Raw genomic sequence first — 144,179 nt, 5'->3', positions numbered from 1 at the left:
ACCAATCAGAGGAGAGAACTACAACACAATAAACCATTCAGAGGACTACAACACAATAAACCAATCAGAGGAGAGAAGTAGAGGACAGGAAACTACAGGACCTCCTCCTACCTGTAGAGAGGTGATGGATGCAGAGTGGCCTTCCAGTACAGCTAGAGGAACACAGGTCTGAAGACACCATACTCTGATGGTCTTATCACAGCTACCTGCAGCTAGCATGGTGTTCTCATAGCTCACCTGGTGAGAGGGAGACACAGATATACACACACACACACACACACACACACACACTTATGTTAGCAAAGCAAACAGTTGATCATTTGCGAGATGGAAGTGTGTGTGTGTGTGTGTGTGTGTGTGTGTGTGTGTGTGTGTGTGTGTGTGTGTGTGTGTGTGTGTGTGTGTGTGTGTGTGTGTGTGTGTGTGTGTGTGTGTGTGTGTGTGTGTGTTTTGTTGTTTAACTAACTATCGTTGTGGGCACCAGTAATCCTCACAAGGATTGTAAAACATGGAAGATTCGGAAAGTGCAGGACCCAGTTGCAGAGGGAGGTGTTTAGTCCCAGGATCATTAGCTTATTGATGAGCTTTGAGGGCACTGTGGTGTTGAACGCTGAGCTGTAGTCAATGAATAGCATTCTCACATAGGTGCTCCTTTTGTGCAGGTGTAAAAGGGCAGTGTGGAGTGCAATAGAGATTGCATCATCTGTGGATCTGTTTGGGCGGTATGCAAATTGAAGTGGGTCTAGGATTTCTGGGATGATGGTGTTGTGAGCCATGACCAGACTTTCAAAGCACTTCATAGCTACAGACGTGTAGTTATTTAGGCAGATTACCTTAGTGTTCTTGGGCACAGGGACTATGGTGTCCTGCTTGAAACATGTTGGTATTACACACTCAGACCGGGAGAGGTTGAAAATGTCAGTGAAGACACTTGCCAGTTGGTCAGCGCATGCTCAGAGTACACGTCCTGGTAATCTGTCTGGCCCTGCGGCCTTGTGAATGTTGACCTGTTTAAAGGTCTTCCTCATATGGGGCAACAGAGAGCTGTGTGACATTGCAAGACAAAAAATTGTGAAATACAGCATTTACTTGTGAGATACAGCTTTTGATTGCTGATAAATAGACCTAGTGCCCAGTTCTGTCTGTCTGTCTGGTGGCTGACCTGCCTATACTGATAGATATTATTTTTATAATTTTTTATTTGACCTTTATTTAACCAGGTCGGCCAGTTGAGAACAAGTTCTCATTTACAACCGCGACCTGGCCAAGATAAAGCAAAGCCGTGCGACACAAACAACAACACAGAGTTACACATAAACAAACGTACAGTCAATAACACAATAGAAAAATGTATATACAGTGTGTGCAAATGAGGTAGGATAAGGGAGGTAAGGCAATAAATAGGCCATGGTGGCGAAGTAATTACAATATAGCAATTAAACACTGGAATGGTAGATGTGCAGAAGATGAATGTGCAAGTAGAGATACTGGGGTGTAAAGGAGCAAGATAAATAAATAAATACAGTATGGGGATGAGGTAGTTGGATGGGCTGTTTACAGATGGGCTATGTACAGGTGCAGTAATCTGTGAGCTGCTCTGACAGCTGGTGCTTAAAGCTAGTGAGGGAGATAAGTGTTTCCAGCTTCAGAGATTTTTGCAGTTCGTTCCAGTCATTGGCAGCAGAGAACTCGAAGGAAAGGCTGCCAAAGGAAGTGTTGACTTTGGGGGTGACAAGTGAAATATACCTGCTGGAGCGCGTGCTACGGGTGGGTGCTGCTATGGTGACCAGTGAGCTGAGATAAGGCGGGGCTTTACATTGTAAAGACTTATAGATGACCTGGAGCCAGTGGGTTTGGCGACGAATATGTACTGAGGGCCAGCCAACGAGAGCATACAGGTCACAGTGGTGGGTAGTATATGGGGCTTTGGTGACAAAACGGATGGCACTGTGATAGACTGCATCCAATTTGCTGAGTAGAGTGTTGGAGGCTATTTTGTAAATTACATCGCCGAAGTCAAGGATCGGTAGGATGGTCAGTTTTACGAGGGTATGTTTGGCAGCATGAATGAAGGAGGCTTTGTTGCGAAATAGGAAGCCGATTCTAGATTTCATTTTGGATTAGAGATGTTTAAATGTGAGTCTGGAAGGAGGGTTTAGGGTCTAACCAGACACCTAGGTATTTGTAGTTGTCCACGTATTCTAAGTCAGAACCGTCCAGAGTAGTGATGCTGGACGGGCGGGCAGGTGTGGGCAGCGATCGGTTGAAGAGCATGCATTTAGTTTTACTAGCATTTAAGAACAGTTGGAGGCCACGTAAGGAGAGTTGTATGGCACTGAAGCTCGTCTGGAGGTTAGTTAACACAGTGTCCAAAGAAGGGCCAGAAGTATACAGAATGGTGTCGTCTGCGTAGAGGTGGATCAGAGACTCACCAGCAGCTAGAGCGACATCATTGATGTATACAGAGAAAAGAGTCGGCCCGAGAATTGAACCCTGTGGCACCCCCATAGAGACTGCCAGAGGTCCGGACAACAGGCCCTCCGATTTGACACACTGAACTCTGTCTGAGAAGTAGTTGGTGAACCAGGCGTGGCAGTCATTTGAGAAACCAAGGCTGTTGAGTCTACCGATAAGAATGCGGTGATTGACAGAGTCGAAAGCCTTGGCCAGGTCGATGAATACGGCTCCACAGTACTGTTTTTTATCGATGGCGGTTATGATGTCGTTTAGGACCTTGAGCGTGGCTGACGTGCACCCATGACCAGCTCTGAAACCAGATTGCATAGCGGAGAAGGTATGGTGGGAATCGAAATGGTCGGTGATCTGTTTGTTAACTTGGCTTTCGAAGACCTTAGAAAGGCAGGGTAGGATAGATATAGGTCTGTACCAGTTTGGGTCTAGAGTGTCTCCCTCTTTAAAGAGGGGGATGACCGCGGCAGCTTTCCAATCTTTGGAGATCTCAGACGATACGAAAGAGAGGTTGAACAGGCTAGTAATAGGGGTTGCAACAATTTCGGGAGATAATTTTAGAAAGAAAGGGTCCAGATTGTCTAGCCCGGCTGATTTGTAGGGGTCCAGATTTTGCAGCTCTTTCAGAACATCAGCTATCTGGATTTGGGTGAAGGAGTAATGGGGGAGGCTTGGGGAAGTTGCTGTGGGGGGTGCAGCGCTGTTGATCGGGGTAGGGGTAGCCAGGTGGAAAGCATGGCCAGTCATAGAAAAATGCTTATTGAAATTCTCAATTCTATTGGATTTATCGGTGGTGACAGTGTTTCCTCGCCTCAGTGCAGTGGGCAGCTGGGGGGAGGGGCTCTTATTCTCCATGGACTTTACAGTGTCCCAGAACTTTACAGTGTCCCAGAACTTTACAGTGTCCCAGAACTTTTTGGAGTTTGTGCTACAGGACCTAGTGCACGGTTCTGACTGTCTTTTATGGTGGCTGACCTGACTATACTGATAGATCCATCCCTAGCGGTCCATCCCTAGCGGTCCATCCCTAGCGGTGCGGTCCATCCCTAGCGGAGCGGTCCATCCTTAGCGGTCCATCCCTAATGGAGTGGTGCGGTCCATTCCCAGCGGTGTCATCCATCCCTAGAGGTCCATCCCTAGCGGTGCGGTCCATCCCTAGAGGTCCATCCCTAGTGGTTCAGTCCATCCCTAGAGGTCCATCCATAGCAGTCCATCCCTAGCGGAGCGATCCTTCCATAGCGGTGAGGTCCATCTCTAGCGGTCCAACCCTACCGGTCCGGTCAATCCCTAGCGGTCCATCTCCAGCGGAGCAGTCCGTCCCCAGCGGTCCATTCCCAGCGGTGCAGTCCATCCCTAGCGGTCCATTCCCAGCGGTGCAGTCCATCCCTAGCGGTGCGGTCCGTCCCTAGCGGTGAGGTCCATCCCTAGCGGTCCATCCCCAGCGGTGCAGTCCATCCCTAGCGGTGCGGTCCGTCCCTAGCGGTGAGGTCCATCCCTAGCGGTCCATCCCCAGCGGTGCAGTCCATCCCTAGCGGTCCATCCCTAGCGGTGCAGTCCATCCCTAGCGGTCCGTCCCTAGCGGTGCGGTCCGTCCCTAGCGGTGAGGTCCATCCCTAGAGGTCCATCCCTAGTGGTTCGGTCCATCCCTAGAGGTCCATCCATAGCAGTCCATCCCTAGCGGAGCGATCCTTCCATAGCGGTGAGGTCCATCTCTAGCGGTCCAACCCTACCGGTCCGGTCCATCCCTAGCGGTCCATCCCCAGCGGTGCAGTCCATCCCTAGCGGTCCATCCCTAGCGGTGCAGTCCATCCCTAGCGGTCCGTCCCTAGCGGTGCGGTCCGTCCCTAGCGGTGAGGTCCATCCCTAGCGGTCCATCCCTAGCGGAGCGGTCCATCCCTAGCAGTCCGTTCCTAGCGGAGCGGTCCATCCCTAGCGGTGCAGTCCATCCCTAGTGGTCCATCCCTAGCGGAGCGGTCCATCCCTAGCAGTCCGTTCCTAGGGGAGCGGTCCATCCCTAGCGGTGCGGTCCATCCCTAGCAGTCCGTTCCTAGGGGAGCGGTCCATCCCTAGCGATCCCTCCATCCCTAGCAGTCCATCCCCAGCGGTCCGTCCCTAGTGGTGTGGTCAATCCCTAGAGGTTCGTCCCTAGCGATCCGTCCCTAGCGGTGTGGGCAATCCCTAGAGGTTCGTCCGTAGCGATCCGTCCCTAGCGGTCAGTCCCTAGCGATCCGTCCCTAGCGGTCAGTCCCTAGCGATCCGTCCCTAGCAATCCGTCCCTAGCGGTCAGTCCCTAGCGGTCAGTCCCTAGCGGTCCGTCCCTAGCGGTGTGGTCCGTCCCTAGCGGTCATACATACGTAATAGGACCATTATTCTGCATTGTGAATTGACAGGGAATTTTATGATTTTTTTCTTATATTGTTTTAATGTCAAATCCAAACTGTGTGTGTTAACTCACGGCCATGTCGGAGATCTCAGCAGCGTGTCCTCTCAGCGTTGCCAGTAGACGGCCCTCGTCCGTCCCCCAAATCTTCACCAGGCAGTCATCTGAACCCTAGACACACACACACACACACACACACACACAACAATGAATCACTATGATCACTGATCACTCACGCAACACACCAATCAGCATGGTCATTGTTCTATCAACCATGTATTAATAGACATTATTATCAATAACATGAAGCCTGAGACACCAATTACAATCAATCAATCAATCAATATTACAAACAATATTATACACTCAGTCATTAATCAATCACATCTAAATCAAACCTAGTCTATAACTGGACAACCAGTCAGTCAGCCAGTCTATAACTGGACAACCAGTCAGTCAGCCAGTCTATAACTGGACAACCAGTCAGTCAGCCAGTCTATAACTGGACAACAAGTCAGTCGGCCAGTCGATAACTGGACAACCAGTCAGTCGGCCAGTCGATAACTGGACAACTAGTCAGTCGGCCAGTCTATAACTGGACAACCAGTCAGTCAGCAGGTCTATAACTGGACAACCAGTCAGTCAGCCAGTCTATAACTGGACAACCAGTCAGTCAGCCAGTCTATAACTGGACAACCAGTCAGTCAGCCAGTCTATAACTGGACAACAAGTCAGTCGGCCAGTCGATAACTGGACAACCATTCAGTCGGCCAGTCTATAACTGGACAACCAGTCAGTCAGCAGGTCTATAACTGGACAACCAGTCAGTCAGCAGGTCTATAACTGGACAACCAGTCAGTCAGCCAGTCTATAACTGGACAATCAGTCAGTCAGTCAGCCAGTCTATAACTGGACAACTAGTCAGTCGGCCAGTCTATAACTGGACAACCAGTCAGTCAGCAGGTCTATAACTGGACAACCAGTCAGTCAGCCAGTCTATAACTGGACAACTAGTCAGTCGGCCAGTCTATAACTGGACAATCAGTCAGTCAGCCAGTCTATAACTGGACAATCAGTCAGTCAGCCAGTCTATAACTGGACAACCAGTCAGTCGGCCAGTCTACAGTCAGTCAGTCAGCCAGTCTATAACTGGACAACTAGTCAGTCGGCCAGTCTATAACTGGACAACCAGTCAGTCGGCCAGTCAATAACTGGACAATCAGTCAGTCAGCCAGTCTATAACTGGACAATCAGTCAGTCAGTCAGCCAGTCTATAACTGGACAACTAGTCAGTCGGCCAGTCTATAACTGGACAATCAGTCAGTCAGCCAGTCTATAACTGGACAATCAGTCAGTCAGTCAGCCAGTCTATAACTGGACAACTAGTCAGTCGGCCAGTCTATAACTGGACAACTAGTCAGTCGGCCAGTCTATAACTGGACAATCAGTCAGTCAGTCAGCCAGTCTATAACTGGACAACCAGTCAGTCAGCCAGTCTATAACTAGACAATCACGCAGTCTATAACTGGACAATCAGTCAGTCAGTCAGTCACCACCACACGGTCACCACCACACAGTCACCACCACACACCCACCACCACACAGTCACCACCACACAGTCACCACCACACAGTCACCATACACCACTCACGGTTCAGCAGCCTAAACACACTCTGTTCTCACGGTTCAGCAGCCTAAACACACTCTGATCTCACGGTTCAGCAGCCTAAACACACTCTGTTCTCACGGTTCAGCAGCCTAAACACACTCTGTTCTCCCGGTTCAGCAGCCTAAACACACTCTGATCTTACGGTTCAGCAGCCTAAACACACTCTGATCTCACGGTTCAGCAGCCTAAACACACTCTGATCTCACGGTTCAGCAGCCTAAACACACTCTGATCTCACGGTTCAGCAGCCTAAACACACTCTGGTCTTACGGTTCAGCAGCCTAAACACACTCTGGTCTCACGGTTCAGGAGCCTAAACACACTCTGGTCTCACGGTTCAGGAGCCTAAACACACTCTGATCTCACGGTTCAGCAGCCTAAACACACTCTGTTCTCACGGTTCAGCAGCCTAAACACACTCTGATCTCACGGTTCAGCAGCCTAAACACACTCTGGGTGATCTCACGGTTCAGCAGCCTAAACACACTCTGGTCTCACGGTTCAGGAGCCTAAACACACTCTGGGTGATCTCACGGTTCAGCAGCCTAAACACACTCTGTTCTCACGGTTCAGCAGCCTAAACACACTCTGATCTCACGGTTCAGCAGCCTAAACACACTCTGATCTCACGGTTCAGCAGCCTAAACACACTCTGGTCTCACGGTTCAGCAGCCTAAACACACTCTGATCTCACGGTTCAGCAGCCTAAACACACTCTGATCTCACGGTTCAGCAGCCTAAACACACTCTGATCTCACGGTTCAGCAGCCTAAACACACTCTGGTCTCACGGTTCAGCAGCCTAAACACACTCTGATCTCACGGTTCAGCAGCCTAAACACACTCTGATCTCACGGTTCAGCAGCCTAAACACACTCTGGTCTCACGGTTCAGCAGCCTAAACACACTCTGTTCTCACGGTTCAGCAGCCTAAACACACTCTGTTCTCACGGTTCAGCAGCCTAAACACACTCTGATCTCACGGTTCAGCAGCCTAAACACACTCTGATCTCACGGTTCAGCAGCCTAAACACACTCTGATCTCACGGTTCAGCAGCCTAAACACACTCTGATCTCACGGTTCAGCAGCCTAAACACACTCTGATCTCACGGTTCAGCAGCCTAAACACACTCTGATCTCACGGTTCAGCAGCCTAAACACACTCTGATCTCACGGTTCAGCAGCCTAAACACACTCTGATCTCACGGTTCAGCAGCCTAAACACACTCTGATCTCACGGTTCAGCAGCCTAAACACACTCTGATCTCACGGTTCAGCAGCCTAAACACACTCTGATCTCACGGTTCAGCAGCCTAAACACACTCTGATCTCACGGTTCAGCAGCCTAAACACACTCTGATCTCACGGTTCAGCAGCCTAAACACACTCTGATCTCACGGTTCAGCAGCCTAAACACACTCTGATCTCACGGTTCAGCAGCCTAAACACACTCTGATCTCACGGTTCAGCAGCCTAAACACACTCTGATCTCACGGTTCAGCAGCCTAAACACACTCTGTTCTCACGGTTCAGCAGCCTAAACACACTCTGATCTCACGGTTCAGCAGCCTAAACACACTCTGATCTCACGGTTCAGCAGCCTAAACACACTCTGATCTCACGGTTCAGCAGCCTAAACACACTCTGTTCTCACGGTTCAGCAGCCTAAACACACTCTGATCTCACGGTTCAGCAGCCTAAACACACTCTGATCTCACGGTTCAGCAGCCTAAACACACTCTGATCTCACGGTTCAGCAGCCTAAACACACTCTGATCTCACGGTTCAGCAGCCTAAACACACTCTGTTCTCACGGTTCAGCAGCCTAAACACACTCTGATCTCACGGTTCAGCAGCCTAAACACACTCTGATCTCACGGTTCAGCAGCCTAAACACACTCTGGTCTCACGGTTCAGCAGCCTAAACACACTCTGATCTCACGGTTCAGCAGCCTAAACACACTCTGATCTCACGGTTCAGCAGCCTAAACACACTCTGATCTCACGGTTCAGCAGCCTAAACACACTCTGATCTCACGGTTCAGCAGCCTAAACACACTCTGATCTCACGGTTCAGCAGCCTAAACACACTCTGATCTCACGGTTCAGCAGCCTAAACACACTCTGATCTCACGGTTCAGCAGCCTAAACACACTCTGATCTCACGGTTCAGCAGCCTAAACACACTCTGGTCTCACGGTTCAGCAGCCTAAACACACTCTGATCTCACGGTTCAGCAGCCTAAACACACTCTGATCTCACGGTTCAGCAGCCTAAACACACTCTGATCTCACGGTTCAGCAGCCTAAACACACTCTGATCTCACGGTTCAGCAGCCTAAACACACTCTGTTCTTACGGTGATGATGCGTCGTCCAGTGCGGTCGAAGGTGACGCAGTAGACAGAGGACAGATGTCCCAGAATCCTCTTGTGCATCTTCATGTGTGAGTAGACCGCAGTGGGGAGGAGCTGACCCAGTCGGTACGAACCAATCAGACGACGGCCGTGACCTGTCTCCACTACACACACACACACACCGTAAAGAGTGTGTACACATACACACCACACAGACACACAAAGTTGTCAGTTCCAACATAATACCATACTAATGTCATTAACTGGTTGATTTACATTATTATAATTCTGTTAGGGAAGAAGAAGAGAATTACCAGAGACCCTGCAGCCCTGACCTTTAGCTGGGTCTTAAAGGAGACCAGAGACTCTGCAGCCTTGACCTTTAGCTGGGTCTTAAAGGAGACCAGAGACTCTTCAGCCCTGACCTTTAGCTGGGTCTTAAAGGAGACCAGAGACTCTTCAGCCCTGACCTTTAGCTGGGTCTTAAAGGAGACCAGAGACTCTTCAGCCCTGACCTTTAGCTGGGTCTTAAAGGAGACCAGAGACTCTTCAGCCCTGACCTTTAGCTGGGTCTTAAAGGAGACCAGAGACTCTTCAGCCTTGACCTTTAGCTGGGTCTTAAAGGAGACCAGAGACTCTTCAGCCCTGACCTTTAGCTGGGTCTTAAAGGAGACCAGAGACTCTTCAGCCTTGACCTTTAGCTGGGTCTTAAAGGAGACCAGAGACTCTTCAGCCCTGACCTTTAGCTGGGTCTTAAAGGAGACCAGAGACTCTGCAGCCCTGACCTTTAGCTGGGTCTTAAAGGAGACCAGAGACTCTGCAGCCCTGACCTTTAGCTGGGTCTTAAAGGAGACCAGAGACTCTGCAGCCCTGACCTTTAGCTGGGTCTTAAAGGAGACCAGAGACTCTTCAGCCTTGACCTTTAGCTGGGTCTTAAAGGAGACCAGAGACTCTTCAGCCCTGACCTTTAGCTGGGTCTAAAGGAGACCAGCGACTCTGCAGCCCTGACCTTTAGCTGGGTCTTAAAGGAGACCAGAGACTCTTCAGCCCTGACCTTTAGCTGGGTCTTAAAGGAGACCAGAGACTCTGCAGCCCTGACCTTTAGCTGGGTCTTAAAGGAGACCAGAGACTCTGTAGCCCTGACCTTTAGCTGGGTCTTAAAGGAGACCAGAGGCTCTGCAGCCCTGACCTTTAGCTGGGTCTTAAAGGAGACCAGAGACTCTTCAGCCCTGACCTTTAGCTGGGTCTTAAAGGAGACCAGAGACTCTTCAGCCCTGACCTTTAGCTGGGTCTTAAAGGAGACCAGAGACTCTGCAGCCCTGACCTTTAGCTGGGTCTTAAAGGAGACCAGAGACTCTTCAGCCCTGACCTTTAGCTGGGTCTTAAAGGAGACCAGAGACTCTGCAGCCCTGACCTTTAGCTGGGTCTTAATGGAGACCAGAGACTCTGCAGCCCTGACCTTTAGCTGGGTCTTAAAGGAGACCAGAGACTCTGCACTGTTGACCCTGACCTTTAGCTGGGTCTTAAAGGAGACCAGAGACTCTGCAGCCCTGACCTTTAGCTGGGTCTTAAAGGAGACCAGAGACTCTTCAGCCCTGACCTTTAGCTGGGTCTTAATGGAGACCAGAGACTCTGCAGCCCTGACCTTTAGCTGGGTCTTAAAGGAGACCAGCGACTCTTCAGCCCTGACCTTTAGCTGGGTCTTAATGGAGACCAGAGACTCTGCAGCCCTGACCTTTAGCTGGGTCTTAATGGAGACCAGAGACTCTGCAGCCCTGACCTTTAGCTGGGTCTTAATGGAGACCAGAGACTCGGCAGCCCTGACCTTTAGCTGGGTCTTAAAGGAGACCAGAGACTCTGTAGCCCTGACCTTTAGCTGGGTCTTAAAGGAGACCAGAGACTCTGCAGCCCTGACCTTTAGCTGGGTCTTAAAGGAGACCAGAGACTCTGCAGCCCTGACCTTTAGCTGGGTCTTAAAGGAGACCAGAGACTCTGTAGCCCTGACCTTTAGCTGGGTCTTAAAGGAGACCAGAGACTCTGCAGCCCTGACCTTTAGCTGGGTCTTAAAGGAGACCAGAGACTCTGCAGCCCTGACCTTTAGCTGGGTCTTAAAGGAGACCAGAGACTCTGCAGCCCTGACCTTTAGCTGGGTCTTAAAGGAGACCAGAGACTCTGTAGCCCTGACCTTTAGCTGGGTCTTAAAGGAGACCAGAGACTCTGCAGCCCTGACCTTTAGCTGGGTCTTAAAGGAGACCAGAGACTCTTCAGCCCTGACCTTTAGCTGGGTCTTAAAGGAGACCAGAGACTCTGCAGCCCTGACCTTTAGCTGGGTCTTAAAGGAGACCAGAGACTCTTCAGCCCTGACCTTTAGCTGGGTCTTAAAGGAGACCAGAGACCCTGCAGCCCTGACCTTTAGCTGGGTCTTAAAGGAGACCAGAGACCCTGCAGCCCTGACCTTTAGCTGGGTCTTAATGGAGACCAGAGACTCTGCAGCCCTGACCTTTAGCTGGGTCTTAAAGGAGACCAGAGACTCTTCAGCCCTGACCTTTAGCTGGGTCTTAAAGGAGCCCAGCGACTCTGCAGCCCTGACCTTTAGCTGGGTCTTAAAGGAGACCAGAGACTCTTCAGCCCTGACCTTTAGCTGGGTCTTAAAGGAGACCAGAGACTCTGCAGCCCTGACCTTTAGCTGGGTCTTAATGGAGACCAGAGACTCTTCAGCCCTGACCTTTAGCTGGGTCTTAAAGGAGACCAGAGACTCTGCAGCCCTGACCTTTAGCTGGGTCTTAAAGGAGACCAGAGACTCTTCAGCCCTGACCTTTAGCTGGGTCTTAAAGGAGACCAGAGACCCTGCAGCCCTGACCTTTAGCTGGGTCTTAAAGGAGACCAGAGACCCTGCAGCCCTGACCTTTAGCTGGGTCTTAATGGAGACCAGAGACTCTGCAGCCCTGACCTTTAGCTGGGTCTTAATGGAGACCAGAGACTCTGCAGCCCTGACCTTTAGCTGGGTCTTAATGGAGACCAGAGACTCTGCAGCCCTGACCTTTAGCTGGGTCTTAAAGGAGACCAGAGACTCTGCAGCCCTGACCTTTAGCTGGGTCTTAAAGGAGACCAGAGACTCTTCAGCCCTGACCTTTAGCTGGGTCTTAAAGGAGACCAGAGACTCTGCAGCCCTGACCTTTAGCTGGGTCTTAAAGGAGACCAGAGACTCTGCAGCCCTGACCTTTAGCTGGGTCTTAAAGGAGACCAGAGACTCTGCAGCCCTGACCTTTAGCTGGGTCTTAAAGGAGACCAGAGACTCTGCAGCCCTGACCTTTAGCTGGGTCTTAAAGGAGACCAGAGACTCTGCAGCCCTGACCTTTAGCTGGGTCTTAAAGGAGACCAGAGACTCTGCAGCCCTGACCTTTAGCTGGGTCTTAAAGGAGACCAGAGACTCTGCAGCCCTGACCTTTAGCTGGGTCTTAAAGGAGACCAGAGACTCTGCAGCCCTGACCTTTAGCTGGGTCTTAAAGGAGACCAGAGACTCTGCAGCCCTGACCTTTAGCTGGGTCTTAAAGGAGACCAGAGACTCTTCAGCCCTGACCTTTAGCTGGGTCTTAAAGGAGACCAGAGACTCTGTAGCCCTGACCTTTAGCTGGGTCTTAAAGGAGACCAGAGACTCTTCAGCCCTGACCTTTAGCTGGGTCTTAAAGGAGACCAGAGACTCTGCAGCCCTGACCTTTAGCTGGGTCTTAAAGGAGACCAGAGACTCTGCAGCCCTGACCTTTAACTGGGTCTTAAAGGAGACCAGAGACTCTGTAGCCCTGACCTTTAGCTGGGTCTTAAAGGAGACCAGAGACTCTGCAGCCCTGACCTTTAGCTGGGTCTTAAAGGAGACCAGAGACTCTTCAGCCCTGACCTTTAGCTGGGTCTTAAAGGAGACCAGAGACTCTTCAGCCCTGACCTTTAGCTGGGTCTTAAAGGAGACCAGAGACTCTGCAGCCCTGACCTTTAGCTGGGTCTTAATGGAGACCAGAGACTCTGCAGCCCTGACCTTTAGCTGGGTCTTAAAGGAGACCAGAGACTCTGCAGCCCTGACCTTTAGCTGGGTCTTAAAGGAGACCAGAGACTCTGCAGCCCTGACCTTTAGCTGGGTCTTAAAGGAGACCAGAGACTCTGCAACCCTGACCTTTAGCTGGGTCTTAAAGGAGACCAGAGACTCTGCAACCCTGACCTTTAGCTGGGTCTTAAAGGAGACCAGAGACTCTGCAGCCCTGACCTTTAGCTGGGTCTTAAAGGAGACCAGCGACTCTGCAGCCCTGACCTTTAGCTGGGTCTTAAAGGAGACCAGAGACTCTTCAGCCCTGACCTTTAGCTGGGTCTTAAAGGAGACCAGAGACTCTGCAGCCCTGACCTTTAGCTGGGTCTTAAAGGAGACCAGAGACTCTGCAGCCCTGACCTTTAGCTGGGTCTTAAAGGAGACCAGAGACTCTGCAGCCCTGACCTTTAGCTGGGTCTTAAAGGAGACCAGAGACTCTGCAGCCCTGACCTTTAGCTGGGTCTTAAAGGAGACCAGAGACTCTTCAGCCCTGACCTTTAGCTGGGTCTTAAAGGAGACCAGAGACTCTGCAGCCCTGACCTTTAGCTGGGTCTTAAAGGAGACCAGAGACTCTGCAGCCCTGACCTTTAGCTGGGTCTTAAAGGAGACCAGAGACTCTGCAGCCCTGACCTTTAGCTGGGTCTTAAAGGAGACCAGAGACTCTGCAGCCCTGACCTTTAGCTGGGTCTTAAAGGAGACCAGAGACTCTGCAGCCCTGACCTTTAGCTGGGTCTTAAAGGAGACCAGAGACTCTTCAGCCTTGACAGTGACTGGAAGTGTGTTCAATATACATGGCATTATATGTAGGCTATGTTCTATTCTGTTATTCTCAGAACATACAGACTGAAGTAACATATACCATCAACTACATTACACAACATTTAACCAATCATAGGCTACCTACCGATGCTGGGCGGGCTCCCATAGATGACTGGCGGCTCAGGGGGCCTACCACAGTGCAGTGCTGCCAGGGCCAAACCCTTCCATACCACATGCTTACAGCCTGCAGGAAAAAAACACACACACACACACACACACACACACACACACACACACACACACACACACGTTAAACAAATCTGCTCCTCACACACACACATGTTAACACCCAAAAGAAACACATGTTAAATAAATACACACACACACACACACACACACACACACACACACACACACACACACACACACACACACACACACACGTTAAACATACAAACACACGTTAAACACACACAAACATCTTAAACAACATAAAAAACACGTTAAACATACACACATTGAAAACAATGGTTTTGGGGGGGCAGCTGAAAATAGATCAAAGGTCACTAAAGCAGAACATGGTACCTTCAGGCGTTTGGAAAACGCTCCCAAGGATGAACCAGACTTGTGGAGGTCTGCAATGTTTTAAGTATGTATATCCACAGTAAAACAAGTCCTATATCGACATAACCTGAAAGGCCGCTCAACAAGGAAGAAGCCACTGCTCCAAAACCGTCATAAAAAAAGCCAGACTGCGGTTTGAAACTGCACATGGGGACAAAGATCGTACTTTTTGGAGAAATGTCCTCTGGTCTGATGAAACAAAAATAGAACTGTTTGGCCATAATGACCATCGTTATGTTTGGAGGAAAAAAAGGGGGAGGCTTGCAAGCCGAAGAACACCATCCCAACCGTGAAGCACGGGGGTGGCAGCATCATGTTGTGGGGGTGCTTTACTGCAGGAGGGACTGATGCACCTCACAAAATAGATGGCATCATGAAGTAGTAAAATTATGTGGATATACTTAAGCAACATCTCAAGACATCAGTCAGGAAGTTAAAGCTTGGTCGCAAATGGGTCTTTCAAATGGACAATGACCCCAAGCATACTTCCAAAGTTGTGACAAAATGGCTTCAGGACAATGTCAAGGTATTGGAGTGGCCATCACAAAGCCCTGACCTTAATCCTATAGAAAATGTTTGGGCAGAACTGAAAAAGCATGTGTGAGCAAGGAGGCCTACAAACCTGACTCAGTTACACCAGCTCTGTCAGGAGGAATGGGCCAAAATTCACCCAACTTATTGTGGGGAAGCTTGTGGAAGGCAACCCGAAACGTTTGACACAAGTTAAACAATTTAAAGGCAATGCTACCAAATACTGATTGAGTGTATGTACTTCTGACCCACTGGGAATGTGATGAAAGAACTAAAAGCTGAAATAAATCATTCTCTCTACTATTATTCTGACATTTCACATTCTTAAATAAAGTGGTGATCCTAACTGACCAAGGACAGGGAATTTTTACTAGGATTAAATGTCAGGAATTGTGAAAAACTGAGTTTAAATGTATTTGGCTAAGGTGGATGTAAACTTCCTACTTCAACTGTATGTACCCAGTAGGCTATATATGTACCTAGCAGGCTATATATGTACCCAGCAGGCTATATATGTAACCAGTAGGCTATATATGTACCCAGTAGACTATATATGTACCCAGCAGGCTATAAATGTACCCAGTAGGCTATAAATGTACCCAGTAGGCTATATATGTACCCAGTAGACTATATATGTACCCAGCAGGCCATATATGTAACCAGTAGGCTATATATGTACCCAGCAGGCTATATATGTACCCAGCAGGCTATATATGTACCTAGCAGGCTATATATGTACCCAGTAGGCTATATATGTACCCAGTAGGCTATATATGTACCCAGTAGTCTATATATGTACCTAGCAGGCTATATATGTACCTAGCAGACTATATATGTACCCAGTAGGCTATATATGTACCCAGTAGGCTATATATGTACCCAGCAGGCTATATATGTACCTAGCAGACTATATATGTACCCAGTAGGCTATATATGTACCCAGTAGGCTATATATGTACCCAGTAGGCTATATATGCACCCAGTAGCCTATATATGTACCCAGTAGGCTATATATGTACCTAGCAGACTATATATGTACCCAGTAGGCTATATATGCACCCAGTAGCCTATATATGTACCCAGTAGTCTATATATGTACCCAGTAGGCTATATATGTACCCAGTAGGCTATATATGCACCCAGTAGCTTATATATGTACCCAGTAGGCTATATATGTACCTAGCAGACTATATATGCACCCAGTAGCCTATATATGTACGCTCTCGGTAGCCAATGTGAACAAAACCTTTAAACTGACTCTTTTTGGTGCGTAGCAGGCTAACATGTCATGTGATTACAGTACTGACTCTTATTGGTGCGTAGCAGGCTCTGTCGCCCCGCCCCCAGCAGACTGTGGACCCCGGGGACGCTGGCAGGAACCTCCTTCTCCAGAAGAGGACACACTCTCTGGCACACCTGCAGCAGGTGGTCCGGACTGATGTGGCCATACAGCTTCACCTGCACACACACACACACACACACACACACACACACACACACACACACACACACACACACACACACACACACACACACACACACACACACACACACACACACACACACACACACACACACACACACACACACACACACACAAATCAGGTTATGGGTAAAAGCTGACCAGCCATTACAACAGTAAGGTCAGTATGACTACAGTGTTCCCTATTCTCCATATAATTACATTCAGTACAATTACATTCAGTACAATTACATTCAGTACAATTACATTCAGTACAATTACATTCAGTACAAATACATTCAGTACAATTACATTCAGTACAAATACATTCAGTACAATTACATTCAGTACAATTACATTCAGTACAAATACATTCAGTACAATTACATTCAGTACAATTACATTCAGTACAAATACATTCAGTACAAATACATTCAGTACAAATACATATGTAGATGTTGTACACAGCAAAGACATCTTCTTAAAATGCCTGGCCTACTTTTCAGACGGCACACACACACCGTGCAGCTCTACTGCCCAATTAGACACACACACACACACACACCGTGCCGCTCTGCTGCCCAATTAGACACACACACACACACACACACACACACACACACACACACCGAGACGCTCTGCCGCCCAATTAGACACACACACACACTGAGCCGCTCTGCTGCCCAATTAGACACACACACACACACACACACACACACACACACACACACACACACACACACACACACACACACACACACACACACACACACACACACACACACACACACACACACACACACACACACACACACCGAGCCGCTCTGCCGCCCAATTAGACACACACACACACTGAGCCGCTCTGCTGCCCAATTAGACACACACACACACACACACACACACACTGAGCCGCTCTGCTGCCCAATTAGACACACACACACACACACACACACACACACACACACACACACACACACACACACACACACACACACACACACACACACCGAGCCGCTCTGCTGCCAACACACACACACACACACACACACACACACACCGAGCCGCTCTGCTGCCCAATTAGACACACACACACACACACACACACACCGAGCCGCTCTGCTGCCCAATAACACACACACACACCGAGCCGCTCTGCTGCCCAATTAGACACACACACACCGAGCCGCTCTGCTGCCCAATTAGACACACACACACACACACACACACACACCGAGCCACTCTGCTGCCCAATTACACACACACACACCGAGCCGCTCTGCCGCCCAATTAGACACACACACACACTGAGCCGCTCCGCTGCCCAATTAGACACACACACACACACACACACACACACACACACACACACACACACACACACACACACACACACCGAGCCGCTCTGCTGCCCAATTAAACACACACACACACCGAGCCACTCTGCTGCCCAATTAAACACACACACACACACCGAGCCACTCTGCTGCCCAATTAAACACACACACACACACACCGAGCCACTCTGCTGCCCAATTAGACACACACACACCGAGCCGCTCTGCTGCCCAATTAAACACACACACACACCGAGCCACTCTGCTGCCCAATTAAACACACACACACACACACCGAGCCGCTCTGCTGCCCAATTAGACACACACACACCAAGCCGCTCTGCTGCCCAATTAGACACACACACACACACCGAGCCGCTCTGCTGCCCAATTAGAAAGACACACACACCGAGCCGCTCTGCTGCCCAATTAAACACACACACACACACACCGAGCCACTCTGCTGCCCAATTAAACACACACACACACACACCGAGCCGCTCTGCTGCCCAATTAGACACACACACACCGAGCCGCTCTGCTGCCCAAGTAGACACACTCCCTCTCCGTCCGTCTCCCTCTCCTCTGTTATCTGTACATTCTGCACCAGCACTCCACTGTGCGCACACACACACACCAATTAATGAACCTTTAATTGCCTTTAACATTATCTCATTGGTCTGCAGACGTGATCCGTTTAATAAGAACACACTCATTAATAAAACTATAAGTGAAAATACTCGCCGTGTGGCAGAGGAATGCATAGAGCATGTGTGTATGTGTGTATGGTAGCTAATAAAACCATCATTATCATCATCATCATCACTAATATAATAATGATAATGTTGTTAAGATGGCGCCGAAGAACATGGCTGACATTTTACATTCTCCCAACCAATTGTGCTATTTTGTTATTGCATTTTGTGTAACTTATTTTTTACTTATTTTTGTACATAATGTTGCTGCTAACGTCTCTTATGACCGGAAATAAACTTACGGACATCAGAAAAGCGATTACTCACTGCGGACCGGAAGAAAGTTTTTCCATTAACGAGTCCGATGAGAAGGATATCCTGCATTCACTGGAACAGGCCCAGATCCACGCCTTTTGCGCGAAGAAAAGACGGCGGAAAAGAGGCCTCAGATCGGCCTCCTGAGAATCCGTAAGGCGAGAGAGAAAACTCCCATTGCCTTCCATTCTTCTTGCTAACGTGCAATCATTGGACAATAAAATTGATGACCTACGATTTAAAATTATCCAACGGGACATTAAAAACTGTAACATCTTATGTTTCACCGAGAAGTGGCTGAACAAAGATACGGACAATATAGAGCTAGCGGGATTTTCCATGCACCGGCAGAACAGAGACGCTACCTCTGGTAAGACGAGGGGTGGGGGTGTGTGTCTATTTGTCAATAACAGCTGGTGCGTGATATCTAAGGGAGTCTCGAGGTATTGCTCACCTGAGGTAGAGTACCTTATGATAAGCTGCAGACCACACTATCTACCAAGAGAGTTCTCATCTGTATTATTCGTAGCCGTCTTTATACCACCACAAAACGATGCTGGTACTAAGACCGCACTCAACCAGCTGTATAAGGCCATAAACAAACAAGAAAACGCTCATCCAGAAGCGGCGCTCCTAGTGGCCGGGGACTTTAATGCAGGCAAACTGTAATCAGTTTTACCAGCATGTCACATGTGCAACCAGGGGGAAAAACATCTTAGACCTCCTCTACACGAGATGCATACAAAGCTCTCCCCTGCTCTCCATTTGACAAATCTGACCATAATTATATCCTCCTGATTCCTGCTTACAAGCAAAAACTAAAGCAGGAAGTACCAGTGACTCGCTCAATACGGAAGTGGTCAGATGGCGCGGATGCTATGCTACAGGACTGTTTTGCTAGCACAGACTGGAATATGTTCCGGGATTCATCCAACGGCATTGAGGAGCACACCACATCAGTCATCGGCTTAATCAATAAGTGCATCGATGATGTCGTCCCCACAGTGACTGTACGTACATACCCCGACCAGAAGCCATGGATTACAGGCAACATCCACATCGAGCTAAATGCTAGAGCTGCCGCTTTCAAGGAGCGGGACACTAATCCGGACGCTTATAAGAAATCCCGCTATGCCCTCAGACGAACCATCAAACAGGCAAAGCATCAATACAGGATTAAGATTGAATCCTTCTACACTGGCTCTGATGCTTGTCGGATGTGGCAGGACTTGAAAACTATTATGGACTACAAAGGGAAACCCAGACGCGAGCTGCCCAGTGACGCGAGCCTACCAGACGAGCTAAATGCCTTTTATGCTCACTTCGAGGCAAGCAACACTGAAGCATGCACGAGACATGTACTCATGTCATGTACTCAAAGCATGCGCAGACCAACTGTCAAGTGTCTTCACTGACATTTTCAACCTCTCCCTGACCGAGTCTGTAATACCTACATGTTTCAAGCAGACCACCATAGTCCTTATGCCCAAGAAAGCGAAGGTAACCTGCCTAAATGATTACCGCCCCGTGGCACTCACATCGGTAGCCATGCAACTGGATCCTGGACTTCCTGACAGGCCGCCCCCAGGTGGTAAGAGTAGGCAACAACACTTCTGCCACGCTGATCCTTAAAACTGGGGCCCCTCAGTTGTGTGTACTTAGTCCCCTCCTGTATTCCCTGCTCACCCACGACTGCGTGGCCAAACACGATTCCAACACCATCACTAAGTTTGCTGAAGACACAATAGTGGAAGGCCTGATCACCGACAACGATGAAACGGCCAATAGGGAGGAGGTCAGAGAACTGGCAGTGTGGTGCCAGGACAACAACCTCCCCCTCAATGTGAGCAAGACAAAGGAGCTGATCGTGGACAACAGGAAAATGAGGGCTGAACAGGCCCCCATTAACATCGACAGGGCTGTAGTGGAGCACCATCGAGAGCATCCTGAACGGTTGCATCACCGCCTGGTATGGCAACTGCTCGGCATCTGACCGTAAGGCGCTACAGAGGATAGTGCGAACAGCTCAGTATATCACTGGGGCTAAGCTTCCTGCCATCCAGGACCTATATAATAGGCGGTGTCAGAGGAAAGACCATAAAATTGTCAGAGACTCCAGTCACCCAAGTTGACCCCTCCCCCCCGCCCCCACCTACATGTACAGATTACCTCAACTAGCCTGTACCACTGCACATTGACTCGGTGCCGGTGTCCCCTGTATATAGACTCGTTATTGTTATTCTTATTGTGTTACTTTTTATTATTACTTTTTATTTTAATCTACTTGGTAAATATTTTCTTAACTCTTCTTGAACTGCACTGTTGGTTAAGGGCTTGTAAGTAAGCATGTAAGCATGTTATGTGACAAATAAAGTTTGATTTGATTTGATTTAATATCACTATCGTCATCATTATCACTAACATCACTATCATCATCATTATCACTAATATCACTATCATCATTATTATCACTAATATCACTATCATCATTATTATCACTATCATCACTAGTATCACTAGTATCACTATCATAATTATTATCACAAACATCATTATTATCACTAATATCACTATCATCATCATTATCACTAACACCACTATCATCATCATTATCACTAATATCACTATTATCATTATTAGCACTACCATCAGTATCATCACTAATATCACTATCACCATCATTATCACTAACATCATCATTATTATCACTAACATCACTATCATAATTAGTATCACTAATATTATTATCATTAGTATCACTAATATCACTGTCATCATCATTATCACTAACATTACTAGCATCATTATTATCACTAACATCACTATCATCATAATTATAACTAATATCACTATCATCATCATTATCACTAACATCACTAACATAATCAGTATCACTAATATCACTATCATCATCATTAATATCACTATTATCATCATCATCATTATTATCACTAACATCAGTATCACTAACATCACTAGTATCATCATTATCACTAATATCACTATCATCATTATCATCACTAATATCACTATCATCATCATTATCACTAACATCACTAGTATCATCATTATCACTAATATCACTATCATCATCATTATCACTAACATCAATATTATCAGTATCACTGTCATCATCATTATCACTAATATCCCTATCATTATCACTAATATCACTATCATTATCACTAACACCACTATCATCATCATTATCACTAATATCACTATTATCATTATTAGCACTACCATCATTATCATCACTAATATCACTATCATCATTATCACTAACATCATCAGTATGATCACTATCATCATTAGTATCACTAATATCACTGTCATTATCACTAACATTAATATCATCATTATTATCACTAATATCACTATCATCATAATTATAACTAATATCACTATCATCATCATTATCACTAACATCACTATCATAATCATTATCACTATCATCATTATCATCGACACTATCACTAACATAATCAGTATCGCTAATATCACTATCATCATTATTATCACTAATATCACTATCAGCATCATTAATATCACTATTATCATCATCATTATTATTATCACTAATAGCATTATTAGTATCATCATTATCAGTATTATCATGAATAGCATTATTATTGTCATCATTATTATCACTAATATCACTATCATCATTATTATTATCACTAATCTCACTACCATAACTATTAGTATCACTAATCTCACTATCATCATCATTATCACTAATATCACGGTTATCATCATTATTATCACTTATGTCACTATCATTATCGTCAGTAATAGCAAAATCATCATTAATATTATCACTAATATCACTATCATCATTATTATCACTAACAGCAATATCAGCATTATCACTAATATCACTATCATCATTAGTATTGTTATTATCACTTATATCACTATCATCATCATTATTCACTATCGTCATCAATATCACTAATATCACTATCATCATTATTAGTATTACTAATATCACCATAATCATTATTATTATCACTAATATCACCATCATTATTATTATCACTAATATCACTATCATCATTAGCATCACAAATACCACTGTCATCATTAGAATCACTAATATCACATAATTATCACTAATAGCACTATCATTATCACTAATATCACCATAATCATTACTATTATCACTATCATCATTCTCACTAATATCACCATCATCTCTACATTACTATTGTTGTCATCATGGATCATGGTTCATAATGACAAAATACATCTATTAGAGTGAGAAAACGTTGACCATCATAATAATATCATCATAATAATTACCATAATTGTTGTTATTAATATATAAATTATTGTTATTGTTATAAATATATGATCTGTTCTATGTGTTATAGATCTGTCATTCTCATTAAAAGCAAGTCTATGAAGAGGTTGCTCTGTTCTATGTGTTATAGATCTGTCATTCTTATTAAAAGCAAGTCTATGAAGAGGTTGATCTGTTCTATGTGTTATAGATCTGCCATTCTCATTAAAAGCCAGTCTATGAAGAGGTTGATCTGTTCTATGTGTTATAGATCTGCCATTCTCATTAAAAGCCAGTCTAACAAGAGGTAGATCTGTTCTATGTGTTATAGATCTGTCATTCTTATTAAAAGCAAGTCTATGAAGAGGTTGATCTGTTCTATGTGTTATAGATCTGCCATTCTCATTAAAAGCCAGTCTATGAAGAGGTTGATCTGTTCTATGTGTTATAGATCTGCCATTCTCATTAAAAGCCAGTCTAACAAGAGGTAGATCTGTTCTATGTGTTATAGATCTGTCATTCTTATTAAAAGCAAGTCTATGAAGAGGTTGATCTGTTCTATGTGTTATAGATCTGCCATTCTCATTAAAAGCCAGTCTAACAAGAGGTAGATCTGTTCTATGTGTTATAGATCTGTCATTCTCATTAAAAGCCAGTCTATGAAGAGGTTGATCTGTTCTATGTGCTCTATTTCTATGATTCCTGTTATTAAGTTAAATTTTTAGTCAATTATTTTAGGTTGTGTACACCAGCTTCAGACAGCTGAAAATACAATATTTTGGTTTATGGAAAATATATTTCATAGCGGTTTAGATGGTACAATGATTCTCTACATTATACTCGCTTGTTTTGTCACATAAACTGAAATTAGGCAAACTATTAGAATTTTAGCAACCAGGAAATGGCGGAGCGATTTCTGCATAGTTCACCTTTAAGAACATGTCGCATCTTAAGATGAAGCAGTGAAGGACTGAGACAGTAGGCCCGGCCAGCCGCATCACAACCCCCGCTCACTGGCGGAGGGAGAAATGGCAGAGCAAGGAGAGGAGAGGAGGAGGGGGAAGTAGACAGATACACTGTCAATATTGTTGTTCTATAAATGTATAGATTTAGTTTTAGTCGAGTCTGCAAAAGATCATGATGACTGTAGGCTACAGATGATGTAAAAAAATATTTTATAAAAACATTGTCATGGAAAATAGGATTTAAAAAAGATTAAGGTTATGATAATTTGCCAGAAATATAAAAGTTTTAAAAATATCTAAACGCTTGATCTCAAAACTCTAAAATATGTATTATATTGACATTGCATGATGTTATTCATGCAGTGCGCAATAGCATTATGTAAAATCACCATGTAATTGACCTAATTAGTCGATTAATTAATAAAGCCATAATAATTAGATTTAAGCTCAATATTACCACATGTCACCCCTGTCTCCCCCTCTCCTTCAGTCCTGAGATAACACACACTCCTCTCTCTCCCCCTCCTGCCACTCTCCTTCTGATAAAACTCTCTTTAAAAGGACATTTTTATTTTCCAGTGCTTTCTGATATGACTGTTTATATTCTCCTAAAAGCAGTGTTTTGCCTCGTCCCGCTGCTTGTGTGTTTTAGCCACACACACACACACACACCAAGGCTCTCTCTCTACAGCAGGAGCTGGGCGCCTTCATCTCGTGCAAGCTGTGGCGCAGGAGTCCCTCCCCCGCGCGATCCAACGCCACAACACTCATGACGTACCAACATTTCACACACATTTTCTCTACTATTTAAATGTTTTGGACATGCCTGTCACCAAACTCTCAACCCAGGGTCCCCGATGGACCAGGACAACACTCATTGCCTCCTCTGGGCCGGGTTAGTTTCAGCTTTTCTCGGTACAATCCTTTTGACTTTTTTTTTTCCTGATTTAAAAATTGCGGGAAATTCAATTTTTATTTTGCTCTCTCTAAAAAACTTTTTCTCAGTTATAGAGGAGCCTTACCAAATCTTCGTATCTCCCTGGGTGCTCCTTCCCCGTCCAGTCCCGTCGTGTGGGCAGTAGCTACAGGAAATGCACAGTTCAGTTCCGATCACTAACACTATCAACTCGTCTATTTGTGTTTTTAAACATTAAATGAGAAATCTGCTTAAAATCAACATGAGAAAGTGCAGAGAGAGCAGCTTGATGCGAGGCGAGCATAGATACACGACTCACCTCCTTCTCCTCCACCTCCCGAATCAACGTCTGGAAATAGATTTAAAAACTCAAAATCACACACCGAGACAAACCTGGGAATATAATAAATAATCCTAAAATACCATCGGACCCACCTCTGCTGCGTTCTGGCACGGTCCAGACTGTAGAAAGCGGGCGATTAGGAAGTAGAGTTCTGTAGGGGCGAGAGAGAGGACGGAGCGGGTTAGCTACAGGGGAGGGCGCCGGAGCGACTGGAGAGAATTATAACATCTATATGTCACATATTCAGCTCACTCTACTCACCAGAATTCAGCTGGGCGACCAGTTTACTGTCTGAATCCATTTTCGATTTGTTTTTAGGGGGCTGAGGGAGTCTGCCCTATAGCTGTCACTGTTTACCCCGCAGGAAAACACTTCCTCCATTCAGGACCGTACCACCGCTAAACAGCCAGGCCCGGCCACCATACAAACCCCTCCGCGCTTCCGTCAAATAGGCCCTCCGACGGGCTCAACCCTCCACGACACATCGCATCGATAACACCTCAATAACTGCTGTGAGAGTCACTCGAAGGTTTGTATAACACATCGGGGCGATAACGACACGGTGAAAGTAGTTGTAAATGGTCGTCCCTCCGCCACCCCTCCTCCCTGTAACAGCGCAAGCCTCTGCGCAGGAAGAGCAAGTAGTGCAGGCTGCTGTAGACACGGGACGTGGAAGGGAGGCAGCAGCAACACTGGAGCGGAGAGACCAGCGTGTCACAGAAAATGGTTGTTACATTGTAACGACATGACCACTGGTTCGATACACTCATGTTTTACACTCTTATTTACAGTGGGGGGGGGGGGTTTTGGTTTACAAACGGTTTACAAAGTAACCGTTACGCGTAGCTGTTTATGAAGATTATGATCGTATAAAATGTCGTCAGATCAAGTTAGCGAGACGTATCTCACAAACAGTGCATTGGAGAGACTATTGTTGTGATTATCGTGCTGTTGTAACATTTTCCACGTCGTTTTGTTTGTTATTCGGTCGTCATTGCTGTGGGTTTATGGTGGTGTCGTTATTGTGTAACTAACAACGTGTCTGAAACAACACACCCACTCCCGGAGCCGTTGGGTTTTTCCTCCATTTGTCTCCGCTGCGTGTGTCTACTCAGCCCCGCTCCCAGCAGTAAAATGGGGGAAGGGGTTGAGGAGGGGAATGTACCCTAATGAATGAAACCAAAACCTCGTGAGTTACATGAATCCACGTCGAATGGCAGACGGATCTTGAACACATACATTTATAGAAACATACCGTTTAAATTAGTTGTTGTTGTATAGGTTATGTTGTCTTTACGCCCGATTTAAAAGTAGCGAGGGTCGTCAAAAATGGCTAAATAGTTTTAAAAACAATTAAAATAAATACACCATGAAGATACTCCAAACTTTTTGAATTTTTAAAATCCATCAGATATTTACTGAATAATAGTGCCATTTTACTGGCATGGACAAATACTGAATGAGTTCAGGGATTTGGGTGGGAATGCATGTATTGAATTTATTGTAAAATGTCACATTTTCTATTCTAATTGACTCATATATATATATACATTTTATAATGGTATCAGGTATTTTTTATAGTATTCAAATAAAATGATATGTGCTTAATTTACATAAATACAATGGCTGTATTTGCATATATGAACATAGAGAGTGGAATCGAGCTACAACCACCCAAAACATTGCTCTGTCTTGGCCTACCTGCACTCACCTGCGCTGTCTAGACTTCCTCATTAATTACTGTTGTCACATTCTGTCGCATAATTTAACAAGTGTGCCAATAGCAGTATAACGGGGGGGGTCAAATGAAAGCAATCAACCCAGCGAGAGTTGAGTGAGGGGGATTTTGCACCCCTCAAACACAGAAAATAGATGGCTAAAAAATGAGACCCTTAGATGGGAATAAAATGAGGTAGAGTAACAGCCTGTATCTCACTGGGTGTTTGTAGGGTTGTTATCATTCCCGAACCCCCGCTAGTGTTGTGTGACGGTCTTGTAGTGACATTATTCAGACTAAAAGCAGCAGCCATGTTAGTAATGCAGCGTTTGGTGTCATTGCATGGTTGCGTTTAGACAGAACTGAAACAGAAACCAATTCAGGCAACTAAACAACAAGTACTGTGCTTTACAACTCCAAGTTTATCTGACATTCAACTTTTTCAGTTCGTCCAGATTTTTTTTCTTTCCCACAGTGAAATAAGAAACCTGGCTTGCGTCATTGGCGACATCAAGGGTGGCCTTTCCACTTCCCCTAGATGTACATACGCTACATAATCAAGTTATCTGAAACTCCACAAAGCTATACATGACATACATTCCCCCCAAAAAATATTTCCCGTTTTTCAGCGAGAACCACAGGTCCATAATTGGCTAATCAGCGTGACATGTATTTACATTTTACATAAACAAACTGAAACAAAGCATTGGAATGTGTTCCCCAGTACTATTAGCCTGTAGGTGCAGCTCTAGCAGAAAGAGCTGAGCAGGGCCCAGATCTGTTTCAGGACCACAAGGGCTTGATGCTGGCTTTCACCTGTCTGGCCCAGATCTGTTTCAGGACCACAACGGCTTGATGCTGGCTTTCACCTGTCTGGCCCAGATCTGTTTCAGGACCACAACGGCTTGATGCTGGCTTTCACCTGTCTGGCCCAGATCTGTTTCAGGACCACAACGGCTTGATGCTGGCTTTCACCTGTCTGGCCCAGATCTGTTTCAGGACCACAACGGCTTGATGCTGGCTTTCACCTGTCTGGCCCAGATCTGTTTCAGGACCACAAGGGCTTGATGCTGGCTTTCACCTGTCTGGCCCAGATCTTTGAGCCTTTGAGACTGACATTCTAATCATTATAGACTACAGAAGTAGTTATATAGTATAGTAGAATGATTGATTTTAAATCATCTATTTTTAAATGGTTATTGTGTAATTCTTCAATAATAGTATAACTCTCCAATAAGAGGATAGAGGGTTGGAGGGGGTAAGAGGATAGAGGGTTGGAGGGGGTAAAAGGGATGGAGGGGGTAAGAGGATAGAGGGATGGAGGGGGTAAGGGGATGGAGGGGGTAAGGGGATAGAGGGATGGAGGGGGTAAGAGGATAGAGGGATGGAGGGGGTAAGGGGATAGAGGGATGGAGGGGGTAAGGGGATAGAGGGATGGAGGGGGTAAGAGGGATGGAAGGGGTAAGAGGGATGGAGGGGGTAAGAGGATAGAGGGTTGGAGGGGGTAAGAGGATAGAGGGATGGAGGGGGTAAGAGGATAGAGGGATGGAGGGGGTAAGAGGATAGAGGGATGGAGGGGGTAAGAGGATAGAGGGATGGAAGGGGTAAGAGGGATGGAGGGGGTAACAGGGATGGAGGGGGTAGAGGACAGAGGGATGGAGGGGGTAAGAGGATAGAGGGATGGAGGGGGTAAGAGGACAGAGGGGGTAAGAGGATAGAGGGATGGAAGGGGTAAGAGGATAGAGGGGGTAAGAGGACAGAGGGGGTAAGAGGATAGAGGGATGGAAGGGGTAAGAGGGATGGAGGGGGTAAGAGGATAGAGGGATGGAGGGGGTAAGGGGATAGAGGGATGGAGGGGGTAAGAGGATAGAGGGATGGAGGGGGTAAGGGGATAGAGGGATGGAGGGGGTAAGAGGATAGAGGGATGGAGGGGGTAAGAGGATAGAGGGATGGAGGGGGTAAGGGGATGGTAAGGGGATGGAGGGGGTAAGGGGACAGAGGGATGGAGGGATAGATAGAGTGTATAGGGATAAATAGGGAGAGAATTGGTGAGAGGAATTGATGCTCACCTACCAAGTTAGTTAACTTCACTACCATCATATTGACATGAAGTCACCAACTATAACATGCAGTTAGTTAGATCTGTGTGTTTCATTAGGGTGCATCCAGCCGTCACCCTGACCTCTGCCCTCTGCCAGTAGCTGTGTAAGCGTGTCTCGACCACCTGGTGGCAGCCTCATCTGTCCTCCTGACCTCTCAGCACTAGACAATGGTTACAGATCAACCAATCAGACACCAGGGGCAGATCTCTGGACTTTGCATCATAAATCACTACTCAATATTATTTGTAGATCAGTCAGTCACAATTTACCCACTATGCATCACGGTTTTGATGCTCTCGAACACTGATATTTTCTCTGCAGATAGGTCTACCACTGGTGATGTCATCAGTGAAGTCATCACTAGATACTGGTAATGATGTCATCACTAGATACTGGTAATGATGTCACCTGTGAAGTCATAACTAGATACTGGCAATTATGTCATTACTAGATAATGGTAATGATGTCACCTGTGAAGTCATCACTAGATACTGGTAATGATATCACCTGTGAAGACCTCACTAGATACTGGTAATGATGTCACCACTAGATACTGGTAATGATGTCACCACTAGATACTGGTAATGCTGTCACCAGTGAAGTCATCACTAGATACTGGTAATGATATCACCAGTGAAGTCATCACTAGATACTGGTAATGATATCACCAGTGAAGTCATCACTAGATACTGGTAATGATGTCATCACTAGATACTGGTAATGATGTCACCACTAGATACTGGTAATGATGTCACCTGTGAAGTCATCACTAGACACTGGTACTGATGTCACCAGTGAAGTCATCATTAGATACTGGTAATGATGTCACCAGTGAAGTCATCACTAGATACTGGTAATTATGTGCCAGTGAAGTCACCACTAGATACTGGTAATGATGTCACCGCTAGATACTGGTAATGATGTCACCAGTGAAGTCATCACTAGATACTGGTAATGATATCACCAGTGAAGTCATCACTAGATACTGGTAATGATGTCATCACTAGATCATGGTACTGATGTCATCATTAGATAATGGTAATGATGTCACCAGTGAAGTCATCACTAGATACTGGTAATGATGTCACCAGTGAAGTCATCACTAGATACTGGTAATGATGTCACCAGTGAAGTCATCACTAGATACTGGTAATGATGTCACCAGTGAAGTCATCACTAGATACTGGTAATGATGTCATCACTAGATAATGGTAATGATGTCACCAGTGAAGTCATCACTAGATACTGGTACTGATGTCACCAGTGAAGTCATCATTAGATACTGGTAATGATGTCACCAGTGAAGTCATCACTAGATACTGGTAATGATGTCACCAGTGAAGTCATCACTAGATAAGGGTAATGATGTCACCAGTAAAGTCATCACTAGATAAGGGTAATGATGTCATTACTAGATACTGGCAATGATGTCACCAGTGAAGTCACCACTAGATACTGGTAATGATGTCACCAGTGAAGTCATCACTAGATACTGGTACTGATGTCACCAGTGAAGTCATCACTAGATACTGGTAATGATGTCATCATTAGATACTGATAATGATGTCACCAGTGAAGTCATCACTAGGTACTGGTAATGATGTCATTACTAGATACTGGTAATGATGTCATCACGAGATACTGGTAATGATGTCAACACTAGATACTGGTAATGATGTCACCAGTAAAGTCATCACTAGATACTGGTAATGAAGTCATCACTAGATAAGGGTAATGATGTCACCAGTGAAGTCATCACTAGATACTGGTAATGATGTCAACACTAGATACTGGTAATGATGTCATCACGAGATACTGGTAATGAAGTCATCACTAGATAAGGGTAATGATGTCACCAGTGAAGTCATCACTAGATACTGGTAATGATGTCAACACTAGATACTGGTAATGATGTCATCACGAGATACTGGTAATGATGTCAACACTAGATACTGGTAATGATGTCACCAGTAAAGTCATCACTAGATACTGGTAATGAAGTCATCACTAGATAAGGGTAATGATGTCACCAGTGAAGTCATCACTAGATAAGGGTAATGATGTCACCAGTGAAGTCATCACTAGATACTGGTAATGATGTCATTACTGGATACTGGTAATGATGTCACCAGTGAAGTCATCACTAGATACTGGTAATTATGTGCCAGTGAAGTCACCACTAGATACTGGTAATGATGTCACCGCTAGATACTGGTAATGATGTCACCAGTGAAGTCATCACTAGATACTGGTAATGATGTCATCATTAGATACTGGTAATGATGTCACCAGTGAAGTTATCACTAGATACTGGTACGGATGTCACCAGTGAAGTCATCACTAGATACTGGTAATGATGTCAACACTAGATACTGGTAATGATGTCATCACGAGATACTGGTAATGATGTCAACACTAGATACTGGTAATGATGTCACCAGTAAAGTCATCACTAGATACTGGTAATGAAGTCATTACTAGATACTGGTAATGATGTCACCAGTAAAGTCATCACTAGATACTGGTAATGATGTCAACACTAGATACTGGTAATGATGTCATCACGAGATACTGGTAATGATGTCAACACTAGATACTGGTAATGATGTCACCATTAAAGTCATCACTAGATACTGGTAATGAAGTCATTACTAGATACTGGTAATGATGTCACCAGTAAAGTCATCACTAGATAAGGGTAATGATGTCACCAGTGAAGTCATCACTAGATAAGGGTAATGATGTCACCAGTGAAGTCATCACTAGATAAGGGTAATGCTGTCACCAGTGAAGTCATCACTAGATGTAAATGTCATCACTAGATACTGGTAATGATGTCATCACTAGATACTGGTAATGATGTCATCACTAGATACTGGTAATGATGTCACCAGTGAAGTCATCACTAGATACTGGTAATGATGTCATCACTAGATACTGGTAATGATGTCATCACTAGATACTGGTAATGATGTCACCAGTAAAGTCATCACTAGATACTGGTAATGATGTCACCAGTAAAGTCATCACTAGATACTGGTAATGATGTCATCACTAGATACTGGTAATGATGTCACCAGTAAAGTCATCACTAGATACTGGTAATGATGTCACCAGTGAAGTCATCACTAGATACTGGTAATGATGTCACCAGTGAAGTCATCACTAGATACTGGTAATGATGTCATCACTAGATAATGGTAATGATGTCACCAGTGAAGTCATCACTAGATACTGGTACTGATGTCACCAGTGAAGTCATCATTAGATACCGGTAATGATGTCACCAGTGAAGTCATCACTAGATACTAGTAATGATGTCAACACTAGATACTGGTAATGATGTCACCAGTAAAGTCATCACTAGATAAGGTACTGATGTCATCATTAGATAATGGTAATGATGTCACCAGTGAAGTCATCACTAGATACTGGTAATGATGTCACCAGTGAAGTCATCACTAGATACTGGTAATGATATCACCTGTGAAGACCTCACTAGATACTGGTAATGATGTCACCACTAGATACTGGTAATGATGTCACCACTAGATACTGGTAATGCTGTCACCAGTGAAGTCATCACTAGATACTGGTAATGATATCACCAGTGAAGTCATCACTAGATACTGGTAATGATATCACCAGTGAAGTCATCACTAGATACTGGTAATGATGTCATCACTAGATACTGGTAATGATGTCACCACTAGATACTGGTAATGATGTCACCTGTGAAGTCATCACTAGACACTGGTACTGATGTCACCAGTGAAGTCATCATTAGATACTGGTAATGATGTCACCAGTGAAGTCATCACTAGATACTGGTAATTATGTGCCAGTGAAGTCACCACTAGATACTGGTAATGATGTCACCGCTAGATACTGGTAATGATGTCACCAGTGAAGTCATCACTAGATACTGGTAATGATATCACCAGTGAAGTCATCACTAGATACTGGTAATGATGTCATCACTAGATCATGGTACTGATGTCATCATTAGATAATGGTAATGATGTCACCAGTGAAGTCATCACTAGATACTGGTAATGATGTCACCAGTGAAGTCATCACTAGATACTGGTAATGATGTCACCAGTGAAGTCATCACTAGATACTGGTAATGATGTCACCAGTGAAGTCATCACTAGATACTGGTAATGATGTCATCACTAGATAATGGTAATGATGTCACCAGTGAAGTCATCACTAGATACTGGTACTGATGTCACCAGTGAAGTCATCATTAGATACCGGTAATGATGTCACCAGTGAAGTCATCACTAGATACTAGTAATGATGTCAACACTAGATACTGGTAATGATGTCATCACTAGATAATGGTAATGATGTCACCAGTGAAGTCATCACTAGATACTGGTACTGATGTCACCAGTGAAGTCATCATTAGATACCGGTAATGATGTCACCAGTAAAGTCATCACTAGATAAGGTACTGATGTCATCATTAGATAATGGTAATGATGTCACCAGTAAAGTCATCACTAGATACTGGTAATGATGTCACCAGTGAAGTCATCACTAGATAAGGGTAATGATGTCACCAGTAAAGTCATCACTAGATAAGGGTAATGATGTCATTACTAGATACTGGCAATGATGTCACCAGTGAAGTCACCACTAGATACTGGTAATGATGTCACCAGTGAAGTCATCACTAGATACTGGTACTGATGTCACCAGTGAAGTCATCACTAGATACTGGTAATGATGTCATCATTAGATACTGATAATGATGTCACCAGTGAAGTCATCACTAGGTACTGGTAATGATGTCATTACTAGATACTGGTAATGATGTCACCAGTGAAGTCATCACTAGATACTGTTAATGATGTCATTACTAGATACTGGTAATGATGTCACCAGTAAAGTCATCACTAGATACTGGTAATGATGTCAACACTAGATACTGGTAATGATGTCATCACGAGATACTGGTAATGATGTCAACACTAGATACTGGTAATGATGTCACCAGTAAAGTCATCACTAGATACTGGTAATGAAGTCATCACTAGATAAGGGTAATGATGTCACCAGTGAAGTCATCACTAGATACTGGTAATGATGTCAACACTAGATACTGGTAATGATGTCATCACGAGATACTGGTAATGATGTCATTACTAGATACTGGTAATGATGTCACCAGTAAAGTCATCACTAGATACTGGTAATGATGTCAACACTAGATACTGGTAATGATGTCATCACGAGATACTGGTAATGATGTCAACACTAGATACTGGTAATGATGTCACCAGTAAAGTCATCACTAGATACTGGTAATGAAGTCATCACTAGATAAGGGTAATGATGTCACCAGTGAAGTCATCACTAGATAAGGGTAATGATGTCACCAGTGAAGTCATCACTAGATACTGGTAATGATGTCATTACTGGATACTGGTAATGATGTCACCAGTGAAGTCATCACTAGATACTGGTAATTATGTGCCAGTGAAGTCACCACTAGATACTGGTAATGATGTCACCGCTAGATACTGGTAATGATGTCACCAGTGAAGTCATCACTAGATACTGGTAATGATGTCATCATTAGATACTGGTAATGATGTCACCAGTGAAGTTATCACTAGATACTGGTAATGATGTCACCAGTGAAGTCACCACTAGATACTGGTAATGATGTCACCGCTAGATACTGGTAATGATGTCACCAGTGAAGTCATCACTAGATACTGGTAATGATGTCACCGCTAGATACTGGTAATGATGTCACCAGTGAAGTCACCACTAGATACTGGTAATGATGTCACCGCTAGATACTGGTAATGATGTCACCAGTGAAGTTATCACTAGATACTGGTACGGATGTCACCAGTGAAGTCATCACTAGATACTGGTAATTATGTGCCAGTGAAGTCACCACTAGATACTGGTAATGATGTCACCGCTAGATACTGGTAATGATGTCACCAGTGAAGTCATCACTAGATACTGGTAATGATGTCACCGCTAGATACTGGTAATGATGTCACCAGTGAAGTCACCACTAGATACTGGTAATGATGTCACCGCTAGATACTGGTAATGATGTCACCAGTGAAGTTATCACTAGATACTGGTACGGATGTCACCAGTGAAGTCATCACTAGATACTGGTAATGATGTCAACACTAGATACTGGTAATGATGTCATCACGGAAGTCAGGAACCAATACACGCAGTCAGTCAAGAAAGCAAAGGCCAGCTTTTTCAAGCAGAAATTTGCATCCTGTAGCTCTAACTCCAAAAAGTTCTGGGACACTGTAAAGTCCATGGAGAACAAGAGCACCTCCTCCCAGCTGCCCACTGCACTGAGGCTAGGTAACACGGTCACCACCGATAAATCCGTGATAATCGAAGACTTCAACAAGCATTTCTCAATGGCTGGCCATGCCTTCCTCCTGGCGACTCCAACCTTGGCCAACAGCCCCGCCCCCCCCGCTGCTACTCGCCCAAGCCTCCCCAGCTTCTCCTTTACCCAAATCCAGATAGCAGATGTTCTGAAAGAGCTGGAAAACCTGGACCCATACAAATCAGCTGGGCTTGACAATCTGGACCCCCTATTTCTGAAACTGTCCGCCGCCATTGTCACACCCCCTATTACCAGCCTGTTCAACCTCTCCTTCGTATCATCTGAGATCCCCAAGGATTGGAAAGCTGCCGCGGTCATCCCCCTCTTCAAAGAGGGAGACACCCTGGACCCAAACTGTTACAGACCTATATCCATCCTGCCCTGCCTATCTAAGGTCTTCGAAAGCCAAGTCAACAAACAGATCACTGACCATCTCGAATCCCACCGTACCTTCTCCGCTGTGCAATCCGGTTTCCGAGCCGGTCACGGGTGCACCTCAGCCACGCTCAAGGTACTAAACGATATCATAACCGCCATCGATAAAAGACATTACTGTGCAGCCGTCTTCATCGACCTGGCCAAGGCTTTCGACTCTGTCAATCACCATATTCTTATCGGCAGACTCAGTAGCCTCGGTTTTTCTAATGACTGCCTTGCCTGGTTCACCAACTACTTTGCAGACAGAAGTCATTACTAGATACTGGTAATGATGTCACCAGTAAAGTCATCACTAGATACTGGTAATGATGTCAACACTAGATACTGGTAATGATGTCATCACGAGATACTGGTAATGATGTCAACACTAGATACTGGTAATGATGTCACCAGTAAAGTCATCACTAGATACTGGTAATGAAGTCATTACTAGATACTGGTAATGATGTCACCAGTAAAGTCATCACTAGATAAGGGTAATGATGTCACCAGTGAAGTCATCACTAGATAAGGGTAATGATGTCACCAGTGAAGTCATCACTAGATAAGGGTAATGCTGTCACCAGTGAAGTCATCACTAGATAAGGGTAATGATGTCACCAGTGAAGTCATCACTAGATACTGGTAATGATGTCATCACTAGATACTGGTAATGATGTCATCACTAGATACTGGTAATGATGTCACCAGTGAAGTCATCACTAGATACTGGTAATGATGTCATCACTAGATACTGGTAATGATGTCATCACTAGATACTGGTAATGATGTCACCAGTAAAGTCATCACTAGATACTGGTAATGATGTCACCAGTGAAGTCATCACTAGATACTGGTAATGATGTCACCAGTGAAGTCATCACTAGATACTGGTAATGATGGCATCACTAGATAATGGTAATGATGTCACCAGTGAAGTCATCACTAGATACTGGTAATGATATCACCAGTGAAGTCATCACTAGATACTGGTAATGATATCACCAGTGAAGTCATCACTAGATACTGGTAATGATGTCATCACTAGATACTGGTAATGATGTCACCACTAGATACTGGTAATGATGTCACCTGTGAAGTCATCACTAGACACTGGTACTGATGTCACCAGTGAAGTCATCATTAGATACTGGTAATGATGTCACCAGTGAAGTCATCACTAGATACTGGTAATTATGTGCCAGTGAAGTCACCACTAGATACTGGTAATGATGTCACCGCTAGATACTGGTAATGATGTCACCAGTGAAGTCATCACTAGATACTGGTAATGATATCACCAGTGAAGTCATCACTAGATACTGGTAATGATGTCATCACTAGATCATGGTACTGATGTCATCATTAGATAATGGTAATGATGTCACCAGTGAAGTCATCACTAGATACTGGTAATGATGTCACCAGTGAAGTCATCACTAGATACTGGTAATGATGTCACCAGTGAAGTCATCACTAGATACTGGTAATGATGTCACCAGTGAAGTCATCACTAGATACTGGTAATGATGTCATCACTAGATAATGGTAATGATGTCACCAGTGAAGTCATCACTAGATACTGGTACTGATGTCACCAGTGAAGTCATCATTAGATACCGGTAATGATGTCACCAGTGAAGTCATCACTAGATACTAGTAATGATGTCAACACTAGATACTGGTAATGATGTCATCACTAGATAATGGTAATGATGTCACCAGTGAAGTCATCACTAGATACTGGTACTGATGTCACCAGTGAAGTCATCATTAGATACCGGTAATGATGTCACCAGTAAAGTCATCACTAGATAAGGTACTGATGTCATCATTAGATAATGGTAATGATGTCACCAGTGAAGTCATCACTAGATACTGGTAATGATGTCACCAGTGAAGTCATCACTAGATAAGGGTAATGATGTCACCAGTAAAGTCATCACTAGATAAGGGTAATGATGTCATTACTAGATACTGGCAATGATGTCACCAGTGAAGTCACCACTAGATACTGGTAATGATGTCACCAGTGAAGTCATCACTAGATACTGGTACTGATGTCACCAGTGATGTCATCACTAGATACTGGTAATGATGTCATCATTAGATACTGATAATGATGTCACCAGTGAAGTCATCACTAGGTACTGGTAATGATGTCATTACTAGATACTGGTAATGATGTCATCACGAGATACTGGTAATGATGTCAACACTAGATACTGGTAATGATGTCACCAGTAAAGTCATCACTAGATACTGGTAATGAAGTCATCACTAGATAAGGGTAATGATGTCACCAGTGAAGTCATCACTAGATACTGGTAATGATGTCAACACTAGATACTGGTAATGATGTCATCACGAGATACTGGTAATGATGTCAACACTAGATACTGGTAATGATGTCACCAGTAAAGTCATCACTAGATACTGGTAATGAAGTCATCACTAGATAAGGGTAATGATGTCACCAGTGAAGTCATCACTAGATAAGGGTAATGATGTCACCAGTGAAGTCATCACTAGATACTGGTAATGATGTCATTACTGGATACTGGTAATGATGTCACCAGTGAAGTCATCACTAGATACTGGTAATTATGTGCCAGTGAAGTCACCACTAGATACTGGTAATGATGTCACCGCTAGATACTGGTAATGATGTCACCAGTGAAGTCATCACTAGATACTGGTAATGATGTCATCATTAGATACTGGTAATGATGTCACCAGTGAAGTTATCACTAGATACTGGTACGGATGTCACCAGTGAAGTCATCACTAGATACTGGTAATGATGTCAACACTAGATACTGGTAATGATGTCAACACTAGATACTGGTAATGATGTCATCACGAGATACTGGTAATGATGTCAACACTAGATACTGGTAATGATGTCACCATTAAAGTCATCACTAGATACTGGTAATGAAGTCATTACTAGATACTGGTAATGATGTCACCAGTAAAGTCATCACTAGATAAGGGTAATGATGTCACCAGTGAAGTCATCACTAGATAAGGGTAATGATGTCACCAGTGAAGTCATCACTAGATAAGGGTAATGCTGTCACCAGTGAAGTCATCACTAGATAAGGGTAATGATGTCACCAGTGAAGTCATCACTAGATACTGGTAATGATGTCATCACTAGATACTGGTAATGATGTCATCACTAGATACTGGTAATGATGTCACCAGTGAAGTCATCACTAGATACTGGTAATGATGTCATCACTAGATACTGGTAATGATGTCATCACTAGATACTGGTAATGATGTCACCAGTAAAGTCATCACTAGATACTGGTAATGATGTCACCAGTAAAGTCATCACTAGATACTGGTAATGAAGTCATCACTAGATACTGGTAATGATGTCACCAGTGAAGTCATCACTAGATACTGGTAATGATGTCATCACTAGATAATGGTAATGATGTCACCAGTGAAGTCATCACTAGATACTGGTACTGATGTCACCAGTGAAGTCATCATTAGATACCGGTAATGATGTCACCAGTGAAGTCATCACTAGATACTAGTAATGATGTCAACACTAGATACTGGTAATGATGTCACCAGTAAAGTCATCACTAGATAAGGTACTGATGTCATCATTAGATAATGGTAATGATGTCACCAGTGAAGTCATCACTAGATACTGGTAATGATGTCACCAGTGAAGTCATCACTAGATACTGGTAATGATATCACCTGTGAAGACCTCACTAGATACTGGTAATGATGTCACCACTAGATACTGGTAATGATGTCACCACTAGATACTGGTAATGCTGTCACCAGTGAAGTCATCACTAGATACTGGTAATGATATCACCAGTGAAGTCATCACTAGATACTGGTAATGATATCACCAGTGAAGTCATCACTAGATACTGGTAATGATGTCATCACTAGATACTGGTAATGATGTCATCACTAGATACTGGTAATGATGTCACCAGTAAAGTCATCACTAGATACTGGTAATGATGTCACCAGTAAAGTCATCACTAGATACTGGTAATGAAGTCATCACTAGATACTGGTAATGATGTCACCAGTGAAGTCATCACTAGATACTGGTAATGATGTCATCACTAGATAATGGTAATGATGTCACCAGTGAAGTCATCACTAGATACTGGTACTGATGTCACCAGTGAAGTCATCATTAGATACCGGTAATGATGTCACCAGTGAAGTCATCACTAGATACTAGTAATGATGTCAACACTAGATACTGGTAATGATGTCACCAGTAAAGTCATCACTAGATAAGGTACTGATGTCATCATTAGATAATGGTAATGATGTCACCAGTGAAGTCATCACTAGATACTGGTAATGATGTCACCAGTGAAGTCATCACTAGATACTGGTAATGATATCACCTGTGAAGACCTCACTAGATACTGGTAATGATGTCACCACTAGATACTGGTAATGATGTCACCACTAGATACTGGTAATGCTGTCACCAGTGAAGTCATCACTAGATACTGGTAATGATATCACCAGTGAAGTCATCACTAGATACTGGTAATGATATCACCAGTGAAGTCATCACTAGATACTGGTAATGATGTCATCACTAGATACTGGTAATGATGTCACCACTAGATACTGGTAATGATGTCACCTGTGAAGTCATCACTAGACACTGGTACTGATGTCACCAGTGAAGTCATCATTAGATACTGGTAATGATGTCACCAGTGAAGTCATCACTAGATACTGGTAATTATGTGCCAGTGAAGTCACCACTAGATACTGGTAATGATGTCACCGCTAGATACTGGTAATGATGTCACCAGTGAAGTCATCACTAGATACTGGTAATGATATCACCAGTGAAGTCATCACTAGATACTGGTAATGATGTCATCACTAGATCATGGTACTGATGTCATCATTAGATAATGGTAATGATGTCACCAGTGAAGTCATCACTAGATACTGGTAATGATGTCACCAGTGAAGTCATCACTAGATACTGGTAATGATGTCACCAGTGAAGTCATCACTAGATACTGGTAATGATGTCACCAGTGAAGTCATCACTAGATACTGGTAATGATGTCATCACTAGATAATGGTAATGATGTCACCAGTGAAGTCATCACTAGATACTGGTACTGATGTCACCAGTGAAGTCATCATTAGATACCGGTAATGATGTCACCAGTGAAGTCATCACTAGATACTAGTAATGATGTCAACACTAGATACTGGTAATGATGTCATCACTAGATAATGGTAATGATGTCACCAGTGAAGTCATCACTAGATACTGGTACTGATGTCACCAGTGAAGTCATCATTAGATACCGGTAATGATGTCACCAGTAAAGTCATCACTAGATAAGGTACTGATGTCATCATTAGATAATGGTAATGATGTCACCAGTAAAGTCATCACTAGATACTGGTAATGATGTCACCAGTGAAGTCATCACTAGATAAGGGTAATGATGTCACCAGTAAAGTCATCACTAGATAAGGGTAATGATGTCATTACTAGATACTGGCAATGATGTCACCAGTGAAGTCACCACTAGATACTGGTAATGATGTCACCAGTGAAGTCATCACTAGATACTGGTACTGATGTCACCAGTGAAGTCATCACTAGATACTGGTAATGATGTCATCATTAGATACTGATAATGATGTCACCAGTGAAGTCATCACTAGGTACTGGTAATGATGTCATTACTAGATACTGGTAATGATGTCACCAGTGAAGTCATCACTAGATACTGTTAATGATGTCATTACTAGATACTGGTAATGATGTCACCAGTAAAGTCATCACTAGATACTGGTAATGATGTCAACACTAGATACTGGTAATGATGTCATCACGAGATACTGGTAATGATGTCAACACTAGATACTGGTAATGATGTCACCAGTAAAGTCATCACTAGATACTGGTAATGAAGTCATCACTAGATAAGGGTAATGATGTCACCAGTGAAGTCATCACTAGATACTGGTAATGATGTCAACACTAGATACTGGTAATGATGTCATCACGAGATACTGGTAATGATGTCATTACTAGATACTGGTAATGATGTCACCAGTAAAGTCATCACTAGATACTGGTAATGATGTCAACACTAGATACTGGTAATGATGTCATCACGAGATACTGGTAATGATGTCAACACTAGATACTGGTAATGATGTCACCAGTAAAGTCATCACTAGATACTGGTAATGAAGTCATCACTAGATAAGGGTAATGATGTCACCAGTGAAGTCATCACTAGATAAGGGTAATGATGTCACCAGTGAAGTCATCACTAGATACTGGTAATGATGTCATTACTGGATACTGGTAATGATGTCACCAGTGAAGTCATCACTAGATACTGGTAATTATGTGCCAGTGAAGTCACCACTAGATACTGGTAATGATGTCACCGCTAGATACTGGTAATGATGTCACCAGTGAAGTCATCACTAGATACTGGTAATGATGTCACCGCTAGATACTGGTAATGATGTCACCAGTGAAGTCACCACTAGATACTGGTAATGATGTCACCGCTAGATACTGGTAATGATGTCACCAGTGAAGTTATCACTAGATACTGGTACGGATGTCACCAGTGAAGTCATCACTAGATACTGGTAATGATGTCAACACTAGATACTGGTAATGATGTCATCACGGAAGTCAGGAACCAATACACGCAGTCAGTCAAGAAAGCAAAGGCCAGCTTTTTCAAGCAGAAATTTGCATCCTGTAGCTCTAACTCCAAAAAGTTCTGGGACACTGTAAAGTCCATGGAGAACAAGAGCACCTCCTCCCAGCTGCCCACTGCACTGAGGCTAGGTAACACGGTCACCACCGATAAATCCGTGATAATCGAAGACTTCAACAAGCATTTCTCAATGGCTGGCCATGCCTTCCTCCTGGCGACTCCAACCTTGGCCAACAGCCCCGCCCCCCCCGCTGCTACTCGCCCAAGCCTCCCCAGCTTCTCCTTTACCCAAATCCAGATAGCAGATGTTCTGAAAGAGCTGGAAAACCTGGACCCATACAAATCAGCTGGGCTTGACAATCTGGACCCCCTATTTCTGAAACTGTCCGCCGCCATTGTCACACCCCCTATTACCAGCCTGTTCAACCTCTCCTTCGTATCATCTGAGATCCCCAAGGATTGGAAAGCTGCCGCGGTCATCCCCCTCTTCAAAGAGGGAGACACCCTGGACCCAAACTGTTACAGACCTATATCCATCCTGCCCTGCCTATCTAAGGTCTTCGAAAGCCAAGTCAACAAACAGATCACTGACCATCTCGAATCCCACCGTACCTTCTCCGCTGTGCAATCCGGTTTCCGAGCCGGTCACGGGTGCACCTCAGCCACGCTCAAGGTACTAAACGATATCATAACCGCCATCGATAAAAGACATTACTGTGCAGCCGTCTTCATCGACCTGGCCAAGGCTTTCGACTCTGTCAATCACCATATTCTTATCGGCAGACTCAGTAGCCTCGGTTTTTCTAATGACTGCCTTGCCTGGTTCACCAACTACTTTGCAGACAGAAGTCATTACTAGATACTGGTAATGATGTCACCAGTAAAGTCATCACTAGATACTGGTAATGATGTCAACACTAGATACTGGTAATGATGTCATCACGAGATACTGGTAATGATGTCAACACTAGATACTGGTAATGATGTCACCAGTAAAGTCATCACTAGATACTGGTAATGAAGTCATTACTAGATACTGGTAATGATGTCACCAGTAAAGTCATCACTAGATAAGGGTAATGATGTCACCAGTGAAGTCATCACTAGATAAGGGTAATGATGTCACCAGTGAAGTCATCACTAGATAAGGGTAATGCTGTCACCAGTGAAGTCATCACTAGATAAGGGTAATGATGTCATCACTAGATACTGGTAATGATGTCATTACTGGATACTGGTAATGATGTCACCAGTGAAGTCATCACTAGATACTGGTAATTATGTGCCAGTGAAGTCACCACTAGATACTGGTAATGATGTCACCGCTAGATACTGGTAATGATGTCACCAGTGAAGTCATCACTAGATACTGGTAATGATGTCATCATTAGATACTGGTAATGATGTCACCAGTGAAGTTATCACTAGATACTGGTACGGATGTCACCAGTGAAGTCATCACTAGATACTGGTAATGATGTCAACACTAGATACTGGTAATGATGTCAACACTAGATACTGGTAATGATGTCATCACGAGATACTGGTAATGATGTCAACACTAGATACTGGTAACGATGTCACCATTAAAGTCATCACTAGATACTGGTAATGAAGTCATTACTAGATACTGGTAATGATGTCACCAGTAAAGTCATCACTAGATAAGGGTAATGATGTCACCAGTGAAGTCATCACTAGATAAGGGTAATGATGTCACCAGTGAAGTCATCACTAGATAAGGGTAATGCTGTCACCAGTGAAGTCATCACTAGATAAGGGTAATGATGTCACCAGTGAAGTCATCACTAGATACTGGTAATGATGTCATCACTAGATACTGGTAATGATGTCACCAGTGAAGTCATCACTAGATACTGGTAATGATGTCATCACTAGATACTGGTAATGATGTCATCACTAGATACTGGTAATGATGTCACCAGTAAAGTCATCACTAGATACTGGTAATGATGTCACCAGTAAAGTCATCACTAGATACTGGTAATGAAGTCATCACTAGATACTGGTAATGATGTCACCAGTGAAGTCATCACTAGATACTGGTAATGATGTCATCACTAGATAATGGTAATGATGTCACCAGTGAAGTCATCACTAGATACTGGTACTGATGTCACCAGTGAAGTCATCATTAGATACCGGTAATGATGTCACCAGTGAAGTCATCACTAGATACTAGTAATGATGTCAACACTAGATACTGGTAATGATGTCACCAGTAAAGTCATCACTAGATAAGGTACTGATGTCATCATTAGATAATGGTAATGATGTCACCAGTGAAGTCATCACTAGATACTGGTAATGATGTCACCAGTGAAGTCATCACTAGATACTGGTAATGATATCACCTGTGAAGACCTCACTAGATACTGGTAATGATGTCACCACTAGATACTGGTAATGATGTCACCACTAGATACTGGTAATGCTGTCACCAGTGAAGTCATCACTAGATACTGGTAATGATATCACCAGTGAAGTCATCACTAGATACTGGTAATGATATCACCAGTGAAGTCATCACTAGATACTGGTAATGATGTCATCACTAGATACTGGTAATGATGTCATCACTAGATACTGGTAATGATGTCACCAGTAAAGTCATCACTAGATACTGGTAATGATGTCACCAGTAAAGTCATCACTAGATACTGGTAATGAAGTCATCACTAGATACTGGTAATGATGTCACCAGTGAAGTCATCACTAGATACTGGTAATGATGTCATCACTAGATAATGGTAATGATGTCACCAGTGAAGTCATCACTAGATACTGGTACTGATGTCACCAGTGAAGTCATCATTAGATACCGGTAATGATGTCACCAGTGAAGTCATCACTAGATACTAGTAATGATGTCAACACTAGATACTGGTAATGATGTCACCAGTAAAGTCATCACTAGATAAGGTACTGATGTCATCATTAGATAATGGTAATGATGTCACCAGTGAAGTCATCACTAGATACTGGTAATGATGTCACCAGTGAAGTCATCACTAGATACTGGTAATGATATCACCTGTGAAGACCTCACTAGATACTGGTAATGATGTCACCACTAGATACTGGTAATGATGTCACCACTAGATACTGGTAATGCTGTCACCAGTGAAGTCATCACTAGATACTGGTAATGATATCACCAGTGAAGTCATCACTAGATACTGGTAATGATATCACCAGTGAAGTCATCACTAGATACTGGTAATGATGTCATCACTAGATACTGGTAATGATGTCACCACTAGATACTGGTAATGATGTCACCTGTGAAGTCATCACTAGACACTGGTACTGATGTCACCAGTGAAGTCATCATTAGATACTGGTAATGATGTCACCAGTGAAGTCATCACTAGATACTGGTAATTATGTGCCAGTGAAGTCACCACTAGATACTGGTAATGATGTCACCGCTAGATACTGGTAATGATGTCACCAGTGAAGTCATCACTAGATACTGGTAATGATATCACCAGTGAAGTCATCACTAGATACTGGTAATGATGTCATCACTAGATCATGGTACTGATGTCATCATTAGATAATGGTAATGATGTCACCAGTGAAGTCATCACTAGATACTGGTAATGATGTCACCAGTGAAGTCATCACTAGATACTGGTAATGATGTCACCAGTGAAGTCATCACTAGATACTGGTAATGATGTCACCAGTGAAGTCATCACTAGATACTGGTAATGATGTCATCACTAGATAATGGTAATGATGTCACCAGTGAAGTCATCACTAGATACTGGTACTGATGTCACCAGTGAAGTCATCATTAGATACCGGTAATGATGTCACCAGTGAAGTCATCACTAGATACTAGTAATGATGTCAACACTAGATACTGGTAATGATGTCATCACTAGATAATGGTAATGATGTCACCAGTGAAGTCATCACTAGATACTGGTACTGATGTCACCAGTGAAGTCATCATTAGATACCGGTAATGATGTCACCAGTAAAGTCATCACTAGATAAGGTACTGATGTCATCATTAGATAATGGTAATGATGTCACCAGTAAAGTCATCACTAGATACTGGTAATGATGTCACCAGTGAAGTCATCACTAGATAAGGGTAATGATGTCACCAGTAAAGTCATCACTAGATAAGGGTAATGATGTCATTACTAGATACTGGCAATGATGTCACCAGTGAAGTCACCACTAGATACTGGTAATGATGTCACCAGTGAAGTCATCACTAGATACTGGTACTGATGTCACCAGTGAAGTCATCACTAGATACTGGTAATGATGTCATCATTAGATACTGATAATGATGTCACCAGTGAAGTCATCACTAGGTACTGGTAATGATGTCATTACTAGATACTGGTAATGATGTCACCAGTGAAGTCATCACTAGATACTGTTAATGATGTCATTACTAGATACTGGTAATGATGTCACCAGTAAAGTCATCACTAGATACTGGTAATGATGTCAACACTAGATACTGGTAATGATGTCATCACGAGATACTGGTAATGATGTCAACACTAGATACTGGTAATGATGTCACCAGTAAAGTCATCACTAGATACTGGTAATGAAGTCATCACTAGATAAGGGTAATGATGTCACCAGTGAAGTCATCACTAGATACTGGTAATGATGTCAACACTAGATACTGGTAATGATGTCATCACGAGATACTGGTAATGATGTCATTACTAGATACTGGTAATGATGTCACCAGTAAAGTCATCACTAGATACTGGTAATGATGTCAACACTAGATACTGGTAATGATGTCATCACGAGATACTGGTAATGATGTCAACACTAGATACTGGTAATGATGTCACCAGTAAAGTCATCACTAGATACTGGTAATGAAGTCATCACTAGATAAGGGTAATGATGTCACCAGTGAAGTCATCACTAGATAAGGGTAATGATGTCACCAGTGAAGTCATCACTAGATACTGGTAATGATGTCATTACTGGATACTGGTAATGATGTCACCAGTGAAGTCATCACTAGATACTGGTAATTATGTGCCAGTGAAGTCACCACTAGATACTGGTAATGATGTCACCGCTAGATACTGGTAATGATGTCACCAGTGAAGTCATCACTAGATACTGGTAATGATGTCACCGCTAGATACTGGTAATGATGTCACCAGTGAAGTCACCACTAGATACTGGTAATGATGTCACCGCTAGATACTGGTAATGATGTCACCAGTGAAGTTATCACTAGATACTGGTACGGATGTCACCAGTGAAGTCATCACTAGATACTGGTAATGATGTCAACACTAGATACTGGTAATGATGTCATCACGGAAGTCAGGAACCAATACACGCAGTCAGTCAAGAAAGCAAAGGCCAGCTTTTTCAAGCAGAAATTTGCATCCTGTAGCTCTAACTCCAAAAAGTTCTGGGACACTGTAAAGTCCATGGAGAACAAGAGCACCTCCTCCCAGCTGCCCACTGCACTGAGGCTAGGTAACACGGTCACCACCGATAAATCCGTGATAATCGAAGACTTCAACAAGCATTTCTCAATGGCTGGCCATGCCTTCCTCCTGGCGACTCCAACCTTGGCCAACAGCCCCGCCCCCCCCGCTGCTACTCGCCCAAGCCTCCCCAGCTTCTCCTTTACCCAAATCCAGATAGCAGATGTTCTGAAAGAGCTGGAAAACCTGGACCCATACAAATCAGCTGGGCTTGACAATCTGGACCCCCTATTTCTGAAACTGTCCGCCGCCATTGTCACACCCCCTATTACCAGCCTGTTCAACCTCTCCTTCGTATCATCTGAGATCCCCAAGGATTGGAAAGCTGCCGCGGTCATCCCCCTCTTCAAAGAGGGAGACACCCTGGACCCAAACTGTTACAGACCTATATCCATCCTGCCCTGCCTATCTAAGGTCTTCGAAAGCCAAGTCAACAAACAGATCACTGACCATCTCGAATCCCACCGTACCTTCTCCGCTGTGCAATCCGGTTTCCGAGCCGGTCACGGGTGCACCTCAGCCACGCTCAAGGTACTAAACGATATCATAACCGCCATCGATAAAAGACATTACTGTGCAGCCGTCTTCATCGACCTGGCCAAGGCTTTCGACTCTGTCAATCACCATATTCTTATCGGCAGACTCAGTAGCCTCGGTTTTTCTAATGACTGCCTTGCCTGGTTCACCAACTACTTTGCAGACAGAAGTCATTACTAGATACTGGTAATGATGTCACCAGTAAAGTCATCACTAGATACTGGTAATGATGTCAACACTAGATACTGGTAATGATGTCATCACGAGATACTGGTAATGATGTCAACACTAGATACTGGTAATGATGTCACCAGTAAAGTCATCACTAGATACTGGTAATGAAGTCATTACTAGATACTGGTAATGATGTCACCAGTAAAGTCATCACTAGATAAGGGTAATGATGTCACCAGTGAAGTCATCACTAGATAAGGGTAATGATGTCACCAGTGAAGTCATCACTAGATAAGGGTAATGCTGTCACCAGTGAAGTCATCACTAGATAAGGGTAATGATGTCACCAGTGAAGTCATCACTAGATACTGGTAATGATGTCATCACTAGATACTGGTAATGATGTCATCACTAGATACTGGTAATGATGTCACCAGTGAAGTCATCACTAGATACTGGTAATGATGTCATCACTAGATACTGGTAATGATGTCATCACTAGATACTGGTAATGATGTCACCAGTAAAGTCATCACTAGATACTGGTAATGATGTCACCAGTGAAGTCATCACTAGATACTGGTAATGATGTCACCAGTGAAGTCATCACTAGATACTGGTAATGATGGCATCACTAGATAATGGTAATGATGTCACCAGTGAAGTCATCACTAGATACTGGTAATGATATCACCAGTGAAGTCATCACTAGATACTGGTAATGATATCACCAGTGAAGTCATCACTAGATACTGGTAATGATGTCATCACTAGATACTGGTAATGATGTCACCACTAGATACTGGTAATGATGTCACCTGTGAAGTCATCACTAGACACTGGTACTGATGTCACCAGTGAAGTCATCATTAGATACTGGTAATGATGTCACCAGTGAAGTCATCACTAGATACTGGTAATTATGTGCCAGTGAAGTCACCACTAGATACTGGTAATGATGTCACCGCTAGATACTGGTAATGATGTCACCAGTGAAGTCATCACTAGATACTGGTAATGATATCACCAGTGAAGTCATCACTAGATACTGGTAATGATGTCATCACTAGATCATGGTACTGATGTCATCATTAGATAATGGTAATGATGTCACCAGTGAAGTCATCACTAGATACTGGTAATGATGTCACCAGTGAAGTCATCACTAGATACTGGTAATGATGTCACCAGTGAAGTCATCACTAGATACTGGTAATGATGTCACCAGTGAAGTCATCACTAGATACTGGTAATGATGTCATCACTAGATAATGGTAATGATGTCACCAGTGAAGTCATCACTAGATACTGGTACTGATGTCACCAGTGAAGTCATCATTAGATACCGGTAATGATGTCACCAGTAAAGTCATCACTAGATAAGGTACTGATGTCATCATTAGATAATGGTAATGATGTCACCAGTGAAGTCATCACTAGATACTGGTAATGATGTCACCAGTGAAGTCATCACTAGATAAGGGTAATGATGTCACCAGTAAAGTCATCACTAGATAAGGGTAATGATGTCATTACTAGATACTGGCAATGATGTCACCAGTGAAGTCACCACTAGATACTGGTAATGATGTCACCAGTGAAGTCATCACTAGATACTGGTACTGATGTCACCAGTGATGTCATCACTAGATACTGGTAATGATGTCATCATTAGATACTGATAATGATGTCACCAGTGAAGTCATCACTAGGTACTGGTAATGATGTCATTACTAGATACTGGTAATGATGTCATCACGAGATACTGGTAATGATGTCAACACTAGATACTGGTAATGATGTCACCAGTAAAGTCATCACTAGATACTGGTAATGAAGTCATCACTAGATAAGGGTAATGATGTCACCAGTGAAGTCATCACTAGATACTGGTAATGATGTCAACACTAGATACTGGTAATGATGTCATCACGAGATACTGGTAATGATGTCAACACTAGATACTGGTAATGATGTCACCAGTAAAGTCATCACTAGATACTGGTAATGAAGTCATCACTAGATAAGGGTAATGATGTCACCAGTGAAGTCATCACTAGATAAGGGTAATGATGTCACCAGTGAAGTCATCACTAGATACTGGTAATGATGTCATTACTGGATACTGGTAATGATGTCACCAGTGAAGTCATCACTAGATACTGGTAATTATGTGCCAGTGAAGTCACCACTAGATACTGGTAATGATGTCACCGCTAGATACTGGTAATGATGTCACCAGTGAAGTCATCACTAGATACTGGTAATGATGTCATCATTAGATACTGGTAATGATGTCACCAGTGAAGTTATCACTAGATACTGGTACGGATGTCACCAGTGAAGTCATCACTAGATACTGGTAATGATGTCAACACTAGATACTGGTAATGATGTCAACACTAGATACTGGTAATGATGTCATCACGAGATACTGGTAATGATGTCACCAGTGAAGTCATTACTAGATACTGGTAATGATGTCACCATTAAAGTCATCACTAGATACTGGTAATGAAGTCATTACTAGATACTGGTAATGATGTCACCAGTAAAGTCATCACTAGATAAGGGTAATGATGTCACCAGTGAAGTCATCACTAGATAAGGGTAATGATGTCACCAGTGAAGTCATCACTAGATAAGGGTAATGCTGTCACCAGTGAAGTCATCACTAGATAAGGGTAATGATGTCACCAGTGAAGTCATCACTAGATACTGGTAATGATGTCATCACTAGATACTGGTAATGATGTCATCACTAGATACTGGTAATGATGTCACCAGTGAAGTCATCACTAGATACTGGTAATGATGTCATCACTAGATACTGGTAATGATGTCATCACTAGATACTGGTAATGATGTCACCAGTAAAGTCATCACTAGATACTGGTAATGATGTCACCAGTAAAGTCATCACTAGATACTGGTAATGAAGTCATCACTAGATACTGGTAATGATGTCACCAGTGAAGTCATCACTAGATACTGGTAATGATGTCATCACTAGATAATGGTAATGATGTCACCAGTGAAGTCATCACTAGATACTGGTACTGATGTCACCAGTGAAGTCATCATTAGATACCGGTAATGATGTCACCAGTGAAGTCATCACTAGATACTAGTAATGATGTCAACACTAGATACTGGTAATGATGTCACCAGTAAAGTCATCACTAGATAAGGTACTGATGTCATCATTAGATAATGGTAATGATGTCACCAGTGAAGTCATCACTAGATACTGGTAATGATGTCACCAGTGAAGACCTCACTAGATACTGGTAATGATGTCACCACTAGATACTGGTAATGATGTCACCACTAGATACTGGTAATGCTGTCACCAGTGAAGTCATCACTAGATACTGGTAATGATATCACCAGTGAAGTCATCACTAGATACTGGTAATGATATCACCAGTGAAGTCATCACTAGATACTGGTAATGATATCACCAGTGAAGTCATCACTAGATACTGGTAATGATGTCATCACTAGATACTGGTAATGATGTCATCACTAGATACTGGTAATGATGTCACCAGTAAAGTCATCACTAGATACTGGTAATGATGTCACCAGTAAAGTCATCACTAGATACTGGTAATGAAGTCATCACTAGATACTGGTAATGATGTCACCAGTGAAGTCATCACTAGATACTGGTAATGATGTCATCACTAGATAATGGTAATGATGTCACCAGTGAAGTCATCACTAGATACTGGTACTGATGTCACCAGTGAAGTCATCATTAGATACCGGTAATGATGTCACCAGTGAAGTCATCACTAGATACTAGTAATGATGTCAACACTAGATACTGGTAATGATGTCACCAGTAAAGTCATCACTAGATAAGGTACTGATGTCATCATTAGATAATGGTAATGATGTCACCAGTGAAGTCATCACTAGATACTGGTAATGATGTCACCAGTGAAGTCATCACTAGATACTGGTAATGATATCACCTGTGAAGACCTCACTAGATACTGGTAATGATGTCACCACTAGATACTGGTAATGATGTCACCACTAGATACTGGTAATGCTGTCACCAGTGAAGTCATCACTAGATACTGGTAATGATATCACCAGTGAAGTCATCACTAGATACTGGTAATGATATCACCAGTGAAGTCATCACTAGATACTGGTAATGATGTCATCACTAGATACTGGTAATGATGTCACCACTAGATACTGGTAATGATGTCACCTGTGAAGTCATCACTAGACACTGGTACTGATGTCACCAGTGAAGTCATCATTAGATACTGGTAATGATGTCACCAGTGAAGTCATCACTAGATACTGGTAATTATGTGCCAGTGAAGTCACCACTAGATACTGGTAATGATGTCACCGCTAGATACTGGTAATGATGTCACCAGTGAAGTCATCACTAGATACTGGTAATGATATCACCAGTGAAGTCATCACTAGATACTGGTAATGATGTCATCACTAGATCATGGTACTGATGTCATCATTAGATAATGGTAATGATGTCACCAGTGAAGTCATCACTAGATACTGGTAATGATGTCACCAGTGAAGTCATCACTAGATACTGGTAATGATGTCACCAGTGAAGTCATCACTAGATACTGGTAATGATGTCACCAGTGAAGTCATCACTAGATACTGGTAATGATGTCATCACTAGATAATGGTAATGATGTCACCAGTGAAGTCATCACTAGATACTGGTACTGATGTCACCAGTGAAGTCATCATTAGATACCGGTAATGATGTCACCAGTGAAGTCATCACTAGATACTAGTAATGATGTCAACACTAGATACTGGTAATGATGTCATCACTAGATAATGGTAATGATGTCACCAGTGAAGTCATCACTAGATACTGGTACTGATGTCACCAGTGAAGTCATCATTAGATACCGGTAATGATGTCACCAGTAAAGTCATCACTAGATAAGGTACTGATGTCATCATTAGATAATGGTAATGATGTCACCAGTAAAGTCATCACTAGATACTGGTAATGATGTCACCAGTGAAGTCATCACTAGATAAGGGTAATGATGTCACCAGTAAAGTCATCACTAGATAAGGGTAATGATGTCATTACTAGATACTGGCAATGATGTCACCAGTGAAGTCACCACTAGATACTGGTAATGATGTCACCAGTGAAGTCATCACTAGATACTGGTACTGATGTCACCAGTGAAGTCATCACTAGATACTGGTAATGATGTCATCATTAGATACTGATAATGATGTCACCAGTGAAGTCATCACTAGGTACTGGTAATGATGTCATTACTAGATACTGGTAATGATGTCACCAGTGAAGTCATCACTAGATACTGTTAATGATGTCATTACTAGATACTGGTAATGATGTCACCAGTAAAGTCATCACTAGATACTGGTAATGATGTCAACACTAGATACTGGTAATGATGTCATCACGAGATACTGGTAATGATGTCAACACTAGATACTGGTAATGATGTCACCAGTAAAGTCATCACTAGATACTGGTAATGAAGTCATCACTAGATAAGGGTAATGATGTCACCAGTGAAGTCATCACTAGATACTGGTAATGATGTCAACACTAGATACTGGTAATGATGTCATCACGAGATACTGGTAATGATGTCATTACTAGATACTGGTAATGATGTCACCAGTAAAGTCATCACTAGATACTGGTAATGATGTCAACACTAGATACTGGTAATGATGTCATCACGAGATACTGGTAATGATGTCAACACTAGATACTGGTAATGATGTCACCAGTAAAGTCATCACTAGATACTGGTAATGAAGTCATCACTAGATAAGGGTAATGATGTCACCAGTGAAGTCATCACTAGATACTGGTAATGATGTCAACACTAGATACTGGTAATGATGTCATCACGAGATACTGGTAATGATGTCAACACTAGATACTGGTAATGATGTCACCAGTAAAGTCATCACTAGATACTGGTAATGAAGTCATAACTAGATACTGGTAATGATGTCACCAGTAAAGTCATCACTAGATAAGGGTAATGATGTCACCAGTGAAGTCATCACTAGATAAGGGTAATGATGTCACCAGTGAAGTCATCACTAGATAAGGGTAATGCTGTCACCAGTGAAGTCATCACTAGATAAGGGTAATGATGTCACCAGTGAAGTCATCACTAGATACTGGTAATGATGTCATCACTAGATACTGGTAATGATGTCATCACTAGATACTGGTAATGATGTCACCAGTGAAGTCATCACTAGATACTGGTAATGATGTCATCACTAGATACTGGTAATGATGTCATCACTAGATACTGGTAATGATGTCACCAGTAAAGTCATCACTAGATACTGGTAATGATGTCACCAGTAAAGTCATCACTAGATACTGGTAATGATGTCATCACTAGATACTGGTAATGATGTCACCAGTAAAGTCATCACTAGATACTGGTAATGATGTCACCAGTGAAGTCATCACTAGATACTGGTAATGATGTCACCAGTAAAGTCATCACTAGATTCTGGTAAAAATCCGTCAGTTTAAACTAGAGATGTATGATGGATGCGTCTCAATCCACCGGTCGATGTCGCGTCTCAATCCATCGGTCGATGTCGCCTTAATAACTGTGTATAACTTAACAAGAACTGTTATATATGTATAACTGTAATAACTATAACCGTAATAACTGTAATAACTATAACCGTAATAACTGTAATAACTATAACCGTAATAACTGTAATAACGGTATAACCGTAATAATAACTGTAATAACTGTATAGTCGTAATAATAACTATTATAACTGTGCATAACCTAGCTTTTTCAAGCAGAAATTTGCATCTTGTAGCTCTAACTCCAAAAAGTTCTGGGACACTGTAAAGTCCATGGAGAACAAGAGCACCTCCTCCCAGCTGCCCACTGCACTGAGGCTAGGTAACACGGTCACCACCGATAAATCCATGATAATCGAAAACTTCAACAAGCATTTCTCAACGGCTGGCCATGCCTTCCACCTGGCTACTCCAACCTCGGCCAACAGCTCCGCCCCCCCCCCAGCTATTTGCCCAAGCCTCCCCAGCTTCTCCTTTACCCAAATCCAGATAGCAGATGTCCTGAAAGAGCTGCAAAACCTGGACCCGTACAAATCAGCTGGGCTTGACAATCTGGACCCTCTATTTCTGAAACTATCCGCCGCCATTGTTGCAACCCCTATTACCAGCCTGTTCAACCTGTCTTTCATATCATCTGAGATCCCCAAGGATTGGAAAGCTGCCGCGGTCATCCCCCTCTTCAAAGGGGGAGACACCCTGGATCCAAACTGTTACAGACCTATATCCATCCTGCCCTGCCTATCTAAGGTCTTCGAAAGCCAAGTTAATAAACAGATCACTGACCATCTCGAATCCCACCGTACCTTCTCCGCTGTGCAATCCGGTTTCCGAGCCGGTCACGGGTGCACCTCAGCCACGTTCAAGGTACTAAATGATATCATAACCGCCATCGATAAAAGACAGTACTGTGCAGCCGTCTTCATCGACCTGGCCAAAGGCTTTCGACTCTGTCAATCACCATATTCTTATCGGCAGACTCAGTAGCCTCGGTTTTTCTAATGACTGCCTTGCCTGGTTCACCAACTACTTTGCAGACAGAGTTCAGTGTGTCAAATCGGAGGGCATGTTGTCCGGACCTCTGGCAGTCTCTATGGGGGTACCACAGGGTTCAATTCTCGGGCCGTCTCTTTTCTCTGTATATATCAATGATGTTACTCTTGCTGCGGGCGATTCCCTGATCCACCTCTACGCAGACGACACCATTCTGTATACATCTGGCCCTTCCACTGTGCTATCTAACCTCCAAATAAGCTTCAATGCAATACAACACTCCTTCCGTGGCCTCCAACTGCTCTTAAACGCTAGTAAAACCAAATGCATGCTTTTCAACCGTTCGCTGCCCGCACCTGCCCGCCCGACTAGCATCACCACCCTGGACGGTTCCGACCTAGAATATGTGGACATCTATAAATACCTAGGTGTCTGGCTAGACTGTAAACTCTCCTTCCAGACTCATATTAAACATCTCCAATCCAAAATCAAATCAAGAATCGGCTTTCTATTTCGCAACAAAGCCTCCTTCACTCATGCCGCCAAACTTACCCTAGTAAAACTGACTATCCTACCAATCCTCGACTTCGGCGATGTCATCTACAAAATAGCTTCCAATACTCTACTCAGCAAACTAGATGCAGTCTATCACAGTGGCATCCATTTTGTCACCAAAGCCCCATATATACCCACCACTGCGACCTGTATGCTCTAGTCGGCTGGCCCTCGCTACATATTCGTCGCCAGACCCACTGGCTCCAGGTCATCTATAAGTCTATGCTAGGTAAAGCTCCCCATTATCTTAGTTCACTGGTCACGATAACAACACCCACCCGTAGCACGCGCTCCAGCAGGTATATCTCACTGATCATCCCAAAAGCCAACACCTCATTTGGCCGCCTTTCCTTCCAGTTCTCTGCTGCCTGTGACTGGAACGAATTGCAAAAATCGCTGAAGTTGGAGACTTTTATCTCCCTCACCAACTTTAAACCAACTTTAAATCTGAGCAGCTAACCGATCGCTGCAGCTGTACATAGTCCATCTGTAAACAGCCCACCCAATTTACCTACCTCATCCCCTTACTGTTTTTATTTATTTACTTTTCTGCTCTTTTGCACACCAGTAGCTCTACTTGCACATGATCATCTGATGATTTATCACTCCAGTGTTAATCTGCTAAATTGTAATTATTCGCTCCTATGGCCTATTTATTGCCTTACCTCCTCATGCCTTTTGCACACAATGTATATAGACTTTCTTTTTTTCTACTGTGTCATTGACTTGTTTATTGTTTATTCCATCTGTAACTCTGTGTTGTTGTCTGTTCACACTGCTTTGCTTTATCTTGGCCAGGTCTCAGTTGTAAATGAGAACTTGTTCTCAACTGGCCTACCTGGTTAAATAAAGGTGAAATAAAAAAACAAATAACCTTACTAACTGTTATAACTGTGTATAACCTTAATAATAACTGTTATAACTGTGTATAACCTTACTAACTGTTATAACTGTGTATAACCTTAATAATAACTGTTATAACTGTGTATAACCTTACTAACTGTTATAACTGTGTATAACCTTAATAATAACTGTTATAACTGTGTATAACCTTACTAACTGTTATAACTGTGTATAACCTTAATAATAACTGTTATAACTGTGTATAACCTTAATAATAACTGTTATAACTGTGTAACCTTACTAACTGTTATAACTGTGTATAACCTTAATAATAACTGTTATAACTGTGTATAACCTTAATAATAACTGTTATAACTGTGTATAACCTTACTAACTGTTATAACCTTAATAATAACTGTTATAACTGTATAATAACAGTAGAATGTTATGACAAGGTTATACACAGTTATATGAGTACTGAACCTTTTCTCAGTGGACTACACTGCTCTAGAGGTCTGCTTCTATGGGGAAACATTTCCACATCCACAGCTTATCATTGGCCCGAGGCTCTGAGTGACACCTGGGCTGGCCAATGAGGGGGCCTCTCTAGACTCGGCTGCCCCGCCTCTCTGTGAAATGCTGATCTCTCATTTCCTGACACAGCAGTTGTATTTAACATGGCCACTTGCCCCCTCCCCCCCCCCTTGACCTCTCTCACACACACACACTAACAGACACATTCATAGAAACACTTACAAATGCCTGAGCTTTCCACAGCATAAATACAGGTGAAGAGGGTATTGTATGGGTACAGATAGTGATTAGATCTACTAGGGTCACTAGGGAAGTAAAACACACAGTACTCACAAGATGTCAACTCGGTTTTTATTTCAAAATAATGTTTTCCCACAGGCAGGATGGAACCCAGAGAGGTTCTAGAAGCCTCAGAGTTATAGAACAGAAGCCCCACTTGTTATTGCTATGCTGCTCTGACAGACAACCAGGGTGGAACCCAGAGGTTCTGGAAGCCAGAGTTCTAGACAACCAGGGTGGAACCCAGAGGTTCTGGAAGCCAGAGTTCTAGAACAGTCTGCACTGACAGACAACCAGGGTGGAACCCAGAGGTTCTGGAAGCCAGAGTTCTAGACAACCAGGGTGGAACCCAGAGGTTCTGGAAGCCAGAGTTCTAGACAACCAGGGTGGAACCCAGAGGTTCTGGAAGCCAGAGTTCTAGACAACCAGGGTGGCACCCAGAGGTTCTGGAAGCCAGAGTTCTAGAACAGTCTGCTCTGACAGACAACCAGGCTGGAACCCAGAGGTTCTGGAAAACAGAGTTCTAGAACAGTCTGCCCTGACAGACAACCAGGCTGGAACCCAGAGGTTCTGGAAGCCAGAGTTCTAGAACAGTCTGCCCTGACAGACAACCAGGGTGGAACCCAGAGGTTCTGGAAGCCAGAGTTCTAGGACAGTCTGCTCTGACAGACAACCAGGGTGGAACCCAGAGGTTCTGGAAGCCAGAGTTCTAGAACAGTCTGCTCTGACAGACAACCAGGGTGGAACCCAGAGGTTCTGGAAGCCAGAGTTCTAGAACAGTCTGCTCTGACAGACAACCAGGGTGGAACCCAGAGGTTCTGGAAGCCAGAGTTCTAGAACAGTCTGCTCTGACAGACAACCAGGGTGGAACCCAGAGGTTCTGGAAGCCAGAGTTCTAGAACAGTCTGCTCTGACAGACAACCAGGGTGGAACCCAGAGGTTCTGGAAGCCAGAGTTCTAGAACAGTCTGCCCTGACAGACAACCAGGGTGGAACCCAGAGGTTCTGGAAACCAGAGTTCTAGAACAGTCTGCTCTGACAGACAACCAGGGTGGAACCCAGAGGTTCTGGAAGCCAGAGTTCTAGAACAGTCTGCTCTGACAGACAACCAGGGTGGAACCCAGAGGTTCTGGAAGCCAGAGTTCTAGAACAGTCTGCACTGACAGACAACCAGGGTGGAACCCAGAGGTTCTGGAAGCCAGAGTTCTAGAACAGTCTGCTCTGACAGACAACCAGGGTGGAACCCAGAGGTTCTGGAAGCCAGAGTTCTAGAACAGTCTGCCCTGACAGACAACCAGGGTGGAACCCAGAGGTTCTGGAAGCCAGAGTTCTAGAACAGTCTGCTCTGACAGACAACCAGGGTGGAACCCAGAGGTTCTGGAAGCCAGAGTTCTAGAACAGTCTGCTCTGACAGACAACCAGGGTGGAACCCAGAGGTTCTGGAAGCCAGAGTTCTAGAACAGTCTGCTCTGACAGACAACCAGGGTGGAACCCAGAGGTTCTGGAAGCCAGAGTTCTAGAACAGTCTGCACTGACAGACAACCAGGGTGGAACCCAGAGGTTCTGGAAGCCAGAGTTCTAGAACAGTCTGCTCTGACAGACAACCAGGGTGGAACCCAGAGGTTCTGGAAGCCAGAGTTCTAGAACAGTCTGCCCTGACAGACAACCAGGGTGGAACCCAGAGGTTCTGGAAGCCAGAGTTCTAGAACAGTCTGCTCTGACAGACAACCACAGACTCACAAATTACAACACAAGAGTGGCTGGCGATTCTGAACACTTCTACATCTGTTTAAAAAGCTGCAAATATTCACCATGGCAACACCTCAGGTCAGGGTCAAAGGTCACTTGTGATGTCATAGGAGCCTAGTCTGACCCTTGGGTCTCTGAGGTCAGAGGTGGAAGGTCCACTTAATTTACAGCGATGTCATCACAAAAGAGCCACCGCGGTCAAGAGGGTTGTTGTTTAGAAAGGAACTGAGAGGCATCACCATGGTGACCCCATGAGGCTGGTGGTGACCATGGTGACTCCCACTGCCAGAGGAAGAATACTTGCGGCCATTTTATAAAAACATGTCACTTCATTCTGTCTTTTAGGAAAGGAGAGAGAGAGAGAGAGAGAGACACACTACTGTAAGGAGGAGTGTGGACGTGGGTTGCTGCTGGTTATCTTTGCTAGTATCACAGGACAAACAAAAATCAGCATTTTACAAAATCCTGGGAAAAAATATCCTCCGTTTCCATGGTACTGGTTTGGGAGGAGTCAGAGAAAGACCCACCCACTTCCTCATTCCTTCTCCTTGACCGACTCCGCCTTCACAGCCTCAGTCTCCTGCAGACAGAAACAAATATACCACGATGTCATACATGATGTCATAAAGGGACCAGGAAGTACCCGTGGGAGGTACGATGTTTCCATCCATGGTTCCATGGCCAAGGAAGAGATTACTAGCTAGCTGGGAGTTAGTAGTATCACCAGTAGTCCACACCACTGTTCTCCGAGCAGACAGACACACAGTGATGTGTTAGAGGCTGCCGAGGGGAAGACAGCTCATAATAATAATTGCAGGAATGGAGTAAATGGAACGCAATTATGAATGATAGCATTCCACTTATTCCGCTCCAGGCATTACCACGAGCCCATCCTCCCCAATGATGGTGGCACCAGCCTCCTGTCCTGTACATACTGATGGGGGAAACACACACATTTCATACTGCAGTCACAACCACACAATGTTAGTGTACACAACCACGTCAAGGTTTAAGCTAAGGTTTAAAGTGCTCCAACACTTAGTTAGTTTACAGCACACACACACTGGTTAAAGCCACCACAGAGGTTAAATCCCCCCAACATTATTGATAGATATCTATCACACACACAGCACCAGTCAAAAGTTTGAACACATCTACCCATTCAAGGGTTTTTCTTTATTTTTACTATTTTCTACATTGTAGAATAATAGTGAAGACATTTCATAGTTTCACAAAACTATGAAATAACACATATGGAATCATGTAGTAAACAAAAAAGTTAAATAAATCAAAATGTATTTTATATTTAAGATTCTTCAACGTAGCCACCCTTTGCCTTGACAGATTTGCACACTCTTGGCGTTCTCTCAACCAGCTTCATGAGTTAGTCACCTGGAATGCATTTCAATTAACAGGTGTGCCTTGTTAAAAAAAAAGTTAATTTGTGGAATTTCTTTATTTCTTAATGGGTTTGAGCCAATCAGTTTTGTTGTGAAAAGGTGGGGGTGGTATACAGACGATAGCCCTATTTAGTAAAAGACCATGGCCATATTATGGCAAGAACAGCTCAAATAAGCAAAGAGAAATGACAGTCCATCATTACTTTAAGACATGAAGGTCAGTCAATATGGAAAATGTCAAGAGCTTTGGAGGTTTCTTTAAGTGCAGTTGCAAAAACCATCAAGCGCTAGCGCTATAAATCTGTGTTTCCTGGCCCGTCTTTCTTCCATTTAAAGGGGTATCAACCAGATTCCTTTTCCAATGGCTTCCTCAGGCTGTGACCAGGCTTTAGACATAGTTTCAGGCTTTTATTTTGAAAAATGAGCGAGATTTTTCAAAAGTAGTCAGGTGTCCTCTGATTAGTTCCTGCGCGCGAGAGGGGTAGCTCGACATTTTCTTTCTCTCTTTTATTGAATAGGTTACGGTCCGATTGAAATATTATCGATTATGTTTGTTAAAAACAACCTGAGGATTGATTATAAAAAACATTTGACATGTTTCTACGAACATTACGGATACTTTTTGGAATTGTCGTCGAACGGAACGAGGCTTTGGTTTTCTGAACATAACGCGCAACCCAAATGGCGTTTTTTTGTTATAAAAGTAATATTTATCGAACATAAATAACATTTGTTGTGTAACTGGGAGTCTCGTGAGTGCAAACATCTGAAGATTATCAAAGGTAAGCGATTCATTTTATTGCTATTCTGACTTTCGTTACCATAATAATTTGGGGCTAGCTGTTGTAGCATTGATTGATACACTCACAAAAGCTTGGATTGCTTTCGCTGCAAAGCATATTTTCAAAATCTGACACGATAGGTGGATTAACAACAAGCTAAGCTGTGTTTTGGTATATTTCACTTGTGATTGCATGATTATAAATATTTTTAGTAATATTTTGCGCCCTGCAATTCAGCGGTTGTTTAGGAAAATTATCCCGCTAAAGGGATCCGTAGCGCAGAGAAGTTGCTCTTAACTGCTAGGCTACCTGCCGCCCGATTGGTTATATCACACAAAACTGCGTCCCAAATTGCACTCCATTCTCTACATAGTGAGAGCCCCATGGCCCCAGGTCAAGCCCCATGGCCCCAGGTCAAGCCCCATGGCCCCAGGTCAAGTCCCATGGCCCCAGGTCAAGTCCCATGGCCCCAGGTCAGGCCCCATGGCCCCAGGTCAGGCCCATGGCCCCAGGTCAAGTCCCATGGCCCCAGGTCAAGCCCCATGGCCCCAGGTCAAACCCCATGGCCCCAGGTCAAACCCCATGGCCCCAGGTCAAACCCCATGGCCCCAGGTCAAGCCCCATGGCCCCAGGTCAAGCCCCATGGCCCCAGGTCAAGCCCCATGGCCCCAGGTCAAGTCCCATGGCCCCAGGTAAAGCCCCAGGTCAAGCCCCATGGCCCCAGGTCAAGTCCCATGGCCCCAGGTCAAGTCCCATGGCCCCAGGTAAAGCCCCAGGTCAAGCCCCATGGCCCCGGGTCAAGTCCCATGGCCCTGGGTCAAGTCCCATGGCCCTAGGTCAAGCCCCATGGCCCTAGGTCAAGCCCCATGGCCCTAGGTCAAGCCCCATGGCCCTAGGTCAAGCCCCATGGCCCTAGGCCAAGCCCCATGGCCCTAGGCCAAGCCCCATGGCCCTAGGCCAAGCCCCATGGCCCTAGGCCAAGCCCCATGGCCCCAGGTCAAGCCCCATGGCCCCAGGTCAAGCCCCATGACCCCAGGTCAAGCCCCATGGCCCCAGGTCAAGCCCCATGGCCCCAGGTCAAGCCCCATGGCCCCAGGTCAAGCCCCATGGCCCCAGGTCAAGCCCCATGGCCGCAGGTCAAGCCCCATAGCAGCAGGTCAAGTCCCATGGCCCCAGGTCAAGCTCCATGGCCCCGGGTCAAGCCCCATGGCCCCAGGTCAAGTCCCATGGTTTTTGAGTCATATACAACTGAGACAAAACTAAATCGCTACTAAGTATACCTATTGAATAAAGTAGAAAAATATGGAATTTGTCAACTCTGTAAAAAAAAAAAAAAAAAACTGTCAGAGTGCTGAAAGGTCTGAGAACATTTTACGTTTTTATTGGGGATTTGCAAATAAATAATATTCAATATTTTACAAAATGTTTGTATTTAACTTAGATTTTTTAGAAGCAAAAATATGTCTGTTTTAAGTACCTGTTGTTAACGTCGTCAGAGGCTTGTCAACTCAGTCACCGATGACTAACCCTGTCAAGATAGTTTTTTTTAATAACATTGACAGAAAAAAAACTATTTGAATCACTGTTCTGCAACACATGGTTAAACTATTGAAGTATTTGCTGAGCGAAGGGGTTTATGTTCTGAACCTAGAAAAACATGCAAACTGCTAATGAAATTAACCGTCAGGGTATTATATAGCGCTATAAAAGACGTTTGGAGATTTGTATTATATTGAATAATCTAATGTCATGGTGTTGGACTACAGACTACAGACCCGGGTTCAATCCCAGGCTGTGTCACAACCGGCCGTGACTGGGAGTCCCATAGGGCGGCGCACGATCGGCCCAGCGTCGTCCGGGTTAAGTGAGGGAGTGGCTTTAATTGGCTCATCGCGCTCTAGCGACTCCTTGTGGTGGGCCGGGTGCCTGCAGGCTGACTTCGGTCGTCAGTTGAATGGTGTGTCCTCCGACACATTTGTGCAGCTGTCTTCCGGGTTAAGCGGGCGGGTGTTATTTGTGAGAGAAAAAAGTGGAGATTGTCTCGTCTTTCAAGAATCCCTGAGGGAATAGGGTTCCATTTGAGACCTAACACTCTGGTTAAATCACACTCTGTCTAGATCCCACCTAACACTCTGGTTAAATTACACTCTGTCTAGATCCCACCTAACACTCTGGTTAAATCACACTCTGTCTAGATCCCACCTAACACTCTGGTTAAATCACACTCTGTCTAGATCCCACCTAACACTCTGGTTAAATCACACTCTGTCTAGATCCCACCTAACACTCTAGTTAAATCACACTCTGTCTAGATCCCACCTAACACTCTGGTTAAATCACACTCTGTCTAGATCCCACCTAACACTCTGGTTAAATCACACTCTGTCTAGATCCCACCTAACACTCTGGTTAAATCACACTCTGTCTAGATCCCACCTAACACTCTGGTTAAATCACACTCTGTCTAGATCCCACCTAACACTCTGGTTAAATCACACTCTGTCTAGATCCCACCTAACACTCTAGTTAAATCACACTCTGTCTAGATCCCACCTAACACTCTGGTTAAATCACACTCTGTCTAGATCCCACAGGACGCCATCTATCTGTCATACCGTAGACTCTGACTGTCTCACTATGGCCTCTGGCAGACATGGAGTAGGGAGCAAGACTTCTGTAGTAGGTCACACTGACACTGGAGCGAGACACACACATCTGTGTGTGTGTGTGTGTGTGAGGTAGATATTGAGACAGGGAGAACATTGAAGGAAAACATGTTAGATGATTATAATCCCACCACCAGCCCCCTACTCCTTCTACATGTTAGATGATTATAATCCCACCACCAGCCCCCTACTCCTTCTCTCCTTCTACATGTTAGATGATTATAATCCCACCACCAGCCCCCTACTCCTCCTCTCCTTCTACATGTTAGATGATTATAATCCCACCACCAGCCCCCTACTCCTCCTCTCCTTCTACATGTTAGATGATTATAATCCCACCACCAGCCCCCTACTCCTCTCCTTCTACATGTTAGATGATTATAATCCCACCACCAGCCCCCTACTCCTTCTACATGTTAGATGATTATAATCCCACCACCAGCCCCCTACTCCTCCTCTCCTTCTACATGTTAGATGATTATAATCCCACCACCAGCCCCCTACTCCTTCTCTCCTTCTACATGTTAGATGATTATAATCCCACCACCAGCCCCCTACTCCTTCTACATGTTAGATGATTATAATCCCACCACCCCTACTCCTCCTCTCCTTCTACATGTTAGATGATTATAATCCCACCACCAGCCCCCTACTCCTTCTCTCCTTCTACATGTTAGATGATTATAATCCCACCACCAGCCCCCTACTCCTCCTCTCCTTCTACATGTTAGATGATTATAATCCCACCACCAGCCCCCTACTCCTTCTACATGTTAGATGATTATAATCCCACCACCAGCCCCCTACTCCTCCTACATGTTAGATGATTATAATCCCACCACCAGCCCCCTACTCCTTCTCTCCTTCTCTATGTTAGATGATTATAATCCCACCACCAGCCCCCTACTCCTCCTCTCCTTCTACATGTTAGATGATTATAATCCCACCACCAGCCCCCTACTCCTCCTCTCCTTCTACATGTTAGATGATTATAATCCCACCACCAGCCCCCTACTCCTCCTCTCCTTCTACATGTTAGATGATTATAATCCCACCACCAGCCCCCCTACTCCTCCTCTCCTTCTACATGTTAGATGATTATAATCTCACCACCAGCCCCCTACTCCTTCTACATGTTAGATGATTATAATCCCACCACCAGCCCCCTACTCCTCCTCTCCTTCTACATGTTAGATGATTATAATCCCACCACCAGCCCCATACTCCTTCTACATGTTAGATGATTATAATCCCACCACCAGCCCCCTACTCCTTCTCTCCTTCTACATGTTAGATGATTATAATCCCACCACCAGCCCCCTACTCCTTCTCTCCTTCTACATGTTAGATGATTATAATCCCACCACCAGCCCCCTACTCCTCCTCTCCTTCTACATGTTAGATGATTATAATCCCACCACCAGCCCCCTACTCCTTCTCTCCTTCTACATGTTAGATGATTATAATCCCACCACCAGCCCCCTACTCCTCCTCTCCTTCTACATGTTAGATGATTATAATCCCACCACCAGCCCCCTACTCATCCTCTCCTTCTACATGTTAGATGATTATAATCCCACCACCAGCCCCCTACTCCTCCTCTCCTTCTACATGTTAGATGATTATAATCCCACCACTAGCCCCCCTACTCCTTCTACATGTTAGATGATTATAATCCCACCACCAGCCCCCTACTCCTTCTCTCCTTCTACATGTTAGATGATTATAATCCCAACACCAGCCCTACTCCTTCTACATGTTAGATGATTATAATCCCACCACCAGCCCCCTACTCCTCCTCTCCTTCTACATGTTAGATGATTATAATCCCACCACCAGCCCCCCTACTCCTTCTCTCCTTCTACATGTTAGATGATTATAATCCCACCACCAGCCCCCTACTCCTTCTCTCCTTCTACATGTTAGATGATTATAATCCCACCACCAGCCCCCTACTCATTCTCTCCTTCTACATGTTAGATGATTATAATCCCACCACCAGCCCCCCTACTCCTCCTCTCCTTCTACATGTTAGATGATTATAATCCCACCACCAGCCCCCTACTCATCCTCTCCTTCTACATGTTAGATGATTATAATCCCACCACCAGCCCCCTACTCCTCCTCTCCTTCTACATGTTAGATGATTATAATCCCACCACTAGCCCCCCTACTCCTTCTACATGTTAGATGATTATAATCCCACCACCAGCCCCCTACTCCTTCTCTCCTTCTACATGTTAGATGATTATAATCCCAACACCAGCCCCCTACTCCTTCTACATGTTAGATGATTATAATCCCACCACCAGCCCCCTACTCCTCCTCTCCTTCTACATGTTAGATGATTATAATCCCACCACCAGCCCCCCTACTCCTTCTCTCCTTCTACATGTTAGATGATTATAATCCCACCACCAGCCCCCTACTCCTTCTCTCCTTCTACATGTTAGATGATTATAATCCCACCACCAGCCCCCTACTCATTCTCTCCTTCTACATGTTAGATGATTATAATCCCACCACCAGCCCCCCTACTCCTCCTCTCCTTCTACATGTTAGATGATTATAATCCCACCACCAGCCCCCTACTCCTTCTCTCCTTCTACATGTTAGATGATTATAATCCCACCACCAGCCCCCTACTCCTTCTCTCCTTCTACATGTTAGATGATTATAATCCCACCACCAGCCCCCTACTCCTTCTCTCCTTCTACATGTTAGATGATTATAATCCCACCACCAGCCCCCTACTCCTCCTCTCCTTCTCTATGTTAGATGATTATAATCCCACCACCAGCCCCCTACTCCTTCTCTATGTTAGATGATTATAATCCCACCACCAGCCCCCTACTCCTTCTCTATGTTAGATGATTATAATCCCACCACCAGCCCCCTACTCCTCCTCTCCTTCTACATGTTAGATGATTATAATCCCACCACTAGCCCCCCTACTCCTTCTACATGTTAGATGATTATAATCCCACCACCAGCCCCCTACTCCTTCTCTCCTTCTACATGTTAGATGATTATAATCCCAACACCAGCCCCCTACTCCTTCTACATGTTAGATGATTATAATCCCACCACCAGCCCCCTACTCCTCCTCTCCTTCTACATGTTAGATGATTATAATCCCACCACCAGCCCCCCTACTCCTTCTCTCCTTCTACATGTTAGATGATTATAATCCCACCACCAGCCCCCTACTCCTTCTCTCCTTCTACATGTTAGATGATTATAATCCCACCACCAGCCCCCTACTCATTCTCTCCTTCTACATGTTAGATGATTATAATCCCACCACCAGCCCCCCTACTCCTCCTCTCCTTCTACATGTTAGATGATTATAATCCCACCACCAGCCCCCTACTCCTTCTCTCCTTCTACATGTTAGATGATTATAATCCCACCACCAGCCCCCTACTCCTTCTCTCCTTCTACATGTTAGATGATTATAATCCCACCACCAGCCCCCTACTCCTTCTCTCCTTCTACATGTTAGATGATTATAATCCCACCACCAGCCCCCTACTCCTTCTCTATGTTAGATGATTATAATCCCACCACCAGCCCCCTACTCCTCCTCTCCTTCTCTATGTTAGATGATTATAATCCCACCACCAGCCCCCTACTCCTTCTCTATGTTAGATGATTATAATCCCACCACCAGCCCCCTACTCCTTCTCTATGTTAGATGATTATAATCCCACCACCAGCCCCCTACTCCTCCTCTCCTTCTACATGTTAGATGATTATAATCCCACCACCAGCCCCCTACTCCTCCTCTCCTTCTACATGTTAGATGATTATAATTCCACCACCAGCCCCCCTACTCCTTCTCTCCTTCTACATGTTAGATGATTATAATCCCACCACCAGCCCCCTACTCCTTCTACATGTTAGATGATTATAATCCCACCACCAGCCCCCTACTCCTCTCCTCTCCTTCTACATGTTAGATGATTATAATCCCACCACCAGCCCCCTACTCATTCTCTCCTTCTACATGTTAGATGATTATAATCCCACCACCAGCCCCCCTACTCCTCCTCTCCTTCTACATGTTAGATGATTATAATCCCACCACCAGCCCCCTACTCCTTCTCTCCTTCTACATGTTAGATGATTATAATCCCACCACCAGCCCCCTACTCCTTCTCTCCTTCTACATGTTAGATGATTATAATCCCACCACCAGCCCCCTACTCCTTCTCTCCTTCTACATGTTAGATGATTATAATCCCACCACCAGCCCCCTACTCCTTCTCTATGTTAGATGATTATAATCCCACCACCAGCCCCCTACTCCTCCTCTCCTTCTCTATGTTAGATGATTATAATCCCACCACCAGCCCCCTACTCCTTCTCTATGTTAGATGATTATAATCCCACCACCAGCCCCCTACTCCTTCTCTATGTTAGATGATTATAATCCCACCACCAGCCCCCTACTCCTTCTCTCCTTCTACATGTTAGATGATTATAATCCCACCACCAGCCCCCTACTCCTCCTCTCCTTCTACATGTTAGATGATTATAATTCCACCACCAGCCCCCCTACTCCTTCTCTCCTTCTACATGTTAGATGATTATAATCCCACCACCAGCCCCCTACTCCTTCTACATGTTAGATGATTATAATCCCACCACCAGCCCCCTACTCCTCTCCTCTCCTTCTACATGTTAGATTATTATAATCCCACCACCAGCCCCCTACTCCTCCTCTCCTTCTACATGTTAGATGATTATAATCCCACCACCAGCCCCCTACTCCTTCTCTCCTTCTACATGTTAGATGATTATAATCCCACCACCAGCCCCCTACATGTTAGATGATTATAATCCCACAACCAGCCCCCTACTCCTCCTCTGCTTCTACATGTTAGATGATTATAATCCCACCACCAGCCCCCTACTCCTTCTCTCCTTCTACATGTTAGATGATTATAATCCCACCACCAGCCCCCTACTCCTCTCCTCTCCTTCTACATGTTAGATTATTATAATCCCACCACCAGCCCCCTACTCCTCCTCTCCTTCTACATGTTAGATGATTATAATCCCACCACCAGCCCCCTACTCCTTCTCTCCTTCTACATGTTAGATGATTATAATCCCACCACCAGCCCCCCTACTCCTTCTACATGTTAGATGATTATAATCCCACCACCAGCCCCCTACTCCTCCTCTCCTTCTACATGTTAGATGATTATAATCCCACCACCAGTCCCCTACTCCTCCTCTCCTTCTACATGTTAGATGATTATAATCCCACCACCAGCCCCCCTACTCCTTCTCTCCTTCTACATGTTAGATGATTATAATCCCACCACCAGCCCCCTACTCCTCCTCTCCTTCTACATGTTAGATGATAATAATTCCACCACCAGCCCCCAACTCCTCCTCTCCTTCTACATGTTAGATGATTATAATCCCACCACCAGCCCCCTACTCCTCCTCTCCTTCTACATGTTAGATGATTATAATCCCACCACCAGCCCCCTACTCCTTCTCTACATGTTAGATTATTATAATCCCACCACCAGCCCCCTACTCCTCCTCTCCTTCTACATGTTAGATGATTATAATCCCACCACCAGTCCCCTACTCCTCCTCTCCTTCTACATGTTAGATGATTATAATCCCACCACCAGCCCCCCTACTCCTTCTCTCCTTCTACATGTTAGATGATTATAATCCCACCACCAGCCCCCTACTCCTCCTCTCCTTCTACATGTTAGATGATAATAATTCCACCACCAGCCCCCAACTCCTCCTCTCCTTCTACATGTTAGATGATTATAATCCCACCACCAGCCCCCTACTCCTCCTCTCCTTCTACATGTTAGATGATTATAATCCCACCACCAGCCCCCTACTCCTTCTACATGTTAGATGATTATAATCCCACCACCAGCCCCCTACTCCTTCTCTCCTTCTACATGTTAGATGATTATAATCCCACCACCAGCCCACTACTCCTCCTCTCCTTCTACATGTTAGATGATTATAATCCCACCACCAGCCCCCTACTCCTTCTCTCCTTCCACATGTTAGATGATTATAATCCCACCACCAGCCCCCTACTCCTTCTCTCCTTCTACATGTTAGATGATTATAATCCCACCACCAGCCCCCTACTCCTTCTCTCCTTCTACATGTTAGATGATTATAATCCCACCACCAGCCCCCTACTCCTTCTCTATGTTAGATGATTATAATCCCACCACCAGCCCCCTACTCCTTCTCTCCTTCTACATGTTAGATGATTATAATCCCACCACCAGCCCCCTACATGTTAGATGATTATAATCCCACCACCAGCCCCCTACTCCTTCTCTCCTTCTACATGTTAGATGATTATAATCCCACCACCAGCCCCCTACTCCTTCTCTCCTTCTACATGTTAGATGATTATAATCCCACCACCAGCCCCCTACTCCTCCTCTCCTTCTACATGTTAGAGGATTATAATCACACCACCAGCCCCTACTCCTCCTCTCCTTCTACATGTTAGATGATTATAATCCCACCACCAGCCCCCTACTCCTCCTCTCCTTCTACATGTTAGATGATTATAATCCCACCACCAGCCCCCTACTCCTTCTCTATGTTAGATGATTATAATCCCACCACCAGCCCCCTACTCCTTCTACATGTTAGATGATTATAATCCCACCACCAGCCCCCTACTCCTTCTACATGTTAGATGATTAAAATCCCACCACCAGCCCCCTACTCCTTCTACATGTTAGATGATTATAATCCCACCACCAGCCCCCTACTCCTTCTACATGTTAGATTATTATAATCCCACCACCAGCCCCCTACTCCTTCTACATGTTAGATGATTATAATCCCACCACCAGGCCCGTACTCCTTCTACATGTTAGATGATTATAATCCCACCACCAGCCCCCTACTCCTCCTCTCCTTCTACATGTTAGATGATTATAATCCCACCACCAGCCCCCTACTCCTTCTACATGTTAGATGATTATAATCCCACCACCAGCCCCCTACTCCTCCTCTCCTTCTACATGTTAGATGATTATAATCCCACCACCAGCCCCCTACTCCTTCTCTATGTTAGATGATTATAATCCCACCACCAGCCCCCTACTCCTCCTCTCCTTCTACATGTTAGATGATTATAATCCCACCACCAGCCCCCTACTCCTCCTCTCCTTCTACATGTTAGATGATTATAATCCCACCACCAGCCCCCTACTCCTCCTCTCCTTCTACATGTTAGATGATTATAATCCCACCACCAGCCCCCTACTCCTTCTACATGTTAGATGATTATAATCCCACCACCAGCCCCCTACTCCTTCTCTCCTTCTACATGTTAGATGATTATAATCCCACCACCAGCCCCCTACTCCTCCTCTCCTTCTACATGTTAGATGATTATAATCCCACCACCAGCCCCCTACTCCTTCTCTCCTTCTACATGTTAGATGATTATAATCCCACCACCAGCCCCCCTACTCCTTCTCTCCTTCTACATGTTAGATTATTATAATCCCACCACCAGCCCCCTACTCCTCCTCTCCTTCTACATGTTAGATGATTATAATCCCACCACCAGCCCCCTACTCCTCCTCTCCTTCTACATGTTAGATGATTATAATCCCACCACCAGCCCCCTACTCCTTCTACATGTTAGATGATTATAATCCCACCACCAGCCCCCTACTCCTCCTCTCCTTCTACATGTTAGATGATTATAATCCCACCACCAGCCCCCTACTCCTCCTCTCCTTCTACATGTTAGATGATTATAATCCCACCACCAGCCCCCTACTCCTCCTCTCCTTCTACATGTTAGATGATTATAATCCCACCACCAGCCCCCTACTCCTTCTACATGTTAGATGATTATAATCCCACCACCAGCCCCCTACTCCTTCTCTCCTTCTACATGTTAGATGATTATAATCCCACCACCAGCCCCCCTACTCCTTCTCTCCTTCTACATGTTAGATTATTATAATCCCACCACCAGCCCCCTACTCCTCCTCTCCTTCTACATGTTAGATGATTATAATCCCACCACCAGCCCCCTACTCCTCCTCTCCTTCTACATGTTAGATGATTATAATCCCACCACCAGCCCCCTACTCCTTCTACATGTTAGATGATTATAATCCCACCACCAGCCCCCTACTCCTTCTACATGTTAGATGATTATAATCCCACCACCAGCCCCCTACTCCTCCTCTCCTTCTACATGTTAGATGATTATAATCCCACCACCAGCCCCCTACTCCTCCTCTCCTTCTACATGTTAGATGATTATAATCCCACCACCAGCCCCCTACTCCTCCTCTCCTTCTACATGTTAGATGATTATAATCCCACCACCAGCCCCCTACTCCTTCTACATGTTAGATGATTATAATCCCACCACCAGCCCCATACTCCTTCTCTCCTTCTACATGTTAGATGATTATAATCCCACCACCAGCCCCCTACTCCTCTCTCCTTCTACATGTTAGATGATTATAATCCCACCACCAGCCCCCTACTCCTCCTCTCCTTCTACATGTTAGATGATTATAATCCCACCACCAGCCCCTACTCCTCCTCTCCTTCTACATGTTAGATGATTATAATCCCACCACCAGCCCCCTACTCCTCCTCTCCTTCTACATGTTAGATGATTATAATCCAACCACCAGCCCCCTACTCCTCCTCCTTCTACATGTTAGATGATTATAATCCCACCACCAGCCCCCTACTCCTTCTACATGTTAGATGATTATAATCCCACCACCAGCCCCCTACTCCTTCTACATGTTAGATGATTAAAATCCCACCACCAGCCCCCTACTCCTTCTACATGTTAGATGATTATAATCCCACCACCAGCCCCCTACTCCTTCTACATGTTAGATTATTATAATCCCACCACCAGCCCCCTACTCCTTCTACATGTTAGATGATTATAATCCCACCACCAGGCCCGTACTCCTTCTACATGTTAGATGATTATAATCCCACCACCAGCCCCCTACTCCTCCTCTCCTTCTACATGTTAGATGATTATAATCCCACCACCAGCCCCCTACTCCTTCTACATGTTAGATGATTATAATCCCACCACCAGCCCCCTACTCCTCCTCTCCTTCTACATGTTAGATGATTATAATCCCACCACCAGCCCCCTACTCCTTCTCTATGTTAGATGATTATAATCCCACCACCAGCCCCCTACTCCTCCTCTCCTTCTACATGTTAGATGATTATAATCCCACCACCAGCCCCCTACTCCTCCTCTCCTTCTACATGTTAGATGATTATAATCCCACCACCAGCCCCCTACTCCTCCTCTCCTTCTACATGTTAGATGATTATAATCCCACCACCAGCCCCCTACTCCTTCTACATGTTAGATGATTATAATCCCACCACCAGCCCCCTACTCCTTCTCTCCTTCTACATGTTAGATGATTATAATCCCACCACCAGCCCCCTACTCCTCCTCTCCTTCTACATGTTAGATGATTATAATCCCACCACCAGCCCCCTACTCCTTCTCTCCTTCTACATGTTAGATGATTATAATCCCACCACCAGCCCCCCTACTCCTTCTCTCCTTCTACATGTTAGATTATTATAATCCCACCACCAGCCCCCTACTCCTCCTCTCCTTCTACATGTTAGATGATTATAATCCCACCACCAGCCCCCTACTCCTCCTCTCCTTCTACATGTTAGATGATTATAATCCCACCACCAGCCCCCTACTCCTTCTACATGTTAGATGATTATAATCCCACCACCAGCCCCCTACTCCTCCTCTCCTTCTACATGTTAGATGATTATAATCCCACCACCAGCCCCCTACTCCTTCTCTATGTTAGATGATTATAATCCCACCACCAGCCCCCTACTCCTCCTCTCCTTCTCTATGTTAGATGATTATAATCCCACCACCAGCCCCCTACTCCTTCTCTATGTTAGATGATTATAATCCCACCACCAGCCCCCTACTCCTTCTCTATGTTAGATGATTATAATCCCACCACCAACACACTCCTTCTCCTCTCCTTCTACATGTTAGATGATTATAATCCCACCACCAGCCCCCTACTCCTTCTCTCCTTCTACATGTTAGATGATTATAATCCCACCACCAGCCCCCTACTCCTCCTCTCCTTCTACATGTTAGATGATTATAATTCCACCACCAGCCCCCTACTCCTTCTACATGTTAGATGATTATAATCCCACCACCAGCCCCCTACTCCTCTCCTCTCCTTCTACATGTTAGATTATTATAATCCCACCACCAGCCCCACCCCCCTCCTCTCCTTCTACATGTTAGATGATTATAATCCCACCACCAGCCCCCTACTCCTTCTCTCCTTCTACATGTTAGATGATTATAATCCCACCACCAGCCCCCTACTCCTTCTACATGTTAGATGATTATAATCCCACCACCAGCCCCCTACTCCTCCTCTCCTTCTACATGTTAGATGATTATAATCCCACCACCAGCCCCCTACTCCTTCTCTCCTTCTACATGTTAGATGATTATAATCCCACCACCAGCCCCCTACTCCTCTCCTCTCCTTCTACATGTTAGATTATTATAATCCCACCACCAGCCCCCTACTCCTCCTCTCCTTCTACATGTTAGATGATTATAATCCCACCACCAGCCCCCTACTCCTTCTCTCCTTCTACATGTTAGATGATTATAATCCCACCACCAGCCCCTCTACTCCTTCTACATGTTAGATGATTATAATCCCACCACCAGCCCCCTACTCCTCCTCTCCTTCTACATGTTAGATGATTATAATCCCACCACCAGCCCCCTACTCCTCCTCTCCTTCTACATGTTAGATGATTATAATCCCACCACCAGCCCCCCTACTCCTTCTCTCCTTCTACATGTTAGATGATTATAATCCCACCACCAGCCCCCTACTCCTCCTCTCCTTCTACATGTTAGATGATAATAATTCCACCACCAGCCCCCAACTCCTCCTCTCCTTCTACATGTTAGATGATTATAATCCCACCACCAGCCCCCTACTCCTCCTCTCCTTCTACATGTTAGATGATTATAATCCCACCACCAGCCCCCTACTCCTTCTACATGTTAGATGATTATAATCCCACCACCAGCCCCCTACTCCTTCTCTCCTTCTACATGTTAGATGATTATAATCCCACCACCAGCCCCCTACTCCTCCTCTCCTTCTACATGTTAGATGATTATAATCCCACCACCAGCCCCCTACTCCTTCTCTCCTTCTACATGTTAGATGATTATAATCCCACCACCAGCCCCCTACTCCTTCTCTCCTTCTACATGTTAGATGATTATAATCCCACCACCAGCCCCCTACTCCTTCTCTCCTTCTACATGTTAGATGATTATAATCCCACCACCAGCCCCCTACTCCTTCTCTATGTTAGATGATTATAATCCCACCACCAGCCCCCTACTCCTTCTCTCCTTCTACATGTTAGATGATTATAATCCCACCACCAGCCCCCTACTCCTTCTACATGTTAGATGATTATAATCCCACCACCAGCCCCCTACTCCTTCTCTCCTTCTACATGTTAGATGATTATAATCCCACCACCAGCCCCCTACTCCTCCTCTCCTTCTACATGTTAGATGATTATAATCCCACCACCAGCCCCCTACTCCTTCTCTCCTTCTACATGTTAGATGATTATAATCCCACCACCAGCCCCCTACTCCTTCTCTCCTTCTACATGTTAGATGATTATAATCCCACCACCAGCCCCCTACTCCTTCTCTCCTTCTACATGTTAGATGATTATAATCCCACCACCAGCCCCCTACTCCTTCTCTATGTTAGATGATTATAATCCCACCACCAGCCCCCTACTCCTTCTCTCCTTCTACATGTTAGATGATTATAATCCCACCACCAGCCCCCCTACTCCTCCTCTCCTTCTACATGTTAGATGATTATAATCCCACCACCAGCCGCCTACTCCTTCTACATGTTAGATGATTATAATCCCACCACCAGCCCCCTACTCCTTCTCTCCTTCTACATGTTAGATGATTATAATCCCACCACCAGCCCCCTACATGTTAGATGATTATAATCCCACCACCAGCCCCCTACTCCTTCTACATGTTAGATGATTATAATCCCACCACCAGCCCCCTACTCCTTCTCTCCTTCTACATGTTAGATGATTATAATCCCACCACCAGCCCCCTACTCCTCCTCTCCTTCTACATGTTAGATGATTATAAACCCACCACCAGCCCCTACTCCTCCTCTCCTTCTACATGTTAGATGATTATAATCCCACCACCAGCCCCCTACTCCTCCTCTCCTTCTACATGTTAGATGATTATAATCCCACCACCAGCCCCCTACTCCTTCTCTATGTTAGATGATTATAATCCCACCACCAGCCCCCTACATGTTAGATGATTATAATCCCACCACCAGCCCCCTACTCCTTCTACATGTTAGATGATTAAAATCCCACCACCAGCCCCCTACTCCTTCTACATGTTAGATGATTATAATCCCACCACCAGCCCCCTACTCCTTCTACATGTTAGATGATTATAATCCCACCACCAGCCCCCTACTCCTTCTACATGTTAGATGATTATAATCCCACCACCAGGCCCGTACTCCTTCTACATGTTAGATGATTATAATCCCACCACCAGCCCCCTACTCCTCCTCTCCTTCTACATGTTAGATGATTATAATCCCACCACCAGCCCCCTACTCCTTCTACATGTTAGATGATTATAATCCCACCACCAGCCCCCTACTCCTCCTCTCCTTCTACATGTTAGATGATTATAATCCCACCACCAGCCCCCTACTCCTTCTCTATGTTAGATGATTATAATCCCACCACCAGCCCCCTACTCCTCCTCTCCTTCTACATGTTAGATGATTATAATCCCACCACCAGCCCCCTACTCCTCCTCTCCTTCTACATGTTAGATGATTATAATCCCACCACCAGCCCCCTACTCCTCCTCTCCTTCTACATGTTAGATGATTATAATCCCACCACCAGCCCCCTACTCCTTCTACATGTTAGATGATTATAATCCCACCACCAGCCCCATACTCCTTCTCTCCTTCTACATGTTAGATGATTATAATCCCACCACCAGCCCCCTACTCCTCCTCTCCTTCTACATGTTAGATGATTATAATCCCACCACCAGCCCCCTACTCCTCCTCTCCTTCTACATGTTAGATGATTATAATCCCACCACCAGCCCCCTACTCCTCCTCTCCTTCTACATGTTAGATGATTATAATCCCACCACCAGCCCCCTACTCCTTCTCTATGTTAGATGATTATAATCCCACCACCAGCCCCCTACTCCTTCTACATGTTAGATGATTATAATCCCACCACCAGCCCCCTACTCCTTCTACATGTTAGATGATTAAAATCCCACCACCAGCCCCCTACTCCTTCTACATGTTAGATGATTATAATCCCACCACCAGCCCCCTACTCCTTCTACATGTTAGATGATTATAATCCCACCACCAGCCCCCTACTCCTTCTACATGTTAGATGATTATAATCCCACCACCAGGCCCGTACTCCTTCTACATGTTAGATGATTATAATCCCACCACCAGCACCCTACTCCTCCTCTCCTTCTACATGTTAGATGATTATAATCCCACCACCAGCCCCCTACTCCTTCTACATGTTAGATGATTATAATCCCACCACCAGCCCCCTACTCCTCCTCTCCTTCTACATGTTAGATGATTATAATCCCACCACCAGCCCCCTACTCCTTCTCCATGTTAGATGATTATAATCCCACCACCAGCCCCCTACTCCTCCTCTCCTTCTACATGTTAGATGATTATAATCCCACCACCAGCCCCCTACTCCTTCTCTATGTTAGATGATTATAATCCCACCACCAGCCCCCCTACTCCTTCTCTCCTTCTACATGTTAGATGATTATAATCCCACCACCAGCCCCCTACTCCTCCTCTCCTTCTACATGTTAGATGATTATAATCCCACCACCAGCCCCCTACTCCTCCTCTCCTTCTACATGTTAGATGATTATAATCCCACCACCAGCCCCCTACTCCTTCTACATGTTAGATGATTATAATCCCACCACCAGCCCCCTACTCCTTCTCTCCTTCTACATGTTAGATGATTATAATCCCACCACCAGCCCCCTACTCCTCCTCTCCTTCTACATGTTAGATGATTATAATCCCACCACCAGCCCCCTACTCCTTCTCTCCTTCTACATGTTAGATGATTATAATCCCACCACCAGCCCCCCTACTCCTTCTCTCATTCTACATGTTAGATGATTATAATCCCACCACCAGCCCCCTACTCCTCCTCTCCTTCTACATGTTAGATGATTATAATCCCACCACCAGCCCCCTACTCCTCCTCTCCTTCTACATGTTAGATGATTATAATCCCACCACCAGCCCCCTACTCCTCCTCTCCTTCTACATGTTAGATGATTATAATCCCACCACCAGCCCCCCTACTCCTCCTCTCCTTCTACATGTTAGATGATTATAATCCCACCACCAGCCTCCTACATGTTAGATGATTATAATCCCACCACCAGCCCCCTACTCCTTCTCTATGTTAGATGATTATAATCCCACCACCAGCCCCCTACTCCTCCTCTCCTTCTACATGTTAGATGATTATAATGCCACCACCAGCCCCCTACTCCTTCTCTCCTTCTACATGTTAGATGATTATAATCCCACCACCAGCCCCCTACTCCTCCTCTCCTTCTACATGTTAGATGATTATAATCCCACCACCAGCCCCCTACTCCTTCTCTCCTTCTACATGTTAGATGATTATAATCCCACCACCAGCCCCCTACTCCTCCTCTCCTTCTACATGTTAGATGATTATAATCCCACCACCAGCCCCCTACTCCTTCTCTCCTTCTACATGTTAGATGATTATAATCCCACCACCAGCCCCCTACTCCTTCTACATGTTAGATGATTATAATCCCACCACCAGCCCCCTACTCCTTCTACATGTTAGATGATTATAATCCCACCACCAGCCCCCTACTCCTTCTACATGTTAGATGATTATAATCCCACCACCAGCCCCCTACTCCTTCTCTCCTTCTACATGTTAGATGATTATAATCCCACCACCAGCCCCCTACTCCTCCTCTCCTTCTACATGTTAGATGATTATAATCCCACCACCAGCCCCCTACTCCTTCTACATGTTAGATGATTATAATCCCACCACCAGCCCCCTACTCCTTCTCTATGTTAGATGATTATAATCCCACCACCAGCCCCCTACTCCTCCTCTCCTTCTACATGTTAGATGATTATAATCCCACCACCAGCCCCCCTACTCCTTCTCTCCTTCTACATGTTAGATGATTATAATCCCACCACCAGCCCCCTACTCCTCCTCTCCTTCTACATGTTAGATGATTATAATCCCACCACCAGCCCCCTACTCCTCCTCTCCTTCTACATGTTAGATGATTATAATCCCACCACCAGCCCCCTACTCCTCTCTCCTTCTACATGTTAGATGATTATAATCCCACCACCAGCCCCCTACTCCTTCTCTCCTTCTACATGTTAGATGATTATAATCCCACCACCAGCCCCCTACTCCTTCTACATGTTAGATGATTATAATCCCACCACCAGCCCCCTACTCCTTCTCTCCTTCTACATGTTAGATGATTATAATCCCACCACCAGCCCCCTACTCCTTCTCTCCTTCTACATGTTAGATGATTATAATCCCACCACCAGCCCCCTACTCCTCCTCTCCTTCTACATGTTAGATGATTATAATCCCACCACCAGCCCCCTACTCCTCCTCTCCTTCTACATGTTAGATGATTATAATCCCACCACCAGCCCCCTACTCCTCCTCTCCTTCTACATGTTAGATGATTATAATCCCACCACCAGCCCCCTACTCCTTCTCTATGTTAGATGATTATAATCCCACCACCAGCCCCCTACTCCTTCTACATGTTAGATGATTATAATCCCACCACCAGCCCCCTACTCCTTCTACATGTTAGATGATTAAAATCCCACCACCAGCCCCCTACTCCTTCTACATGTTAGATGATTATAATCCCACCACCAGCCCCCTACTCCTTCTACATGTTAGATGATTATAATCCCACCACCAGCCCCCTACTCCTTCTACATGTTAGATGATTATAATCCCACCACCAGGCCCGTACTCCTTCTACATGTTAGATGATTATAATCCCACCACCAGCACCCTACTCCTCCTCTCCTTCTACATGTTAGATGATTATAATCCCACCACCAGCCCCCTACTCCTTCTACATGTTAGATGATTATAATCCCACCACCAGCCCCCTACTCCTCCTCTCCTTCTACATGTTAGATGATTATAATCCCACCACCAGCCCCCTACTCCTTCTCTATGTTAGATGATTATAATCCCACCACCAGCCCCCTACTCCTCCTCTCCTTCTACATGTTAGATGATTATAATCCCACCACCAGCCCCCCTACTCCTTCTCTCCTTCTACATGTTAGATGATTATAATCCCACCACCAGCCCCCTACTCCTCCTCTCCTTCTACATGTTAGATGATTATAATCCCACCACCAGCCCCCTACTCCTTCTCTCCTTCTACATGTTAGATGATTATAATCCCACCACCAGCCCCCTACTCCTTCTCTCCTTCTACATGTTAGATGATTATAATCCCACCACCAGCCCCCTACTCCTCCTCTCCTTCTACATGTTAGATGATTATAATCCCACCACCAGCCCCCTACTCCTTCTACATGTTAGATGATTATAATCCCACCACCAGCCCCCTACTCCTTCTACATGTTAGATGATTATAATCCCACCACCAGCCCCCTACTCCTTCTCTCCTTCTACATGTTAGATGATTATAATCCCACCACCAGCCCCCCTACTCCTTCTCTCCTTCTACATGTTAGATGATTATAATCCCACCACCAGCCCCCTACTCCTTCTACATGTTAGATGATTATAATCCCACCACCAGCCCCCTACTCCTCCTCTCCTTCTACATGTTAGATGATTATAATCCCACCACCAGCCCCCTACTCCTTCTCTCCTTCTACATGTTAGATGATTATAATCCCACCACCAGCCCCCTACTCCTTCTCTATGTTAGATGATTATAATCCCACCACCAGCCCCCTACTCCTCCTCTCCTTCTACATGTTAGATGATTATAATCCCACCACCAGCCCCCTACTCCTTCTCTCCTTCTACATGTTAGATGATTATAATCCCACCACCAGCCCCCTACTCCTTCTACATGTTAGATGATTATAATCCCACCACCAGCCCCCTACTCCTCCTCTCCTTCTACATGTTAGATGATTATAATCCCACCACCAGCCCCCTACTCCTTCTACATGTTAGATGATTATAATCCCACCACCAGCCCCCTACTCCTCCTCTCCTTCTACATGTTAGATGATTATAATCCCACCACCAGCCTCCTACATGTTAGATGATTATAATCCCACCACCAGCCCCCTACTCCTTCTCTATGTTAGATGATTATAATCCCACCACCAGCCCCCTACTCCTTCTACATGTTAGATGATTATAATGCCACCACCAGCCCCCTACTCCTTCTCTCCTTCTACATGTTAGATGATTATAATCCCACCACCAGCCCCCTACTCCTCCTCTCCTTCTACATGTTAGATGATTATAATCCCACCACCAGCCCCCTACTCCTTCTCTCCTTCTACATGTTAGATGATTATAATCCCACCACCAGCCCCCTAATCCTCCTCTCCTTCTACATGTTAGATGATTATAATCCCACCACCAGCCCCCTACTCCTTCTCTCCTTCTACATGTTAGATGATTATAATCCCACCACCAGCCCCCTACTCCTTCTCTCCTTCTACATGTTAGATGATTATAATCCCACCACCAGCCCCCTACTCCTTCTACATGTTAGATGATTATAATCCCACCACCAGCCCCCTACTCCTTCTACATGTTAGATGATTATAATCCCACCACCAGCCCCCTACTCCTTCTCTCCTTCTACATGTTAGATGATTATAATCCCACCACCAGCCCCCTACTCCTTCTACATGTTAGATGATTATAATCCCACCACCAGCCCCCTACTCCTTCTACATGTTAGATGATTATAATCCCACCACCAGCCCCCTACTCCTCCTCTCCTTCTCTATGTTAGATGATTATAATCCCACCACCAGCCCCCTACTCCTTCTCTCCTTCTACATGTTAGATGATTATAATCCCACCACCAGCCCCCTACTCCTTCTACATGTTAGATGATTATAATCCCACCACCAGCCCCCTACTCCTTCTACATGTTAGATGATTATAATCCCACCACCAGCCCCCTACTCCTTCTCTCCTTCTACATGTTAGATGATTATAATCCCACCACCAGCCCCCTACTCCTTCTACATGTTAGATGATTATAATCCCACCACCAGCCCCCTACTCCTTCTACATGTTAGATGATTATAATCCCACCACCAGCCCCCTACTCCTCCTCTCCTTCTCTATGTTAGATGATTATAATCCCACCACCAGCACCCTACTCCTTCTCTCCTTCTACATGTTAGATGATTATAATCCCACCACCAGCCCCCTACTCCTCCTCTCCTTCTACATGTTAGATGATTATAATCCCACCACCAGCCCCCCTACTCCTCCTCTCCTTCTACATGTTAGATGATTATAATCCCACCACCAGCCCCCTACTCCTCCTCTCCTTCTACATGTTAGATGATTATAATCCCACCACCAGCCCCCTACTCCTCCTCTCCTTCTACATGTTAGATGATTATAATCCCACCACCAGCCCCCTACTCCTCCTCTCCTTCTACATGTTAGATGATTATAATCCCACCACCAGCCCCCCTACTCCTTCTCTCCTTCTACATGTTAGATGATTATAATCCCACCACCAGCCCCCTACTCCTCCTCTCCTTCTACATGTTAGATGATTATAATCCCACCACCAGCCCCCTACTCCTCCTCTCCTTCTACATGTTAGATGATTATAATCCCACCACCAGCCCCCCTACTCCTTCCCTCCTTCTACATGTTAGATGATTATAATCCCACAACCAGCCCCCCTACTCCTTCTACATGTTAGATGATTATAATCCCACCACCAGCCCCCTACCCCTCCTCTCCTTCTACATGTTAGATGATTATAATCCCACCACCAGCCCCCCTACTCCTTCCCTCCTTCTACATGTTAGATGATTATAATCCCACAACCAGCCCCCCTACTCCTTCTACATGTTAGATGATTATAATCCCACCACCAGCCCCCTACTCCTCCTCTCCTTCTACATGTTAGATGATTATAATCCCACCACCAGCCCCCCTACTCCTTCCCTCCTACATGTTAGATGATTATAATCCCACCACCAGCCCCCCTACTCCTTCTACATGTTAGATGATTATAATCCCACCACCAGCCTCCCTACTCCTTCTACATGTTAGATGATTATAATCCCAACACCAGCCCCCTACTCCTCCTCTCCTTCTACATGTTAGAAGATTATAATCCCACCACCAGCCCCCTACTCCTTCTCTCCTTCTACATGTTAGATGATTATAATCCCAACACCAGCCCCCTACTCCTCCTCTCCTTCTACATGTTAGATGATTATAATCCCAACACCAGCCCCCTACTCCTCCTCTCCTTCTACATGTTAGATGATTATAATCCCACCACCAGCCCCCTACTCCTTCTACATGTTAGATGATTATAATCCCACCACCAGCCCCCCTATTCCTTCTCTATGTTAGATGATTATAATCCCACCACCAGCCCCCTACTCCTTCTCTCCTTCTACATGTTAGATGATTATAATCCCACCACCAGCCCCCTACTCCTTCTCTATGTTAGATGATTATAATCCCACCACCAGCCCCCTACTCCTTCTCTCCTTCTACATGTTAGATGATTATAATCCCACCACCAGCCCCCTACTCCTCCTCTCCTTCTCTATGTTAGATGATTATAATCCCACCACCAGCCCCCTACTCCTTCTCTCCTTCTACATGTTAAAGATGATTATAATCCCACCACCAGCCCCCTACTCCTCCTCTCCTTCTACATGTTAGATGATTATAATCCCACCACCAGCCCCCTACTCCTCCTCTCCTTCTACATGTTAGATGATTATAATCCCACCACCAGCCCCCTACTCCTTCTCTCCTTCTACATGTTAGATGATTATAATCCCACCACCAGCCCCCTACTCCTTCTCTCCTTCTACATGTTAGATGATTATAATCCCACCACCAGCCCCCTACTCCTCCTCTCCTTCTACATGTTAGATGATTATAATCCCACCACCAGCCCCCTACTCCTTCTCTATGTTAGATGATTATAATCCCACCACCAGCCCCCTACTCCTTCTACATGTTAGATGATTATAATCCCACCACCAGCCCCCTACTCCTTCTCTCCTTCTACATGTTAGATGATTATAATCCCACCACCAGCCCCCTACTCCTTCTCTATGTTAGATGATTATAATCCCACCACCAGCCCCCTACTCCTCCTCTCCTTCTACATGTTAGATGATTATAATCCCACCACCAGCCCCCTACTCCTTCTCTATGTTAGATGATTATAATCCCACCACCAGCCCCCTACTCCTTCTCTATGTTAGATGATTATAATCCCACCACCAGCCCCCTACTCCTTCTCTCCTTCTACATGTTAGATGATTATAATCCCACCACCACCCCCCTACTCCTCCTCTCCTTCTACATGTTAGATGATTATAATCCCACCACCAGCCCCCTACTCCTTCTCTCCTTCTACATGTTAGATGATTATAATCCCACCACCAGCCCCCTACTCCTTCTCTCCTTCTACATGTTAGATGATTATAATCCCACCACCAGCCCCCTACTCCTTCTACATGTTAGATGATTATAATCCCACCACCAGCCCCCTACTCCTTCTACATGTTAGATGATTATAATCCCACCACCAGCCCCCTACTCCTTCTCTCCTTCTACATGTTAGATGATTATAATCCCACCACCAGCCCCCTACTCCTTCTCTCCTTCTACATGTTAGATGATTATAATCCCACCACCAGCCCCCTACTCCTTCTACATGTTAGATGATTATAATCCCACCACCAGCCCCCTACTCCTTCTACATGTTAGATGATTATAATCCCACCACCAGCCCCCTACTCCTCCTCTCCTTCTACATGTTAGATGATTATAATCCCACCACCAGCCCCCTACTCCTCCTCTCCTTCTACATGTTAGATGATTATAATCCCACCACCAGCCCCCTACTCCTCCTCTCCTTCTACATGTTAGATGATTATAATCCCACCACCAGCCCCCCTACTCCTTCTCTATGTTAGATTATTATAATCCCACCACCAGCCCCCTACTCCTCCTCTCCTTCTACATGTTAGATGATTATAATCCCACCACCAGCCCCCTACTCCTCCTCTCCTTCTACATGTTAGATGATTATAATCCCACCACCAGCCCCCCTACTCCTTCCCTCCTTCTACATGTTAGATGATTATAATCCCACCACCAGCCCCCCTACTCCTTCTACATGTTAGATGATTATAATCCCACCACCAGCCCCCTACTCCTCCTCTCCTTCTACATGTTAGATGATTATAATCCCACCACCAGCCCCCTACTCCTTCTCTCCTTCTACATGTTAGATGATTATAATCCCACCACCAGCCCCCTACTCCTTCTCTCCTTCTACATGTTAGATGATTATAATCCCACCACCAGCCCCCCTACTCCTCCTCTGATGGAAGTGTGGCCTAGCGTACCTCCTCAGTCGTAGCCTGTCCGTTATGGGAGGGGCCATCCTCCTTCACTTTAGCGCCACCTTTCTTTTCCTTCATGTTCTGTGGTTAGAGAGAGCCAATCAGAACACAACACAGACACAGCCAGCCAATCAGAACACAGCACAGACACAGCCAGCCAATCAGAACACAGAAACAGAGTCGACTAATCCCAACAGAGGACAAAGACGACCAATAAAAACATAGGACTGAGAACACCTTAGAGAAATTTCAAACGGACTAAAGATACATGAGACTTTAAAACGAACACAGCACGCATCTGTGGATACACGCTCCAATGCCTAGACAGTGTGTGTGTGTGTGTGTGTGTGTGTGTGTGTGTGTGTGTGTGTGTGTGTGTGTGTGTGGGGTCGATGGCTTTACCTTGGTGATAGCCTTCTTAGGCTTGACCTCAACAGGTTTGGGAGGAGCTGGTTTCTGCAGGTCAGAGAGAGACGTTAGCTTTAGCACTCAAAGAGTTGGGAAACGCCATATAATTAGCTTAGCTTATTCTAGCATAGAGTTGGGAAACGCCATATAATTAGCTTAGATTATTCTAGCATAGAGTGGGTAACCGCCATATAATTAGCTTAGCTTATTCTAGCATAGAACTGGGAAACACCACAAACACCACAAATTATGTAAAAATGTACCACTAGCCACTTTAAGCAATGCCACTTAATACAATGTTTACATACCCTACATTACCCATCTCATATGTATATATACTGTACTCTATATCATCTACTGCATCTTGCCATCTTTATGCAATACATGTACCACTAGCCACTTTAAACTATGCCACTTTATGTTTACATACCCTACAGTACTCATCTCATATGTATATACCGTACTCTATACCATCTACTGCATCTGCCATGCCGTTCTGTACCACCACTCATCCATATATCTTTATGTACATATTCTTTATCCCTTACACTTGTGTGTGTGTGTAAGGTAGTAGTGTGGAATTGTTAGGTTAGATTACTGTTGGTTATTACTGCATTGTCGGAACTAGAAGCACAAGCATTTCGCTACACTCGCATTAACATCTGCTAACCATGTGTATGTGACTAATAAAATTTGATTTGATTTGATTTGAATTAGCTTAGCAAAAAGAATGGGAAAATACCATTGAAATCACTTAGCATTGAAATAAATGTAAACCTGAACAGTGTATTGTAGGCTATAGGTGAAGCCATACAATACCCACCAATAGAGGACAATACCTTAGATAAAGCGCTATCTTAAAATCAATACTTACTAAACAGTTGATTTAATATCAGTAAACAGGGCAGGCTATCATATAGCCTGTTTATAAAGGTGAGGTGAGCAACAAGAACCTGTTGGCTAATTATCTATAACATAATTAGAAGGCACAGTAATAATGTAATAACATTATCACTATAATATCTATGGAATAATATTTGACAGTGAGATCCCATGACAGACAGAGATAAGGTCTGGCAAACGATGGCAAAGGAACAAAAACAAGCGCAGGATCAGTCGGAACCTACAGGGATGTTTTCCCACCACCTTTAGAACACTGTTCAGAACATTCATGATCTGAATGAAATAGTCATTTAGAACGCTCCTTTAGAACGCTCCATTAGAACGCTCCTTTAGAACGCTCCTTTAGAACGCTCCTTTCCAACGCTCCTTTCCAACGCTCCTTTAGAACGCTCCTTTAGAACGCTCCTTTCCAACGCTCCATTAGAACGCTCCTTTAGAACGCTCCTTTAGAACGCTCCTTTCCAACGCTCCTTTCCAACGCTCCATTAGAACGCTCCTTTCCAACGCTCCATTAGAACACTCCTTTCCAACACTCCATTAGAACGCTCCTTTAGAACGCTCCTTTCCAACGCTCCATTAGAACGCTCCTTTAGAACGCTCCTTTAGAACGCTCCTTTCCAACGCTCCATTAGAACACTCCTTTCCAACACTCCATTAGAACGCTCCTTTAGAACGCTCCTTTCCAACGCTCCATTAGAACGCTCCTTTAGAACGCTCCTTTAGAACGCTCCTTTCCAACGCTCCATTAGAACACTCCTTTCCAACGCTCCATTAGAACGCTCCTTTCCAACGCTCCATTAGAACGCTCCTTTAGAACGCTCCTTTAGAACGCTCCTTTCCAACACTCCATTAGAACGCTCCTTTCCAACGCTCCATTAGAACGCTCCTTTAGAACGCTCCTTTCCAACGCTCCATTAGAACGCTCCTTTAGAACGCTCCTTTCCAACGCTCCATTAGAACGCTCCTTTCCAACGCTCCATTAGAACGCTCCTTTCCAACACTCCATTAGAACGCTCCTTTCCAACGCTCCTTTCCAACGCTCCTTTCCAACGTTCCTTTCCAACGCTCCTTTCCAACGCTCCTTTCCAACACTCCATTAGAACGCTCCATTAGAACGCTCCTTTAGAACGCTTCTTTTCCAACACTCCATTAGAACACTCCTTTCCAACGCTCCATTAGAACGCTCCTTTAGAACGCTCCTTTCCAACGGTCCATTAGAACGCTCCATTAGAACGCTCCATTAGAACGCTCCTTTCCAACACTCCATTAGAACGCTCCTTTCCAACGCTCCATTAGAACGCTCCTTTCCAACACTCCATTAGAACGCTCCTTTCCAACGCTCCATTAGAACGCTCCTTTCCAACACTCCATTAGAACACTCCTTTCCAACGCTCCTTTCCAACGCTCCTTTCCAACGTTCCTTTCCAACGCTGCTTTCCAACACTCCATTAGAACGCTCCTTTAGAACGCTCCTTTCCAACACTCCATTAGAACTCTCCTTTCCAACGCTCCATTAGAACTCTCCTTTCCAACGCTCATTAGAACGCTGCTTTCCAACACTCCATTAGAACGCTCCTTTCCAACACTCCATTAGAACTCTCCTTTCCAACGCTCCATTAGAACTCTCCTTTCCAACGCTCCATTAGAACGCTGCTTTCCAACACGCCATTCCAACGCTCCTTTCCAACGCTCCATTAGAACGCTCCTTTCCAACAATCCATTAGAACACTCCTTTCCAACAATCCATTAGAACACTCCTTTCCAACACTCCATTAGAACGCTCCTTTCCAACGCTCCATTAGAACGCTCCTTAACGCTCCATTAGAACGCTCCTTTCCAACGCTCCTTTCCAACGCTCCATTAGAACGCTCCTTTCCAACGCTCCATTTCCCAACGCTCCATTAGAACGCTCCTTTCCAACACTCCATTAGAACGCTCCTTTCCAACGCTCCATTAGAACGCTCCTTTCCAACGCTCCATTAGAACGCTCTATTAGAACGCTCCATTAGAACGATCCTTTCCAACGCTCCATTAGAACGCTCCATTAGAACTCTCCATTAGAACGCTCCTTTCCAATGCCCCATTAGAACTCTCCATTAGAACGCTCCTTTCCAACGCTCCATTAGAACGTTCCTTTAGAACGCTCCATTAGAACGCTCCATTCCAACGCTCTTTTCCAACGCTCCATTAGAACTCTCCATTAGAACGCTCCAGTAGAACGCTCCTTTCCAACGCCCCATTAGAACGCTCCATTAGAACTCTCCATTAGAACTCTCCATTAGAACGCCCCATTAGAACGCTCCTTTCCAACGCTCCATTAGAACGCTCCTTTCTAACGCTCCATTAGAACGCTCCTTTCCAACGCTCCATTAGAACGCTCCTTTCCAACGCTCCATTAGAACGCTCCATTAGAACGCTCCATTAGAACGCTCCTTTCCAACGCTCCATTAGAACGCTCCATTCCAACGCTCCTTTCCAATGCTCCATTAGAACGCTCCTTTCCAACGCCCCATTAGAACGCCCCATTCCAACGCTCCTTTCCAACGCTCCATTAGAACGCTCCTTTCCAACGCTCCATTAGAACGCTCCTTTCCAACGCTCCATTAGAACGCTCCATTAGAACGCTCCTTTCCAACGCTCCATTAGAACGCTCCTTTCCAACGCTCCTTTCCAACGCTCCATTAGAACGCTCCTTTCCAACGCTCCATTAGAACGCTCCTTTCCAACGCTCCATTAGAACGCTCCATTAGAACGCTCCTTTCCAACGCTCCATTAGAACGCTCCATTAGAACGCTCCTTTCCAACGCTCCATTAGAACGCTCCTTTCCAACGCTCCATTAGAACGCTCCTTTCCAACGCTCCATTAGAACGCTCCTTTCCAACGCCCCATTAGAACGCTCCTTTCCAACGCTCCATTAGAACGCTCCTTTCCAACGCTCCATTAGAACGCTCCTTTCCAACGCTCCATTAGAACGCTCCATTAGAACGCTCCTTTCCAACGCTCCATTAGAACGCTCCATTAGAACGCTCCTTTCCAACGCTCCTTTCCAACGCTCCTTTCCAACGCTCCATTAGAACGCTCCTTTCCAACGCCCCATTAGAACACTCCTTTCCAACGCTCCATTAGAACGCTCCATTAGAACGCTCCTTTCCAACGCCCCATTAGAACGCTCCATTAGAACGCTCCATTAGAGCGCTCCATTCCAACGCTCCTTTCCAACGCCCCACGCTCCATTAGAACGCTCCATTAGAGCGCTCCATTCCAACGCTCCTTTCCAACGCTCCATTAGAACGCTCCTTTCCAACGCTCCATTAGAACGCTCCTTTCTAACGCTCCATTAGAACGCTCCTTTCCAACGCTCCTTTCCAACGCTCCATTAGAACGCTCCTTTCCAACGCTCCATTAGAACGCTCCTTTCCAACGCTCCTTTCCAACGCTCCATTAGAACGCTCCTTTCCAACGCTCCATTAGAACGCTCCATTAGAACGCTCCCTTCCAACGCTCCCTTCCAACGCTCCATTCCAACGCTCCATTCGAACGCTCCATTAGAACGCTCCTTTCCAACGCTCCATTAGAACGCTCCATTAGAACGCTCCATTCCAACGCTCCATTCCAACGCTCCATTAGAACGCTCCATTAGAACGCTCCTTTCCAACGCTCCATTCCAACGCTCCCTTCCAACGCTCCCTTCCAACGCTCCCTTCCAACGCTCCCTTCCAACGCTCCCTTCCAACGCTCCATTAGAACGCTCCATTAGAACGCTCCATTAGAACGCGCCTTTCCAACGGTCCATTAGAACGCTCCATTAGAACGCTCCATTCCAACGCTCCATTCCAACGCTCCATTAGAACGCTCCTTTCCAACGCTCCATTAGAACGCTCCATTAGAACGCTCCATTAGAACGCTCCTTTCCAACGCTCCCTTCCAACGCTCCCTTCCAACGCTCCCTTCCAACGCTCCATTAGAACGCTCCTTTCCAACGCTCCTTTCCAACGCTCCATTAGAACGCTCCATTAGAACGCTCCATTAGAACGCGCCTTTCCAACGCTCCATTAGAACGCTCCTTTCCAACGCTCCATTCCAACGCTCCCTTCCAACGCTCCCTTCCAACGCTCCCTTCCAACGCTCCCTTCCAACGCTCCCTTCCAACGCTCCATTAGAACGCTCCATTAGAACGCTCCATTAGAACGCGCCTTTCCAACGGTCCATTAGAACGCTCCATTAGAACGCTCCATTCCAACGCTCCATTCCAACGCTCCATTAGAACGCTCCTTTCCAACGCTCCATTAGAACGCTCCATTAGAACGCTCCATTAGAACGCTCCTTTCCAACGCTCCCTTCCAACGCTCCCTTCCAACGCTCCCTTCCAACGCTCCATTAGAACGCTCCTTTCCAACGCTCCTTTCCAACGCTCCATTAGAACGCTCCATTAGAACGCTCCATTAGAACGCGCCTTTCCAACGCTCCATTAGAACGCTCCTTTCCAACGCTCCTTTCCAACGCTCCTTTCCAACGCTCCTTTCCAACGCTCCATTAGAACGCTCCATTAGAACGCTCCTTTCCAACGCTCCTTTCCAACGCTCCATTCCAACGCTCCATTAGAACGCTCCATTAGAACGCTCCTTTCCAACGCTCCTTTCCAACGCTCCATTCCAACGCTCCATTAGAACGCTCCATTAGAACGCTCCTTTCCAACGCTCCTTTCCAACGCTCCTTTTCAACGCTCCATTAGAACGCTGCTTTCCAACACTCCATTAGAACGCTCCTTTCCAACGCTCCTTTCCAACGCTCCATTAGAACGCTCCTTTAGAACGCTCCATTAGAACACTCCATTAGAACACTCCATTAGAACGCTCCTTTCCAACGCTCCATTAGAACGCTCCTTTTCAACGCTCCATTAGAACGCTGCTTTCCAACGCTCCATTAGAACGCTTCTTTCCAACGCTCCATTAGAACGCTCCTTTAGAACGCTGCTTTCCAACGCTCCATTAGAACGCTGCTTTCCAACGCTCCATTAGAACGCTGCTTTCCAACGCTCCATTAGAACGCTGCTTTCCAACGCTCCATTAGAACGCTCCATTAGAACGCCCCATTAGAACGCCCCATTAGAACGCCCCATTAGAACGCTCCATTAGAACGCTGCTGTCTGAATGGAACATCGACTGAATAAAACACTAGCTAGTTCTGATATGTACATATATCTATAAAGGTTAGATCAGAATGAATCCAACAGATTGTTAATATTGTAGAGCTCCTAACATCACTCCTGGTGGCTGTGAGAAACTGTGACCCCACAGATTACACCTTGCCCTAGAGTTGAGCAACAACCTGAGAGACAGCAGAGAGAGGAGAGGAGGGAGGTAGGAAGAACGAGAGAGGGATGGAGGAAGAGGGAATTATTCAACTTACCGATGACAACCTCTCTGACCGCCTGGTGGGCTACAGAAGGAGAGAGAGGGAGAGAGAGAGACAGAGAGAGACACAGAGATAGAGAGAGACACACACAGAGAGAGAGACACAAACAGAGAGAGAGAGAGACACACACACACACACAGGGAGCGAGAGAGAGAGGGAAAGGGGACAGGGGGCATATCAGTTATGTGTTGCGGGGCTGGTAGTGTGTGGGATTGAATAGAGTGTGTATAAAGTTACCTCTTCATGTATCAGTGTGCATGAGTGTTTGCTGTATGGACTGTGTGTGGTGACTGTGGTCCATTAGAAGAGTGTTTGCTGTTGTTTAAAGACACACACACACGGAGCTCCTACCTCCTGCTTGGTGACCTTCTGCTTGGTGACCTTGGAGGCATCCTTGGCATGGGCCCCTTCAGGAGACTAAAAGAAACACAGACAGGAGAGTTAGATTTCAACACACTTCATCCACACCGCGTAACGACAGCTAACGAAAGAGTGACATGGAATTGATTTTCTTTTGAGTGAGAGTGTCTTATTTTTTCACCTTTATTTAACCAGGTAGGTAGGTAAGTTCTCATTTACTGCGACCTGGCCAAGATAAGGCAAAGCAGTGCAACAAAAACACAGTTACACAAACAAACGTACAGTCAATAACACAATAGAAAATAAAAAAATCTATGTACAGTGTGTGCAAAGGTAGAAGATTAGGGAGGTAAGACAATAAATAGGCCATAGAGGGAAAAATAATTACAATTTAGCATTAATACTGGAGTGATAGATGTGCAGATGATGATGTGCAAGTAGAGATACTGGGGTGCAAAAGAGCAAGAGGGTGAGTAATAATATGGGGATGAGGTAGTCGGGTGTGATATTTACAGATGGGCTGTGTGCAGGTACAGTGATCGATAAGCTGCTCTGACAGCTGATGCTTAAAGTTAGAGAGGGAGATACGAGTCTCCAGCTTCAGAGATTTTTGTAATTCATTCCAGTCATTGGCAGCAGAGAACTGGAAGGAAAGGCGGCCAAAGTAAGTGTTGGATTTGGTGATGACCAGTGAGATATACTTGCTGGAGAGTGTGCTACGGGTGGGTGTTGCTATGGTGACCAGTGAGCTGAGAAAAGGCGGGGCTTTACCTAGCAAAGACTTATAGATGACCTGGAGCCAGTGGGTTTAGCGACGGATATGAAGCGAGGGCCAGCCAACGAGAGCATACAGGTCACAGTGGTGGGTAGTATATGGGGCTTTGGTGATAGAACAGATGGCACTGTGATAGACTGCATCCAATTTGCTGAGTAGAGTGTTGGGGCCTATTTTGTAAATGACATCGCCGAAGTCAAGGATCGGTAGGATGGTCCGTTTTACGAGGGTATGTTTGGCAGCATGAATGAAGGAGGCTTTGTTGCGAAATAGGAAGCCGATTCTAGATTTAATTTTGGATTAGAGATGTTTAAATGTGAGTCTGGAAGGAGAGTTTAGTCTAACCAGACACCTAGGTATTTGTAGTTGTCCACATATTCTAAGTCAGAACCGTCCAGAGTAGTGATGTTGGTCGGGCGGCAGGTGCGGGCAGTGATCGGTTGAAGAGCATGCATTTAGTTTAACTTGCGTTTAAGAGCAGTTGGAGGCCACGGAAGGAGTGTTGTATGGCGTTGAAGCTCGTCTGGAGGTTTGTTAGAACAGGGTCCAAAGAAGGGCCAGATGTATACAAAATGGTGTCGTCTGCATAGTGGTGGGTCAGGGAATCACCAGCAGCAAGAGCGACATCATTGATGTATACAGAGAAAAGAGTCGGCCCGAGAATTGAACCCTGTGGCACCCCCATAGAGACTGCCAGAGGTCCGGACAACAGGCCCTCCGATTTGACACACTGAACTCTGTCTGAGAAGTAGTTGGTGAACCAGGTGAGGCAATCATTTGAGGAGCAAATGCTGTTGACTCTGCCTATAAGAATGCGGTGATTGACAGAGTCAAAAGCCTTGGCCAGGTCGATGAAGACGGATGCACAGTCTGTCTTTTATCGATGGCGGTTATGATGTCGTTTAGTACCTTGGCGTGGCTGAGGTGCACCCATGACCAGCTCAGAAACCAGATTGCATAGTGGAGAATGTACGGTGGGATTCAAAATGATCAGTGATCTGTTTATTAACTTGGCTTTCGAAGACTTTAGAAAGGCAGGGCAGGATGGATATAGGTCTATAACAGTTTGGGTCTAGAGTGTCTCCCCCTTTAAAGAGGGGGATGACCGCAACAGCTTTCCAATCTTTGGGGATCTCAGACGATACGAAAGAGAGGTGGAACAGGCTAGTAATAGGGGTTGCAACAATTTCGCCAGATAATTTTAGATAGAGAGGGACCAGATTGTCTAGCCCAGCTGATTTGTAGGGGTCCATATTTTGCAGCTCTTTGGATTTGGGTGAAGGAGTAATGGGGGAGGCTTGGGGAAGTTGCTGCGGGGGGTGCTGAGGTGTGCAGTTGACCGGGGTAGGGGTAGCCAGGTGGAAAGCATGGCCAGCCGGGGAAAAATGCTTATTGAAATTCTCGATTATCGTAGATTCATCGGTGGTGACAGTGTTTCCTAGCCTCAGTGCAGTGGGCAGCTGGGAGGAGGTGCTCTTATTCTCCATGGACTTTAGTGTCCCAGAACTTTTTGGAATTAGTGCTACAAGAAACAAATTTCTGTTCGAAAAAGCTAGCCTTAGCTTTTCTAACTGACTGAGTAAATTGGTTGCTGACTTCCCTTATCTGTATAGGCAGTGTACTGTATATCAGGTGAGGCTCCAGGTCAACCACAGATCGGTCAGCAAGTACATTCTACATCCAGGAACACATACCGGTTTCACAGCTGGAAGCTACCTGTACCAAGTCTCTCAAGGATTAACCTGTCTGGGAAACCTGCCTCTAGACTGGAGCAGATAGCTTCTTGACTAACAGGCTGACTACACCGCTCGCGTGCGTGAGCGTTGCAAAATAAATTTAGAAATCTATATTATTCAATTATTGCACCCACACTGCTCGCACACGCTAACGAGCATCTGCGTTGCCAAGGGCTAAAATAGAAGTCAGTTCTATTTGTGACGCAGATCGCATTGCAAGTCCTGCCGCTCCCATCTCCTCATTGGTTTATAGAAGCAGGTACCCACGTGCCATTTCCTCATTGGTTATACCCACGTGGGTGACTGAAAGACGAACGAGGTCAGTGGCGGTAATGCACCTAATTTATGAAAGTTGCCAATCGCAATATAAAGTCAAGAGAAGAAAAATGTTTATATCCCAGGACAAATTAGCTAGCAACAGCAAGCTAGCTAAATAGGACAAATTAGCTAGCAAGTGCAAGCTAGCTAAATTGCCATAAATGTTTAATGCTTTTCGACCTGTCCCCAAATTAATGTAATTGGTTCAGAGTTTGTGTTGATATTTTAACCTGCGTGTCGTGATCGCGTTTGGTGTGGGGGGGGGGGGACAAAATACATGTATGCACGATGGTGCACGCTCACAGCTGGTTTGGGTTCCCTGCTACAGAGATTACTACTGAAGAGGAGAGGAGGGAGTGTAGAAGAGAGTGCATAGAACTAGAGATCAGGACTCCCAGCAGATACTATCTCAGCCTCAGGGGACAGTGGAGATAACATTACAATAACATAGTAGTTGCATAAATGAGGTCCTACATTGATCCTGGACATCATAGGTCATGCCAGTATTGTATAAATGAGAGGAATTGTGTTTACTATGGTCTGTCATTGACAAGGAGGCATTTAGAACCTGTCACACACATACACAGCTAGACAGATGTGTAGAGAGTAGTGCTGGGCGATATGGCCAAAATATCATCACAGTAGGGCTGGGCGATATGGCCAAAATATCATCACAGTAGGGCTGGGCGATATGGCCAAAATATCACAGTAGGGCTGGGTGATATGGCCAAAATATCATCACAGTAGGGCTGGGCGATATGGCCAAAATATCATCACAGTAGGGCTGGGCGATATGGCCAAAATATCATCACAGTAGGGCTGGGCGATATGGCCAAAATATCATCACAGTAGGGCTGGGCGATATGGCCAAAATATCATCACAGTAGGGCTGGGCGATATGGCCAAAATATCATCACAGTAGGGCTGGGCGATATGGCCAAAATATCATCACAGTAGGGCTGGGCGATATGGCCAAAATATCATCACAGTAGGGCTGGGCGATATGGCCAAAATATCATCACAGTAGGGCTGGGCGATATGGCCAAAATATCATCACAGTAGGGCTGGGTGATATGGCCAAAATATCATCACAGTAGGGCTGGGTGATATGGCCAAAATATCATCACAGTAGGGCTGGGTGATATGGCCAAAATATCATCACAGTAGGGCTGGGTGATATGGCCAAAATATCATCACAGTAGGGCTGGGCGATATGGCCAAAATATCATCACAGTAGGGCTGGGCCATATGGCCAAAATATCATCACAGTAGGGCTGGGCGATATGGCCAAAATATCATCACAGTAGGGCTGGGCGATATGGCCAAAATATCATCACAGTAGGGCTGGGCGATATGGCCAAAATATCATCACAGTAGGGGTGAAATGGTTCACAAAACACACGGTTCGGTTTCAATGCATTTGTATTTAGATTTTCCATGTATTATAATAGTAAGCAAAGCGTAGCTTGAATTCCCAGGAGCATACGGAAACAAAGGAACAACAAAAACCATTTAAAAACAGAACTTCAACAGGAGTCCAGCAGCAGATATCAACATTAAGTCACGTAGCAGTGCCTTAAAATAGGACCACTTGAGACTGGTTACTTGAAGGGGCGGGAACAAAAAAAGATTCAAGCATTTCTTTAAGAAGATGATCTGCAGTGAGCACAGATGGGAGAGCAGCCTCTCTCTGCGGAGAGAGCGAGACCAGCCTCTCTCTGCGGAGAGACCAGCCTCTCTCTGCGGAGAGACCAGCCTCTCTCTGAGGAGAGACCAGCCTCTCTCTGAGGAGAGACCAGCCTCTCTCTGAGGAGAGACCAGCCTCTCTCTGCGGAGAGACCAGCCTCTCTCTGCGGAGAACAGCCTCTCGCTGTGGACAGAGGTCCCAGGCACAGCCAGGTAGCGCCTTGCTAACATGGCAACATGAGGGTATATTAACTCTTTGGTCTTGCACCATGTAAGTGGATCAGCATCCAGCATCCTGCATCCTGTATGAGGTCACCTCCTCCTCTACCACCTTGACCTTTGACTTGGTTCCCTGCTCCTGGGTCGTGAACAACTCCCCAAAAAGCTCAGCCATGGCAGACTTCTTTTCTGGAGGAGAATCCCTGTCGTCTCTGGAGAGGGATTTGGCTCCTGTGGCATCTGTGGCTTGACACTGCAGAATTAAATTAGATGAAAATTACTATCTCTGAAGTGGCATAAAAAAATATGACTTGTTCAAAATATATCAGACACTTATGACAATTACGACTTTATTAATTAGTGATTTAACAATTAATTATAAATGTCACATGAACAAAATAAATACAGTACCTGTTGTATATTGGTCACCATCTCTGCTGTGAGTTCATTGTAGACTCTCTGACGAGCAGCAGCATCCAGGTGCAACAGGGACTTGAACCCGGGGGTCCAAAGTGGTGCTCTTGTGTAAGAAGTCTTGGACACCAGAGTCAGCATATCTAGGCTCCAGGTTAACTCTGATAGCAGTGTTGACATCCCTTACTGTGGGTTCATCGTCATCAGATGCCACCATTGTTTTCAGGATCATTGTTTTCATAGGCAGGACCATGGAAACTGATGGAATGCTCTCAGTGCAGATCAGTGTTGTGACTGTTGACAGGTCTGCACACTTTGACAACTTCCTCTGCTAGTCTTATGTCATTTTCAGACAAAGTCACAATATGTTTGACATTCTTCCTCACAGCTTGATCAGTCAGGTTAAAATACACTACAACTTTCTGCTCAAGGTGTCTCTCAACCATGTCATGGCTTGAAATCCATCTAGTAGGGACATCTTGGATTAGTTTGTGGTTTGGCAGCTCCAGCATCTCCTGTTTTGTCTTGAAAACATGTGCAGCGGTTACGCTTTGATTAAAGAAGGACACCACCTTCCTGATCTGTAATGAAAGAAGAACACCACCTTCCTGATCTATTATTAGAGAAGGACACCACCTTCCTGATCTATTATTAGAGAAGGACACCACCTTCCTGATCTATTATTAAAGAAGGACACCACCTTCCTGATCTGTAATGAAAGAAGAACACCACCTTCCTGATCTGTAATGAAAGAAGGACACCACCTTCCTGATCTGTTATTAGAGAAGGACACCACCTTCCTGATCTGTTATTAGAGAAGGACACCACCTTCCTGATCTATTATTAGAGAAGGACACCACCTTCCTGATCTATTATTAGAGAAGGACACCACCTTCCTGATCTGTTATTAGAGAAGGACACCACCTTCCTGATCTATTATTAGAGAAGGACACCACCTTCCTGATCTGTTATTAGAGAAGGACACCACCTTCCTGATCTATTATTAGAGAGGGACACCACCTTCCTGATCTATTATTAGAGAAGGACACCACCTTCCTGATCTGTAATGAAAGAAGGACACCACCTTCCTGATCTATTATTAGAGAAGGACACCACCTTCCTGATCTGTAATGAAAGAAGGACACCACCTTCCTGATCTATTATTAGAGAAGGACACCACCTTCCTGATCTGTAATGAAAGAAGGACACCACCTTCCTGATCTATTATTAGAGAAGGACACCACCTTCCTGATCTATTATTAGAGAAGGACACCACCTTCCTGATCTATTATTAGAGAAGGACACCACCTTCCTGATCTATTATTAGAGAAGGACACCACCTTCCTGATCTATTATTAGAGAAGGACACCACCTTCCTGATCTATTATTAGAGAAGGACACCACCTTCCTGATCTGTTATTAGAGAAGGACACCACCTTCCTGATCTATTATTAGAGAGGGACACCACCTTCCTGATCTATTATTAGAGAAGGACACCACCTTCCTGATCTATTATTAGAGAAGGACACCACCTTCCTGATCTATTATTAGAGAAGGACACCACCTTCCTGATCTGTTATTAGAGAAGGACACCACCTTCCTGATCTATTATTAGAGAAGGACACCACCTTCCTGATCTGTTATTAGAGAAGGACACCACCTTCCTGATCTATTATTAGAGAAGGACACCACCTTCCTGATCTGTTATTAGAGAAGGACACCACCTTCCTGATCTATTATTAGAGAGGGACACCACCTTCCTGATCTATTATTAGAGAGGGACACCACCTTCCTGATCTATTATTAGAGAAGGACACCACCTTCCTGATCTATTATTAGAGAAGGACACCACCTTCCTGATCTATTATTAGAGAAGGACACCACCTTCCTGATCTATTATTAGAGAAGGACACCACCTTCCTGATCTATTATTAGAGAAGGACACCACCTTCCTGATCTATTATTAGAGAAGGACACCACCTTCCTGATCTATTATTAGAGAAGGACACCACCTTCCTGATCTATTATTAGAGAAGGACACCACCTTCCTGATCTATTATTAGAGAAGGACACCACCTTCCTGATCTATTATTAGAGAGGGACACCACCTTCCTGATCTATTATTAGAGAGGGACACCACCTTCCTGATCTTCAATGAAAGAGGGACACCACCTTCCTGATCTATTATTAGAGAAGGACACCACCTTCCTGATCTTTAATGAAAGAGGGACACCACCTTCCTGATCTACAATGAAAGAAAGACACCACCTTCCTGATCTTTGCTAGGAGGTGAGAGATTGGATTCACTAACATTGCTTTTTGAGATGTAGATTAATAACGTGAGCAGAGCATCTTATCTGTGTCCCCATCCAGCTAGTGCAGCTGCATATGTCTAGTGTTGTCAGTAGTCACAGGAATCGTTACGTTCTCCCTCTCCAGCTTCCACACTGTGACTACTTCCCTTAGCTCTTCCCCCAAGTTTACCCTGGTGTGACGGCTCTCTAGGGGACGTGTTTGAAGGACATGGCTTTTTATCTCCTACTCTGCCGTAATTAAATGAACCGTTACAGTAAGGTAGCTCTAGACGTCCAACTGTCTGTTAGGAGCAACAGACCGCATTTCTGACAACTCACTCTCAAGTTGTTCTTTAGTATAAGGCAGGTATTAATGTCTGGGCAAAATGTGTACGGCAAGGAATAGTGAAGCGCGGCTCGGCCACTTTAAACATGTTTCTGAACCCCTCATTCTCTACCACAGAGAAGGGTCTCATATCTGCTGCTATGAGTTTTGCTATCGCTGCGTTGTTTTCTTTAGCCCTACAGGAGCCGCATGTCGTTGCCTGAAGGCTGTGAAGAGAAGTGGTTTCCGTTTCATTTTTTCACCTAGTCCCACCGATTGGCACTTTGGGGGTGATGTCGGCGCTAATGAGTAGTCATGTTACTCGTATTGCCTCGAATAGGCGATCAGCAATGAACATGTTGTAGAAGTTTAATCCACCACTCGTTGGCAAACCGTTATAGTTTACAGGGAAACTGAAATGTTTGCTGCTACGACAGTCTCTCAGCTCTGTTCTCGCTGACGTGAAATAACTGATGAGCCGCAGACAACTATATTACTACGTGGATATTTATCCCACGGTCATTTATACGCCATTGGTTTATGCAATAATATATATATATTTTTTTAATTATACAATGAAATATATATATTTTCCTAGCTATAATATGATTCATGTATTGTTCGGGTCGCAGTTCACCGTGGACCCTGTACCGAATGGTTCAATACGAATATATGTACCGTTTCACCCTTATGTCACAGTATTTGGAGAAAAAAATTGGACGGAATGATGGTAATTAATGTTTTTGAATAATGTAAGTTCTAAATGTGCTTTATGAGTTGTGACCCTAGGGTGGCAACACATATATTCCGAGTGATGGGTCTTACTCCATTCTGATTGGTTTATACTGTTCAATTCAACCTTTTTTATTTCACCTTTATTTAACCAGGTAGGCTAGTTGAGAACAAGTTCTCATTTACAACTGCGACCTGGCCAAGATAAAGCACAGCAGTGTGACACAAACACAGAGTTACACATAAACAAACGTACAGTCAATAACACAATAGAAAAAAGAAAGTATATATATACAGTGTGTGCAAATGGCGTGAGGTGGTAAGACAATAAATAGGCCATAGTAGCGAAGTCATTACAATTTAGTAGATTAACACTGGAGTGATAAATGAGCAGATTATGGTGTAAGTAGTGATACTGGTGTGCAAAAGATCAGAAAAGTTTTAAAAAAACAATATGGGGATGAGGTAGGTAGATTGGGTGGGCTATTCACAGATGGGCTATGTACAGCTGCAGCGATCGGTTAGCTGCTCAGATAGCTGATGTTGAAAGTTAGTGAGGGAAATGTAAGTCTCCAGCTTCAGCAATTTTTTGCAGTTCGTTCCAGTCACTGGCAGCAGCGAGCTGGAAGGAAAGGCAGCCAAAGGAGGTGTTGGCTTTGGGGGTGACCAGTGAGATATACCTGCTGGAGCACGTGCCAAAAATACATTTGTGCATTTTTATCCTGCACTAATTTGAGATCATTTCCACACTGCCACGTAGGACTGCACGATATGGGCAACAACATCTAGGCCTTATTTTTAACCAAATGTTGCAATTGCGATTTGACTTGCGATTTAGAGAAAAAACAAATTGGGTGAACTGTTGGAATTATTTTAATTCTATAGTCAGAATATAATAGTGGGAACTTTAAATACAGTTTAACATGCCAGAGAGGAGTTACTGTGACAGGGTAGGAACCTACCCTATAATCTTTGGCTACATTGAATGTTCTCTTAGCTACTTCATGTAGCTAACATATTCTATTACATATTCTATTACATATTCTATTACATATTCTATTACATATTCTTGCTTTGCGTATTTCATTTTTGATTTGGAAAATACTGCTGCACAAAAAACATGCAGATGTAGGTCGACACCGTCATTGGTATTATCAGGCTGTATAGCTAGATATGTTTGCTATGCATTTATTAGCCAGGTAACGATTAGCATTAGCAATTAGAAATGAGCAATTAGCAGCTAACAAGATTTAGGCCCAACTTGCTAAGAAAAGGACAAACTAGGTGTTTGCAGATGTAAGAAACACAAACTAATAATGTAATTATATAAAGCTAGTGGATTTATAGAGAAAGTATTCAGACTCCTTCCCTTCTTCCACATTGTTACGTTACCTTGTTCTAAAATTGATTAATAAGGATCGGAAACTTTTTCAATTTTCGCCTAAAATGACATACCCAAATCCAACTGCCTATAGCTCAGGACCTGAAGCAGGGATATGCATATTATTGATACCATTTGAAAGGAAACACTTTGAAGTTTGTGGAAATGTGAAATTAATGTAGGAGAATATAACATATTAGATCTGGTAAAAGATAATACAAAGGGGGAAAAAAAATGCTTTTTTTTTGTTCCATCTTTGAAACGCAAAAGACAGGCCAAAATGGCCACTAGATGGAGGCAGTTTATGCGCAAAGTTTTACTGATTCAATGAATCATTGCATTTCAGTTCAAAATGTTGTATCAAGACTGCCCAAATGTGCCTATTTGGTTAATTAATACATTTTCAAATTCATAACTCTCCTCAAACAACAGCATGGTATTATTTCACTGGAAATTGGATAGTGCAGTAAAGATTAACAATAATTGAAGCTTTCTGCACATATCAGATGTGTCCTGGGCAATTTTTTTGTTACTTACAACCTCATGCTAAACACATTAGGCTACGTTAGCGCAACCGTCCCGCGGTCACCGATCCTGTAGAGGTTAAATACAAATGTTCCTTAGCAACCTACACACAATACCCCATTATGACAAAGTGAAAACAGGTTTTTTGAAATTTGTGCACATTTATTACAAATAAAAAACAGAAATACCGTATTTACATAAGTATTCAGACCCTTTGCTATGAGACTCAAAATGTAACTCAGGTGCATTACGTTTCCATTGATCATCCTTCAGATGTTTCTACAACTTGATCGGAGTCCACGTGTAGTAAATCCAATTGATTTGATATGATTTGGAAACCAAGCCATGAGGTCAAAGGAATTCTCTGTAGAGCTCCGTGACAGGATTGTGTCGAGGCACAGATCTGGGGAAGGGTACAAAAACAATGTCTGCAGCATTGAAGGTCCCCAAGAACACAGTGGCCTCCATCATTCTTAAATGGAAGAAGTTTGGAACCACCAAGAGTCTTCCTAGAGTTGGCCGCCTGGCCAAACTGAGCAATCGGGGGAGAAGGGCCTTGGTCAGGGAGTTGACCAAGAACCTGACGGTTACTGACAGAGCTCTAGCGTTCCTCTGTGGAGATAGGTTGTCCTTCTGGAAGGTTCTCAATCTCTGCAGCACTCCACCAATCAGGCCTTTATGGTAGAGAAACAAGATTCTCTGGTCTGATGAAACCAAGTTGAACTCTTTGGCCTGAATGCCAAGTGTCACATCTGGAGGAAACCTGGCACCATCCCTACGGTGAAGCATGGTGGTGGCAGCATCATGTTGTGGGGATGTTTTTCATCGGCAGGGACTGGGAGACTAGTCAGGATCGAGGGAAAGATGAACAGAGCAAAGTACAGAGAGATCCTTGATGAAAAATCATTGATGAAAAACAGAGCTTGAGAGGATCTGCAGAGAAGAATGGGAGAAACTCCCCAAATACAGGTGTGCCAAGCTTGTAGCGTTATAGCCAAGAAGACTTGAGGCTGTAAACGCTGCCAAAGGTGCTTCAACAAAGTACTTAAAGGGTCTGAACACTCTGTAATGTGAGATTTTTTTTATATACTGTATATATAGTATATAAAAAATGAGAATGTTTTGTCATTATGGGGTATTGTGTAGATTGACGAGGTGAAAAAACAACAATTGAATCCATTTTAGAATAAGGCTGTATTCAAAATGTGGAAAAAGTCAACAGGTCTGAAAACTTTCCGAATGCAAAGTGAAAACAGCATTGTCGTCATCAACACTGTTGCAGGTGCGATGTTGACCACGCAGACTGAACACAACGACAACGGTCGATGTTGACCACGCAGACTGAACACAACGACAACGGTCGATGTTGACCACGCAGACTGAACACAACAACAACGGTCGATGTTGACCACGCAGACTGAACACAACGGTCTCCTGGTCGAGGAACAAATGAGCTTCTTGAGTGACAGGGGGTGGGGCTAGATCTGTGTGGACAGCTAGGCAGGTGCCTAGCTAGATCTGTGTCAATACAGATATACTAAAATACAGTAGACCACACAGCCCTAGTAGACAGCTAGGCAGGTATGTAGCCAGCTAGGCAGGTGTGTAGACAGCTAGGCAGGTGTGTAGACAGCTAGGCAGGTGTGTAGACAGCTAGGCAGGTGCGTAGACAGCTAGGCTGGTGTGTAGCCAGCTAGGCAGACAGCTAGGCAGGTGTGTAGCCAACTAGGCAGGTGTGTAGACAGCTAGGCAGACAGCTAGGCAGGTGTGTAGACAGCTAGGCAGACAGCTAGGCAGGTGTGTAGACAGCTAGGCCGGTAGGCAGACAGCTAGGCATGTGTGTAGCCAGCTAGGCAGGTATGTAGCCAGCTAGGCAGGTATGCAGCCAGCTAGGCAGGTATGTAGCCAGCTAGGCAGGTGTGTAGCCAGCTAGGCAGGTGTGTAGCCAGCTAGGCAGGTGTGTAGGTGTGTAGCCAGCTAGGTAGGTGTGTAGGCAGGTAGGCTAGTGTGTAGGCAGGTAGACAGCTAGACAGGTAGGCATGAAGACAGCTAGACGGGTAGGTAGGTAGCTAGGCAAGTGTGTAGGTAGGTAGGTAAACAGCTAGGCAGGTGTGTAGACAGGTAGGCAAGTAGCGAGCTAGGCGGGTAGGTAGGTAGCTAGGCAGGTGTGTAGGTAGGTAGGTAGTTAGGTAAACAGCTAGGCAGGTGTGTAGACAGGTGTAGGCAGGTAGGTAGGCAGGTAGGCAGGCAGCTCGGCAGGTAGGTAGGCAGGTCGGCAGGCAGGTAGACAGGTAGGCAGGTGTGGAAGTAGATATGTAGACAGCTAGGCAGACAGCTAGGCAGGTGTCTAGACAGACAGCTAGGCAGGTGTGTAGCCAGCTAGGCAGGTATATAGGCAGCTTGGCAGGTAGGTGTGTAGGCAGGTAGGCTAGTGTGTAGGCAGGTAGGCTGGTGTGTAGGCAGGTAGGCATGAAGACAGCTAGGAAGGTAGGAATGAAGACAGCTAGGCAGGCAGGTAGGTAGGTAGCTAGGTAAACAGCTAGGCAGGTGTGTAGACAGCTCGGCAGGTAGGTAGGCAGGTAGGTAGACAGCTCGGCAGGTAGGTAGGCAGGTAGGTAGGCAGCTCGGCAGGTAACGTAAACTCACTCACTTTTGTACATCGCCTTTGTCCGTACAATTGACCTTATTTTAGCGCCCCAAACACATAATACTTCCAGATCAACTGTAATGTCAATACCATTGTAAAGCATAATTTCTCCCCTTTCCAACAGAATCAATTACATGACCTAAACGCTGCCTGTTTCTGCATAATTCAACAAGGCAATGAGCTCCGTCGGGTCTTTAAAAAAAATGGCGGGTGGGGAAGCGAAACTAATGCGTGATAGTGAGGAGAGGAGAGAAGTGGGAAAACTGCTTTTTTCCCCCCTCGATCTGTCCAACTGATCACCTTATCGCCTCTAAAATGTAAATAAAACACTAAAGAGTTTATATGTGTCATTACATACCTATTTGAAGGTTTGTGTCGAATTTGAATCGGGTTTTTAGGGCGGTGCTAAAGTGATCTTAGAAGTAAACAGCAGCTTTGAGAATGATGATCGCATGCAATGAAGACGCAAAAAATGACTAGGTATCGCCCCCTTACCCCCGTCACTGTCCATTTCTTGTTTTTAAACGATGAGAGAAGTGCTACACCTGGTGGAGAGACAGAAATAGTTGCTTTATGCGTGCTGTACGTTACGACATGACATGTAACGGAGGGTCAGTTTTTTCAACTTTTCTCCAGTACTATAGATCCATTACCATGTCGATCAACGCTTGAATAGAAACCTAGTTCACACCCCCGATTTTGAAGGCAACACAGTCGCTACAGTCCCATTAGTTTTCTTTGTAGCCTCGTATGAATGTTGCGGTTGTACGGAATGGGGCGAGTTCACGTTAGGTAGGCAGCTCGGCAGGCAGCTCGGCAGGTAGGTAGGCAGCTAGGCAGGTGTGGAGACAGGTAGGCAGCAGCCCATCTATGGTCTTCCTCTCAGTAAAACAGGCAAACGCCTCAGAGAACGATGTATTGATGACCTCCAACCCGGTCACTGCCCCTCTTTCTCGCTCTGTAGGTTGTAAAACAGCCCACTTCTATAACAATACCCCGACTGTGTGTTCCCTAATACAACGCACCGCAGCCACTAACAAATGGCTGTTTTGATAGGCTATTGCTGCGCTCTTAACTACTGTCTATAACCAGCCTCCATCTCTCTCGCTCCCTCTCCTCTCTCTGTTCTCCCCTCGCTCTGTCTCTGTAGGTTTTGAATGTTAGTGTGGTTATATATGGGTCTGAAAGGCGACAGAGAGAGGGAGGAAGAAGAGGGTGTCGCTGTAAAATTGTTTTATAATACTACAAAATAAATAAAGGCAGACATCCCTCCTTCATACACAGATTAAGCCCGTCGGTGAAACGGACACCCTAACGCGCAGTCACTACGGGATAAAGCGGTCACTTTTAAAGCTGCGACAGTGTGGCACTCATCCCTACCGACTGAATGGGTGACATTCCGGAGCGCGAGAAGTGCACTTTCTGGTGTGGGTTTACAGGCAGGGAGGGAACAGCGGCCAACACACCGGTCACGGAAGGCAGGGGCTTCGACATAAAACACACCGAATAACACGGAGGAATGCTGACATGTCCAGCGCATCCTCTTTAGACTCCCCACCCGACCAAACGGTCACAACTGAACCGTTCTAACCGGAAATGTTCCGGCTCGGGCGTCGCTAAATAGAACCAATGGTAGGCAGCGACACAGCGCTATCCTCTCTCGAATTCAACATACACTACATTCACAACTAGTATCGGTTTAAAAACAGCCCGACTCACCTTCCTTTTCGGCATGTTGTGCTACAGAGATATTATTCCCTCCAGAGAGGATCGAAGAGTTCAACCAGCAGGTCCACGGCGCAAGTTGACAACTGTCACCACATACTGGATCAATACTAAACACCTTCCATAATCACATGCTAATCATATGTAGACCGTCATCTCTGCCCATAGGCCAGACACGCAGACATTGCTCCTGTAGTGCCACGGGATTGGTCGAGGCACCTGTATGCAAATATTACAACAGCAACCATTGGTTGAGAATAGAGTTCCATGGTACGTGTCTGATTGGCTACAAGCTCTTTGTAAGCAAATCACAGCTTCCTCATGGTAATGAACAGAGAAAAAAAATAGAACGAACAGAAGAGAAGACCAGTAGAAAGGTGAGGGTATTCTAGGGGTCTCTGGGTAGTGTAGTCTGGAAGGGAACGAGCCAGTCTTAAAGGGAAGAGCTGTATAAAACACACTACCAATCAAGAACAATCAATAGAACAAAACACATTGATAGAGAAGCTATATCCCTCACCGATTCACCTGGATTGTCCTCCGACACTTTGATTAGGTTGATACAGAATAGTAGTATATTTCTGCTTCAGAAACTCTGAGGTTATTGTTAACAACTAGTTCATACTCCCACACTAGACCTAGTGTGACAAGAATATTCAATCATTACAGCAATCTTCTTTCTCAAAGACTGAATATGAGGGTATGTATAGTTTAATGGATACATTTATTAAATTCATAATTGCAGCATCAACACATATTCACAGGACAACTTTAAAAGTCCAAAGGAAAACCTAGAGTGAATAAATGAATGACTCCCAAATCACATCCCTGATGATATTTCCAGAGCAGCTATCGCTGTAGCCCAGTAGTAAGACTAGAGACCAGCCCAGTGACACGTGATGGACATGAGAGGAGACACACAGCACTCAGCTCAAACAACTATTCTACCATGACATCATCGTGGATGGATCTCACACAACATTTGACATACGCATCACAATGGAGCTCACTTCACACAACATTCTACATAAAGAAACCTCCCAACAACAATGGCCACCGTCCATCCATCTCAACATTCTACATAAAGAAACCTCCTAACAACAATGGCCACCGTACATCCATCTCAACATTCTACATAAAGAAACCTCCCAACAACAATGGCCACCGTCCATCCATCTCAACATTCTACATAAAGAAATCTCCTAACAACAATGGCCACCGTACATCCATCTCAACATTCTACATAAAGAAACCTCCCAACAACAATGGCCACCGTCCATCCATCTCAACATTCTACATAAAGAAACCTCCCAACAACAATGGCCACCGGCCGTCCATCTCAACATTCTACATAAAGAAACCTCCTAACAACAATGGCCACTGTCCATCCATCTCAACATTCTACATAAAGAAACCTCCCAACAACAATGGCCACCGGCCGTCCATCTCAACATTCTACATAAAGAAACCTCCCAACAACAATGGCCACCAACCATCCATCTCAACATTCTACATAAAGAAAACTCCCAACAACAATGGCCACCGTCCATCCATCTCAACATTCTACATAAAGAAACCTCCCAACAACAATGGCCACCGTCCGTCCATCTCAACATTCTACATAAAGAAACCTCCCAACAACAATGGCCACCAACCATCCATCTCAACATTCTACATAAAGAAACCTCCCAACAACAATGGCCACCGTCCATCCATCTCAACATTCTACATAAAGAAACCTCCCAACAACAATGGCCACCGTACATCCATCTCCACATTCTACATAAAGAAACCTCCCAACAACAATGGCCACCGTCCATCCATCTCAACATTCTACATAAAGAAACCTCCCAACAACAATGGCCACCGTACATCCATCTCAACATTCTACATAAAGAAACCTCCCAACAACAATGGCCACCGTCCATCCATCTCAACATTCTACATAAAGAAACCTCCCAACAACAATGGCCACCGGCCGTCCATCTCAACATTCTACATAAAGAAACCTCCTAACAACAATGGCCACCGTCCATCCATCTCAACATTCTACATAAAGAAACCTCCCAACAACAATGGCCACCGGCCGTCCATCTCAACATTCTACATAAAGAAACCTCCCAACAACAATGGCCACCAACCATCCATCTCAACATTCTACATAAAGAAACCTCCCAACAACAATGGCCACCGTCCATCCATCTCAACATTCTACATAAAGAAACCTCCCAACAACAATGGCCACCGTCCGTCCATCTCAACATTCTACATAAAGAAACCTCCCAACAACAATGGCCACCAACCATCCATCTCAACATTCTACATAAAGAAACCTCCCAACAACAATGGCCACCGTCCATCCATCTCAACATTCTACATAAAGAAACCTCCCAACAACAATGGCCACCGTCCATCCATCTCAACATTCTACATAAAGAAACCTCCCAACAACAATGGCCACCGTCCATCCATCTCAACATTCTACATAAAGAAACCTCCCAACAACAATGGCCACCGTCCATCCATCTCAACATTCTACGGTGACATCACAATGAGGTTAACCACCCCCCTTACCACACGGCAGAGCTTCACAATAGGCTACAATACAACACACAGCAAAATCCCCCAGCCATCCACGCTAGCTACACACATGTACCAGAACCATACTGTAATGTTTCAAAAGCTAATGCAGAACACTCAGGGAGCTGCCAGGGAACATGGACTTGAGCCTTATGACTCGACCTGACTTGATACCCTCCCCAAGCCCCAATATTAAAAATGATGCTATTAAAAAAGTGTGAAGTGCAACAACTCTTCATTTAACGGATTACAGTTTGAATCGGACAGCAGCCAATCAAGTTGTGCCAGCTGAGAAAAGGTTGTGCAGAGGAACGTCGGTGGGTGAATTCAGATGGAGCCCTTGGAAAGATGATGCCCAAAACAATTATTTTCGGATATAAAGATTATGTTGTATTAACAAAAAACGAATTGCAAGTTGCAAAACATGCGGGAAGAAAATGACAAACGGAGGCGCAGCAACTTCTAACTTTGTTCGACATTTGAAGCTGCACAAAGAACGGTAAGTCGTGGCTAATATAGCTGACAGCTATATATAACTTTACTGGTGTATCATGTAGGCTAATGTAACGTTAAATCATTGAGCCTCCACACAGTCAGTCAGTGCGGGAACGTGATCATTGCACCCAAGATTGAGCTACAACTGGCTAGGCAGTTGGTAGCCTAATACCCTGACTACACCGCTCGCATCGCGTGTGCGAGCATTACAAAATAAATTTAGAAATCTATGTTAATCAATTATTGCACCCACACTGCTCGCATGCGTCAACGAGCGTCTGCGTTGCAAAGATCTAAAATAGAAGTCCTTTCTATTTCTGACGCAGATCATGCTGCAAGTCCTGCCTCTCCCATCTCCTCATTGGTTTATAGAAGCAGGTACCCATGTGCCATCTCCTCATTGGTTATACCCACGTGGGTGATTGAAAGACGAACTGTGTTGCCGGTTGTCGTGGTAATACTATGAAAGTTTAGATGCCAATCACAATATAAGTTCAAAGATGAAAAAGCCTGGAAGGAGAGATGACTAGAAACGATTCGGTGTACCGTTTTATGTGTGGATTAATTGTCGGAGTAGAGGACCTTGTGCATTTCAGGTAAAATAACAACCTAATGTTTATATCCCAGAAAAAATTAGCTAGCAACAGCAAGCTAGCTAAATAGGACAAATTAGCTAGCAAGTGCAAGCTAACTAGCTAAAATGCCATAAATGTTTAATGCTTTTCGACCTGTCCCCAAATTAATATAATTGGTTCAGAGTTTGTTTTGATATTTTAACCTGCGCGTCGTGATCGCTTTTGGTGTGGCGGGACAAAATACATTTAGCACGATGGCGCACAATGGCGCACGATGGCGCACGATGGCGCACGATGGCGCATGCACGCAGCCGGTTTGGGTTCCGTGTAAATCCTGCCTGATGTTACTGCTGTTCCTAAAACCAGTGCCATATGTAAGCCTACTGTAACCACACACAGAGAAGGTGTGTGTGTGTGTGTGTTAAGGTTGGGCGATTGTGTACAAGCCCACATCGCCCGATTGCGCCCCATAGCGATCCTCGATAGTCAATCGCTATGGGGGGGGGGGGGGGGGGGGGGTCTTTCTCATGGCTACCCATGTATTTCCATGGAAATATAACGTTTATTTGGAAAGTAATACATTTATATATTTTTAAAAGCATTCATGATTTGCGTAAATGTAATATACTAACCATTACTCTGGTTAAAAATATGAAATATTATTACATTTGGTGAAGAGAACATTGACTTGTTTAGGACTCAACTCAAAGTTTAGGACTTGAGACTTGACTTGAGACTTGTTGGTCTTGACTTGAGACCAAACTTTACACTATATAATATACAGTATTTTAAGGCCTAACTTTACACTATATAATATACAGTATATTAAGGCCTAACTTAACACTATATTATATACAGTATATCAATGCCTAACTTTACACTATATAATATACAGTATATCAATGCCTAACTTTACACTATGTAATATACAGTATATCAATGCCTAACTTTACACTATGTAATATACAGTATATCAATGCCTAACTTTACACTATGTAATATACAGTATATCAATGCCTAACTTTACACTATATAATATACAGTATATTAAGGCCTAACTTTACACTATATAATATACAGTATATTAAGGCCTAACTTAACACTATACAATATACAGTATATCAATGCCTAACTTTACACTATGTAATATACAGTATATCAATGACTAACTTTACACTATGTAATATACAGTATATCAATGCCTAGCTTTACACTATGTAATATACAGTATATCTAGAACTAACTTTACCCTTTATAATATACAATATGTCAACGCCTAACTTTACACTATATAATATACAGTATATTAAGGCCTAACTTAACACTATAAAATATACAGTATATCAATGCCTAACTTTACACTATGTAATATGCAGTATATTAAGGCCTAACTTAACACTATATAATATACAGTATATTAAGGCCTAACTTAACACTATATTATATACAGTATATCAATGCCTAACTTTACACTATATAATATACAGTATATCAATGCCTAACTTTACACTATGTAATATACAGTATATCAATGCCTAACTTTACACTATGTAATATACAGTATATGAATGCCTAACTTTACACTATGTAATATACAGTATATCTAGAACTAACTTTACCCTTTATAATATACAATATGTCAACGCCTAACTTTACACTATATAATATACAGTATATTAAGGCCTAACTTAACACTATAAAATATACAGTATATCAATGCCTAACTTTACACTATGTAATATACAGTATATTAAGGCCTAACTTAACACTATACAATATACAGTATATTAAGGCCTAACTTAACACTATATTATATACAGTATATCAATGCCTAACTTTACACTATGTAATATACAGTATATCAATGCCTAACTTTACACTATGTAATATACAGTATATCAATGCCTAACTTTACACTATATAATATACAGTATATCAACGCCTAACTTTACACTATATAATATACAGTATATCAATGCCTAACTTTACACTATGTAATATACAGTATATCAATGCCTAACTTTACACTATGTAATATACAGTATATCAATGTCTAACCTTAAACTATGTAATATACAGTATATCTAGAACTAACTTTACACTATGTAATATACAGTATATCTAGAACTAACTTTACACTTTATATTATACAGTATGTCAACGCCTAACTTTACACTTTATAATATACAGTATGTCAACGCCTAACTTTACAATATATAATATACAGTATATTAATGCCTAACTTAACACTATATAATATAGAGTATATTAAGGCCTAACTTTACACTATATAATATACAGTATATTAAGGCCTAACTTAACACTATATAATATACAGTATATTAAGGCCTAACTTAACACTATATTATATACAGTATATCAATGCCTAACTTTACACTATATAATATACAGTATATCAATGCCTAACTTTACACTATGTAATATACAGTATATCAATGCCTAACTTTACACTATGTAATATACAGTATATCAATGCCTAACTTTACACTATGTAATATACAGTATATCTAGAACTAACTTTACCCTTTATAATATACAATATGTCAACGCCTAACTTTACACTATATAATATACAGTATATTAAGGCCTAACTTAACACTATGTAATATACAGTATATCAATGCCTAACTTTACACTATATAATATACAGTATATTAAGGCCTAACTTAACACTATATAATATACAGTATATTAAGGCCTAACTTAACACTATATTATATACAGTATATCAATGCCTAACTTTACACTATATAATATACAGTATATCAATGCCTAACTTTACACTATGTAATATACAGTATATCAATGCCTAACTTTACACTATGTAATATACAGTATATCAATGCCTAACTTTACACTATGTAATATACAGTATATCTAGAACTAACTTTACACTTTATAATATACATTATGTCAACGCCTAACTTTACACTATATAATATACAGTATATCAATGCCTAACTTTACACTATGTAATATACAGTATATCTAGAAATAACTTTACACTTTATAATATATAGTATATCAATGCCTAACTTTACACTATGTAATATACAGTATATCTAGAACTAACTTTACACTATGTAATATACATTATGTCAACGCCTAACTTTACACTATATAATATACAGTATATCAATGCCTAACTTTACACTATGTAATATACAGTATATCTAGAAATAACTTTACACTTTATAATATATAGTATATCAATGCCTAACTTTACACTATGTAATATACAGTATATCTAGAACTAACTTTACACTTTATAATATACATTATGTCAACGCCTAACTTTACACTATATAATATACAGTATATCAATGCCTAACTTTACACTATGTAATATACAGTATATCTAGAACTAACTTTACACTTTATAATATATAGTATATCAATGCCTAACTTTACACTGTGTAATATACAGTATATCAATGCCTAACTTTACACTATGTAATATACAGTATATCTAGAACTAACTTTACACTTTATATTATACAGTATGTCAACGCCTAACTTTACACTTTATAATATACAGTATGTCAACGCCTAACTTTACACTATATAATATACAGTATATTAAGGCCTAACTTAACACTATATAATATAGAGTATATTAAGGCCTAACTTTACACTATATAATATACAGTATATTAAGGCCTAACTTTACACTATATAATATACAGTATATTAAGGCCTAACTTTACACTATATAATATACAGTATATTAAGGCCTAACTTTACACTATATAATATACAGTATATCAATGCCTAACTTTACACTATGTAATATACAGTATATCAATGCCTAACTTTACACTATGTAATATACAGTATATCAATGTCTAACCTTAAACTATGTAATATACAGTATATCTAGAACTAACTTTACACTTTATAATATACAGTATGTCAACGCCTAACTTTACACTATATAATATATAGTATATCAATGCCTAACTTTACACTATGTAATATACAGTATATCAATGCTTAACTTTACACTATGTAATATACAGTATATCAATGCCTAACCTTACACTATGTAATATATAGTATATCTAGAACTAATTTTACACTTTATAATATACAGTACAATATACAATATACAGTATGTCAACGCCTAATATATATATTACCAAGCATTTCACTGTTAGTCTCCATCTGTTGTTTAGGAAGCATTTCACTGTTAGTCTCCACCTGTTGTTCACCAAGCATTTCACTGTTAGTCTACACCTGTTGTTTAGGAAGCATTTCACTGTTAGTCTACACCTGTTGTTTACCAAGCATTTCACTGTTAGTCTACACCTGTTGTTTAGGAAGCATTTCACTGTTAGTCTACACCTGTTGTTTAGGAAGCATTTCACTGTTAGTCTCCACCTGTTGTTTACCAAGCATTTCACTGTTAGTCTACACCTGTTGTTTAGGAAGCATTTCACTGTTAGTCTCCACCTGTTGTTTACCAAGCATTTCACTGTTAGTCTCCACCTGTTGTTTAGGAAGCATTTCACTGTTAGTCTCCACCTGTTGTTTACCAAGCATTTCACTGTTAGTCTCCACCTGTTGTTTAGGAAGCATTTCACTGTTAGTCTCCACCTGTTGTTTACCAAGCATTTCACTGTTAGTCTCCACCTGTTGTTTAGGAAGCATTTCACTGTTAGTCTCCACCTGTTGTTTACCAAGCATTTCACTGTTAGTCTCCACCTGTTGTTTAGGAAGCATTTCACTGTTAGTCTCCACCTGTTGTTTACCAAGCATTTCACTGTTAGTCTCCACCTGTTGTTTAGGAAGCATTTCACTGTTAGTCTCCACCTGTTGTTTACCAAGCATTTCACTGTTAGTCTCCACCTGTTGTTTAGGAAGCATTTCACTGTTAGTCTCCACCTGTTGTTTACCAAGCATTTCACTGTTAGTCTCCACCTGTTGTTTACCAAGCATTTCACTGTTAGTCTCCACCTGTTGTTTAGGAAGCATTTCACTGTTAGTCTCCACCTGTTGTTTACCAAGCATTTCACTGTTAGTCTCCACCTGTTGTTTAGGAAGCATTTCACTGTTAGTCTCCACCTGTTGTTTACCAAGCATTTCGCTGTTAGTCTCCACCTGTTGTTTAGGAAGCATTTCACTGTTAGTCTCCACCTGTTGTTTACCAAGCATTTCACTGTTAGTCTCCACCTGTTGTTTACCAAGTATTTCACTGTTAATTAGTCTGTGACAAAGAAAATGTGATTTTGATTTGATAGATTTTTTCTTCTCTTGACCAGAGCCCGAGGTTTCTACTCACACTTAATCTCCACTTGTAGAATTCCCTGTAGACTGCCTGTTGTACCCATAGCCATCACAGTAAGATCCATGGCATTGTACTAGCTCTGCTCTCAGGGCTGTACATGACTGACACCATATGGACACAAGATGGTAACGTCTCTAGATGGAACCTGTCATGGGTTTGAATACCGGTCACACAGAGACACACCAGGTACTAGACTACCGGTAGATCCATTAGGATGTTGTAGGTCCTGGAGGTGGAGCTGTAAATGTTCCCATTGTAATTCCACGATCAGATTGTCGTTGATACATTATTCGTAAATCAAAACATGGTTTGACGTAGTGAAATTGCAACGTTTCCATAAATCTGAGTGCAAAGTAAATATCAAAGAACACCGCCGTTCGACGGGCAGAGTAGTGGGTGAAACTTCAGAAAAAGGTGTGATATTAACAAAAAGGTTAATTTCATTACGTGTTGTCGAATTCCTGGGCCGATGCTGGGCCAATTGTGCGCCGCCCTGTGGGACTCCAAATCACGGCCGATTGTAATACAGCCCGGATTCGAACCAGGATATGTAGTGACGTCTCTAGCACTGAGATGCAGTGCCTTAGACCGCTGCGCCACTCGGGAGCTATGTAGAGTGAATCAGATGTGTGAGCAGGAGATGCATTATATCTCCATATCTAAAGCATGTTTAAGTTTGTGATTAGAAAACGAGGATATCATGCAAAGGCTAATCAACCAGATGTACCACAGTTATCAGAGGAGTATCTGACCTGATTTGACTGAGGAGGCCTACTCCCAGTGATGCTTAGGGGGAGAGATGGAGGGAGAGGCAGGGAGCTCCGCCCCTGCTATAGTCCAGTACCTGGTGTGTCTCTGTGTGACAGTCAGATGAGGGGAACCATGATGAGGGGAACCTCTTGTCCCATGGCTGCAACTTCCATACGGACTCGGGAGAGGCGAAGGTCGAGAGCCACGAGTCCTCTGAAACAACGCTGCCAAGCCGCACTGCTTCTTGACACTGCTCGCTTAACCTGGAAGCCAGCCGCACCAATGTGTGGACGAAAAACCGTACAGCTGCCTACCGAAGTCAGCTTGCAGGCACCTGGCCTGCCACAAGGAGTCGCTAGAGCACGACGGGACAAGGAAATCCCGGCCGGCCAAACTCTCCCTTAACCCGGACAACGCTGGGCCAATTGTGTGCTGCCTCATGGGTCTCCCGGTCACGGGCAGCTGTGACACAGCCTGGGATTGAACCCTGGGCTGTAGTGACACCTCAAGCACTACGATCCAGTGCCTTAGACCGCTGCTCCACTCCGGAGGCCAAGAAATACGAACTTGTCATACGAACTAGCTAGCTGGCAGCATTGGATGTTTACTGGGTAACCTCTTGGTTGCGAATGCATATAGACAGATGAAAATGTCTAACAGTATAATATAAAAGGCCTCATATTAAACACATGTTGAGTTGATCGGTGGGTTTGTCTGAGACGATGACGGATGTTTTTGTTGTGATGGGTCGAGAGGTTGATTCTGTTTGCCAAGGATTCTTCCTGTTAAAGATATATGGGTTTTATTTAGTTCCTGTACCCTAGTGCTGAGCAATTACCCAAAATGTTATTTTCTCCCCATTTTTAAAAACTAATTCACCGATATCAGTTCAATTATTTTGAATTCCAGGTGTGCGCCCTAACGAGCCGCCTGGTGACCTAGAGGCCGGAGAGGGAGCACACGTGACAGCCTGGTGACCTAGAGGCCGGAGAGGGAGCACACCTGACAGCCTGGTGACCTAGAGGCCGGAGAGGGAGCACACGTGACAGCCTGGTGACCTAGAGGCCGGAGAGGGAGCACACGTGACAGCCTGGTGACCTAGAGGCCGGAGAGGGAGCACACGTGACAGCCTGGTGACCTAGAGGCCGGAGAGGGAGCACACGTGACAGCCTGGTGACCTAGAGGCCGGAGAGGGAGCACACGTGACAGCCTGGTGACCTAGAGGCCGGAGAGGGAGCGTGACAGCCTAGTGACCTAGAGGCCAGAGAGGGAGCGTGACATGTGTAATGTAGTAGTGAGTTGTCCTTTCCAACAGGCCAATAGTAATCTACGTAATTTAGAGCACAAACCGTCTTAATTAAGTACAATGAACATAATCAATCTACTTATCTGGTCTGTGTGTCTTTTATGCTACAGAAGAGGCAGAAGAATTACAGGCAGAAGAATGTCGTTAGGAGAGAGAGCAGCTGTTGCTTCACCAGGTATCGCTACCTGAAAATACAGGATCTAAGTGATTGATAGTTGGTATTCAGCAGTCGTAACAGTAGGCGTTATTTACTTTGAAAAACTACTAAAATAGTGATTTTGTCAGACAGCAGCTCTATAGAGAAGAGATGATGACTTGGAATGAAATAATAAAGACATCAAATAAAACAAATGTAATATACACAACAATATTTAATTAAAGTAAAGTGAATAAATGGTAAAGCAGTAATTGGCAGCCATCATGGGACTTGTGGGGACACCATCCGACAACATCCGACAACATCCCGGAAATTGGATTCAAATAAATAATCGTAATATTAAACATTCATGAACATACAAGTATCTTATATCGGTTAAAAGCTTAAATTCTTGTTAATCTAACTGCATTGTCCGATTTACAATAGGCTTTACAGCGAAAGCATACCATGCGATTGTCTGAGGATGGCGCCCCACATCAACATATTTTTCAATAAGCACAGGCTTCATAAAATCACGATTAAATAAATCACTTCCTTTTGAAGATCTTCCTCTGTTAACAATCCCAAGGGTCTCAGCTACAACATGAATGTTCGTTTTATTAGATAAAATCCTTCTTTATATCCCAAAAAGTCTGTTTAGTTGGCGCCATTGATTTCAGTAATCCACTCGTTCAACATGCAGACAAAGGAGTCCAAAAAGCTACCACTAAACTTTGTTCAAACAAGTCAAACTACGTTTCTATCTAATCCTCAGATACTCTAAAATGTAAATAAACTATAATATTTAATACGGAAAGTAGTATGTTCAATAGGAAAATTAGTAAGCGCGCGCCCTCTCCCTCGCGCGCAGGAAGAATGATATTGTTCCTGTGCTCTTCTCACCAAAACTATTTTTCAAAAAACAAGCCTGAAACCTTGATTAAAGACTGTTGACATCTAGTGGAAGCCATAGGAATTGCAATCTGGGAGACAGATTTACATAGACACAATAGGTTCCCATTATAAGAGCCTAGGAGCTCAAAAAAACCAATTTACGGATGGATTTTCTTTGGATTTTCGCCATAATTCTGTTATAGTCTCAGACATTATGTTAACAGTTTCAGAAACTTAAAAGTGTTTTCTATCCAATGCTACCAATTATATGCATAGTAACAGGCAGTTTACTTTGAGCACGTCAGTCAGGCGGAAATTCAGGAAACTAGTCTCAGCGAAGTTAATTATTCTGTGTTACAGCATTCAACAGGAATAATCTAACCGAAAAGCGAACAGACTTCAAAAAACACTTATCACTCAGCACTACTTTACCCTAATGTCTGCTTTCCTGGTGCAGTTCAGTCCATCAAGTCTGCTTGTTTTCAGCCTAGTAAAGTTTAACCCTATAATCTCTCCTTCCTCCATAAGTGTGTCCTTGTTTATTACTCCCCATAAATGTAAAAACCTTGGATTGGTGTAGAAATGGGATAGAGGGTGTTTCTACATACCAGTCATTTCCTTTCACATCCATGAAATGCACACTTCAGGAGAAAGGAAAATACTACTGGGAAGCTACACTAGTGTTTGCATAGTACAGTACAGGTCAGTCTAGTAAATCAGTCCTCTGCCCCTGTTCCCTGCTACTGTCCCTGTGTCACTGTGGCTTGTGACGTCCATTGTCCCCAGGGTTCTAGATGTTTATTGGCTATTATCATCAGCAGTGTATTGTGTTACCATGGGGACCATTGAAATCAGCTCAGCCACGACAATACACTGGTATAAATGTCACACACACACACACACACACACACACACACACACACACACACACACACACACACACACACACACACACACACACACACACACACACACCCCCCACACACACACACACACACACACACACACACACACACACACACACACACACACACACACACACACACACACACACACACACACACACACACACACACACACACACACACACACACACACACACACACACACACACACGCACTTTATTTGAATCCACCAATCAGAGGTTCCTGTCTGCATGTCCCTCAAGGGTACAGAAAGCACCTGCTTCTCCAAGCAGCTAGGCTGCCCAGCTGAAACAGAGCAGTACCTAGCCAATTGCTTTGCCCTAGTTTCTGTCAGGCCACGCACTACAAGCCTGTGTACGTGGTCGAGGCTGCCCAATAACAGCGCCACCAGCTTGAACCTCCACCCGAGGCTGTCCCAGCCTGCCCTGAGGGGCTGGTACAGCTTGTCTGGAAAGGCCTGCTCCATGTAGCCGTTCAATGAGAAGCCCACTTCCACAATGAGCACCTTGTCTTAGGGTATGGATAATGATGAGAGGAACCTTGTCTTAGGGTATGGATAATGATGAGAGGAACCTTGTCTTAGGGTATGGATAATGATGAGGGGAACCTTGTCTTAGGGTATGGATAATGATGAGAGGAACCTTGTCTTAGGATAATGACAGGAAAAACATGTGAAGGAGGCTATAGGAATTATTTTTAAGGTTCTTAGGCCCAGAGGTTATTCCAAACGTTTCCTCCGGACCGTCTGGTCCGGAAGAGCTGAGCTGAACATTATCTTTGGAACTGAACCTATATTTGTCCCACCTCCCACACATGCGGTGACCTCACTCAGCATAACTAGTGTGTCCAGAGATACAACCTCTCTTATTGTCACTCAATGCCTAGGTTTACCTCCACTGTACCCGCACCCCACCATACCCCTGTCTGTACATTATGCCCTGAATCTATCCTACCACGCCCAGAAATCTGCTCCTTTTATTCTTTTAGTCCCCAACACACTAGATGACCAGTTTTGATAGCCTTTAGCCGTACCCTCATCCTACTCCTCCTCTGTTCCTCGGGTGATGTGGAGGTTAACCTGTTTGGGCTGCAGGGTCAGTATTGAGTAACTTGGAAAAATGTGCCCATTTCAAACGGCCTCGTACTCAATTCTTGCTCGTACAATATGCATATTATTATTACTATTGGATAGAAAACACTCTCTAGTTTCTAAAACCGTTTGAATTTTTTCTCTGAGTGAAACAGAACTCCTTCTGCAGCCCACTTCCTGACAGGAAGTGAGATTTCTGAAATCGAGGTCTCTGTTCAAAGGCTTGCCTATAAATGGGCATGATACGTATTGGTATACATACACGTCATACACCTTCCCCTAGATGTCAAGAGGAAGTGAGAGAAGAAATGAGTGGATTATCTTGGTCTGAAGTGGAATAAATCCTCTTGGAATGAGTAGTCCGCCATTTCCTGTTTTTTCGAAAGCGCGAAGTTGGACCTGGAATCGCCTTCATAAAAGCCGTCGTTATAGGCGAATACTATCTCCGGCTTTGATTTTATTTGATACATGTTACAATATCATCGTAAAGTATGTTTTTTCAATATAGTTTTATTAGATTATTGAAATTTATTCGGGACGTTAGGCGTGTTGCGTTGTCTGCTTTTGTTCAGGATGGAGAGCTTAGCACCACTTGGCCAGTGTGCTTGCTAATTCAAGAGGGAAAGAGGTCGTTCTGAATCCAAACAAAGACGGTTCTGGACAAAGAACCCCTTGTACAAAATTCTGATGGAAGATCAGCAAAAGTAGGACCCATTTTGGGATGATATTTCATATATCTGTCGAACTGTGCTATCGCTACCGATTACCTGGAATCAATGCTGTTGTGTGTTAGCTATTGTAGTAAGCTAATATAACGCTATATTGTGTTTTCGCTGTAAAACACTTAAAAAATCGGAAATATTGGCTGTATTCACAAGATCTTTGTCTTTCATTTGCTATACACCATATATTTTCAGAAATGTTTTGTTTGAATGTTTTTGATGAGTATTTAGGTCCCACTCAGCTCCCAGCTGTGCCCTGGACACCATATGTGAATTGATCGCCCCTCATCTATCTTCAGAGTTCGTTCTGTTAGGTGACCTAAACTGGGATATGCTTAACACCCCGGCAGTCCTACAATCTAATCTAGAGGCCCTCAATCTCACACAAATCATCAAGGAACCCACCAGGTACAACCTTAAATCTGTAAACATGGGCACCCTCATAGATATTATCCTGACCAACTTACTCTCCTAATACACCTGTGCTGTTTTCAACCAGGATCTCAGCGATCACTGCCTCATTGCCTGCATCCAGGGTCCGCGATAAAATGACCACCCCTCATCACTGTCAAACGCTCCCTAAAACACTTCTGCGAGCAGGCCTTTCTAATCGACCTGGCCCGGGTTTCCTGTAAGGATACTGACCACATCCCGTCAGTAAAGGATGCCTGGTCGTTCTTTAAAAGTAATTTCCTCACCATCTTAAATAAGCATGCCCCTTTCACAAAATGTAGAACTAAGAACAGATAGAGCCCTTGGTTCACTCCAGACCTGACTGCCCTCGACCAGCACAAAAACATCCTGTGGCGGACTGCAATAGCATCGAATAGTCCCCGTGATATGAAACTGTTCAGGGAAGTCAGGAAAGCAAATGCTAGCTTTTTCAAACAGAAATTTGCATCCTGTAGCTCTAACTCCAAAAAGTTTTGGGACACTGCAAAGTCCATGGAGAATAAGAGCTCCTCCTTCCAGCTGCCCACTGCACTGAGGCTAGGAAACACTGTCACCATTGATAAATCCACGATATTCGAGAATTTCAAGAAGCATTTCTCTACGGCTGGCCATGCTTTCCTCCTGGCTACCCCTACCCCGGTCAACTGCCCGGCACCCCCCGCAGCTACTTGCCCAAGCCTCCCCAGCTTCTCCTTCACCCAAATCCAGATAGCAGATGTTCTGAAAGAGCCTGCCTGTCCTGACACCGAATCCTCCTGCCTAACCTCAAATCAGCCAGGCTAGACAATCTGGACCCTCTCTTTCTACAATTATCCACTGCCATTGTTGCAGCCCCTATTACCAGTCTGTTCCACCTCTCTTTCGTATCGTCCGAGATTCCCAAAGATTGGAAACCTGCCGCGGTCATCCCCCTCTTCAAAGGGGGAGACACTCTAGACCTAAACTGTTATTGACCTATATCCATCCTGCCCTGCCTCTCTAAAGTCTTCGAAAGCCAAGTTAATAAACAGATCACTGATCATTTTGAATCCCACCGTACCTTCTCCACTGTGCAATCTGGTTTCCGAGCTGGTCATGGGTGCACCTCAGCCACGCTCAAGGTACTAAACGATATCATAATATCGCCATCGATTAAAGACAGTACTGTGCAGCCGTATTCATCAACCTGGCCAAGGCTTTCAACTCTGTCAATCATCGTATTCTTATCGGCAGACTCAACAGCCTTGGTTTCTCAAATGATTGCCTCGCCTGGTTCACAATCTACTTCTCAGATAGAGTTCAGTGTGTCCAATCGGAGGGCCTGTTGTCCGGACCTCTGGCAGTCTCTATGGATGTACCACAGGGTTCAATTCTCGGGCCGACTCTCTTCTCTGTATACATCAATGATGTCGCTCTTGCTGCTGGTGATTCTCTGATCCACCTCTACGCAGACGACACCATTCTGTATACATCTGGCTCTTCTTTGAACACTGTGTTAACAAACCTCCAAACGAGCTTCAATGCCATACAACACTCCTTCCGTGGCCTCCAACTGCTCTTAAACGCTAGTAAAACTAAATGCATGCTCTTCATGCTCCTCGCTACATATTCATCGTCAGACCCATTGGCTCCAGGTCATCTACACGTTTTTGCTAGGTAAAGCACCACCTTATCTCAGCTCACTTGTCACGATAACAACACCCACCCGTAGCACGCGCTCCAGCAGGTATATCTCACTGGTCATCCCCAAAGCCAACACTTCCTTTGGCCGCCTTTCCTTCCAGTTCTCTGCTGCCAATGACTGGAACGAATTGCAAAAATCGCTGAAGTTGGAGACTTATGTTTCCCTCACTAACACTTTCCCTTTAAACATCAGCTATCTGAGCAGCTAACCGATCGCTGCAGCTGTACATAGCCCATCTGTAAATAGCCCATCCAATCTACCCCCCTCATCCCCATATTGTTTTTTATTTATTTACTTTTCGGCTCTTTTGCACACCAGCATTTCTACTTGCACATCATCATCTGCACATCTATCACTCCAGTGTTAATTTGCTAAACTGTAATTACTTCGCTACTATGGCCTATTTATTGCCTTACCTCCTCTTGCCATTTGCACACACTGTATATAGACTTTTCTATTGTGTTATTGTGTTATTGACTGTACACTTGTTTATTCCATGTGTAACTCTGTGTTGTTGTTTGTGTCGGACTGCTTTGCTTTATCTTGGCCAGGTCTCAGTTGTAAATGAGAACTTGTTCTCAACTGGCCGCCTACCTGGTTAAATAAAGGTCAAATAAAATAAATAAAATAAATATATGAGGGGACCAGTAATGATGTAAGGGAACACCCCCCTGAAATGGACAAAAATGAATGGGAAGTTATTGTCCCATTTGTCACAACATACTCACAGTCTTCTATGAAGTTTAACTCTGTAGTGAAGGATAATTTCCAGCAGACAAAGGAGGATGAGGAAATTGTCCAACAGTTCGGAGTAATATCAGCATATCGGCGAAACAAACATTTGAAAGACATGCTGGTACATCTGGATTTAAGGATTAACCGGTGCGGAGTGGATCACATTTTAGACAAGTAAAATATATTCATAACAAATTGTCAGGTTCAGGGGCTCCAGTATGGGAGGCTCCAGTATGGGAGGCTCCATTATGGGAGGCTCCACTATGGGAGGTTCCAGTATGGGAGGTTCCAGTATGGGAGGCTCCACTATGGGAGGTTCCAGTATGGGAGGTTCCAGTATGGGAGGTTCCAGTATGGGAGGCTCCAGTATGGGAGGCTCCAGTATGGGAGAGCCAGTATGGGAGGCTCCAGTATGGGAGGCTCCACTATGGGAGGTTCCAGTATGGGAGGTTCCAGTATGGGAGGCTCCAGTATGGGAGGTCCCAGTATGGGAGGTTCCAGTATGGGAGGTCCCAGTATGGGAGGCTCCAGTATGGGAGGCTCCAGTATGGGAGGCTCCAGTATGGGAGGTTCCAGTATGGGAAGTTCCAGTATGGGAGGTTCCAGTATGGGAGGTTCCAGTATGGGAGGCTCCAGTATGGGAGGCTCCAGTATGGGAGGCTCCAGTATGGGAGGTTCCAGTATGGGAGGCTCCAGTCTGGGAGGATCCAGTCTGGGAGGCTCCAGTATGGGAGATTCCAGTATGGGAGGCTCCAGTATGGGAGATTCCAGTATGGGAGGCTCCAGTATGGGAGGTTCCAGTATGGGAGGCTCCAGTATGGGAGGCTCCAGTATGGGAGGTTCCAGTATGGGAGGCTCCAGTATGGGAGGATCCAGTATGGGAGGCTCCAGTATGGGAGATTCCAGTATGGGAGGCTCCAGTATGGGAGGTTCCAGTATGGGAGGCTCCAGTATGGGAGGTTCCAGTATGGGAGGCTCCAGTATGGGAGGCTCCAGTATGGGAGGTTCCAGTATGGGAGGCTCCAGTATGGGAGGTTTTTCAACTGAAGACCACCAACATTGTATATTGTATTAAATGTCTACAATGTCGAAAAGTGTATATTGGAGAAACTAGGAACTCCTTGGAAGCCAGATTTAAACAACATCTATATCATATAGGTAAAGAGTCGGTTAAAACCCCACTATACTCCCACTTTATATCTCATCCAGTAGCTCAGTTAAGAATAGCAGGGTTGGAATCTAACCAAGGGTGGTCGTTAACACACAGACAGACTATGGAGCGATATTGGATTCATAGATTTGTCCTATTGAGGCCATAGATCTGAATGAAAAGTGTTGGAGAAAGCTATATAGAAGCCTCTGTCTCCATCTGCTGGACAAGTTGGAGAAGACAGGTGAACTGGTATTTTTTTTCTTTTTTCCCCCCAGCCATTACACTAACCTTAAACCTGACACCAGCATTCAGGGGTTACCAAGTCATGTCTAACTCTAACCCAGAGGATACCAAGCCATGTCTAACTCTAACCCAGAGGATACCAAGCCATGTCTAACTCTAACCCAGGGGTTACCAAGCCATGTCTAACTCTAACCCAGAGGATACCAAGCCATGTCTAACTCTAACCCAGGGGTTACCAAGCCATGTCTAACTCTAACCCAGGGGTTACCAAGCCATGTCTAACTCTAACCCAGGGGTTACCAAGCCATGTCTAACTCTAACCCAGAGGATACCAAGCCATGTCTAACTCTAACCCAGGGGTTACAAAGCCATGTCTAACTCTAACCCAGAGGATACCAAGCCATGTCTAACTCTAACCCAGAGGATACCAAGACATGTCTAACCCTAACCCAGGGGTTACCAAGCCATGTCTAACTCTAACCCAGAGGATACCAAGCCATGTCTAACTCTAACCCAGGGGTTACCAAGACATGTCTAACTCTAACCCAGAGGATACCAAGCCATGTCTAACTCTAACCCAGAGGATACCAAGCCATGTCTAACTCTAACCCAGAGGATACCAAGCCATGTCTAACTCTAACCCAGAGGATACCAAGACATGTCTAACTCTAACCCAGAGGATACCAAGCCATGTCTAACTCTAACCCAGAGGATACCAAGACATGTCTAACTCTAACCCAGAGGATACCAAGCCATGTCTAACTCTAACCCAGAGGATACCAAGCCATGTCTAACTCTAACCCAGAGGATACCAAGCCATGTCTAACTCTAACCCAGAGGATACCAAGCCATGTCTAACTCTAACCCAGAGGATACCAAGCCATGTCTAACTCTAACCCAGAGGATACCAAGCCATGTCTAACTCTAACCCAGGGGTTACAAAGCCATGTCTAACCCTAACCCTAACCCAGAGGATACAAAGCCATGACCCAAACCCATACTGTCAAATGAAATTGTATTTGTCACATACACATGGTTAGCAGATGTTATTGCGAGTGTAGCGAAATGCTTGTGCTTCTAGTTCCGACAGTGCAGTAATATCTAACAGGTAATTTAACAATTCCCCAACAACTACCTAATATACACACATCTAAAGGGATGAATGAGAATATGTACATATAAATATATGGATTAGCGATGGCCGAGTGGCATAGGCAAGATGCAATAGATGGTATAGAATACAGTATATACATGTGATATGAGTAATATAAGATATGTAAACATTATTAACGTGGCATTATTTAAAGTGCATTTTATAAAGTGACTAGTAATCAATTTATTAAAGTGGCCAGTGACTGGGTCTCTATGTAGGCAGCAGCCTCTCTGAGTTAGTGATTGCTGTTTAGCAGTCTGATGGCCTTGAGATAGAAGCTGTTTTTCAGTCTCTCGGTCCCTGCTTTGATGTACTTTGATGTACTCGCCTTCTGGATGATAGTGAGGTGAACAGGCCTTGGCTCGGGTGGTTGTTGTCCTTGATGATCTTTCTGTCTGTGTGGGTGGACCTTTTCAGATCATCAGTGATGTGTACACAGAGGAACTTGAAGCTTTTCACCTTCTCCACTGCGGTCCCGTCGCTGTGGATAGGGGCGTGCTCACTCTGCTGTTTCCTGAAGTCCACGATCAGCTCCTTCGTTTTGTTGAGGGAGAGGTTATTTTCCTGGCACCAGTCTCCCAGGGCCCTCACCTCCTCCCTGTAGGCTGTCTTGTCATTGTTGGTAATCAAGCCCACTACTGTTGTGTCGTCTGCAAACTTGATGATTGAGTTGGAGGCGTCCTTGGCCACACAGTCAAGGGTGAACAGGGAGTACAGGAGGGGGCTGAGTACACACCCTTTTGGGGCCCCAGTGTTGAGGATCAGCGGCGTGGAGGTGTTGTTTCCTACCTTCACCACCTGGGGGCGGGCCTTCAGGATGTCCAGGACTCAGTTGCACAGGGCGGGGTTGAGACACAGGGCCTCAAGCTTAATGATGAGCTTGGAGGGTACTATGATGTTGAACGCTGAGCTGTAGTCAATGAACAGCATTCTTACATAGGTATTCCTCTTGTCCAGATGGGATAGGGCAGTATGCAGTGTGATGGCAATCCCCTCTGTCTCCTGTAGTCCACGATCAGCTCCTTGGTATACTGATGGACAGATTCTTGACCTGGCACTACATTGCCAAGTTGCTGACCTCCTCCCTATAGGCTGTCTCATCGCCATCGGTGATCAGGCCTACCACTGTTTTGTCGCCAGCAAACTTGATGATGGTATTTGAGTCGTGCGTGGCCACACAGTTGTGGGTGAACAGAGAGTACAGTAGGGGACTCAGCACAAACCCCTTTCGGGCCCCTGTTGGGGGTGATGTTGCCTACCCTTAACACCTGGGGTCGGCCCTTCAGAAAGTCCAGGATCCAGTTGCAGAGGGAGGTGTTCAGACCCAGAGTCCTAAGCTTGGTGACGAGCTTGGAGTGGATAATGGTGTTGAACGCTGAGCTATAGTCAATGAACAGTATTCTCCCATAGGTGTTCCTCTTGTCTAGGTGGGAAAGGGCAGTGCAGAGTGCATTAGAGATTGCGTCATCTATGGATCTGTTGGGGCGGTATGCAGATTAGGGTGGGTCCAGGGTGTCTGGTACGGTGGAGTTTATGTGTGCCATAACCAGCCTCTCAAAGCACTTCATGATTACAGAAGTGAGTGCTACAGGGTGGCAGTCATTGTAGCATGAAGCCTTAGAGTTCTTAGGAACAGGAATGATTGTGGTCATCTTAAAACATATTGGGATTACAGACTGGGACAAGGAGATATTGAAAATGACTGTGAATATGCATGTCAGCTGTTCTGCGTATTCTCTGAGAACGCGTCCTGGAATACTGTCAGGGCCCGCGGCCTTGCGGGTGTTGTCCTGATTAAAGACCCTTCTCACGTTGGCCTCAGAGGGCGAGACCACCCAGTCCTCCTGGTCGGTGTTAAATGATTCCACATTATTCTTATATTGTCCTTTTGTTATAGCGGGACTTCTTGTACTTATTCCTGTCTTCGGCCGTGGCATCAGGCTTGTCTGTGACAGCTCTGTGTGTGGTAGCATCAGGCTTGTCTGTGATAGCTCTGTGTGTGGTAGCATCAGGCTTGTCTGTGACAGCTCTGTGTGTGGTAGCATCAGGCTTGTCTGTGACAGCTCTGTGTGTGGTAGCATCAGGCTTGTCTGTGATAGCTCTGTGTGTGGTAGCATCAGGCTTGTCTGTGACAGCTCTGTGTGTGGTAGCATCAGGCTTGTCTGTGATAGCTCTGTGTGTGGTAGCATCAGGCTTGTCTGTGATAGCTCTGTGTGTGGTAGCATCAGGCTTGTCTGTGATAGCTCTGTGTGTGGTAGCATCAGGCTTGTCTGTGACAGCTCTGTGTGTGGTAGCATCAGGCTTGTCTGTGATAGCTCTGTGTGTGGTAGCATCAGGCTTGTCTGTGATAGCTCTGTGTGTGGTAGCATCAGGCTTGTCTGTGATAGCTCTGTGTGTGGTAGCATCAGGCTTGTCTGTGACAGCTCTGTGTGTGGTAGCATCAGTCTTGTCTGTGATAGCTCTGTGTGTGGTAGCATCAGGCTTGTCTGTGACAGCTCTGTGTGTGGTAGCATCAGGCTTGTCTGTGATAGCTCTGTGTGTGGTAGCATCAGGCTTGTCTGTGACAGCTCTGTGTGTGGTAGCATCAGGCTTGTCTGTGACAGCTCTGTGTGTGGTAGCATCAGGCTTGTCTGTGACAGCTCTGTGTGTGTTAGCATCAGTCTTGTCTGTGATAGCTCTGTGTGTGGTAGCATCAGGCTTGTCTGTGACAGCTCTGTGTGTGGTGGCATCAGGCTTGTCTGTGACAGCTCTGTGTGTGGTAGCATCAGGCTTGTCTGTGACAGCTCTGTGTGTGGTGGCATCAGGCTTGTCTGTGATAGCTCTGTGTGTGGTAGCATCAGGCTTGTCTGTGATAGCTCTGTGTGTGGTAGCATCAGGCTTGTCTGTGACAGCTCTGTGTGTGGTAGCATCAGTCTTGTCTGTGATAGCTCTGTGTGTGGTAGCATCAGGCTTGTCTGTGACAGCTCTGTGTGTGGTAGCATCAGGCTTGTCTGTGACAGCTCTGTGTGTGGTAGCATCAGGCTTGTCTGTGATAGCTCTGTGTGTGGTAGCATCAGGCTTGTCTGTGACAGCTCTGTGTGTGGTAGCATCAGTCTTGTCTGTGATAGCTCTGTGTGTGGTAGCATCAGGCTTGTCTGTGACAGCTCTGTGTGTGGTAGCATCAGGCTTGTCTGTGACAGCTCTGTGTGTGGTAGCATCAGGCTTGTCTGTGATAGCTCTGTGTGTGGTAGCATCAGGCTTGTCTGTGACAGCTCTGTGTGTGGTAGCATCAGGCTTGTCTGTGATAGCTCTGTGTGTGGTAGCATCAGGCTTGTCTGTGATAGCTCTGTGTGTGGTAGCATCAGGCTTGTCTGTGATAGCTCTGTGTGTGGTAGCATCAGGCTTGTCTGTGATAGCTCTGTGTGTGGTAGCATCAGGCTTGTCTGTGATAGCTCTGTGTGTGGTAGCATCAGGCTTGTCTGTGATAGCTCTGTGTGTGGTAGCATCAGGCTTGTCTGTGATAGCTCTGTGTGTGGTAGCATCAGGCTTGTCTGTGACAGCTCTGTGTGTGGTAGCATCAGGCTTGTCTGTGATAGCTCTGTGTGTGGTAGCATCAGGCTTGTCTGTGACAGCTCTGTGTGTGGTAGCATCAGGCTTGTCTGTGACAGCTCTGTGTGTGGTAGCATCAGGCTTGTCTGTGATAGCTCTGTGTGTGGTAGCATCAGGCTTGTCTGTGACAGCTCTGTGTGTGGTAGCATCAGGCTTGTCTGTGATAGCTCTGTGTGTGGTAGCATCAGGCTTGTCTGTGATAGCTCTGTGTGTGGTAGCATCAGGCTTGTCTGTGATAGCTCTGTGTGTGGTAGCATCAGGCTTGTCTGTGATAGCTCTGTGTGTGGTAGCATCAGGCTTGTCTGTGATAGTGTGTGGTAGCATCAGGCTTGTCTTGATAATTAATTTGAAAATGACATAAGTAAAAGTGAAAGTCACCCAGTAAAATACTACTTGAGCAGTGCTTAATTCGTAAATTTTGACGTGCCAAAACAAAAAGTGAACGTGACATGGGGAGCTCTGAGGTACTGGAACGCTTGAGAAAAAAAATCATTGCATATCATCACATTTGCGTAGTGGCATAGAGCAGTAGAGTAGAGGTATTTACAGAAGCTGCACACATGGGAAGCACACGGGCCCGGGACATTTTGGGCATTTTATAAACACATTTCATGCAATTCTAGTCATTTAACTTTAAAAAATATATATATATATTTCACCTTTTTTTAACCAGGTAGGTTGAGAACAAGTTCTCATTTACAATCGCGACCTGGCCAAGATAAAGCAAAGCAGTGTGACACAAACAACAACACAGAGTTACACATGGAATAAACAAACATACAGTCAATAACACAATAGAAACATCTATATAGTGTGTGCAAATGAGGTAAGATAAAGGAGGTAAGGCAATAAGTAGGCCATAGTGGTGAAATAATTACAATATAGCAATTAAACACTGGAGTGATAGATGTGCAGAAGATGAATGTGCAAAGTAGAGATACTGCGGTGCAAAGGAACAAAAACATGTATAACAGTATGGGGATGAGGTAGATGGATGAGCTATTTACAGATTGGCTATGTACAGGTGCAGTGATCTGTGAGCTGCTCTGACAGCTGATGCTTAAAGTTAGTGAGGGAGATATGAGTCTCCAGCGTCAGTGATTTTTGCAGTTCGTTCCAGTCATTGGCAGCAGAGAACTGGAAGGAAAGTAGGAATTGGCTTTGGGGATGACCAGTGAAATATACCTGCTGGAGAGCGTGCTGCGGGTGGCTGCTGCTATGGTGACCAGTGACCAGTGAGCTGAGAAGGTGGGGCTTTACCTAGCAAAGACTTATAGATGACCTGGAGCCATTGGGTTCAGTATGAAGCGAGGGCCAGCCAACGAGAGTGTACAGGTCGCAGTGGTGGGTGGTATATGGGGCTTTGGTGACAAAACGGATGGCACTGTGATAGACTGCATCCAATTTGCTGAGTAGAGTGTTGGAGGCTATTTTGTAAATGACATCGCCGAAGTCAAGGATCGGTAGGATAGTTAGTTTTACGACGGTATGTTTGGCAGTGTGAGTGAAGGATGCTTTGTTGCGAAATAGGATGCCGATTCTAGATTTAATTTTGGATTGGAGATGCTTAATGTGAGTCTGGACGGAGAGTTTACAGTCTAACCAGACACCTAGGTATTTGTAGATGTTCACATATTCTAAGTCAGAACCGTCCAGAGTAGTGATGCTGGACGGGTGAGCAGGTGCTGACAGCGATCGGTTGAATAGCATGCATTTAGTTTTACTTGCATTTAAGAGCAGTTGGAGGCCACGGAAGGAGAGTTGTATGTTATTGAAGCTCATCTGGAGGTTAGTGACCAAAGAAGGGCCAGAAGTATACAGAATGGTATCATCTGCGTAGAGGTGGATCAGAGATTCACCAGCAGCAAGAGCGAAATCATTGATGTATACAGAGAAAAGAGGTGGCCCAAGAATTGAACCCTGTGGCACCCCCATAGAGACTGCCAGAGACCCGGGCAACAGGCCCTCCGATTTGACACACTGAACTCTATCAGAGAAGTAGTTGGTAAACCAGGCGAGGCAGTCATTTGAGAAACCAAGGCTGTTGAGTCTGCCGATAAGAATGTGGTGATTGACAGTCGAAAGCTTTGGCCAGGTCTATGAATACAGCTGCACAGTATTGTCTCTTATCGATGGCGGTTATGATATCGTTTAGTACCTTGAGCGTGGCTGAGGTGCACCCATGACCAGCTCTGAAACCAGATTGCATAGTGGAGAAGGTATGGTGGGATTTGAAATGGTCGGTGATCTGTTTGTTAACTTGGCTTTCGAAGACCTAAGAAAGGCAGGGTAGGATAGATATAGATCTGTAGCAGTTTGGGTCTAGAGTGTCTCCCCCTTTGAGGAGGGGGATGACCACGGCAGCTTTACAATCTTTGGGAATCTCAGACAATATGAAAGAGAGGTTGAACAGGCTAGTAACAGGGGTTGCAAGAATTTTGGCTGATCATTTTAGAAAGAGAGGGTCCAGATTGTCTAGCCCGGCTGATTTGTAGGGGTCCAGATTTTGCATCTCTTTCAGAACATCAGCTATCTGGATTTGGGTGAAGGAGAAGTGGGGGAGGCTTGGGCAAGTTGCTGTAGGGGGTGCAGGGCTGTTGACCGGGGTAGGGGTGGCAAGGTGGAAAGCATGGCCAGCCGTGGAAAAATGCTTATTGAAATTCTCAATTATAGTGGATTTATCAGTAGTGACAGTGTTTCCTAGCTTCAGAGCAGTGGGCAGCTGGGAGGAGGTGCTCTTATTCTCCATGGACATGACTGGAGACTTTGGGATAATCTTTTTTAATGATGCGTTCAAAACAACTGGGAAATCTCAGACTTCCGACTTCAGTGTGTTCAAGACAACTGGGAAATCGGAAAAAAACTGGCACCGACTGGGAAAATACATTTTGAACTGAGTTCCAAGTGGGGAATTTAGCTCCGACTATCCTACCTGAAGATCACTGACGTTATGATTCGGAAGATTAACGAAGAGGCAACTCGAGTAACCTTTGTTCGCATTTATTAGAATGTTTTCTTTGTGAAAAGTGACAACTATGCCACTAAAGGTACTGGATCTGGCCAAATAGGATCCGGAATGAAAGAGTCCCAAAACGGAGAGATATCGGATCCTGTTCCCGGCAGGATCCCGCTGAAATTAAGCACTGTACTTAAGTAAAAGTCTAACGTATTTGGATTTAAATATACTTAAGTATCAAAAGTAAATGTTATTGCAAAAATATACTTAAGTATAAAAAATGATTTGAAATTCCTTATATTAAGCAAAACAGACAGCACAATTTTCTTGTTTAATTTTTTTTTATGTATAGCCAGGGGCACACTCCAACATTCAGACATATAAGTCTAAAAGTTTTTGGTTTAAAATATACTTAAGTATCAAAAGTAAAAGTATTAACCATTTCAAATTCCTTATATTAATAAGCAGATCAGATGGCACCATTTTCTTGTTTTTTAATGTATGGAAATGTATCATTCATTCGTATTCATTTACGGATAGCCAGGGGCACACTTCAACACTCAGACATAATTTACAAACAAAGCATTTGTGTTTAGTGAGTCCTCCAGATCAGAGGCAGTAGGGATGACCAGGGATGTTCTCTGTTTAGTGAGTCCCTCAGATCAGAGGCAGTAGGGATGACCAGGGATGTTCTCTTGATAAGTGTGTGAATTGCGTGAAGAGGTCAGGGTTAGGGAGAGTGGTTAAAGAGATATGTCAGGCTTAGAGGTCAGGGTTAGGGGTAGGGGTAGTGGTTAAAGAGGTGTGTCAGGGTTAGAGGTCAGGGTTAGGGATATTGGTTAAAGAGGTATGTCAGGTTAGAGGTCAGGGTTAGGGGTAGTGGTTAAAGAGGTATGTCAGGTTAGAGGTCAGGGTTAGGGGTAGTGGTTAAAGAGGTATGTCAGGTTAGAGGTCAGGGTTAGGGATATTGGTTAAAGAGGTATGTCAGGGTTAGGGGTCAGGGTTAGGGGTAGTGGTTAAAGAGGTATGTCAGGGTTAGAGGTCAGGGTTAGGGGTAGTGGTTAAAGAGGTATGTCAGGGTTAGAGGTCAGGGTTAGGGGTAGGGGTAGAGTGGTTAAAGAGGCATGTCAGGGTTAGGGGTCAGGGTTAGAGGTCAGGGTTAGAGGTCAGGGTTAGGGGTCAGGGTTAGGGTAGTGGTTAAAGAGGTATGTCAGGTTAGAGGTCAGGGTTAGGGGTAGTGGTTAAAGAGGTATGTCAGGGTTAGAGGTCAGGGTTAGGGGTAGTGGTTAAAGAGGTATGTCAGGGTTAGAGGTCAGGGTTAGGGGTAGTGGTTAAAGAGGTATGTCAGGGTTAGAGGTCAGGGTTAGGGGTAGTGGTTAAAGAGGTATGTCAGGTTAGAGGTCAGGGTTAGGGGTAGTGGTTAAAGAGGTATGTCAGGGTTAGAGGTCAGGGTTAGACGTAGTGGTTAAAGAGGTCAGGGTTAGAGGTCAGGGTTGGGGTAGTGGTTAAAGAGGTATGTCAGGGTTAGAGGTCAGGGTTAGGGATAGTGGTTAAAGAGGTATGTCAGGTTAGAGGTCAGGGTTAGGGGTAGTGGTTAAAGAGGTATGTCTGGTTAGAGGTGAGGGTTAGGGGTAGTGGTTAAAGAGGTATGTCAGGGTTAGGGGTCAGGGTTAGGGGTAGTGGTTAAAGAGGTATGTCAGGTTAGAGGTGAGGGTTAGGGGTAGTGGTTAAAGAGGTATGTCAGGGTTAGGGGTCAGGGTTAGGGGTAGTGGTTAAAGTGGTATGTCTGGTTAGAGGTGAGGGTTAGGGGTAGTGGTTAAAGAGGTATGTCAGGGTTAGGGGTCAGGGTTAGGGGTAGTGGTTAAAGAGGTATGTCTGGTTTAGGAAAACTCTCCAGGTTGGTCAGATAGTGGCCGCCCACTGGGAACAAACTAGTTGAACAAACTTTTCTTCAACATAATTTGTCAACGTATTGTGACGTGGAGTCTACATTGGATTTGTGAAGCCATCAAACTTCAGCTGTTGTTTTGAGGGTGGAGTTTCAACCACAATATTTTATCATCATTTTAACAAATGTTCAACACAGACTAACCTTGTATGAAATACTGTATGTTGAATTTGTACCTTTTAAAACAATGTCAGATCTTCAACGTTATATCCTCTATCAGAAAAGAGAAACGGGCTCGGCAACACCTTCTACTGGAGAGTTCAAATCAAATCAAATGTATTTATATAGCCCTTCTATATAGAACAGTTGAAACTGGAGCAGCAGCACGGCCAGGTGGACTGGGAACAGGCAGGAGTTGATGTATCTACGTATTGTCTCCCAAGCTCAGCCCTGCTTCGCTTTAATATGTACCACTCACAGCTACCAATGTCCTACGGCGAGAATGACTATTGAGAGATCTCTAAATAACTAAATATATTCAATGTTGCTATTGAAATCATTCCAAAAAGATAGGTTTAAAAGGGAAAATGAAATGGAACCATACTTTATAAGCCATATACAGTATCATCAATGATACTATTTAGAACTACGTTATAGAACATTTGCAAAGTCATCAAGAGATATTATTTCAATTCAGCCCAGGGTTTCAACTAACAACAGACCATACAAATAGGCCCAGGGTTTCAACTAACAACAGACCATACATATAGGCCCAGGGTTTAACTAACAACAGACCATACATATAGGCCCAGGGTTTCAACTAACAACAGACCATACATATAGGCCCAGGGTTTAACTAACAACAGACCATACATATAGGCCCAGGGTTTCAACTAACAACAGACCATACATATAGGCCCAGGGTTTCAACTAACAACAGACCATACATATAGGCCCAGGGTTTCAACTAACAACAGACCATACATATAGGCCCAGGGTTTCAACTAACAACAGACCATACATATAGGCCCAGGGTTTAACTAACAACAGACCATACATATAGGCCCAGGGTTTAACTAACAACAGACCATACATATAGGCCCAGGGTTTCAGGCTTTGGCTGATTTGAAATGTAATCTTCAACTCCAAGGTGTCTGACCTACTGAGGAAGGAAGAGATGGAAAAGTCAGGACTGGTCATCATATACCTCAGTATTAAACACCTCACTACTATTCTAATACCACATAATATACCTCAGTATTAAACACCTCACTACTATTCTAATACCACATCATCATATACCTCAGTATTAAACACCTCACTACTATTCTAATACCACATCATATACCTCAGTATTAAACACCTCACTACTATTCTAATACCACATCATATACCTCAGTATTAAACACCTCACTACTATTCTAATACCACATCATATACCTCAGTATTAAACACCTCACTACTATACTAATACCACATCATATACCTCAGTATTAAACACCTCACTACTATACTAACACCACATCATATACCTCAGTATTAAACACCTCACTACTATACTAATACCACATATTATACCTCAGTATTAAACACCTCACTACTATACTAATACCACATCATATACCTCAGTATTAAACACCTCACTACTATACTAATACCACATCATATACCTCAGTATTAAACACCTCACTACTATACTAATACCACATCATCATGTACCTCAGTATTAAACACCTCACTACTATACTAATACCACATCATATACCTCAGTATTAAACACCTCACTACTATACTAATACCACATCATATACCTCAGTATTAAACACCTCACTACTATTCTAATACCACAACATCATATACCTCAGTATTAAACACCTCACTACTATACTAATACCACATCATCATATACCTCAGTATTAAACACCTCACTACTATACTAATACCACATCATATACCTCAGTATTAAACACCTCACTACTATACTAATACCACATCATATACCTCAGTATTAAACACCTCACTACTATACTAATACCACATATTATACCTCAGTATTAAACACCTCACTACTATACTAATACCACATCATATACCTCAGTATTAAACACCTCACTACTATTCTAATACCACAACATCATATACCTCAGTATTAAACACCTCACTACTATACTAATACCACATCATCATATACCTCAGTATTAAACACCTCACTACTATACTAATACCACATCATATACCTCAGTATTAAACACCTCACTACTATACTAACACCACATCATATACCTCAGTATTAAACACCTCACTACTATACTAATACCACATCATATACCTCAGTATTAAACACCTCACTACTATTCTAATACCACAACATCATATACCTCAGTATGAAACACCTCACTACTATACTAATACCACATCATATACCTCAGTATTAAACACATCACTACTACTCTAATACCACATCATATACCTCAGTATTAAACACCTCACTACTATTCTAATACCACATCATCATATACCCCAGTATTAAACACCTCACTACTAGTACTGTAGTTCAGTAGTTGACCCACATGTTTCAGTATAGCACTGCAGTTCAGTAGTTGACCCAGATGTTTCAGTACTAGCACTACTAGTATCAATAGTATGACCACAGATGTTTCAGTGTAGTACCTGCAGTATCAGTAATACGACCTCAGCATGTACTCAGTACTAATACTGCACTATCAATAGTTGACCTCAGATGTTTCAGTATACCGTCACTACTAGTTCAGTAGTTGACCACAGATGTTTCAGTATAGCACTGCAGTTCAATAGTTGACCCAGATGTTTCAGTATAGCACTGCAGTTCAGTAGTTGACCCAGATGTTTCAGTATAGCACTGCAGTTCAGTAGTTGACCCAGATGTTTCAGTATAGCACTGCAGTTCAATAGTTGACCCAGATGTTTCAGTGTAGTACTGCAGTTCAGTAGTTGACCCAGATGTTTCAGTATAGTACTGCAGTTCAGTAGTTGACCCAGATGTTTCAGTATAGCACTGCAGTTCAATAGTTGACCCAGATGTTTCAGTATAGTACTGTAGTTCAATAGTTGACCCAGATGTTTCAGTATAGCACTGCAGTTCAATAGTTGACCCAGATGTTTCAGTATAGCACTGCAGTTCAATAGTTGACCCAGATGTTTCAGTATAGTACTGCAGTTCAATAGTTGACCCAGATGTTTCAGTATAGCACTGCAGTTCAGTAGTTGACCCAGATGTTTCAGTATAGCACTGCAGTTCAATAGTTGACCCAGATGTTTCAGTATAGCACTGCAGTTCAATAGTTGACCCAGATGTTTCAGTATAGTACTGCAGTTCAATAGTTGACCCAGATATTTCAGTATAGCACTGCAGTTCAGTAGTTGACCCAGATGTTTCAGTATAGTAATGCAAGTTCAATAGTTGACCCAGATGTTTCAGTATAGTACTGTAGTTCAATAGTTGACCCAGATGTTTCAGTATAGCACTGCAGTTCAATAGTTGACCCAGATGTTTCAGTATAGCACTGCAGTTCAATAGTTGACCCAGATGTTTCAGTATAGCACTGCCGTTCAATAGTTGACCCAGATGTTTCAGTATAGTACTGCAGTTCAATAGTTGACCCAGATGTTTCAGTATAGCACTGCAGTTCAGTAGTTGACCCAGATGTTTCAGTATAGCACTGCAGTTCAATAGTTGACCCAGATGTTTCAGTATAGCACTGCAGTTCAGTAGTTGACCCATATGTTTCAGTATAGTACTGTAGTTCAGTAGTTGACCCAGATGTTTCAGTATAGCACTGCAGTTCAGTAGTTGACCCAGATGTTTCAGTATAGCACTGCAGTTCAATAGTTGACCCAGATGTTTCAGTGTAGTACTGCAGTTCAGTAGTTGACCCAGATGTTTCAGTATAGTACTGCAGTTCAATAGTTGACCCAGATGTTTCAGTATAGCACTGCAGTTCAGTAGTTGACCCAGATGTTTCAGTATAGCACTGCAGTTCAATAGTTGACCCAGATGTTTCAGTATAGCACTGCAGTTCAATAGTTGACCCAGATGTTTCAGTATAGTACTGCAGTTCAATAGTTGACCCAGATATTTCAGTATAGCACTGCAGTTCAGTAGTTGACCCAGATGTTTCAGTATAGTAATGCAAGTTCAATAGTTGACCCAGATGTTTCAGTATAGTACTGTAGTTCAATAGTTGACCCAGATGTTTCAGTATAGCACTGCAGTTCAATAGTTGACCCAGATGTTTCAGTATAGTAATGCAGTTCAATAGTTGACCCAGATGTTTCAGTATAGTACTGTAGTTCAATAGTTGACCCAGATGTTTCAGTATAGTAATGCAAGTTCAATAGTTGACCCAGATGTTTCAGTATAGTACTGTAGTTCAATAGTTGACCCAGATGTTTCAGTATAGCACTGCAGTTCAATAGTTGACCCAGATGTTTCAGTATAGCACTGCAGTTCAATAGTTGACCCAGATGTTTCAGTATAGCACTGCCGTTCAATAGTTGACCCAGATGTTTCAGTATAGTACTGCAGTTCAATAGTTGACCCAGATGTTTCAGTATAGCACTGCAGTTCAGTAGTTGACCCAGATGTTTCAGTATAGCACTGCAGTTCAATAGTTGACCCAGATGTTTCAGTATAGCACTGCAGTTCAGTAGTTGATCCATATGTTTCAGTATAGTACTGTAGTTCAGTAGTTGACCCAGATGTTTCAGTATAGCACTGCAGTTCAATAGTTGACCCAGATGTTTCAGTGTAGTACTGCAGTTCAGTAGTTGACCCAGATGTTTCAGTATAGTACTGCAGTTCAATAGTTGACCCAGATGTTTCAGTATAGCACTGCAGTTCAATAGTTGACCCAGATGTTTCAGTATAGCACTGCAGTTCAGTAGTTGACCCAGATGTTCCAGTATAGCACTGCAGTTCAATAGTTGACCCAGATGTTTCAGTATAGCACTGCAGTTCAATAGTTGACCCAGATGTTTCAGTATAGTACTGCAGTTCAATAGTTGACCCAGATGTTTCAGTATAGCACTGCAGTTCAGTAGTTGACCCAGATGTTTCAGTATAGTACTGCAGTTCAATAGTTGACCCAGATGTTTCAGTATAGTACTGTAATTCAATAGTTGACCCAGATGTTTCAGTATAGCACTGCAGTTCAATAGTTGACCCAGATGTTTCAGTATAGCACTGCCGTTCAATAGTTGACCCAGATGTTTCAGTATAGCACTGCAGTTCAGTAGTTGACCCATATGTTTCAGTATAGTACTGTAGTTCAGTAGTTGACCCAGATGTTTCAGTATAGCACTGCAGTTCAGTAGTTGACCCAGATGTTTCAGTATAGCACTGCAGTTCAATAGTTGACCCAGATGTTTCAGTGTAGTACTGCAGTTCAGTAGTTGACCCAGATGTTTCAGTATAGTACTGCAGTTCAATAGTTGACCCAGATGTTTCAGTATAGCACTGCAGTTCAGTAGTTGACCCAGATGTTTCAGTATAGCACTGCAGTTCAATAGTTGACCCAGATGTTTCAGTATAGCACTGCAGTTCAATAGTTGACCCAGATGTTTCAGTATAGTACTGCAGTTCAATAGTTGACCCAGATATTTCAGTATAGCACTGCAGTTCAGTAGTTGACCCAGATGTTTCAGTATAGTAATGCAAGTTCAATAGTTGACCCAGATGTTTCAGTATAGTACTGTAGTTCAATAGTTGACCCAGATGTTTCAGTATAGCACTGCAGTTCAATAGTTGACCCATATGTTTCAGTATAGTAATGCAGTTCAATAGTTGACCCAGATGTTTCAGTATAGTACTGTAGTTCAATAGTTGACCCAGATGTTTCAGTATAGTAATGCAAGTTCAATAGTTGACCCAGATGTTTCAGTATAGTACTGTAGTTCAATAGTTGACCCAGATGTTTCAGTATAGCACTGCAGTTCAATAGTTGACCCAGATGTTTCAGTATAGCACTGCAGTTCAATAGTTGACCCAGATGTTTCAGTATAGCACTGCCGTTCAATAGTTGACCCAGATGTTTCAGTATAGTACTGCAGTTCAATAGTTGACCCAGATGTTTCAGTATAGCACTGCAGTTCAGTAGTTGACCCAGATGTTTCAGTATAGCACTGCAGTTCAATAGTTGACCCAGATGTTTCAGTATAGCACTGCAGTTCAGTAGTTGACCCAGTATGTTTCAGTATAGTACTGCAGTTCAGTAGTTGACCCAGATGTTTCAGTATAGCACTGCAGTTCAATAGTTGACCCAGATGTTTCAGTGTAGTACTGCAGTTCAGTAGTTGACCCAGATGTTTCAGTATAGTACTGCAGTTCAATAGTTGACCCAGATGTTTCAGTATAGCACTGCAGTTCAATAGTTGACCCAGATGTATTCAGTATAGCACTGCAGTTCAGTAGTTGACCCAGATGTTCCAGTATAGCACTGCAGTTCAATAGTTGACCCAGATGTTTCAGTATAGCACTGCAGTTCAATAGTTGACCCAGATGTTTCAGTATAGTACTGCAGTTCAATAGTTGACCCAGATGTTTCAGTATAGCACTGCAGTTCAGTAGTTGACCCAGATGTTTCAGTATAG

The 144,179-nt window shown here is 44.1% G+C and overlaps 2 protein-coding genes across 5 annotated transcripts in view; both read right to left on the bottom strand.

Moving 5' to 3' along the window:
- The window catches only part of LOC139555909 (PH-interacting protein-like), a 142,184-nt gene extending 114,014 nt beyond the window's left edge, over positions 1–28,170 (bottom strand). For both annotated transcript variants that reach the window (XM_071369272.1, XM_071369273.1), the window contains exons 1-9: positions 25,439–28,170; positions 25,270–25,328; positions 25,154–25,183; positions 24,941–25,000; positions 16,170–16,320; positions 13,853–13,951; positions 8,877–9,037; positions 4,925–5,020; positions 112–237 (exon numbers count right to left, since the gene is read on the bottom strand). In XM_071369272.1, coding sequence (XP_071225373.1) covers positions 112–237; positions 4,925–5,020; positions 8,877–9,037; positions 13,853–13,951; positions 16,170–16,320; positions 24,941–25,000; positions 25,154–25,183; positions 25,270–25,328; positions 25,439–25,478 — 822 coding nt within the window. In that variant the 5' untranslated portion in view covers positions 25,479–28,170. The remainder of the gene's footprint in view (positions 1–111; positions 238–4,924; positions 5,021–8,876; positions 9,038–13,852; positions 13,952–16,169; positions 16,321–24,940; positions 25,001–25,153; positions 25,184–25,269; positions 25,329–25,438) is intronic.
- A 30,485-nt stretch (positions 28,171–58,655) lies between these two features.
- On the bottom strand, positions 58,656–109,063 carry LOC139555907 (high mobility group nucleosome-binding domain-containing protein 3-like). Of its 3 annotated transcripts, XM_071369269.1 has the most exons (7): positions 108,933–109,063; positions 94,153–94,218; positions 93,796–93,825; positions 87,477–87,530; positions 87,078–87,155; positions 65,146–65,245; positions 58,656–60,928 (listed from the first exon to the last, which is right to left on the bottom strand). In XM_071369269.1, the coding sequence occupies exons 1-7, from the start codon at positions 108,945–108,947 to the stop codon at positions 60,921–60,923; spliced, it is 351 nt and encodes a 116-aa protein (XP_071225370.1). In that variant the 5' UTR covers positions 108,948–109,063; the 3' UTR covers positions 58,656–60,920. The 3 variants fall into 3 exon arrangements, with proteins under 3 accessions (XP_071225370.1, XP_071225372.1, XP_071225371.1); XM_071369271.1 differs by lacking the exon at positions 65,146–65,245; XM_071369270.1 differs by lacking the exon at positions 93,796–93,825.
- Between the last annotated feature and the right edge of the window lie 35,116 nt (positions 109,064–144,179).

This window comes from Salvelinus alpinus, chromosome 27, assembly GCF_045679555.1.
Source record: "Salvelinus alpinus chromosome 27, SLU_Salpinus.1, whole genome shotgun sequence".
Classification (NCBI taxonomy): domain Eukaryota; kingdom Metazoa; phylum Chordata; class Actinopteri; order Salmoniformes; family Salmonidae; genus Salvelinus; species Salvelinus alpinus.
Note: the sequence above shows the minus strand (reverse complement) of the source record. Positions and strands in the feature narration are given on the sequence as shown.

Coding starts and splice junctions, on each gene's coding strand:
- LOC139555907 (XM_071369269.1), bottom strand. Junction 87,156..87,476: donor CTAAGAAGGCTATCACCAAG/GTAAAGCCATCG, acceptor CTCTAACCACAG/AACATGAAGGAAAAGAAAGG. Junction 65,246..87,077: donor GACAGGCTACGACTGAGGAG/GTACGCTAGGCC, acceptor ACACACACACAG/ATGTGTGTGTCTCGCTCCAG.